Below are 138,692 nucleotides of genomic sequence, written 5' to 3'. Positions count from 1 at the left end.
ACCCCTTTACTGCCAGTGTCATTTACACAGTAATCAGTGCATTTTTAATCGCACTGATCGCTGTATAAATGACAATGGTCCCAAAAATGTGTCAAAAATGTCCGACATGTCCGCCATAACGTCGCAGTCACAATAAAAATCGCTGATCGCCGCCATTACTAGTAAAAAAAAAAAAAATTAATAAAAATGCCATAAAACTATCCCCTATTTAGTAAACGCTATAACTTTTGCGCAAACCAATCAATAAATGCTTATTGCAATTTTTTTTTACCAAAAATATGTAGAAGAATACATATCGGCCTAAACTGAGGAAAAAAAATATTTTTTTATATATTTTTGGGGGATATTTATTATAGCAAAATGTAAAAAATAATGCGTTTTTTTCAAAATTGTCGCTCTTATTTTGTTTATAGCGCAAAAAATAAAAATCGCAGAGGTGATTAAATATCACCAAAAGAAAGCTCTATTTGTGGGAAAAAAAGGACGTCAATTTTGTTTGGGAGCCACGTCGCACGACCGCACAATTGTCAGTTAAAGCGACGCAGTACCGAATCGCAAAAAGTGCTCTGGTCAGGAAGGGGGTGAAATCTTCCGGGGCTGAAGCGGTTAAGAAGGTGGTTTAAAGTGGAGAAAAGCTGCTTAGAATTTCCTGGGCTATTTCTGATGGCATTAGAATAAAACTGACCTTGCCTCTTTGAGAGACTGTGCATATTTTTGTTGTTGCTCCCGGTAAATTTGTTTGTGGACACTGAGGCCAGGGGCTTTGAAGCGCCGCCCAAGTACCCACCCTGCTGCCTTACATATTACATAGTTACATAATAGGTGAGGTTGACAAAAGACACAAGTCCATCAAGTCCAACCTATGTGTGTGATCATATGTCAGTATTACATTGTATATCCCTGTATGTTGTGGTCATTCAGGTGCTTATCTAATAGTTTCTTGAAACTATCGATGCCTGCTGAGACCACAGCCTGTGGAAGGGAATTCCACATCCTTGCCGCTATTACAGTAAAGAACCCTCTACTTAGTTTAAGGTTAAACCTCTTTTCTTCGGGGGCGTGACCAAGATGGCGACGGTGTAGGACGCTTAGTCAAGAAGCTCTGCAGCCATCGTGGGGAATAAATCCTTTTATCCCATCCTGTGAACCTCCTTGACCGCCTGAGACACCTCCTGATCTCCCCCTGCGGATGCGACGAGGAACCGGTGGCGCCTTGGGCATCACAGCCTGAGGAATACTCGGATTAGTCCCGGAGGCGCCGCCGCACACGTGGAAGCAGTGCACAGCATGGTGACCCAGACGGAAGGGCCGGAGCCCGCTCCCACAGAACAGAGCAATTTCGCTGCCTTGATGCAAGCTATTACGGGCTGTCAGTCTTCCCTCTCTGCTCTTACCACTAAGATTGACACTGTGCAACGGGAGATCGGCCTCATCAGGCAGGACTTTGAGAAGGTGAGACAGCGGGTCAATGAGGTGGAGCGCCGTTTGGGGGACAAGGAGGACACGGTTAGAGATCACTCTGCTTCCCTCCATACCCTGCAAGTGAGAGTGAAGCATTTGGAGGCGAAAGCCGAAGATTCCGAAAACCAAAATAGGCTTAATAACCTGCGGATAATCTGACTGCCTGAGGGGTCCGAGGGCCCTGACACATCTACCTACACAGAGCGGTTACTCCCTTAGGCGGCATTCTCGCCATACTTTGCCGTTGAGAGGGCTCACAGGATGCCACCCGCCCGTGGTACTCCAGGGGCTCTACCTCGAACATTTATATTCCGGTTATTAAACTTCAGGGACCGGGACCTGATACTCCGCGAGGCTCGCAAGATGGCGGATATTCGACATGAGGCGGCCCACCTGATGTTCTTTCCTGACTTCTTGGTGGACACCCAGAAGCAGCGCAAGTCATTCGATGCGGTAAAGCAGGCCCTGAGAGTCAAAGGAATACGGTACAGTATGCTATTCCCTGCCCGACTCTGTGTACAGGACGGTGAGAGTGTCCGGTTCTTTACTTCCCCCAATGAGGCCTCACAGTGGCTGAACAGTCTGCCCCGCCACTAGAGGTGTTGACAACCTGCTGCTGAGGATACATTATTGCCAGTCCCTGCGGTTTGTTCGCTACACAGGTACTGCCACGTACTGCCTTATATTGACCCCTTTGAATATAAACATGGCCTGACTTGGGAGCTCGCCTTTGGTGGGGCTCATGCCCGGTGTGGATACCCGGGCCCTTGTTCGGCGACTCCCCCCTGCATGACTCACGCTCTAATTGTGGATGGTGCACCTCCGTGCACCCTGGAACTACATTGACTGCCCTGCCTCCACTCGATCCGGGGGGTGTTGATGTGGAGGCGGTGACCCTGGCAGGTCCGCCAGACGGGGGTGATACTGATCAGATTATTGCAGCCCCAGGCTGTTGCTTCACTTGATGGCCACTTCTCAACTTCTGTTTACGTGACACTGTTGCACTTGCTCTTTTTTTTTTTTCTTATTTTTGGAACGGGGTGGCTTCGGGGGAGGGGGGGGGGTTCATATTAGTTTTTGTTTTTTTAAGTGTGTGCCACCAGGAGAAAATAAAAGAATTCTGTGTTCTCCCGCTTGATCGCGGCTTCTTTTACAGACTTGGACCTCTGTGCTTGAGAGGGCGTTACCTACTTTTGGCCCTCTGGTTCATGACCCCAGTTGGTCGATGATCATGTTTAGTTTTTGGGAACAGGCACGCTCTGGTTTGGGGGGTGTGCGGGGAGGGGGGGAGGTTTAAGTTTAAGTTTTAAGAGGAAAAGTTATCTTAGTTATATACAGGTATGTAAGCTGTACTGTTTTTTTGGTACATATTGTTGGTCACTAACCTATGCAATGTTTCTTGCTGAGCTATGGAGGATGGGTTTGATTTCTCTGCCTAGGGATTTGAGTGCACTTCTCCTGCAGATTGTCTCACATCGCCCCAAGCTAACATGGCCCCCGTAACAATCATATCATGGAACATCCGAGGGCTAAACTCCAGGGTTAAACGTTCACTAGTCTTCAATTTTCTTAAACTCCACCGTCCAGATATTTGTATACTACAGGAGACCCACCTCACTGGGGGTCGGGTCCTTAGTCTAAAGAAACCGTGGGTGGGACATTATTACCAAGCTACCTTTTCCTCGTATGCCAGGGGGGTTAGCATACTAATCCACAAGAACCTATCCTGTACACTGCTGGACCTGCACTTAGATCCAGAGGGTAGATATGTAGTACTACATGCGGTTATAGCAAATGTGCCTGTGGTGGTAGTGGGGCTCTATATACCTCCGCCGGCGTCACTGCTGGTCTTAAATAAAATCTCTAAATTAATAGCAGGCTGTTCTACTGACAATGTGGTCCTAGCGGGGGATTTTAACATGCCTCCCTGTCCAGCTGTGGACAGGCTAACTCCGGACAAGACTGTGGAGTCTCCCCTATCTAAGTGGGCGTCCACATTCGATCTCACGGATCATAGGTGTGCGCAGCCTATTGCATTAGGGTGTGCACCCTTAAGCTCAAACACACATGCGGGTGTCTACATATATATGACCCCGGCACATTGATCTCCCTGCTGGCACAGTGAAAGAGAAGAGCATAAACACTTCTCTTATGGCAGAGCCGGTAAGAGGGAGATCTTTCCCCTGTTTCTGCTGCTACACAGAGCGATAACGCTAATGTGCACGGAGTGATTAGGGTGTGCCTGGGCACACCCGGCACACCCTGTGCGCACGCCTATGTCACGGATGTTTGGCGGTGGAAGAATCCCCTATTGAGAGCCTACACCTGCCAATCAGCCTCCTATAGGGCCATGTCTCGCATCGATTTGGTGTTTGCCACTAGCTCTATTCTTACCAAGGTACAGGAGATCTCCCAACTGCCTAGGGGTATATCTGACCACTCCCCCATCCTGCTAAGACTAAACATGAACCCTGCTCCCGCCGACTGCCTCTGGCGATTGTCCAGATTTTGGGTCTCCGACGACTGTATAGTCCCAGGGGCTGAGTCGGCTGTGCGGGAATTTTGGGCTGCCAATCCACACGCTACATCACCCGCTTCTACTTGGGAGAACTTTAAATATCATACTAGAGATCATTATCAGAAAGCAATAGGTTGCACTCGGCGTCAGACTAGAGAGGCGCTACTCCAGGCTGAGAGCAGGGCTGCTCACTTAGAGGCCCAGTACACTGCTAGTAGAGATGAAACCTATAGAACAGATTTACAGTGTGCTGTGCGCGAAGTGGCGCTTCTTCGGGTAGCGGCCACAAAGTAGTTGCTGTTGCACACCGTATTTTGAACAGGGCGAGCGGACTGGACGACACCTGGCATGGCTGTCTGGGGAGCAGACAATGATGACCTCTGTGGCTAATATTAAAGAGGCCTCGGGACGGTTAATGTGTGACCCCAGAGACATAAACAATTGTTTTGCCTCGTTCTATGAGGACCTATATGCGTCCAGAGTACAGTACTCTGCCGATGAACTACAGCCGATGAACTACAGGCGTACATAGAGGCCATTGAGTTGCCTTCCCTATCAGAGGTAGCACGTAAGGGACTTGACGCTCCGCTTTCCCTCAAAGAGATCCAAACTGCCATTAGCTCCCTTCAGTCGGGAAAGACCCTGGGTGACAATGGGTTCCCTGTGGAATTCTACAAGGAACATGCTGACATACTTGCTGCCAGGTTACGTGAAGTTTTATCTGCCTCCTTTGACTCTACCTCCTTGCCCCCTTCTATGTCCGGAGCTGTTATTGTGGTAGTTCCCAAGCCTCGCAAGGACCCCGAACTTTGCTCCTCATACAGGCCCATATCACTCCTTAATGTGGATGCAAAGATCCTTGCAAAGGTTTTGGCAACCCGGCTTAATACGGTTATCCTATCCCTAATCCACGGTGATCAGACCGGCTTTATGCCGGGCAAGGGAACAGACATATATTTGCGTAGATTGTTTACTGTGCTTGCGAGCCCGACTGCTAAAGGGGAGGCTAATGTGGTGGCCTCCCTGGATTCAGAAAAAGCCTTTGACTCGGTGGAGTGGGAATATCTATGGCTTATTTTGCATAGATTTGGAATAGGACCTACATTTATAATGTGGTTGCGCCTCTTATACTCAAACCCGACGGCCAGAGTTCGCACAAACGGTGTCCTATCAACCTCATTGCCCCTCCACTGAGGCACAAGGCAGGCAGGGGCGTTGCTAGGTCTACAAAAGATCTGGGGCTAAAGCCCATAGCAATATAGTAAAGAAAGTCGTACACTTGGGCAGGCATACACATGTATATAATATACGTGTGTGTATATATCCCCAGAGGTTCCCCCCTTACATCAGGGTCCCCAGAGAGCCCCCCTTTACATTAGGATCCCCAGAGAGTCTCCCCCTTGCATAAGGGTTCCCAGAGAGCCTCCCCCTTGCATCAGGGTTCCCAGAGAGCCTCTACCTTAAATCAGGGTACCCAGAGAGCCACCCCCTTAAATCAGGGTCCCCAGAGAACCTCCCCCTTAAATCAGGGTCCCCAGAGAGCCTCCCTCCTGCATCAGGGTCTCCAGAGAGCCCCCCACTTACATCAGGGTCCCCAGAGAGCATCCCCTCCCCTTGGGGACCCCTGCAGAGACTCGGGGCTATGGGCCCCAGTTTCGGGGCTATAGCCCCAAAAGCCACCCCCTAGAGACGCCACTGCAGGCAGGGCTGCCCGCTCTCCCCGGCTCTATTCGCCCTTGCGATCGGGCCGCTGGCGGTGCTTCTCAGGGCGGTGGTGGCGGTGAGAGGCATTTTGTTCCCTCCCTTAACTGAAAAAGTCTTGTTATATGCGGACGATATGCTCTTATACCTTCTTGACGACCAGCAATCGCTGGGAGCGGCCCTGTCCATTATTAATCAATTTGGTGTGTTCTCCGGGGGTCAGGGTGAACTGGGAAAAATCACTCCTGTTCTCCCTGACAGATGCCCCCACGCCGACGGGCCCCCCCATCCCTCTAAAAAGGGTTACACGGTTCAAGTATCTGGGTATTCAGATACAAGCAGATCTACAGAAATACCTAAATGATAATGTCCTTCCCATCCTGCAATACTTTATTCAGCGTTGTTCGGTATGGAAGACACTTCCACTGACCCCAGTGGGGAGGGTGAATCTAATCAAAATGTCCTTTCTCCCTTAATTTTTTATATGCCTTCCATCATACTCCAGTCCCCATCCCTAACTCTTTTTTTGTCAAATTAGACCAAGCTACCATCTTTTGTCTGGGCGGGAGCGGCTCCCAGAATAGCTAAACACACATTGCAGCTATCACTCACGGAAGGAGGCCTCTCCCTACCGAATTTTAAGAAATATTACTGGGCAGCGGTGTTGGTGTCTGTGCGTTGGTGGTTCACTCGGGACAAAACTAATCCAGAGGTTAACCTGGAGGCTGCGATTCTTGGTTTGTACTCGGAACTTAGTAAACTGGTGTACAGAGGTCCGAAATACAGTCCCCAAGTTACTAATGAAAGTGACGGTGAAGATCTGGCACCAGGTATCCATATACCTTAATGCTCGGAATGTTGTATCTCCATATACGCTATTGTGGGGTAATCCCACACTGCCACACTTCCAATCTGTTCCGGACCCACAGGTCTGGGCCATGTACGGGGTTACGGACGTCATGCCATATTTTTAAAGAGGGTCGCCTTCTGTCGTTTACAGAATTAAAAAGAAAATATCAACTCCCCCCCTGGATGTTCTTCAGGTTTGTGCAACTTAGACATGCGGCTCGGGCTCAGTTCCCCGACGGGATAGACCTTGCTACGCACTCAGTTGAGTCCCTGCTCACAGCAACTGATATTGATCGTACACTGTCTTCTATATACCTTAGACTTACTTGTAAGGACACCTCAAAAATGCTCCCACTGTTCGCTAAATGGCAGCTAGATATCCCTGAGTTGACTGAGGAGGATTGGTCAGAGGGTCTGCAGCAATGCATTCCACTCATGATTTTGGAAAGAGACAGATTCGTGCAGCTAAAGTTTCTGCATAGAGCATACTATACCCCACACAAACTATCCGCCATTTACCCAGGAGTGGAGGATATTTGTCCCAAGTGAAGGCAGTCGGTGGGAACTTTCTTTCATGTAGTTTGGTCATGCCCAATCCTTCAGACTTATTGGCGAGTAGTGGTGGCAGATATAAATGGAGTGGCGGGATTGCACCTGGATGTTGACCGGCTTGTGTTTCTTCTGGGCATCACAGATAACCTGGCAACTACTAAACACACCAAGTTGTTTGTGTTTTATGCAGCCTATTATGCCACAAAAGAAATCCTATTCAGATGGAAGCTACCTGACCCTCCTACTGTAAAAGCGTGGCGGGCCCAGGTGAATGCGATACTGCCATTGTACAAACTCACTTACATGGGTAGTAACTGCCCCCAGAAGTTTGACAAAATATGGGCGGCTTGGGTGGAAGCTAGGCACCTAACACTATAATCTTTTGGGGGAAAAACTGATTGGTGACAGATGTATTGAGCTCACTCCCTACTATAGGAAACCCTTATACCTGGAGGCTTCAAACTCAGCAGAATGGTGTTGGGCCCAACCCTTCCTCTTGCTTTCCTCCTGATTTCCTTTCCTTTTCCCTCAATTTTTCCCCTGATTCTGGCTGTCAATTACCAGATTGCTCTCCTGTGGGAACCCCCCCCCCCTGCCTCTCCCCCCACCCACTGACTTACCTGAAGTCTGCTGCCTAAGTTTGTCCATGGTCTAGCTCCTGTACTGAAGTAGCACACTAATACCTTAGGTGAGAAGTTTACCTACCTATGGTATACTTTTGAGAATGTACCAATATAACTTGTACACCCTGCTTTACTGTGTTCCTGTTTATGATGATATGATTTGCATTTTCAAGTGTAATGTACAGTTCACTCAATAAACATTACTTGTGTTAAAAAAAACCCTTTTCTTCAAATTTTAATGAGTGGCCACAAGTCTTGTTAAACTCTCTTCTGCAAAAAAGTTTTATTCCTATTGTGGGGTCACCAGTACGGTATTTGTATATTGAAATCATATCCCCTCTCAAGCGTCTCTTCTCCAATTTCCTCATAACTAGTATCCTCCAGACCCTTTATTAGCTTTGTTGCCCTTCTTTGTACCTGTTCCAATTCCAGTACATCCTTCCTGAGAACTGGTGCCCAGAACTGGACAGCATACTCTAGGTGCGGCCGGACCAGAGTCTTGTAGAGCAGGAGAATTATCGTTTTATCTCTGGAGTTGATCCCCTTTTTAATGAATGCCAATATTCTGTTTGTTTTGTTAGCAGCAGCTTGGCATTGCATGCCATTGCTGAGCCAATCATCTACTAGGACCCCAGGTCCTTTTCCTTTAGGAAGCTCATCTGTGAACCAGGGAGCTGAACGGGTGAAGGTGACTGTTCTTGTTTTAACAGGGGCATGGAGGTCCAAGAGGCTGCAAAGTTGGCTGTTGTAATAATCCACTACTTCGTCAACTGATGAAAAATGTGTGGAAATATGCTGAAAGTCTGCTGCCAAAAGTTATGTTTTTTATTTTTTTTAAACAGATATTCCGCTTAGGCCTGTAAAGGCCAGATGGGGATGGCAAATCCATAGAGATGGCCTTGTGATCAGACACACCTAGATCATACACCTGCAGGTTGGTGAGAGGAGCAGAGTTTGTAATGACCAGATCCAAGGTATGCTCCCTGGTGTGTGTGGGGACATCAAGAAGTTGTTTTAAATGAGAACAATCCAGTAGTTGAAGAAATTCAGCTGCAGAACGGCAGTAAGGGGTGTCAACGTGGATGTTCATATCGCCCAAAATTATAACATTGGCAGAGGATGTGCAGAAAGTTGTGAGAAGATTTGACATCTCAGCGATAAATGATGGGTTTGGTTTTGGTGGTCGATAGATAAGGAGAAACAGCAGATGCGAAGGGGACTTACATTTAAATGCAATGTAATGCAATGTATATGAAAAGTTTATTACACAGATACTGCATTTTCTTGGTATTTAAAAACCTGCAGGATAAGTAATCATTAGCATAGCTATAATCTGTTATGCAATATGCCTGTAACTTGACCAAACTCCAACACACTCAACCTGTCCTCAATGATAAAATGACAGTTGGAATGTTGCCAAGTTTCTCTTCACAAATAAATATAGCAGTTTGTGATTTGTAGACAGTACATAGAAGTTATTGTCAGGATGGCAGTGAACGTCGCAGCAACACTTCTCCTCGCTTCTGCGGTCACTCTTCTGATTTACCTCATTAAATGGTGGATGAATGTTAAGAAGAAAGACTTGCCACCAGGACCTACCCCTCTGCCATTTCTGGGGAATATTCTGCAGATTAGTACCACTGAAATGCCACAGTCTCTGGTGAAGGTAAGAATAATTATGCTGACAATTCTACAACAATGCACTCTTCTTGTATTCTAGGAAAAAGCTCTCAGAAATTTCAGGAAAAGGTACAACCCAAACTGCTACTTTTTTTAGTCTGAGTCACATTTATCCCAAAATGGTGGTGAAAACTCTAACAAAAAGCAAAAATCACTTCTATAGCTTAAGAAGACCCACAGAGTCTTGAAAAATTAATTGGGTGTTAATCTGCTTCTATAGGTTCCTGTTCAATAACCCCCCTATATGACCCCTGAATGGTCAATAAGGATGACAAACCTATAACAATAAGTGGTCAACAAGGAGACGTAGAAAGAAAAGTAGAGGGGGCAGGGGGTGAGCCATACAATTTTGGTCTCAATTTACCATACATAATACATTTCCCTGGGATTTGGTGAAAAGGGCTCATCTGGAAATAAATGCATGATATATAAAAGTGCCTGCTCCACAGTCCAGGAATCAGACTCCTATACAGGATATGCTAAATGCATATACACTATACTGTCAAAAGTATTGGGACACCTGCCTTTACATGCTTTCCGTGCTTAAATGGCATTCCAGTCTTAGTCCGTAGGGTTCAATATTGAGCTGGCCCTCCCTTTGCATCTATAACAGTTTTAACTCTTCTGGGAAGGCTGTCCACAAGATTTAGGAGTGTGTCTATGGGAATGTTTGACCATTCTTCAAGAAGCGCATTTGTGAGGTCAATCACTGATTCTGGACGAGAAGGCCTGATTCACAGTCTCCACTCTAATTCATCCCAAAGGTGTTCTATTGGGTTGAGGTCAGCACTCACTCATCCAAATCTTTATGGACCTTGCTTTGTGCACTCATGCGCAGTCATGTTGGAACAGGAAGGGACCATCCCCAAACTGTTCCCACAAAGTTGGGAGCATGAAATTGTCCAAAATACCTTGGTATGCTGACGCCTTAAGAGTTCCCTTCACTGGAACTAAGGGACCAAGTCAAGTTCCTCCACCCCATACTCGCTCATCTATTTATGGACCTTACTTTGTGCACTGGTCCAAATCATTTGGTGGATGGGGGATTTTGGTGTGGGGTTGTCTTTTCAGGGGTTGGGCTTGGCCCCTTAGTTCCAGTGAAGGGAACTTTTAAGGCATGAGTGAGTTTGGGGTGGAGGAACTTGACTGGCCTGCAAAAAGTCCTGACATCAACCCGATAGAACCCTTTTGGAATGAATTAGAGTGGAGACTGTGAGACAGGCCTTCTCGACCAACATCAGAGCCTAACCTCACAAATGCGCTTCTGTAAGAATGGTCAAATATTCCCATAGACACACTCCTAAACCTTGTGGACAGCCTTCCCAGGAGAGTTGAAGCTGTTATAGCTGCAAAGAGTGGGCCAACTAAATATTAAACCCTAAGGACTAAGACTGGGATGCCATTAAAGTTCATGTGTGTTTAAAGGCAGGTGTCTCAATACTTTTGACAATACAGTGTATTTTCTCATGGGAAGATTTTTGATTATTTTTTTTTTTTTTTTTAAATTCTTCCCTTGTCACTATACTTTTGAAGGCTGGTTATAGACTTTAGGGGCAGTCATGTGCAGGAACAGTCTGACAAGCCTCAGGTTAAAAGATCTTCACTGGGAAGCACTGTATACACTTTCTAAACAATAAAGGAAATGGAGCTCACAGAGATAATACCAAATCACAGAGTAGGCTGCATAGGAGAAAAAGATTGAGATGGGTCCTGGCACTTCAGTGATGTGAGCGAGGGCAGGCAGATATGTCACCATGCCTTGCTCATGGTGAAATATCTTCTTGCCTATGGTCAGCCTAAGACATCAAAGCAAATGTTTGCATATTGCCTGATCTATCTAACAGTCCCAGCTGTGCTTTAACCTGTACAACTCTGTTTGAAAACACAAATCTCTATCAACAGCTAGGTGAAAAGTACGGACCTGTTTATACAGTCTATCTTGCCACCAATCGAGCGGTCATGCTGATTGGCTACGATGCTGTGAAGGAGGCTCTGGTTGATCGCAGTGATGTGTTCAGTGACAGAGGGGATATGGATCTAACAGAATTATTCTTTAAGGACTTTGGTAAGATCCTAAAAACAAAATAATTATCCTAAATTGGTGTCATTTCTTTTCTCGTCAAATTTGTTTATAATTTTTTAAATATAACAAAGATTGACAAATTGAGTACATATAAGGATGGTGGTACTATATACAAATAGCAATAGAGCTAAACATATCAATTTATGAACAGGATGAGTTTATAATAATGTAATAAATGAAGTATTTTGTTGAAAGCATTATAAAATTCTATTCTATTCTATTGGTTCATTTTGCAAAAGCAGTAATAAGGAGATCAATCTAATAGGCATATATTAAAAACAGAAGAGATAATCTGTTTACAACTACCACACAATATGAAAAGAAAGGTAGAAAACAAAAAATAGGAGTAGGTAGAGGGAAGAGGGTAGAAAAAAGGGGGGAAGGGAATGGGGGGGGGTAACAAGTGGTGATGCGATCCAAATTGAATAGAAAGTATAGTCAAGGCAAAACTACCAAGGCAATAATAGTGAGTCATCAAAGTCTGGAGGTAAACAATGCTTAACCCAAGGAAGCCAGAGTTTCTCAAATTGACCGATTCGAGCTCTTTCGATTGCTTCCATTTTAGCACGAATAAGATCTTTATTAGTTCTGTGTATGGTTTCAGCTAGAATTAAATATTTCATTTTCCATGCCTTAGCAATGGTTTGTTTTGCGGCTGTTAGGAGCTGTAAAAGAAGGCAAACTTGATTCTGTGTGATCCCATCAGGTTTCAGGTTTAATAGGGCTGTAGCAGGATTGGGCTGTATAAGTGTATCAAAGATTTTGGAGGCTAATGCCGCATACACACAAGCGGAATGTCCGTCAGAAAAAGTCTGATGGGAGCTTTTCATCGTATATTCCGACCGTGTGGATGCCCAATCGGACTTTTTCCATCAGACGGACTTAGATAGAGAGCATGTTCTAAATTTTTCCGGCGGAACTAATTACTATCGGGAAACCCGCTCATCTATATGCTGTTACGCCGTACCAAAAATGGCGCATGCTCTGAAGCAAGTACGAGACGGAAGCGCTCGGTCTTTCTAGTGCTGTCATATTTGTTGTATGTCACCACGTTCTTGACGGTCAGACTTTGCTGTGACCATGTGTATGCAAGACAGCTTGAGAGGAATTCCATAGGGATTCCGTCGGAGAAACCTTCAGAGTTTATTCCAACAGCAAAACCGCTCGTGTGTACGCGGCATAAGTCAAAAACTGCCCTCCGGAATTTTTGGGAAATTGGGAAATCCCACCAAATATGAAGCTCCAGGGTAATCAGAAGCATATTTCGATATTCTAGCGGGGACAAAATACCAACGGGTTAGCACCTTAAAGTTAGTTTCCACAACAAACACATTAAAAGAAGCAGACTTAGTGGCAGACCATATACTAGACAATTCAGTAGCATTAAATGAGCGATTAAGGTCTAGTTCCCATTTGGAGACATATGAGGGGGGACAAGTGTAAGTACTAGCTAAAATGTGCTTATAGAGAAACAAAACAAGTCCTCTAGCATGAGGGTCAGAAATAGGCATCATTTCTTTTCATTAGATATTAACTTGTTTATATGTATGTTATTGATGCTTTAATCATTTAAAATCAATCCAAAGACAATCACTAAAACTAATAGTTGTAACGCAAAGGTAAGATTAAAGTTGTTAAAGGTGAAATCTATTCAAACATAAACATTTACATGGAAGCACACATGTGGAACCAAAAATTGTTATTGTTTTTGTGAGTGAGTACCTAGGCTATTACAAACAATTGCACGATCAAGTGATTAGGAATGCAGTATATAGAAAATTTGATTGTTGATGTGACCTCCCCCTTCTTTAGGGCTTAGGCAGAATCTTGTGATTAGATCCAGACTAAACCCAGAAGATTAACTGGCTTGGGAAGAGCTGGATTCATATCTACTGGTGCCATTTCTGCTAGCCAGCACGCATCAATGTGAATGCAGTTAATCCCAAGACAAATTATTAGTGTTGGTATTGGCTGTATACTTTTTTCCTAGCTAATAAAGGTTAATTGTGAATCACTTGATCATGTAACTGTTTGTTTTAGGTACACCTTACTACGCAACCACTAACTGTCCATTTGATAGACAGTATCCTCATCATCAGGTGTTGTGCTGCCTAGGACCCAAAAATGGTCCTCACACACCATTCTCCCCTCAAAGGTGTAGCTCATACAAGATACAAAGGAGTTAACCCTGACAAGAGGATTGCCCTCCTATACATTATCATAGAAAGGGACCTATTATACCGGGTGTCACAGAGGGCAGGGGAAACCATTGAGCAACTGGTGGTGCCCAAACCTTACAGCAAGTTGGTCTCAGAACAGTTCAGCAGATACACTCGTGGGGGACATTTAGGAGTTGAAAAGACCCAAGAAAGAATCATACAGAGGTTCTATTAGACTGGGAACACTAAGGATGTGTAAATGTACTGTTCTTCCTGTCTGGCATGTCAGATTACTGCCCCAATGCCACATTTACATAGTCCTTTGGTTTTCCTGCCCATCATTGATGTCCCTTTTGAGAGTATTGCCATGGATTTGGTTGGCCCCTTGCTGATGTCTGGTAGAGGGCACCAACAAAATTTGGTGATAATGGACTATGCCACCCATTATCCAGAAGCTATTCCTCTCTGAAACACCTCCGCCAAAACAATTACCAACAAGCTACAGTATTTCAGGTTTTCAGGCGTGTGGGCATTCCTAAAGAAGTACTGACCGACCAGGGCACCCTGTTTATCTTCAAAGTAAATAAAGCTTTACAAAATTCTGAAGGTGAGACAATTATGTACTTCCATGTATCACCCTCTAACAGACCGGTTAGTTGAAAGATTTAACAAAATATTAAAACATATACTGTATTAAGGAAGGCAGTCGATAAAGATGGAAAGAATTAGGATTGTCTACTACTTATTTAATGCTTGCTATCAGAGAGGTTCCCCAATCATCCACAGGGTTCTCTTCCTTTTTGTGCTACTATAGGGGAGGCACCCACAGGGATTATTGGACATTGCAAAAAAAACATGGGAGAGTAATGTCCCATACACACGGTCGGACATTGATCAGACATTCCTACAACAAAATCCTAGGATTTTTTCCGACGGATGTTGGCTCAAACTTGTCTTGCATACACACGGTCACACAAAATTGTCGGAAAATCCGATTATTCACGCGGTGACGTGAAACACGTACGTCGAGACTATAAAAGGGGCAGTAGCCAATAGCTTTCATCTCTTTATTTATTCTGAGCATGCGTGGCACTTTGTGCGTCGGATTTGTGTACACACGATCGGAAATTCCGACAACGGATTTTGTTGTCAGAAAATTTTATAGCCTGCTCTCAAACTTTGTGTGTCGGAAAATCTGATGGAAAATGTGTGATGGAGCCCACACACGGTCAGAATTTCCAACAACAAGGTCCTATCACACATTTTCTGTCGGAAAATCCGACCGTGTGTATGGGGCATAAGAGTTCCCCACATAGAAGTGTGATTGAACATGTAGCAAAAATGCAAGTCAAAATTGCGCAAGTGATGCCTAAAGTAAAGGACCATTTGGCTCAAGCCCAGTTGGGTCAGCAGAGGATTTACAATTGTGAGGCCCAGGTCTGCTCTTTTTAACGGGGTGATAGGGTGTTGGTCCCCAGTAAATTCGTTGCCAAATGGCAGGGTCCCTATGAAGCGTTGGAAAAAATAGATTACGTGAATTACAAAATTAGCCAGCCAGGAAGATGGAAACCTGAGCATATAAATTTGCTAAAACCATGAAAGGATAGGAGATCCTTGGTCACGGAGACTGTCCTACTTCTTGCTTCACCTAACTCGCTAATCCCTGAGGTCTGAATAGTGGAGATTGTCAAAAGCTCAGCAACAGGATGCTAGAGAATTTGTGCTCTGCAGTAAAGAAAATGTTTCAGAATTGCCACCTGGGATGTCTGGGATTGAACATGACATTATTACCCCACCAGGGGAAGGGGTCCAGTTGAAACTCTATGGAATTACAGAAGCCAGGCAGGAGGCAACTTGCCAAAAAGTAAAAAAAAATGCTTGAACTGGGGGTTATAGAGGAGTCAAATAGTGATTGGTCCAGCCCTATTGTGTTAGTGACCAAACCAGGTGGAAGTTGACGATTTTCGAATGACTTTTGCCACTTGAATAAGATAACTACGTTTGACACCTATCCCATGTCACACATGCACAAATTGATTGATCGCCTAAGGACAGCTCGGTATATGACGACATTGGACCTGACGAAAGGGTATTGGCAGATTCCTCTCTTGGAAAAAAATGTATTTGCAACTCCAGAGGGATCTTTCCAGTATTGGAGGATGCCTTTTGGGTTGCAGAATGCCATGTTTCAATGGGTAATGGATAAGACCCTTTGGCCACATCGAGCCTATGCTGCTGCGTACCTAGATGACATGATCATCCATAGTGAGGATTGGGACTCACATTTATCAAAGGTTCAGGCCGTGTTAGATTCTATCTGAAAAGCCGGGTTTACAGCCAATCCAAAAAATGTACCATTGGGCTAGAGAAGGCCATATATCTGGGGTATACCATTGGGTGAGGTATAATAAAGCCCCAGACAAAAATGTATACCCGGGAAAGAGTGCAACAATACTTAACCATTTGGGGCACCATCCCTTAGGGATATATTGCAACCAATCATATAATAATGGGCCTCTAATTTGTGCCTTGAAAAAGTGAACCACAGAATTAAAAAGTTAACAAATCTTTATTCCATCCTATTAAAAGCAACCAATATACAGCACTTATCATTGTAGAGGTCATTACATCAGACAATTGTCATGTGACAAGCATAGAAGTAAGTTGATGTCGAGGTTGACGCATTTTGCAGGATTCCCTGTTTCCTCAGGACCAACATGACCTCAATTGATCAATCTTGATCAACCAACATATTTTTGCAGAATGACCACAGAATGAAACTGTGATTTGATAGAGACCAAACATGCCAACTTTCCACTCTTCTCCACTCTTCCTTATGCAGGGCTTCCAGGACAGATCAGAGTGATTCTGATTGGTTAACACTGGCAGAGAGAATAATTCTGATCTATCCCAGAAGCCCTGCCGATATAAGAGGGAACAGAGCAGGAACTTCAAATCCCAGACTGCTACACTGACTGTGTGGGCACTGAGAGCTTATCACCCATGGTGGGCCTGGGAGGGTGTAAGGTGCTAGTTCATCTTTTCATATTTTTTTTAAGTGAACTAACATTATCAGTATATTTTCCTATTGTAGGAAGAACCCCATGGAAAGACATGACACAAGCTCCATGCTGATAATATCCTTGGTGGGATTCATGCAATACAGAAGGAATCAATAGGTCTTTCTTTAAAAACCACTTCCCGCCCGCCCACCGTCATATGACGTCCTGGGCTTTGGGCGGGTATATCTGAATGATGCCTGTAGTTACAGACATCATTCAGATCTTGACGGTTTCAGCCGGCGAATCTCTACACCATAGGAACGATCATAGTGGCCGTTCTGCCGCTTGATCGTTCCTATAGGAGGCGAGAGGGGACGTCCCCCCTCCCGCCGCCCTCTGGTGCTTGCTCCGACTCACCGATCGGTGAGGCGGAGAGTGGATCCGCCGGCGCCCGATGTAGATCATAGAGATTTCCGGCGGACCAGATGGTCGCCGGAGTCTCTATGATCGTCGGAGGCCGGGCGCGATGTTATGACATCACGCCCCGCCTCTCCATTCAAAAAAACAGCGCCGCTTCGGCTGGGAAGCGGCGATCATTTTATTTTTTTTTTTTATTTCAGGCTTCCCAGCCTAGTGGTGAGATATGGGGTCTTATTGACCCCCATATCTCACTATTAAGAGCACCTGACATGTCATATTGCTATTACAAGGGATGTTTACATTCCTTGTAATAGGAATAAAAGTGATCAATTTTTTTTTTTCAAAAAAGTGTCAAAATAAAAAAAAAAAAAAATTTTTAAAGCGCCGCTGTCCCCGTGTGCTCGCACACAGAAGCAAACGCATACGTAAGTCCCGCCCACATATGAAAACGGTGTTAAAACCATACATGTGAGGTATCACCGCGAACGTTGGAGCGAGAGCAATAATTTTGGCCCTAGACCTTCTCTGGAACTCAAAACATGTAACCAGTAAAAAAATTTCAAGCGTCGCCTATGGGGATTTTTAAGTACCGAACATTGGCGCCATTCCACGAGCGTGTGCAATTTTGAAGCGTGACATGTTAGGTATCTCTTTACTCGGCGTAACTTCATCTTTCACAAAATGCAAAAACATTGGGCTAACTTTACTGTTTTGTTTTTTTTTAAACACAAAACTGTTTTTTTCCCAAAAAAAAACACGTTCGAAAAATTCCTGCGCAAATACTGTGTGAGATAAAAAGTTACAACAATGGCCATTGTATTCTCTAGAGTCTTTGCTAAAAAAACATATATAATGTTTGGGGGTTCTATGTAATTTTCTAGCAAAAAAATGATGATTTTTACATGTAGGAGAGAAATGTCAGAATTGGCTCGGTAGGGAAGTGGTTAAAATGTTTGAGTTTTAAGGGGTCTGTAAGAGCAATATGTATAAAACTTTTCCCTTTTTTTAGGGGTCATCATGAGCAATGGAGAAAGATGGAAGACAATGCGTCGATTTTCCCTGACAACACTGAGAAATTTTGGGATGGGGAAGAGGAGTGTGGAAGAAAGGATCCAGGAGGAAGCTCGGTGTCTCAGGGACAGATTTATGAAGAGTAAAGGCAGGTGGAGATAATGCTGACTTAGCACTACATGGAATTATCCAGCCTATTATTAGAAAACTATACATTTTCTAACATCAATTCCATAGATCCCTACTGCTAGACAGGTGTGACAGTATGATCAGATATGTCAATGACTACCTGGATTATTTCTCATGGCACTTGATGTTTTATAAAAAAAAAAAAAGTCCTGAGCATTGAGGGGGGCTGTAATATGGGCTTCAATGATACCACTGAAATTTCAGAACGGACCTCAGCTGTGCTCCCTTGTGATGTGATGAGTGCAGTGCATCTCCTGATGTACACAAAAGGCAGCAAAATGACCAAATTGCCTAATGTACAAGAGGGTAGGGAAGTGATCAGGCTGTATAATCTTAAAGGACCTTTTGGAGAAAGCATTCTCATTTCCTAACTCACTCACTTACCTACTTGAAATAGAATTCCACAGAGGCATATAGTATGTCACCTATTCATGGAAAACATAGTAGTTAACAAAGTACTGTATATTACTAAACTATTTCAAACAACAATTTATTCTGTGCTATAGTTTATCTTTAAAACTAAATTTCATCCTTAAATTCAGTCTTACACAGTTGTACAAGCTCCTCTCCTGTACTGAAATTGCCTATTCAGATTTCACTGCACATTGTCAAGCTGTATCAAGTTAAGTAGAGCCCACTTCATTTACTGGCTGGAGGACAACATATCCTTTTCCTCCCCAGCCTTACTATCCCTGCCTGCCCCTTTATTTAATTGGATTTCAGTTCTTTTCATCAGAATTCCAGCATAACATGGCTAGGATCAGTGATTTTAGTAATGCTTAAATTTAAACATTAAAAATGTAAAACTCCATTAAATAACATGTCTGGGGGATACCCTGACCCTGCCTGTGAAGTATGTAAACAAAGTGGATAGATATTTCATTCAGCTATACCAGACCCTTATATTAGTTGAGGGACTGGTATAGATGTTAATGGGGGACCCATACACACAGAAAAATACAGGATGGGGTTCTCCCTTATTCATACAACATCCTTCAGGTCTGGTATGAATATTAAGGTTAAAACCCACACAAAAAAAAAGTGTGTGTTCCCCCAAAAAGCCCATATCAGACCTTTGTCCAAGCATGAAGCCTGGCAGGTCAGAAAAGCAGGGGCAAGTGTGCACACCCCTGCCGAACCATACCAGGCCACATGCCATCAACATGGGGGGACCCACCTGGAAAACACCTTGTCCACATGTTGAATGACAACCCTGGCCTAGTGGTTTTGGGAGTCTGTGCATGGGGAGCTTATCTGAATCTGGAAGCGCCATTTAGCAACAAAGGGGCAGCCCATCCCCAGATTAATGAATAAGGCATACATTCATAAAATAAATATAAACAGTAAAAGAAAAACATCTACGTCTTTTTGACAAATTCTTCAATTAAAAAAAATCACAAAAAGACCCATGATGTACATTCACCATCAATCACATTGTACAGTAATGTACAGTAGAGCCATGTCAATCATGATACCTGACCCTGGCTGACCTGCCATAGAAAAAAGCACCGCTCGCTGAAGCATGTCTTGTCCTGTTGATTCACTCTCACTGAATGACAGGTCTGGCGGCTGACAGCTCATAAATACAAAGGGGCAGGGTGGTCTCCCAGGTGAATTAATTGACAAAATATAGAGATGGCTATATTTGGTCAATGATGTCACTGGTCTACACCTAAAACTTATATGTGCCTAACTGGTATACCTTCGGGTGTTCATCTGAATGCCGAAAGAGCCAAAGTTCAGTCCAAGCTTGTGTTCGGACTGAACCTTCAGCTCATCTCTTATGCCAGACTAATTTTGTCTGAATGCCGAAAGAGCCAAAGTTCAGTCTGAGTTTGTGTTCGGAATGAACCTTCAACTCATCTCTTATGCCAGACTAATCTGTAATCTTTTAGTATTTTTCACCAAGGTCCTCATAGATTTGAAACGGTTTTCTAAATTATAGATACTGATGTTGGGGATAAAATAACTGATTGATTCTGCTTGTGTAATAACAGATAGACCAATAAACCCAATGCATCTGCTAAGATTGTCTGTCTCCAATATCATCTGCTCCATTGTTTTTGGAGAGAGATTCGACTATGAAGACAAAAAGTTCATGACCCTTCTGAAACTTATTCAAGAAGTTGTAACTCTGCTGAATTCACGATTGGGCCAGGTAAATATTTATATTGTGTAAGATTGTAGGTGTATGCACACTATACAGTGTTTTATATATATATATATATATATATATATATATATATATATATATATATATATACACATACAGTGCCTTGAAAAAGTATTCATACCCCTTGAAATTTTCCACATTTTGTCATGTTACCAAAAACGTAAATGTATTCCATTGGGAATGTATATGATAAACCAACACAAAGTGGCATACAATTGTGAAGTGGAAGGAGAATAAACAAATGGTTTTCAATTTTTTTTTACAAATAAATACCGTATCTGAAAAGTGTGGCATGCAATTGTATTCTGCCCCCTTTACTCTGATACCCCAACTAAAATTTTGTGGATCCAATTGCCTTCAGAAGTCACCTAATTAGTAAATAGAGTTCACCTGTGTGTAATTTAATCACACTATAAATACAGCTGTTATGTGAAACCCTCAGAGATTTGTTAGAGAACTTTAGTGAACAAACAGCATCACAAAGGCCAAGGAACACACCAGACAGGTCAGGGATGAAGTTGTGGAGAAGTTTAAAGCAGGGTTAGGTTCTAAAAAAATATCCCAAGCTTTGAACATCTCACGGAGCACTGTTCAATCCATCATCTGAAAATAGAAAGAGTATGGCACCTACCAAGACATGGTCGTCCACCTAAACTGACAGGTCAGGCAAGAGGAGCATTAATCTGAGAAGCAGCCAAGAAGCCCATGGTAACTCTGGAGGAGTTGCAGAGATCCACAGCTCAGTGGAGAGAATCTGTCCACAGGACAACTATTAGTCGTACACTCCACAATGGCCTTTATGGAAGAGTGGCAAGAAAAAATCCATTGTTGAAAGAAAGCCATAAGAAGTCATGTTTTCAGTTTGCAAGAAGCCATGTGGGGTACACAGTAAACATGTGGAAGAAGGTGCTCTGGTCAGATAAGACCTAAAATGAACTTTTTGGCCCAAAAGCAAAATGCTATGAGTGGCGGAAAACTAACACTGCACATCACCCTGAATGCACCATCCCCACTGTGAAACATGGTGGTGACAGCATCATGTTGTGGGGATGCTGTTCTTCAGCAGGGACAGGGAAGCTGGTCAGAGTTGATGGGAAGGTGGATGGAGCCAAATACAGGGCAATCTTAGAAGAAAACCTGTCTGCTTGAGACTGGGGCGGAGGTTCACATTTCAGCAGGACAATGACCTTAAACATACAGCCAGAGCTACAATGGGATGGTTTAGATCAAAGCATATTCATGTGTTAAAATGGCTAAGTCAAAGTCCAGACCTAAATTCAATTGAGAATTTGTGGCAAGACTTGAAAATTGCTGTTCACGGATTCTCTCCATCTAATCTGACAGAGCTTGAGCTATTTTGCAGAGAAGAATGGGCAAAAATGTCACTTTCTAGATGTGCAAAGCTGGTAGAGACATACCCAAAAAGACTTGCAGCTGTAATTGCAGCAAAAGGGGGTTCTACAAATTATTGACTCAGGGGGCTGAATACAAATGTACGCCTCATTTTTCAGATTTTTATTTGTAAAAAAAATTGAAAACCATTTATAATTTTTCTTCCACTTCACAATTATGTGCCACTTTGTATTGGTCTATCACATAAAATCCCAATAAAAATCATGTGCATTTTTGATTGTAACATGACAAAACATGTCAAGGGGTATGAATACTTTTTCAAGGCACTGTATATTTATATATATTTCCTAATTGGAAGATTTACCCTTACCTCCTGTTACAGTGACAATGAAAATATTATAGATTTCACATCATGTTCTGAGATAATGGCTACCAGAAGCAATAGAGAGGTTTTTTTTTAGGACGTGAAACAATAGACGATCCATTCAATCTAATAAACGGGGAAAGAAGTGTCGAGAGGAGTAAACCTGTCATATGACTTTGATAGGTCATGTGACAGGCCTCACCTTTGCTGAGTGATCTCTATAGCGTTATGCAGAGAACAGTCCGTATGGCACTGCAGGCTTCACATTTCATTCATTCATTCATTTTAAGTGAGAAACATAAATGCATACAGAGTGGACATCATGCAGAAAGCAGTATCCCCACCCTGTTTTAACCACTTGCTTACTGGGCACTTAAACCCCCCTCCTGTCCAGACCAATGTTCAGCTTTCAGCGCTGATGCATTTTGAATGACAATTGCACGGTCATACAACACTGTACCCAAATGAAATTTTTTTATCATTTTTTTCCCACAAATAGAGCTTTCTTTTGGTGGTATTTGATCACCTCTGCGGTTTTTATTTTTTGTTAAAAATACTTAAAAAGACTGAATTTTTAAAAAATATATATATTTTGTTATTATTTGTTATAAAAATTTGCAAACGGGTCATTTTTCTTCTTCATTGATGTACGCTGATGAGGCAGCACTGATGGGCACCGATAGGTGACAGTGATGGGCACTGATGGGTGGCAGTGATGGGCACTGATGGGTGGCAGTGATGGGCACTGATGGGTGGCAATAATGGGCACTGATCGGCACTGGTTGGTTACAGTGATAGGCAGCACTGATAGGTGACACTGATTGGCACCACTGGTGGGCATTGATAGGTGGCACTGATGGGCATTGATAGGTGGCACTGGTGGGCACTGTGGGCACTGACAGGTGGCACTGGCAGGGGGTACTGGTGGGCACAGATGAGGCAGAATTGCCTCTTCCCCTTCAGGACCGATGTCCCTTGCACATAAGCTGGTGATCGGCTTCTTTTTCTCCTCATGCTGTCAGCGTGAGGAGAAAAAAAAGATGATTACCGAGCATTTTTAGTTTACATCATGTGATCAGCTGTCATTGGCTGACAGCTGATCACGTGGTAAGAGGCCAGGATCGGCCCCTTACTCGGATCTGTCATCACCCAAGTGTCAGTGACTCGGTGATCACAGCACGCGTGGGGAGTGTGCAAAGGGGAGGACATCATATGATGGCCTCCCAGAAATTTAGGTCCGCACTGTGGCCGTCATTCAGCTATAGCACATACGCCAAGTGGTTAAAAGGGACCTGCCAAGACTTTTTTAAACTTCAGTCACACAAACAAGACATTTGAGGCCCAGCACTGGTTAGAGTTGTTTTTCAAATGATTAGCAATCATTAGCAAAAGGTTAGCAATTGACAGGAAATCTCTGAATTTCAGAAACGTGTTTTGGTGAAGTTCAGTACATTCAGTACTTTTACAATGTACAGGAGATACTCAATTACCGTATTTATCGGCGTATAACACGCGCCGGTGTATAACACGCACCCCAAGTTTAGGAGGGAATTTTAAGGAAAAAACTTACATTTAAATGCCCATCAATGCAGCCTCATCAGTGTCCATCTGTAGCCTTGTCAGTGTCCAGTGCCTTGTCCCCCATTGCAGCATTGTCCCCCATTGCAGCATTGTCCCCCATTGCAGCCTTGTCCCCCATTGCAGCCTTGTCAGTGTCCATCTGTAATCTTGTCCTCCATTGCAGCCTTGTCAGTGTCCATCTGTAATCTTGTCCTCCATTGCAGCCTTGTCAGTGTCCATCTGTAATCTTGTCCTCCATTGCAGCCTTGTCAGTGTCCATCTGTAGCCTTGCCCTTCGTTTGCAAAAATCTGTCGTTTGAAAATGGCACCGCCGTTCTCGGCGGCTCTCGGTCGTTCTCGGCGGCTTTCAGACGCACTCAGCTTTCGGTGGCTCACGCAGGACTGCGAGAGCCGCCGAGAGTGGCCGAAAGCGGGCGAAAGCCGCCGAGAATGACCGAAAGTCTCCGAGAGCGGCCGAGAATGGCCGAGAGCCGCGGAGAGCCGCCAAAAGGCTCACAATCGGCGGGGGATCGGCGTACAACATGCACACACGATTTTCCCCTGATTTTAAGGGGAAAAAAGTGTGTGTTATATGCCGATAAATACGGTATATTTTGAGAGACTGGATTTCACAATTTTATATACGCTATTATACCAAAAGTATTGGGACACCTGCCTTTACACACACATGAACTTTAATGGCATCCCAGTCTTCGTCCGTAGGGTTCAATATTAAGTTAGCTCACCCTTTGCAGCTATAACAGCTTCAACTCCTCTGGGAAGGCTGTCCACAAGGTTACAGAGTGTGTCTTTTGGAATGTTTGACCATTCTTCCAGAAGCGCATTTGTGAGGTTCAGGCACTGATGTGGACCAGACAGCCTGGCTCGCAGTCTCTGCCCCAATCCATCCCAAAGGTGTTCTATCGGGTTGAGGTCAGGACTCTGTGCAGGCCAGTAAAGTTCCTCCACCCCAAACTCGCTCATCCATGTCTATATGGACCTTGCTTTGTGCACTGGTCCAAATCATTTGGGGGAGGGGAGATTATGGTGTGGGGTTGTTTTTCAGGGGTTGGGCTTGGCCCCTTAGTTCCAGTGAAGGGAACTCTTTACGCATCAGCATACCAAGGCATTTTGGACAATTTCATGCTCCCAACTTTGTGCGAACAGTTTGGGTATGGCCCCTTCCTGTTCCAACATGACTGTGCACCCGTGAACAAAGCAAGGTCCATAAAGACATGGATGAGCGAGTTTTGGTTGGAGGAACTTGACTGGCTTGCACAGAGTCCCGACCTCAACCGGATAGAACACCTTTGGGATGATTTAGAGCAGAAACTGCGAGCCAGGCCTTCTCGTCCAAATCAGTGCCTGACCTCACAAATGCGCTTCTGGAAGAATGGTTAAACATTCCCATAGACACACTCCTTAACCTTGTGGACAGGCATCCCAGAGGAGTTGAAGCTGTTATAGCTGCAAAGGGTGGGCAACTCAATATTGAACCCTACGGACTAATACCCAGTACACACAGTCCGACTTTGTTCGGACATTCCGACAACAAAATCCTAGGATTTTTTCCGACGGATGTTGGCTCAAACTTGTCTTGCATACACACGGTCACACAAAGTTGTTGGAAAATCCGATCGTTCTGAACGCGGTGACATAAAACACGTACGTCGGGACTATAAACGGGGCAGTGGCCAATAGCTTTCATCCCTTTATTTATTCTGAGCATGCGTGACACTTTGTCCGTCAGATTTGTGTACACACGATCGGAATTTCCGACAACGGATATTGTTGTCGTAAAATTTTATATCCTGCTCTCAAACTTTGTGGGTCGGAAAATCCGATGGAAAATGTGTGATGGAGCCTACACACCGTCGGAATTTCCAACAACAAGGTCCTATCACACATTTTCCGTCGGAAAATCCGACCGTGTGTACGGGGCATAAGACTGGGGTGCCATTAAAGTTCATGTGCGTGTAAAGGCAGGATTCCCAATACTTTTGGTAATATAGTGTATATTGTAATATGATTAATGGTATTTACCATATGTTTATTTAGTTGTGCTTCACTATATATGTATATATTATGTATAGATATTGGAGGTCATTGGATGTTATTATATATGCAATTAAAATTTTGTTTCAGCTTCTTAATCTGTTCCCAACCTTAATGAGCCATGTCCCTGGCCCCCATCGGAAACTTTTTCTAAATTTTGAAAAGCTTAAAGAGTTTGTGGTAGAAATGGTGGAAGCTCACAAGGAGACATTGGATGAGAATTGCATTCGTGACTTTATAGATTGCTTCCTCATAAAAATGGAAGAGGTAGGTTTGATTTCAATTCTTGGTCTAGAATCGAATGCAAGAAATGTTTTAAAGAGATATTTTAGTATTTACTGTTTAGCTTGTAAGAAGTACAAAAGTGGCAACCATATTGTAACATATACATACAGTGGCTTTGTGTTACATTCTATGTAGTTAAAAGGTACGCCTGGCAAGTACGCTGATCGATTAATAATACATGTGAGCTCTAGTAAAAAAGTCATGCTTAGTCCATTTCCTTTGCCAAATGGCACCTGTCCAAACTCCTAGGAAGGGGCAAGAAGCTGGAGGGAGGAGTTTCTTTCAACTCTGATGCTTCACCAATACGCAGAAGGAAAAAAACCAGTATGAGCTAAGGTGGGAAACCTAAGATTAGTGGTGACTTCATTGGATTGTGAAACAGGGCTTTTTTTCATCTGGAACTTGGTGAAACTCAGTTCCACCACCTTCGGGTCTGGCCTGCTGCTCCCTGCTCATCACTATCACTTCTAAATACATAAGTCCAGCTTCTGTGTTCACAAGTGGCAGCTTGTCTCCCAATGGCTCCCACAGATATGATCTCCTGAGCCACTCCCACTAAGTGCAGGATGGGGAGAAGGGAGATGCAGGTGCCCGGTATGCAGTGCAGATCCTGGCACCCCCCACTGGATGATCTCCCTGCAAATGAGGAGGCAGAGCCACCTACAGTGTGCAGGGGGGTGCTACAACCGGCTGGGTGCTTCAGCACAACACAGCAACACAAGTAAGATATGTGGAAGATGGTGGAGCTTTTAAGGAGGGAGGGCAGTGGAAGGGGAGTTGCATACAGAGGTCAGAGCTAAAGAGGGGTGAACGTGAGATGTGGATGGGGGATGCAGAGGTAAGCAGCTGTGGAAAAAGGCTGAACTCTGCACTCTGTGTGTAGTGCACCCCTAAGTTTTTCACTCTGTATGCAGTGCACCTCTGAATTCTACTATGTACATAGCACCCCCTGAACTCTTCAAGTAGAAGCAGCTCTGAACTCTGCATTCTGTAACACCCTAATTAATAGAAAGGTGCAGCGCTAAATCAATAAAATAACCATAGAGAAATATATAATAGCTAAATCACAAAGGAAGCACAGAAAATGTCCAATAAAAATGTCCAAATATGAAGAAATGAATCCACCAGGAATGTGATGATCACAGCAAACAAATGTGACTGATACTGGAACCCTTCACCATAAACCGAATGGCCTCTCACCTGGTCCCAAAGATCAATCAGGCAATCTCATGAAAGTCAGCAGATAGCAAGGATCTTTAAGGCAAGGGAATGTTTGGAGGGATTGTTTGGAGGGATTTGATCGTTTGACCCTGGTGTTCAGCTGCTTTAGTTATTTTTGTGTCATATGGGAATGTTTGGAGGGATTTGATCGTTTGACCCTGGTGTTCAGCTGCTTTAGTTATTTTTGTGTCATATGTGCGCTGATATACTTTTTTACATTCTGTAACACCCCCCCAGGAACTCTGCAGTCTGTATGTAATGCACTCCCGGTATAAGACCCTTCCACTATTGGCGAAATTGTGTGCGTGGAGGGAGGGGGGTTTTAGGGGGTCATCTACTGTTTCTGCACCTATTTTCTGAGAAAAAAAAGCCCTGGCTAGACATATGTCCCATTTAGATGCTACAATGACTCTGAAAATATTTTTCAGGAAAAGAACAACCCAAAAACAGAATTTCATCGGGATAATTTATTAGGAACGGTAATTGACCTGTTCTTTGCTGGGACGGAAACTACAAGTGTAACATTGAGATATGCCTTCTTGATACTACTCAAATACCCTGAAATACAAGGTAATGTTGTCTTTCCCTACCAGAATAATAAGGATGATTGCCACTTGTTGACTATTTTAAAGGTACACTCCTGGCTAAATTGAAAAAGTAAATTTTGAGATGCAAACAGGGAGTACAACCAGTCTGCTGAGTAAGAGACAGTTTTTACAGGTTTTTAAAAGATTCAGTTTAATGCATATTTTCAGAAAATAAGGCCTTACGGGTTCATGCCGGCTTTTGTGGATGCAATCAGCCCAATCGATTCAGGAAGCTGGCGGTGTGGAAAGCCTTTATGGGTTGACAATAGGGCAGCAAAGTGACTGTGTAGTGCAGACATTAGAAAATGCAGACAGTAGAAAGGAAACACTCTAGAACATGTTGTTTTTGGTAATCAACAACACCACCCATACCACACACAGAGCTCCCCGGATTCCTTGCACAACATGCACACTGAATACACAGCTCCCTTGCCATTTTACTGCCTGCGCATTGTTACAAAGTCAATTTGGCACTCTAATGTCAACCCACCTAAAGGCTTTCCACATACCACTGCCAGTCTCCTGGGTTGATTTGGGTCAATTCCATCCACAAAAGCTGACACAGACCTGTAAGTCCTTGATCTCCGAAAATATGCATTGAATTAAAATTAACTCCTCCACTGCCAGTTCTTTTGCTGTCAATTGCCATTCTTCAATCACTTGAATTACTTGAATAGTTCCATTGCTTTTGATTTTATTTGGGAGATCTGTGTTTTCCCTCAATGTCCTCTCTGAAAAAAGAGGGTAACCCTTTGATTACCAAACCCTTTTACTGCCTATTACTATCCTAACCTGAGAAACTGTGCTTAGCACTGGAACTGTCTTTTATTGCTCTGTTTGATTAATTCACACAGGGGTTCCTAACCAGTGTATATTCTTAAAACTGCTACAGTATTTTAATCACCACCCCTAAAAAGCTTCATAAAGCACCAGATGCACCAGTGTGCTAATTTTAGCAAGTGTTTTAACAGGTTTTTGTGCGTTGTAATGGGGGGAATGAAAAATTTGCTTGGAGCAGGTCAAATGCAAATCAGAAGGAGGTTAATTGCAGGTCAGTTGCACCTGTCAATGCCCTCTGATGCCATCAACACAAGCCCAACACAGATCTTAATTCAGTTTTTCATCTAGATATTGCTGGACTACGCCAGCCCACATTACTCTCTGTAATCTGGTGATCCTGGAACTCACACTGCTCAATGCAACAGGAGATAGAAATGTTTCCCAAAGCCACCAATCAGTTTCAAACCTGTTCTTGAAGTTGAAATGTGATTTGCAATGCTGTAACTATAGTCATAGCAGCCCATGCGGCAGTTATGGGACTCAAGGGTGGTAAGGAGGCCCCACTAAGGTTGTTGTCTGATGTCTCCATTTCAAAATTCCAGACATTGCTAAGTGTGACTTATAGAAATCGCAGAGGGAGGATTCCATTAAAGTTTTGCCCCCATGAAATCTACAGTAGTTATGTCCCTAATGGCTGGTGGTGCAAGTAGCAGAAAGAGGAAGTTTTCACAGCACAAGCTTCTAGAAGGATGTTTCAAATAGCTCCTCTATGGAACTGTGTGTGCAGCAAATAATTACTTAGATGCCATATTAGGGTAAACTGAGGGAACTTTATGTTATAGCAGGTCTAGGAAACAGGTATGGGACCACTCTTATATTTTCACTAGCTGGTGGAGCACTGGAGAAGATACAGCAAGCACTTACAGCACTGGGATTTGGGTTTTAAACACCAGTAGAATATTAGATGTAGAAAATCACAGGTGGAATTCACACCCATAAAAGAGACACAGCGAGTGGAATGGTTCACTGATTGAACATTTTCAATACACTATTACCTAATAGTGTTGTTTGGACTTTTCATCACTGGACATTTACTGTATTTATTTAGGATCACTGGATTTTATTGGAGTTTTTTTTTATGAGTATTAGTACTTTATTTAAATAGTTCATTTCGTCTCACTTTTTGGATGTGTATATAGTATTTTTCATTGCACACACTGGTATATCACAGCAGCGCAGCACTCTTTATTTATATAAATGTTTTTGCTTAGCCTTATGTAGTGGAAAAAGCATGACCTCCATTGATCCTGTTTAATCCAAATGTGAAATCTGGCACAATTTGCTCAGCATGGGAAAAACAATCTACAGTTTAGAAATACTCTACAGCTTTATTGTATGATATCACCCTTGGGGTCTTATTCATGTTAGTAAGCTTTGCTACATTTTTCAGCATATGACAAAACACATAGTAACATTTACACATTGGAAATAATTTGTAATCGCACAAAAATAAATAATTACAGATTTGGCAGCATCTAATATTTTTTCATGCTCTTTTCTTTCTGTGTGCTTCAGAGAGGATCCATAAAGAGATTGACAATGTAATAGGCAGAGATCGCTGTCCATCAATGGAGGACAAGAGTAGGATGCCATATACAGAAGCTGCCATTCACGAGATCCAGAGATTTGCTGATATTGTACCAGCAGGACTACTCCATGCAGCCAGCAGGGACACTATGTTTAGAGGATATCACATTCCGAAGGTGCTCTTCAAGATGATCTGAGATGTCTCTGTGTTCTATCTATCTATCTATCTATCTATCTATCTATCTATCTATCTATCTATCTATCTATCTGATTTAATCAGGCCTACGTCTTGAGGTAGATAGGCAGGTATCTTCTTTAGAATGACAGGTCAGGATGTAGAATATCTTCCTACCCTCTTATGAATTATTCCAGTGTCAGGACCCACCGTGACACTCGGCCAGCACTAACAATAGTTCACCCTGTCCTGTGATCCTATTCTGTGTTTCATACCAGAGTGAAGGATCAGCTACGCTTACAGCAAAACCTTTTAAAAAGTTGGAAAACCTCCCTATGCAATAGTAGGTGATTCTATGTACCAGAAGCACCTGTTATCATGTACTCACTGTTATGAAATTAACCAATAATTGAGAGCTATATTTTGAATTATGCATCTTCACTTGTAATTATTGAGCAACCTATAGACACCCTAAGGCTGTCCATAGGCTGTCCTCAGGGGCAAAAAAATCATAACGAGTGATACACAGGTACTATAGACTTGTAAAGCTGCCAGACTGTGCTTACGTTGCATATCTTTCATGTAGACATAAGTTTATTTATTGCAATTTTATTTGCGCAAGTCAGAGTCATGATGGAATTAGTCTACTCAGGAAAAAAATTCAGCAACTCAGATTTGCTCTTCTCCCTGTAAGTGGAGTGCAGTGTGGTGTGGAGGCAATAATTCACACAGTCACGTGCAATGAAAAACTTGTATTGAAACTTTACAAAACTTTACAAAAAGCTCAGTGGAAAGGCTGCCCAACTAGGTGCACTCAGGATTTCCAGTAATGTCAAGAGAGCAGGGTTCAGCAGGGTTCAGCCAGATTGACAGCATCTGTTAAGAGAGCAGAAAGGCCATCTTGTGCCCAAGTGGGATGATGTCCAAAGGAGATGCGACCCTACACTTTTCTCATCAGGAACCTTTGCTTACTGCTAGTGCTGTCCCAAACAGGTAGGGCACCTGTTTGGGACAGCACAAGATGGCTGCCAGAGTCATATGGGGTAGCAGCATCATACCAGATTGCTTCCCCAGAAACCCAGAAAATCACAGAGGAACTGTGTTCCTCTTGACTTCCTCTCAAGCTACAAGGCCGTTGTGGATGAGCACCACCTGCAGTGGAAAAAGTAGACTGAGCCTGCCTACAACTCAAATTCATTAACTCAGTAAGCTACAAAAGCTGACTTCTGGCACAGGAAGACTCCTCACCCTTTGTGTGGCATTACTACTATAATAGGGAAATAGTATGATTTGGTATGAAGCTAGAGCCTCAGTAAGAGTATACAAGGGTTAGAACTTCTATCAAGATTTTTTATTGCTGTCTGTGTCTCCGCTTGGAAGATTTTATACTGGTGAGCACTATAACTAGGACTAGGACTAAATTGAGGGAAAAAATATTGTTGTCAGCTGGCACTGGGTTAGGAAAACAGAGAAAAGTTTCCAATAGGAACACTTGTTCTTGAGACACATGTATAAGAGCGGATTACCCTTTATTTGGATAGAGATCTTGACTTACTTCTTGTTTTGTCTCAAGGCAGGATTTAATAGGGAGGTTTTCTCAATGGAACCCAGACAGAAAAAAAAATCTTTCAATTCACACACTGGGGATGCGGAATAACCATGTAACATGGTGTTAGGATGCTACTGTTATGCATCAGGGAGGATGTCAGTTGCAGTTCTTGCAGGCACAGTTGGATGTCCCTGTTCTCCTTAATTTTGCCCTTGTGGAATTTTGTATGTCCCCTTGTATGTTGGAGTCCTGCCCATGGATTGCTAAGGATCCTCAGGGGAAAGTCAGGGTAGTAGTGAGTGGAGACCAAAGGGAGTGCAACTGCTATTTCCACCAAAGCTATAGACTAGACGAGAGCCTGTGATCAAATTGTGGGTGATGTAGCCCTCCCACTAATGCTAAGGACCAGGCCCTTGTAAAAGATGTAACAACTTGAGAAGTTCTGTACGGTTATGGGAACTGTTGTGCTCTGCACTGTTGAGATATTATGTAATATGCTTTCCTGTAAGAAAGCCTCTCTGATGATGTACCTGTTGAACAAACCTTAAAGCAAATGTTCTTCTCTGCAAATGAATATGCTGCACTGATGTCCCATAGATGTAGCCCACTGGTAGCCCATTGGTGTAGCCAATACCTTGCGGACAGTAACATTTATAAGCTGATTTTGGTCAGCAGTGAGTGGTGGTTTAATAATGAAGGGTCCATCCAAGGCAGTGGCCAGGAAAGCTCTATTAGGCACAGGGGCCCACCATCTGGGAACCCTTGTTTCATGGGACCCGAGTGCTGGATAGGATTCTCCTAGGGACTAAACCTGGAACCACAAAGTAGACAAGGCCTCAAGAAACAACATTTATTTGCGACTCTTGATCAGGCCTAGTACTGATGCAGCATGAAATCTGAGTGTGCGAAGAGCTGGCAGGGCATAGTTGGAGTCTTGGCTTACTGGCCCTGAAAAGCTGTTCCATAGACTGCAGTCTGCATTCCTGCTACGCCCTTTAATACTTCCCTCATTTCAATATGGTATGATCCAAGTACATTAGTATTTTTTTTTGTAGTTTATTAACAATACATTCTTTTTTTAATCTGTTTCTCGTTAACTAAGTGATTTTTTTTTTCTCTAGGGAACTTTGGTGTTTCCAATCCTAACTTCAGTCCTAAAGGACCCCAAACAGTTCAAAAATCCTGACAAATTTGACCCTGGACATTTCCTTAATGAGAATGGCACCTTTAAGAAGAGTGATGCCTTTATGCCATTTTCAGCAGGTACCAACAAGTATAGCTAATCATTTTTAGATGTACAGTGAGTTCTTAATTTAAACCATGGTTGTGTTCCATCCGGAATACAGGCTCAGTTCACAAAACTAACACACCAAGATAAGAATCTTTATTTTCAAAAAGTGACAGTTATTTTTAGCTTCGACCCAATGGGATCTAATTATTACTTGGTTAAAGTAAAGATCCTCATCCTTAAAACTTTGTGATTTGAATTGCATGTGTATTTATTTCGAACCTTACATAAATGAAAGAATTGTGTCTGTAGAAAATACATATGTATTTTTCTTTAACCACTTCAGCCCCGGAAGATTTGGCTGCTCAATGACCAGGCCATTTTTTGCGATACGGCACTGCGTCGCTTTAACTGACAATTGCACGGTCGTGCGATGTTGTACCAAAACAAAATTTAAGTCCTTTTTTTCCAACAAATAGAGCTTTCTTTTGGTGGTATTTGATTATCTCTGCGGTTTTTATTTTTTGCGCTATAAACAAAAAAAGAGCGTCAATTTTGAAAAAAAACACAATATTTTCTACTTTTTGCTATAATAAATATCCCCAATTTTTTTTTAAAAAAAGCTAATTTTTTCCTCAGTTTAGGCCGATATGTATTCTTCTACATATTTTTGGTAATAAAAATTGCAATAAGCGTATATTGATTGGTTTGCGTCTACAAAATAGGGGAAAGATTTATGGCATTTTTATTATTATTATTTTTTTTACTAGAGTTGGCGGCGATCAGTGATTTTTTTCGGGATTGCGACATTATGGCGGACAGATCAGACACTTTTGACACATTTTTTGGACCATTGGCATTTATACAGCAATCAGTGCTATAACAATGCACTGATTACTGTGTAAATGTCACTGGCAGGGAAGGGGTTAACAGTAGGGGCGATCAAGGGGTTAACTGTGTTACCTAGGGAGTTATGCTAACTGGGGGGGTGGGACTGCCTGGGTGAGTAGAACGATCGTTGTTCATACTTAGTATGAACAACAGATCGCTCTCCTCACCCCTGACAACACGGAGATCTGTCTGTTTACATTGACAGATCTCCGTTCTGTCTCTGTGTGAAGCGATCGCGGGTGTCCGGCGGTCATCATGACTGCCGGGCACGCTCATTGACTCCGGCGCTGCGCCCCCTAGTGGTCAAAAGGCGAGCCAACATACAGCTACGACGGTTCGCCCAGGGGAGCCAACCTGCCACAGTGTAACTGTGGCGGCTGGTTGGGAAGGGGTTAAAGTGAAAGTTCAACTGAAAAGTTAACTACCTATTTGAAACCTATAAAATAATTGTTTTACTTGCCAAAATATTTACTATTGTCTACAGTCCGTCTTGGGATTTGTGCACCCCTGCCATGTTATTTACTGTAGCTATAAATTGATGTCACTATTCTGGACCTACAACTCTGCATCTCTTATGTCACTTTGCTACTCCCGCTCATTTGACTTTTAAAAATTGACACTACTCTGTTGAGGTTCTCAGTGTGCTTTCAACTTTCTATAAGTTTGCCTGAACACCTTCCCCAGCAGCCTCCTATGAAATATGTTAGAATAATTAGCTTACATTGTTGGCATTCCTACTCTCAGCATCCACAGGTGAATACACAGTTGAAATACATAGATTAAAGTTCCATATTATTCTCCTAACACTTCTTAAATCCATGCACTTATGGTCACCAATAGTGCTCTCATACCAGTATTAACCAGTACCAATACCCTATAGTTGAAACAAAGATTTTTTTTTTATAAATATGCCTTTCCTCTACTCCAGAGACCCTCAATAGAGCTAAATCCTGGAACAAGGAGAGGTGATTGTAATGGAATGTAAACAGCACCTTCCCGTGTTCTTCCAATCCTCTAACTTTACCATTTCAAGTCCCAGTCTTTGCACTCCATGTCTCATCAAACAGTATGATGCTCAGGGTTTTATCAGTTACAGTCCTATTTATGTCAACAGTTAATGGGTAAGGCTTAGACAGAGGCAAGCTTTAGAAAATGGGTCCTGGAGGTACCTTTAATTTGTGCAAACCGTAAAATTGGCTATGAAGGTAATTGTTATTTACACACTCTGCATATATACAATATACTGACCTTGCCATAAAAAAGTTACCCTTTGAATAATGCCTAATCCAGCATTGGAATAATAATTGATCAAATTCTGCTAGTGCTTAGAGCACAAAGGGAAGGGGGCACCATAGGGTTTTTTCCGCTAGCTATCATACCCATAAAGGACAAGTGCATTTTAAAACAAAGCATTGCAGCCCTATAAACTTTTATGCAGCTTGTCTACCTTTGTCTTCAGACTGAAGGTTTATAAGATTTATAGAGCAATCAAAAATCCTGAATATCTTATAAGTTAAGAAATAGAGGGTTCCAGGATGGGCACCATTGCTGGATTGTGCAGAAGGCATCAGTTGCCCCTAAACTGGTCCTAGTCTAAGCTTTTAGTAGTAGTTTTTGATATTTTTTTTCTTCTTTCCCAGGAAAACGTATGTGTATGGGCGAGGGTCTGGCTCGCATGGAACTCTTCCTCTTTTTTACAACCATTCTGCAAAGATTTACTCTGAAACCCACCGTTGACAGAAAGAACATAGACATTAATCCAGAGCCCAACAGCAATGCTTCCAGACCTCGCGAATACGAGATGTTAGCTGTGCCTCGCTGAGGAACCATTGTATATTATGGTGTTATTGGATATCTTGTTGCTGTTTTAGGTGCACCTATCATTTTACAATTTGTAAATAAAAATATTACATCTTGTGGACTTCTATTGTTCTCTCTATAAATTTCTATAAACAAAAAGTACCTGAGTGCTAGCACCTGCTGGGTTCCTGAATTTATTTCAAACCAGGGACATCATTTAACTAGAATGTGTCTGTTCACCACATGATTGTGTAAGATTACTCTCAGAAAACATTGTTGTAGGCTCAGCTAGGCCTGGGAATAGTATGTTAATAGTTCAGTATTATCCACTTGCCGACTGCCCCATAGCAGATTTACTGCTACAGGGCGGCCGTTCTGTGCAGATTCACGTATATACAGTATATGTGATTCTGCGCTTCCTGGTAGGGGGCACAATGCCAGCGCCCTGCTTCTGCTTTGATTAGTCACAGCAGAAGCCGATCAACGGGTGCCAGCCAACGGATGTAAGCCGGCACCCGCTGATTATCAAGGAGAGGTACAGAACAGAGCTCTGCCTATGTAAACAAGGCAGAGCTCTGTTCTGACAGTGGGGGATAAAATCCAACACATTCTTTAGTCAAAACAGCACACATAGTACACAAAAACACTGGTTAGGCATGTATTTAACCCTTTGATTGCCCTAAATGTTTAACCTCTCCCCAGCCAGTGTCATTGGTACAGTGACAGTGCATATTTTTAGCAATGATCACTGTATTAGTGCCACTGGTTCCACAAAGTGTCAAAAGTGTCAGTTAGTATCAGACTGTCTGCCTGAATTTCACAGTCCCACTATAAGTTGCTGATTGCCACCATTACTAGTGTACAAAATAAATAAATAAAAAAAATGTAAGTATATATCCCATAGTTTGTAGGAGCTATAACTTTTGTGCAAGCCAATCAATATATGCTTATTTGGATTTTTTTTACCAAAATGTTGTAACATGTGGCCCTTGCTTGGTGTTCAACAAGGAGGAAAGTATGGAGGATATGACAATCAACTACCCACCTACCCTTGCAACAAGCCTTCATGACGTGTGACCGACATTTTTTTACTGAAGTGGAAACTGTTAAAAAAAAACCTAGGGCAAAAGTAAAAATGCTGTAACTTTACAGTCACCAAGACATGCCATAACTGACTCCAAGTGCAAGAATTCTGAGATGCCAAAATGTCATACCTAAATCAATCTCTGTATTTTGTGCACTGTCACACAGAACTTTGATTCAACTTAGGGCTTTCCTGATTAATATTATCTAGGTTTAGTCAATTACCTCTTGAGAAGACTTTGAGTGAAGTACAACAAAAGTGCTCCAGATACACAATAGTTATGACAGAGATGAATTTATACACCATCTCTTAATGCTGGTCTCCTCCCAACTGACAACATGGCTCTCGATATGAATAATAATAATAAATAATAATACATTTTATTTATAGTGCCCTTTTCATCAAAAGATCTCAAAGTGCTACAGGTTAAAAGAGAAATGAGCAATTTATACAATGAAAACAAACATCTAAAAGGGACAAAAAGCTTTGCTAAAAAGAAATGTCTTAAGACCTTCTTTAAAACAGTCAGTGGATTGAGGAGCCCTCAAAGTGTCAGGTAGGGCATTCCACAGGCGCAGGGCAACTGCACAAAAGGCCCGGTCTCCCATTGTCCTAAGTCTAGTTCTGGGTATATTAAGAAGGTTTGAATGAGTGGAGCAAAGGGGACGTGTTGTGTTTTGTGACTTAAGAAGTTCTTTGAGGTGGTGGTGGTGGTGGGGGGGGGGCATGTCCATGGATGCATTGGTGCGTGAGGAGGGAAATCTTATACTCAATCCTGGTGGAGACAGGAAGCCAGTGGAGTGCGTGGAGAATGGGGGTAATGTGCTCATGTTTCCGCACTCTCATCAGGATCCTTGCTGCAGAGTTTTGGATGTACTGAAGCCTCTGCAGACTCTTTCTAGGAATCCCAATGAGAAGTACAGTAGTCCAGTCTGGAGGAGACAAAGACATGAACCAGTTTTTCAGCATCTGAAAAGGAAAGAATAGGACAGAGTTTAGAGATGTTACGGAGATGGTAGAAAGAGGTCTTCAGACTCGTTCCCCTTCTGGACATACGTGCAACTTAGACACTTCTTTACCAGACCTAAACCCCAACCTAATTGATCCAGACACACCACCACCTTCGAATCCTTATGCTTAAAAAGAGGAACCCCAGAGTCACCTGATTTCTTATGCTTACACCTTGCTGTTCTCAGACCAAAATCCCAAACTACACTGGGCCAACCAGAAATGGGAACTTTCAATTGATATTACAGAGTTTTGCCCCGTACACACGGTCGGATTTTCAGACGGAAAATGTGTGATAGGACCTTGTTGTCGGAAATTCCGACCATGTGTAGGCTCCATCACACATTTTCCATCGGATTTTCCGACACACAAAGTTTGAGAGCAGGATATAAAATTTTCCGACAACAAAATCCGTTGTCGGAAATTCCGATGGTGTGTACACAAATCCGACGGACAAAGTGCCACGCATGCTCAGAATAAATAAAGAGATGAAAGCTATTGGCCACTGCCCCGTTTATAGTCCCGACGTACGTGTTTTACGTCACCGCGTTCAGAACGATCGGATTTTCCGACAACTTTGTGTGACCGTGTGTATGCAAGACAAGTTTGAGCCAACATCCGTTGGAAAAAATCCATGGATTTTGTTGTCGGAATGTCCGAACAAAGTCCGACCGTGTGTACGGGGCATTAGAGTGGGAAAACATATACAAACACATCCATAAAGGAACGGTAAACATACAGACACAGGAAAATGCCTTCAAAGTACTCTCCAGGTGGTACAGAACTCCCCTTAAACTACACCACATCCACCCTTCACTATCTCAACAATGCTGGCGGTGCAGAACGGAGACTCGCTCGCTCTTACATATCTGATGGACATGCTCGAAACTCCAACCCTTCTGGAAGGAAGTTCACAAGCTTATTAACCAAATCACCACGTACAAAATTGACTACACTCCTGCACAATTCCTACTCCACCACACGATGACCCCAACGCATGCCTAAGTTCGTTCCCTAGCTATGCACATGGTTAACGCAGCTAAGATGTGCATCCCTTTTAAATGGCGCTCCTCTGACCCACCATCTATAACAGACTGGTTTAAACATATACAAAAAACAGCTGAAATGGAAGAGCTAATACATCAAGCAAAGGACACACCCGCCAAGTTCACTAAAACATGGTCATGCTGGCTATACTTCACCACCACAGACGATTACAAAAAGGTCCTGACCTGAAGGATTTGCAAGAGCTGTGGCAGGGATAAAAAAGAAAATCATGCCCCTACCCCCGTCATACTACCCCCCCCCCTTTTTTTTTTTGCGTGATGCCACTCTACAGCAGAACAAGGGATGACCCCTTATATAATCCCCTTGTTACCCCCCACCCCCTCCCTCCCCACACCACTTGGATATTCCCCTTTACCTTGATCCTGGTCCTTATATGGAATACTACTAGAGCAAATCATATTGATGTATCAAATAGTGATTGTAAATTAAACCCAACCTCAATTCTCTATTGATCCCCAACATGACTAAATAGGATATACCTACTGGCCTGCAAAGACAAACTTGAATAATATGTTTTGACACGTATGCCTTGAGATACCACTCTGTACATTGATATTTCTACATATGCATATTTTTGACAGCGGCCGCATTCATAAATCAACTGTTTTACTTCTGTTATTATGATTTATATCTTCAATAAAAACTTTCAAAAAAAAAAGAAAAAAGAAAGAGGTCTTACATAAATGATTTATATGGGCTTCAAAAGGGAGTTGAGAGTCCATTTTTACACCAAGATTTGTGACTGTTGATGAGAGTGGAATGTTAGAACCAGAAAAAGTCATGCTGGTTATCGATGATGATTTGGTCTGATAAGGAGTGCCAATCAAGATGACTTCAGTTTTGGAACTGTTTAATTGAAGAAAGTTGTGCTTCATCCATACCTTTATCTCCTACAGACAGGTGGTGAGTACTGATAGGGATGACTGTGAAGGTGGAGTTTCAGCTGTTGCATTTACATATAGCTGTGCATCATCGGAATAACAGTGGAATGAAATTTTGTGGCGGCTAATAATTTGGTTAAGGGGGGTGAGGTAGAGAATAAAGAGAATGGGGCCAAGAACTGACCCCTGGGGGACACCAAAATAACTGTATGTGGATTTGATTTGAAATGACCCAGGGAGATATACTCTGTCCGGTTTGTGAGGTATGATTTAAACCAACTGAGGGCTGTGTCACTAAGTCCAATGGTGAGGTGGAGCCGGTTTAAAAGAATGCCATGGTCAATAGTATCGAATGCAACAGAAAGGTCCAGGAGGATAAGGAGGGAGGGAAAGCCAGCATCGGATGATATGAGAAGGTCGTTTGTAACTCTGACAAGGGCAGTCTCTGTGCTTTGAGCGGAAATCTGACTGAAATTTTTCAAAGAGGTTATTATGTTTGAGTTGGTCCTAAAGGTAAGTGGCAACTACTTTCTCAAGTACTTTTGATATGAAAGGGAGATTGGATATGGGCCTATAGTTGGATAGGACTTCCGGATCAAGAATGGGTTTTTTTAGCAATGGTCTAATAATGGCAGTTTTTAAAACAGGAGGAACGTGACCAGTTTGGAGGGAATGATTTATAGCAGCGGTGATCAGGGGACTTAGGACAGTAATATGAATTTTTACCAAGGAGGTTGGAAGAGGGTCCAGGGAACAGGTGGAGGGTTTCATCTTCTTGATGATGTTCTGCACCTCTTCCGATGACACCTCAGGAAAGCAGTTTAGGGGTTGGGAGACGATATATGTTGGGGGAACAATTTGGGTGGGAGGACCAAAAAGGGCAGAGCGAATATGTGCAATTTTTGATGTGAAAAAATCCATGAATTTATTTCACTGCTCTTCTGTAAGGGCAATAAGTGGAGGGGATTTTGGTTTAACGGGTTCCCGACCAGCACACGATGATGTACGTCGACAGAATGGCACGGCTGGGCAAATGGGCATACCTGTACGTCCATTTGAATTCCCCGCCGTGCCATTACGTGCGCGCCGCCGGTGGCGCGTGCGCGCCGGCTGGGAGCTCCGTGAGTCAGGTCGACAATGGTCCCAAGAATGTGTCAAAAATGTCCGACATGTCCGCCATAACGTCGCAGTCCCAATAAAAATCGCTGATCGCCGCCATTTCTAGTAAAAAAAAAAAAAAATTAATAAAAATGCCATAAAACTATCCCCTATTTAGTAAACGCTATAACTTTTGCGCAAACCAATCAATAAACGCTTATTGCAATTTTTTTTTACCAAAAATATGTAGAAGAATATGTATCGGCCTAAACTGAGGAAAAAAATGGTTTTTTTATATATTTTTGGGGGATATTTATTATAGCAAAATGTAAAAAATAATGCGTTTTTTTTCAAAATTGTCGCTCTTATTTCGTTTATAGCGCAAAAAATAAAAATCGCAGAGGTGATTAAATACCACCAAAAGAAAGCTCTATTTGTGGGAAAAAAAGGACGTCAATTTTGTTTGGGAGCCACGTCGCACGACCGCACAATTGTCAGTTAAAGCGACGCAGTACCGAATCGCAAAAAGTGCTCTGGTCAGGAAGGGGGTAAAATCTTCCGGGGCTGAAGCGGTTAAGAAGGTGGTTTAAAGTGGAGAAAAGCTGCTTAGAATTTCCTGCGCTATATAACATTGTTAACACACCTGGAGGGATACTTTAGTCCCAACTGAGTACTTACAACATCAGCTTGTTACCCAGCATAAGTTTAAACAAAGGAGACGTGTAATGGGCCTAAACCATTGTATGCATGTGCAATCAATACTACATTCGTTCAGTGTCCCTATACGGATGTGGCTTGGTGAAGATCTTGGAGCAGAAACATTGGTGTGTGTGAGAAGATGGGGCAATAGGCAATAAAGCACTTATTTGTCTGTCTATTCATTAACTATTCATCAACTATAGAGGACACCTTTTTGGTTGGCATATGAAGTACTAAGGCCCAAGAACAAACATAAATAGTATAAACCATTTCTTACGGATAGGACCCCAAAAACCTGCGCACAATAAACAGAAACTCCCGGAATCAGGCTGGCAGGCGGAGACCTCATTACACCGGAGGCAAGGGTTGAAGGGGCATTAGAATCTTGATTAGTTCCTAACACATCTTTAAATGAGAGAGTCAACAAGCTGCAGTATTATTATTATAAGAGTGGGACACAGGTACACCATCCGATGGTCATAGTCAACAACCATCTGGGCCAAAAGATACTGCAAAGGTTGATGGAAATTTGCGGATGTAATCTCCTGTCGACCCGAGTAGTACGGTTACATAGGCATTAAAGGGGAAGGTGTTCAGGAAGCACTAGACATCCTTAGTCCCTAGACGTGCCCAAAAATCTCAAGGTGTGCCCTATAAGTATATCATGATTGTTAGTCCTGGAACCATATGTGGAGCAACAGAAAAATAGGTACCACTCGCAGCAGAGATACCCATCAGCATCAATAGGAATGGGACAACAAAAGCATTAAAATCAGCAAATCCCTAGAAAGAAGGGGCTAAGGTGAAGACGCTAGAAACAAGTAAAACCTTCAATAAAGTAATCATCTCACAGATAATAGACTAACTATTCGGTTCCTAATCTGGAAAAGAACTTTGGAGAGAATACAAGTGTAAGAACAAAAAACAGCCTTGGTGTTGGAAAAACGAAGTTCTTTTGGCACTATTCGGATGGGGCGATTAAAACTCTTGCCATACAGTCCACTGGTATAAATAATGAGTAGAAATACATCCAAATTGGGGAAAGGGGGCCCTCCGAAGACACCCAAAGACAACGTAGTTGGAAGTGCCACCGGAAGCTCTATTAAACAGTACTTAACCAGAGGGGGGAGCTCGGGGAGCGCCCAGCAAGAAACCCAAACGTCATATATGTCGGATACGAGGAAAAAGGGCCAAGAAGGAAGGGGAGATCAGACCCCCACTCAATCCAGAGAGTCATCACTAATCGAAAGTGCGCATGAATCAACCAGAATGACGGAACATAGGCATGAACCAGAATTCCCCTCTAAAAATGAAATTGCAGAGATGTTTAAAGCACTGGAAACCTCAATCAAAACGGAGATAAATATGCTTAGGACAGACCTAGGCAACTTGCTAGCCAGAGTGGAGAGAGCAGAAGATATAATCGAGCAACAGGAGCGGGAAATCTCCGACTTAAAAGAACAAATGAAAACAACTCAACAAAACCAGATGAAAATTTGTTATAGATTAGAGGACCAGGAGAACAGAAATCGCAGACAGAATCTGAGAATTCGTGGTATCCCAGAAAAGAGGGGCGAGGACCTCAGGAAGACCGTGGCAGCTATCTTCTCTCCTCTTTTGGAGATAGAAGGGGAAGAATTCCCAAAGATTGAGCGGGTGCATCGCATGGGAAGATTGGACAGCAGTCGAACAGAAAGAAGTCGAGATATAATTGTGAGGTTCAGATATTACGAAGACAAGGAAAAAATATGGAAAAAATTGAGGGGGCAAACTCCATTGCAGTACGAGGAAGCAAGGATCCAAGTATTTGCAGATCTAGCAAAAGACACATTAGCGAGAAGACGTCTCCTGAAGCCACTCTTGGAACAAATGACAAATCAAAATATAAAATACACATGGGGATTCCCAGCATGCCTACTGGGCAATAAAGATGGTAGAACTGCCAGGCTAAGATTCCTGGAGGAGATCGATGATTTCTGCAGGAAAAGAGGGAAAGCAGGGAAGGGGGGAGGGGGGAGGGAGGTGGGAAAGGGGGGGAGGGATAAGGGAGGGGGGTTCACCTTAATCTCAATAAGGAGAACATGGGGCATCTCTCTGAGGTCTGGGGTTAGGTGGAAGGCCAGAAAGTAGAAAAATGATTTTAGATACAATAAAATGTATAACGTATAACGTCAAAGGCCTAAATATGGCCAATAAAAGACGAAGTATATTCAACGAGCTTAGACTGCTTGGACCAGAGGTGGTATTCCTACAAGAAACACATATATCACACCAATCAAGATTAAGATTGTTTTCAGGGGACTACCCAGTCTGGTACCAAGGAGACGCTATTTCAAATAGAACACGGGGGGTTGCCATTGGATTCGCAAAAAGAACCAGGTTTGAATTGGAAGAAAGGCTAGTGGATACAGAAGGTAGATACTTATTCCTTAAAGGTAGATTGAATGGAAGAGATTACACATTAGCAAATATTTATGCTCCAAATAAAAACCCGATGGAATGTGTGGCAAAAGTTTTGGGAAAATTAACAGAGTTTAGGAAAGGGCATATGATTCTAATGGGGGATTTTAACTTCTGTATGGAGCCGAGTTTGGACAGTACGGCCAGGGCACAGGGGAAGAACAGTATACAATTAAGAAGGATTAAACAAAAACTCTTCAGCCTTCAGTTGGTGGATATATGGAGGGTGTAACACCCACAAAAAAGGGACTATACGTTTTATTCACCTGTGCACGGGTCATACTCCCGGATCAACTATGGGCTGATGGACCATAGGGATATTGACAAGGTGGTTGATTCCTGGATAGGAAATATAACCTACTCAGATCATGCACCGATGTCCATAAAAATTACAATAGGGGAAGAGAAGGGACATTTTGGGCAGTGGCGCCTAAATGAAGAACTGATAAGAGGGGAGGAGGGGTTCAAAAGAATCAGTAAAGAACTAGAGGATTACTTTGCAGTAAACGATTCGGGAGATGTATCTGGGTCTTCCTTGTGGGAGGCCCACAAAGCCTATATAAGAGGAGTCTTAATCGAGCTAGGGACAAGGAAGAAAAAAGAGAGACGTGAGAAAATTCAAAAACTAACAGAGGAGTTAGGGAGTTTAGAACAGAAACACAAGAGGCAAATAGGTCACCTTCCATCAGAGACGTATAAACAAACAGTCATCAAAAGAGCCGAGTTGAAAACATCATTGGAACAAGAAATCAGAGCAATAGATAGTAAGATAGTAGGAGGTAGATACTGCTGGGCAAATAAATAAAGTAAACATTTAGCAAAAATAATACAAAAGGGTAAAGCTAGGAATTTCATAGAAAAAATCCAGCCCAAGGAGGGCAATTTAGTGCACTCTTCGAGACAAGTAGTGGAGGCTTTTAAAAATTATTATCAGGAGCTTTATTCTATCTCCAAACAGAGTATTCAGACATCCAATAAGAGAGAAAGAAACTATAAGTATCTAAAAAAGGCAGTATTGCCTAAGCTTACAGATAATGAAAGAGAAGGTATGGAAACACCAATCTCCGAAGATGAGGTTAGAAATGCAATAGCTGAAATGGCCCCAGGGAAAAGTCCAGGCCCGGACGGATTCACCCTTACTTACTATAAAATATTCAAGGAAATACTGATCCCGGGGTTGTGTCGGTATTTTAATGGGTTGGGAGTGGGTTACGAGATGAGCAGAGAGGCCTTAAAGGCTTCCATTACGATCATTTTGAAAGACGGAAAAGAGAAAACATTATGCTCAAGTTATCGCCCCATCTCCCTCCTCAATACAGACACAAAACTCTACGCAAAAATACTTGCAAAGAGGTTAAAGGGGTCAATGAATGCCCTGGTCAATCCAGACCAGGTGGGGTTTGTTCCCAAAAGGGAGGGGAAGGACAATGGGGTCAGAACATTGCTTCTGTTGCAAAGGGTGAGGGATGAGGGACCCCCGGTGTACTACTGTCGATTGATGCCAAAAAGGCTTTCGACAGGGTAGACTGGGGGTTCATGTTCCAGACTTTGGAAATTATGGGGCTTGGCCCCAGAATGATTCAGAGAATTAAAACCCTGTACCATCATCCAATGGCAATGGTGGGAGTGAATGGAGTAATGTCCTTGCCATTTGAAATGGAGAATGGTACACGGCAGGGATGCCCGCTGTCCCCGTTGCTCTTCGTCCTCACTATGGAACCATTCCTGGCAACAATACGCGCAGACCCAGATATAAGTAGCATTAAGATCGGAGGAGACGAACATAAGATCGCAGCTTATGCCGACGACATGTTACTATATATATATCGGACCCAGCGACCACTATGCCCAAATTAATAAAAGTCATAAGGGAGTATGGGGAGGTATCCAATTTTCAAATAAATATGGCAAAATCAGAAATATTAAATATAAACCTAAATAAAACTGAAAGGGAAACATTGAAGAGAGAGTATAGTTTTAGACGGACTAAATAACTAAAATATCTAGGAATCAAGTTGGCTAATTCTACCGAAAAGATATTTAAAATAAACTATCTACCCCTGTTGGATACAGTTAGACTCGACTGTAAAAATTATGCCGGTAAGGCCCTTTCATGGATAGGCCGTATAAACGTCACCAAAATGGTTCTACTCCCAAAGATCACTTATTTATTTCAGATGATACCACTCCCACTTCCGCTATATTATTTAAGAAAGTTAAACAAGATAATAATGAGTTTCATATGGAAAAACAAAAAACCAAGGGTCTCCTTTAGGACCTTAAAGCAGAAGAAAACAAATGGGGGTCTAGCAGTGCCAGACATTCAGACTTATTATAAGGCCGTAGTTCTGTCTAGAATGGTAGAATGGGCAAAGAGAGGGAATGAAAAAAGCTGGGTTAGAATAGAGGGGGATTTAAGTAAAGCACCATTAGGAAGAATGATTTGGAACCCTCCACATACTAGAAATTTAGACAAAAACACACATGTAATAACACGTAATTTATTTAAAATATGGGATGGGATATATAAGTAAGTCAATGGGGAATATAATTCACCTTTGCTGGCACTAACGGATAGTAATTTTTTTATACCAGGACTAGAAATTATAAGTGGAAAAGAAACACTATGGGGTAAGACACAATTAAGACACATAATTAAGGAGGGTAAAATTATGACACTACAAGAACTTAGATTGGGAAGGGGGACACGGGGTTTAGACGAATGGCGGTATCTCCAGCTGTGCCATTTTGTGAGCAAACTACCAAATCCTAAAAGAACAGGAGATAAATTGACGGACTTCGAGAAGCTCTGTGACACGGAAGATCCAAGAAATATAGTCTCAAAGATCTACAAAATTCTTATGAGGATGAACCAGCTGGAGACACCCCCATTTATAAAAAAATGGGAGATTGAATTGGGCACTAAGAAAGATGAAATCACAATTAGGAGAGTCTTGAAAATGATTGGCAACTCTGCAATTGATGCTCGTACGGCTGAAATGAGTTATAAATGCATAAGTAGAAGCTACTTAACCCCTGAGATAACAAGCAAATTCCAAAAGGATTCGGCATACTGTTGGCGTGGCTGCCAGGAAATTGGAACTATGGCGCACCTATGGTGGTTATGCCATAAAATAAAAATTTTCTGGAGGAAGATACTAGCCTTAGTCAAGAAAATAACAAGGAAAGAAGTACCAGAAGACCCTTGGGAGGTTTTGTTTCATGGGGGAGGTGGAGATATAAATAAATACAAGCGGTCACTGGTTCCCCACCTCTTGAACGCCGCAAAACGAATAATACCGAAGAGCTGGTGGAAGAGGGAGAGCCCAGAGACATGGGAGTGGATAGATGCAGTGGAGGAAACATACAATATGGTGATCAAGGCAAGCTCGTTGATAGATACAGGAAGTGTAAACTTAGCAGAATGGGAAAGTTGGAAGAAATTAAAAAAAACATGGTGCTATGCCAAAGAATTGAAAGCCTTAGATTAGAAGAGGAGAATGTGTTAATCTAGACCTTGGAGAGATGGGGTGGGGGTGGATAGGGGCGGGTAGGTGGGGTAGGGGACAAGGGGGGGGTTGCATAGAAAAAAATAGGAATAATATTAACTGGCGGGCACGACTCCTAGCTAGGAAATGTAACTGAATTGGAGTGGCCGTGTGTGTGAGCTTATCCCGCTCCCTCTCTTTCTTTTCTTCCTTCTTTTTGATATGGCAAAGTGTCAGGATGATGTGACAAAGGAGAGAGGGACGGAAGTTGAATGAACTGCAAAGTTGATTTCAGCCTCTCAAAATGTCGCCTGATGTGACAAAAAAAAAAAAAAAAAAAAAAAAGAATTTCCTGAGCTATTTCTGATGGCATTAGAATAAAACTGTGACCTTGCCTCTTTGAGAGACTGTGCATATTTTTGTTGTTGCTCCCGGTAAATTTGTTTGTGGACACTGAGGCCAGGGGCTTTGAAGCGCCGCTCAAGTACCCGCCCTGCTGCCTTACATATTACATAGTTACATAGTAGGTGAGGTTGACAAAAGACACAAGTCCATCAAGTCCAACCTATGTGTGATTATATGTCAGTATTACATTGTATATCCCTGTATGTTGTGGTCATTCAGGTGCTTATCTAATAGTTCCTTGAAACTATCGATGCCCCCTGCTAAGACCACAGCCTGTGGAAGGGAATTCCACATCCTTGCCGCTCTTACAGTAAAGAACCCTCTACGTAGTTTAAGGTTAAACCTCTTTTCTTCGGGGGCGTGACCAAGATGGCGACGGTGTAGGACGCTTAGTCAGGAAGCTCTGCAGCCATCGTGGGGAATAAATACTTTTATCCCATCCTGTGAACCTCCTTGACCGCCTGAGACACCTCCTGATCTCCCCCTGCGGATGCGACGAGGAACCGGTGGCGCCTTGAGCATCACAGCCTGAGGAATACTCGGATTAGTCCCGGAGGCGCCGCCGCAAACGTGGAAGCAGTACACAGCATGGCGACCCAGACGGAAGGGCCGGAGCCCGCTCCCACGGAACAGAGCAATTTCGCTGCCTTGATGCAAGCTATTACTGGCTGTCAGTCTTCCCTCTCTGCTCTTACCACTAAGATTGACAACTGGAGATCGGCCTCATCAGGCAGGACTTTGAGAAGGTGAGACAGCGGGTCAATGAGGTGGAGCGCCGTGTGGGGGACACGGAGGACACGGTCAGAGATCACTCGGCTTCCCTCCATACTCTGCAAGTGAGAGTGAAGCATTTGGAGGCGAAAGCCGAAGATTCCGAAAACCAAAATAGGCGTAATAACCTGCGGATAATCTGACTGCCTGAGGGGTCCGAGGGCCCTGACACATCTACCTACACAGAGCGGTTACTCCGATCACATTTCCCTCAGGCGGCATTCTCGCCATACTTTGCCATGGAGAGGGCTCACAGGATACCACCCGCCCGTGGTCCTCCAGGGGCTCTACCTCGAACATTTATATCTCGGTTATTAAACTTCAGGGACCGGGACCTGATACTCCACGAGACTCGCAAGATGGCGGATATCCGACATGAGGTGGCCCGCCTGATGTTCTTTCCTGACTTCTCGGTGGACACCCAGAAGCAGCGCAAGTCATTCGATGCGGTGAAGCAGGCCCTGAGAGTCAAAGGAATACGGTACAGTATGCTATTCCCTGCCCGACTCCGTGTACAGGACGGTGAGACTGTCCGGTTCTTTACTTCCCCCAATGAGGCCTCACAGTGGCTGAACACTCTGCCCCGCCACTAGAGGTGTTGACACCCTGCTGCTTGTTACTTGCTCCCTGAGGTTTGTTCGCTGCCAGGTACTGCCACGTATTGCCTTATATTGACCCCATTGAATATAAACATGGCCTGACTTGGGAGCTCGCCTTTGGTGGGGCTCATCCCCGGTGTGGATACCCGGGGCCCTTGTTCGGCAACTCCCCCCTGTATGACTCACACTCTAATTGTGGATGGTGCACCTCCGTCTTTCACCCTGGAACTACATTGACTGCCCTGCCTCCTACCATCCGGTTGCCTTACTCGATCCGGAGGGTGCTGATGTGGAGGCGGTGACCCTGGCAGGTCCGCCAGACGGGGGTGATACTGACCAGATTATTGCAGCCCCAGGCTGTTGCTTCACTTGATGGCCGCTTCTCAACTTCTGTTTACGTGACACTGTTGCTTTTGCTCTTTTTTTTTTTCTTATTTTTGGAACGGGGTGGCTTCGGGGGGGGGTGTGTTTCTTCTTATTTTTTTTTAAGTGTGTGCCCCCGGTCTTAACCAGGAGAAAATAAAATAATTATGTGTTCTGCCGCTTGATGGCGGCTTCTTTTACAGACTTGGACCTCTGTGCTTGAGAGGGCATTACCTACTTTTGGCCCTCTGGTTCATGACCCCAGTTGGTCGATGATCATGTTTAGTTTTTGGGAACAGGCACGCTCTGGTTTGAGGGGGTGTGCGGGGAGGGGGGGAGGTTTAAGTTTAAGTTTTAAGAGGAAAAGTTATCTTAGTTATATACAGGTATGTAAGCTGTACTGTTTTTTTGGTACATATTGTCGGTCACTAACCTATGCAATGTTTCTTGCTGAGCTATGGAGGATGGGTTTGATTTCCCTGCCTAGGGATTTGAGTGCACTTCTCCTGCAGATTGTCTCACATCGCCCCAAGCTAACATGGCCCCCGTAACAATCATATCATGGAACGTCCGAGGGCTAAACTCCAGGGTTAAACGTTCACTAGTCTTCAATTTTCTTAAACTCTACCGTCCAGATATTTGTATACTACAGGAGGCCCACCTCACTGGGGGTTGGGTCCTTAGTCTAAAGAAACCGTGGGTGGGACATTATTACCACGCTACCTTTTCCTCGTATGCCAGGGGGGTTAGCATACTAATCCACAAGAACCTATCCTTTACACTGCTGGACCTGCACTTAGATCCAGAGGGTAGATATGTAGTATTACATGCGGTTATAGCAAATGTGCCTGTGGTGGTAGTGGGGCTCTATATACCTCCTCCGGCGTCACTGCTGATCTTAAATAAAATCTCTAAATTTATAGCAGGCTGTTCTACTGACAATGTGGTCCTAGCGGGGGATTTTAACATGCCTCCTTGTCTAGCTGTGGACAGGCTAACTCCGGACAAGACTGTGAAGTCCCCCCTATCTAAGTGGGCATCCACATTCGATCTCACGGATGTTTGGCGGTGGAAGAATCCCCTATTGAGAGCCTACACCTGCCAATCAGCCTCCTATAGGGCCATGTCTCACATCGATTTGGTGTTTGCCACTAGCTCTATTCTTACCAAGGTACAGGAGATCTCCCAACTGCCTAGGGTTATATCTGACCACCCCCCCCATCCTGCTAAGACTAAACATGAACCCTGCTCCCGCCGACTGCCTCTGGCGATTGTCCAGATTTTGGGTCTCCGACGACCGTATGGTCCCAGGGGCTGAGTCAGCTGTGCGGGAATTTTGGGCTGCCAATCCACCCGCTTCTACATGTGAGAACTTTAAATATCATACTAGAGATCATTATCAGAAAGCAATAGGTTGCACCCGGCGTCAGACTAGAGAGGCGCTACTCCAGGCTGAGAGCAGGGCTGCTCACTTAGAGGCCCAATACACTGCTAGTTGAGATGAAACCTATAGAACAGATTTACAGTGTGCTGTGCGCGAAGTGGCACTTCTTCGGGTAGCGGCCACAAAGTAGTTGCTGCTGCACCAGGCACACCGTATTTTGAACAGGGCGAGCGGACTGGACGACACCTGGCATGGCTGTCTGGGGAGCAGACAATGATGACCTCTGTGGCTAATATTAAAGAGGCCTCAGGACGGTTAATGTGTGACCCCAGAGACATAAACAATTGTTTTGCCTCGTTCTATGAGGATCTATATACGTCCAGAGTACAGTACTCTGCCGATGAACTACAGGCGTACATAGAGGCCATTGAGTTGCCTTCCCTATCGGAGGTAGCACGTAAGAGACTTGACGCTCCGCTTTCCCTCAAAGAGATCCAAACTGCCATTAGCTCCCTTCAGTCGGGAAAGACCCTGGGTGACAATGGGTTCCCTGTGGAATTCTACAAGGAACATGCTGACATACTTGCTGCCAGGTTACTTGAAGTTTTATCTGCCTCCTTTGACTCTGCCTCCTTGCCCCCTTCTATGTCCAGAGCTGTTATTGTGGTAGTTCCCAAGCCTCACAAGGACCCCGAACTTTGCTCCTCATACAGGCCCATATCACTCCTTAATGTGGATGCAAAGATCCTTGCAAAGGTTTTGGCAACCCGGCTTAATACGGTTATCCTATCCCTAATCCACGGTGATCAGACCGGTTTTATGCCGGGCAAGGGAACAGACATATATTTGCGTAGATTGTTTACTGTGCTTGCGAGCCCGATTGCTAAAGGGGAGGCTAATGTGGTGGCCTCCCTGGATTCAGAAAAAGCCTTTGACTCGGTGGAGTGGGAATATCTATGGCTTATTTTGCATAGATTTGGAATAGGACCTAAAACCCTGACGGCCAGAGTTCGCACAAACGGTGTCCTATCAACCTCATTCCCTCTCCACCGAGGCACAAGGCAGGCAGGGGCGTTGCTAGGTCTACAAAAGATCTGGGGCTAGAGCCCATAGCAACGTAGTAAAGAAAGTCGTACGCTTGGGTGGGCATACACATGTATATAATATACGTGTGTGTATATATCCCCAGAGGTTCCCCCTTACATCAGGGTCCCTAGAGAGCCCCCCTTACATTAGGATCCCCAGAGAGTCTCCCCCTTGCATAAGGGTTCCCAGAGAGCCTCCCCCTTGCATCAGGGTTCCCAGAGAGCCTCTACCTTAAATCAGGGTACCCAGAGAGCCTCCCCCTTAAATCAGGGTCCCCAGAGAGCCTCCCCCTTAAATCAGGGTCCCCAGAGAGCCTCCCTCCTGCATCAGGGTCTCCAGAGAGCCCCCCACTTACATCAGGGTCCCCAGAGAGCCTCCCCTCCCTTTGGGAACCCCTGCAGAGGCTTGGGGCTATGGGCCCCAGATTTGGGGCTATAGCCCCAAAAGCCACCCCCTAGAGACGCCACTGCAGGCAGGGCTGCCTGCTCTCCCCGGCTCTATTCACCCTTGCGATCGGGCCGCTGGCGGTGCTTCTCAGGGCGGCGGCGGCGGTGAGAGGCATTTTGTTCCCTCCCTTAACTGAAAAAGTCTTGTTATATGCGGATGATATGCTCTTATACCTTCTTGATGACCAGCAATCGCTGGGAGCGGCCCTGTCCATTATTAATCGATTTGGTGTGTTCTCCGGGGTCAGGGTGAACTGGGAAAAATCACTCCTGTTCTCCCTGACAGATGCCTCCACGCCGACGGGCCCCCCATCCCTCTAAAAAGGGTTACACGGTTCAAGTATCTGGGTATTCAGATACAAGCAGATCTACAGAAATACCTAGATGATAATGTCCTTCCCATCCTGCAACACTTTATTCAGCGTTGTTCAGTATGGAAGACACTTCCACTGACCCCAGTGGGGAGGGTGAATCTAATCAAAATGTCCTTTCTCCCTTAATTTTTTATATGCCTTCCATCATACTCCAGTCCCCATCCCTAACTCTTTCTTCGTCAAATTAGACCAAGCTACCATCTTTTGTCTGGGCGGGGGCGGCTCCCAGAATAGCTAAACACACATTGCAGCTATCACTCACGGAAGGAGGCCTCTCCCTACCGAATTTTAAGAAATAGTACTGGGCAGCGGTGTTGGTGTCTGTGCGTTGGTGGTTCACTCAGGACAAAACTAATCCAGAGGTTAACCTGGAGGCTGCGATTCTTGGTTCGTATTCGGAACTTAGTAAACTAGTGTACAGAGGTCCGAAATACAGTCCCCATGTTACTAATGAAAGTGACGGTGAAGATCTGGCACCAGGTATCCATATACCTTAATGCTCGGAATGTTGTGAATGAATGAATGAATGAATGATTTGTAAAGCGCAGCAAATGCGAACTGAATCGCCTCAAGGCGCTGAGATACATTCTCTGTTGTATCTCCATATACGCCATTGTGGGGTAATCCCACACTGCCACACTTCCAATCTGTTCCGGACCCACAGGTCTGGGCCAGGTACGGGGTCCGGACGTCATGCCATATTTTTAAAGAGGGTCGCCTTCTGTCGTTTACAGAATTAAAAAGTAAATATCAACTCCCCCCTGGATGTTCTTCAGGTCTGTGCAACTTAGACATGCGGCTCGGGCTCAGTTCCCCGACGGGATAGACCTTGCTACGCACTCAGTTGAGTCAGTGCTCACAGCAATTGATATTGATCGTACACTGTATTCTATATACCTTAGACTTACTTGTAAGGACACCTCAAAAATGCTCCCACTGTTCGCTAAATGGCAGCTAGATATCCCTGAGTTGACTGAGGAGGATTGGTCAGAGGGTCTGCAGCAAAGCATTCCACTCATGATCTCGGAAAGAGACAGATTCGTGCAGCTAAAGTTTCTGCATAGAGCATACTATACCCCACACAGACTATCCGCCATTTACCCAGGAGTGGAGGATATTTGTCCCAAGTGCAGGCAGTCGGTGAGAACTTTCTTTCATGTAGTTTGGTCATGCCCAATCCTTCAGACTTATTGGTGAGTAGTGGTGGCAGATATAAATGGAGTGGCGGGATTGCACCTGGATGTTGACCGGCTTGTGTTTCTTCTGGGCATCACAGATAACCTGGCAACTACTAAACACACCAAGTTGTTTGTGTTTTATGCAGCCTATTATGCCAGAAAAGAAATCCTATTCAGATGGAAGCTACCTGACCCTCCTACTGTAAAAGCGTGGTGGGCCCAGGTGAATGCGATACTGCCATTGTACAAACTCACTTACATGGGTAGGAACTGCCCCCAGAAGTTTGACAAAATATGGGCGGCTTGTGTGGAAGCTAGGCACCTAACACTATAATCTTTCTGGGGGAATAACTGATTGGTGACAGATGTATTGAGCTCACTCCCTACTATAGGAAACCCTGATACCTGGAGGCTTCAAACTCAGCAGAATGGTGTTGGGCCCAACCCTTCCTCTTGCTTTCCTCCTGATTTCCTTTCCTTTCCCCTCAATTTTTCCCCTGATTCTGGCTGTCAATTACCAGATTGCTCTCCTGTGGGAACCCCCCCCCCCCCCTTTGTCTTCATTATTGAATTGAGATAGGAACCTAGAGTTTGAGGTTGAAGCTCCTACATGACCGGTTCCTTCTTACATGGAATACACTGACTTACCTGAAGTCTGCTGCCTAAGTTTGTCCATGGTCTAGCTCCTGTACTGAAGTAGCACACTAATACCTTAGGTGAGAAGTTTACCTACCTATGGTATACTTTTGAGAATGTACCAATATAACTTGTACACCCTACTTTACTGTGTTCCTGTTTATGATGATATGATTTGCATTTTCAAGTGTAATGCACAGTTCACTCAATAAACATTACCTGTGTTTAAAAAAACCCTCTTTTCTTCAAATTTTAATGAGTGGCCACGAGCCTTGTTAAACTCTCTTCTGCAAAAAAGTTTTATTCCTATTGTGGGGTCACCAGTACGGTATTTGTATATTGAAATCATATCCCCTCTCAAGCGTCTCTTCTCCAGAGAGAATAAGTTCAGTGCTCGCAACCTTTCCTCATAACTAGTATCCTCCAGACCCTTTATTAGCTTTGTTGCCCTTCTTTGTACCTGTTCCAATTCCAGTACATCCTTCCTGAGGACTGGTGCCCAGAACTGGACAGCATACTCTAGGTGAGGCCGGACCAAAGTCTTGTAGAGCGGGAGAATTATCGTTTGATCTCTGGAGTTGATCCCCTTTTTAATGAATGCCAATATTCTGTTTGCTTTGTTAGCAGCAGCTTGGCATTGCATGCCATTGCTGAGCCAATCATCTACTAGGACCCCAGGTCCTTTTCCTTTACGAAGCTCATCTGTGAACCAGGGAGCTGAGCGGGTGAAGGTGACTGTTCTTGTTTTAACAGGGGCATGGAGGTCCAAGAGGCTGCAAAGTTGGCTGTTGTAATAATCCACTGCTTCGTCGACTGATGAAAAATGTGTGGAAAGATGCTGAAAGTCTGCTGCCAAAAGTTCTGGGTTTATGTTTTTTAGTTTTTTTAAACAGATATTCCGCTTAGGCCTATAAAGGCCAGATGGGGATGGCAAATCCATAGAGATGGCCTTGTGATCAGACACACCTAGATCATACACCTGGAGGTTGGTGAGAGGAGCAGAGTTTGTAATGACCAGATCCAAGGTATGCTCCCTGGTGTGTGTGGGGACATCAAGAAGTTGTTTTAAATTAAAACAATCCAGTAGTTGAAGAAATTCAGCTGCAAAACGGCAGTAAGGGGTGTCAACGTGGATGTTCATATCGCCCAAAATTATAACATCGGCAGAGGATGTGCAGAAAGTTGTGAGAAGATTTGACATCTCAGCGATAAATGAAGGGTTTGGTTTTGGTTGTCAATAGATAAGGAGAAACAGCAGAGGGAAAGGGGACTTACATTTAAATGCAATGTATATGAAAAGTTTATTACACAGATACTGCATTTTCTTGGTATTTAAAAACCTGCAGGATAAGTAATCATTAGCATAGCTATAATCTGTTATGCAATATGCCTGTAACTTGACCAAACTCCAACACACTCAACCTGTCCTCAATGATAAAATGACAGTTAGAATGTTGCCAAGTTTCTCCTCACAAATAAATATAGCAGTTTGTGATTTGTAGACAGTACATAGAAGCAGGGGCGGACTGATAACTCATGGGGCCCCCGGGCAATAGGAGATTATGGGGCCCCCAGGCAATCAGAGATTATGGGGCCACACAGTATACACACACACCGTATATAATCACACAGTATACATATACATGTACACACAGTATACACAGACAGATGTAAAAAAAACACAGATTTATACATACTGTCCCTGGTTTTCCTGAGGCTGGCAACCCTGATGGGGCCCCCTAGTGGCCCAGGGCCCTCGGGCAGTGCCCGAGTCACTCAATGGTCAGTCCGCCCCTGCATAGAAGTTATTGTCAAGATGGCAGTGAACGTCGCAGCAACACTTCTCCTCGCTTCTGCGGTCACTCTTCTGATTTACCTCATGAAATGGTGGATGAATGTTAAGAAGAAAGACTTGCCACCAGGACCTACCCCTTTGCCATTTCTGGGGAATATTCTGCAGATTAGTACCACTGAAATGCCACAGTCTCTGGTGAAGGTAAGAATAATTATGCTGACAATTCTACAACAATGCACTTTTCTTGTATTCTAGGAAAAAGCTCTCAGAAATTTCAGGAAAAGGTACAACCCAAACTGCTACTTTTTCTAGTCTGAGTCACATTTATCCCAAAATGGTGGTGAAAACTCTAACAATAAGCAAAAATCACTTCTATAGCTTAAGAAGACCCACAGAGTCTTGAAAAATTAACTGGGTGTTAACCTTCTTCTATAGGTTCCTGTTCAATAACCCCCCTATATGACCCCTGAATGGTCAATGAGGATGACAAACCTGTAACAATAAGTGGTCAGCAAGGAGACGTAGAAAGAAAAGGAGAGGGGGCAGGGGGTGAGCCATACAATTTTGGTCTCAATTTATCATACATAATACATTTCCCTGGGTTTTGGTGAAAAGGGCTCATCTGGAAATAAAAGCATGATATATAAAAGTGCCTGCTCCACAGTCCAGGAAGCAGACTGCTATACTGGATATGCTAAATGCATATACACTATACTGTCAAAAGTATTGGGACACCTGCCTTTACATTCTTTCCGTGCTTAAATGGCATTCCAGTCTTAGTCCGTAGGGTTCAATATTGAGTTGGCCCTCCCTTTGCAGCTATAACAGCTTCAACTCTTCTGGGAAGGCTGTCCACAAGATTTAGGAGTGTGTCTATGGGAATGTTTGACCATTCTTCCAGAAGCGCATTTGTGAGGTCAATCACTGATGTTGGACGAGAAGGCCTGATTCACAGTCTCCACTCTAATTCATCCCAAAGGTGTTCTATTGGGTTGAGGTTAGCACTCACTCATCCATGTCTTTATGGACCTTGCTTTGTGCACTGATGCGCAGTCATGTTGGAACAGGAAGGGACCATCCCCAAACTGTTCCCACAAAGTTGGGAGCATGAAATTGTCCAAAATACCTTGGTATGCTGACGCCTTAAGAGTTCCCTTCACTGGAACTAAGGGACCAAATCAAGTTTCTCCACCCCAAACTCGCTCATCCATGTCTTTATGGACCTTGCTTTGTGCACTGGTCCAAATCATTTGGTGGAGGGGGGATTTTGGTGTGGGGTTGTCTTTTCAGGGGTTGGGCTTGGCCCCTTAGTTCCAGTGAAGGGAATTTTTAAGGCATCAGCATAGCAATACATTTTGGACAATTTCATGCTCCTAACTTTGTGGGAACAGTTTGGGGATGACCCCCTTGCTGTTCCAACATAACTGCACACCAGTGCACAAAGCAAGGTCCATAAAGACATGGATGAGTGAGTTTGGGGTGGAGAAACTTGACTGGCCTGAAAAAAAGTCCTGACATCAACCCGATAGAACCCTTTTGGGATGAATTAGAGTGGAGACTGTGAGCCAGGCCTTCTCGACCAACATCAGAGCCTAACCTCACAAATGCGCTTCTGTAAAAATGGTCAAACATTCCCATAGACACACTCCTAAACCTTGTGTACAGCCTTCCCAGGAGAGTTGAAGCTGTTATAGCTGCAAAGAGTGGGCCAACTAAATATTAAACCCTAAGGACTAAGACTGGGATGCCATTAAAGTTCATGTGTGTTTAAAGGCAGGTGTCACAATACTTTTGACAATATAGTGTATTTTCTCATGGGAAGATTTTTGATTATTTTTTTAAATTTTTTTTTCTTCCCTTGTCACTATACTTTTGAAGGCTGGTTATAGACTTTAGGGGCAGTCATGTGCAGGAACAGTCTGACAAGCCTCAGGTTAAAAGATCTTCACTGGGAAGCACTGTATACACTTTCTAAACAATAAAGGAAATGGAGCTCACAGAGATAATACCAAATCACAGAGTAGGCCGCATAGGAGAAAAAGATTGAGATGGGTCCTGGCACTTCAGTGATGTGAGCGAGGGCAGGCAGATATGTCACCATGCCTTGCTCATGGTGAAATATCTTCTTGCCTATGGTCAGCCTAAGACATCAAAGCAAATGTTAGATAGATCAGGCAATATGCACACAGTCCCAGCTGTGCTTTAACCTGTACAACTCTGTTTGAAAACACAAATCTCTATCAACAGCTAGGTGAAAAGTACGGACCTGTTTATACAGTCTACCTTGCCACCAATCGAGCGGTTGTGCTGATTGGCTACGATGCTGTGAAGGAGGCTCTGGTTGATCGCAGTGATGTGTTCAGTGACAGAGGGGATATGGATGTAACAGAATTATTCTTTAAGGACTTTGGTAAGATCCTAAAAACAAAATAATTATCCTGAATTGGTGTCATTTCTTTTCTCGTCAAATTTGTTTATAATTTTTTAAATATAACAAAGATTGACAAATTGAGTACATATAAGGATGGTGGTACAATATACAAATAGCAATAGAGCTAAACATATCAATTTATGAACAGGATGAGTTTATAACAATGTAATAAATGAAGTATTTTGTTGAAAGCATTATAAAATTCTATTCTATTCTATTGGTTCATTTTGCAAAAGCAGTAATAAGGAGATCAATCTAATAGGCATATATTAAAAACAGAAGAGATAATCTGTTTACAACTACCACACAATATGAAAAGAAAGGTAGAAAACAAAAAATAGGAGTAGATAGAGGGAAGAGGGTAGAAAAAAGGGGGGAAGGGAAAGGGGGGGGGGGTTACAAGTGGTGATGCAATCCAAATTGAATAGAAAGTATAGTCAAGGCAAAACTACCAAGGCAATAATAGTGAGTCATCAAAGTCTGGAGGTAAACAATGCTTAACCCAAGGAAGCCAGAGTTTCTCAAATTGACCGATTTGAGCTCTTTTGATTGCTTCCATTTTAGCACGAATAAGATCTTTATTAGTTCTGTGTATGGTTTCAGCTAGAATTAAATATTTTGTTTTCCATGCCTTAGCAATGGTTTGTTTTGCGGCTGTTAGGAGCTGTAAAAGAAGGCAAACTTGATTCTGTGTGATCCCATCAGGTTTCAGGTTTAATAGGGCTGTAGCAGGATTGGGCTGTATAGGTGTATCAAAGATTTTGGAGGCTAATGCCGCGTACACACAAGCGGAATGTCCATCAGAAAAAGTCTGATGGGAGCTTTTCATCGTATATTCCGACCGTGTGGATGCCCCATTGGACTTTCTCCATCGAAAATTCAGACGGACTTAGATAGAGAGCATGTTCTAATTTTTTACGACGGAACTAATTACTATCGGGAAACCCGCTCATCTGTATGCTGTTACGTCGTACCAAAAACGGCGCATGCTCTGAAGCAAGTACGAGACGGAAGCGCTCGGTCTTTCTAGTGCCATCATACTTGTTGTATGTTACCGCGTTCTTGACGGTCAGACTTTGCTGTGACCGTGTGTATGCAAGACAGCTTGAGAGGAATTCCATCGGAATTCCGTCGGAGAAACCTTCAGAGTTTATTCCGACAGCAAAACCGCTCGTGTGTACGCGGCATACGTCAAAAACTGCCCTCAAGAATTTTTGGGAAATTGGGAAATCCCACCAAATATAAAGCTCCGGGGTAATCAGAAGCATATTTCGATATTCTAGCGGGGACCAAATACCAACGGGTTAGCACCTCAAAGTTAGTTTTCACAACAAACACATTAAAAGAAGCAGACTTAGTGGCAGACCATATGCTAGACAGTTCAGTAGCATTAAATGAGCGATTAAGGTCTAGTTCCCATTTGGAGACATATGAGGGGGGACAAGTGTTAGTACTAGCTAAAATGTGCTTATAGTGAAACAAAACAAGTCCTCTAGCATGAGGGTCAGAAATAGGCGTCATTTCTTTTCATTAGATATCAACTTGTTTATATGTATGTTATTGATGCTTTAATCATTTAAAATTAATCCAAAGACAATCACTAAAACTAATAGTTGTAACGCAAATGTAAGATTAAAGTTGTTAAAGGTGAAATCTATTCAAACCTAAACATTTACATGGAAGCACACATGTGGAACCAAAAATTGTTTTGTTTTTGTGAGTGAGTACCTAGGCTATTACAAACAATTGCACGATCAAGTGATTAGGAATGCAGTATATAGACAATTTGATTGTTGATGTGACCTCCCCCTTCTTTAGGGCTTAGGCAGAATCTTGTGATTAGATCCAGACTAAACCCAGAAGATTAACTGGCTTGGGAAGAGCTGGATTCATATCTACTAGTACCATTTCTGCTAGTCAATGTGAATGCAGTTAATGTCAAGAAAAATTATTAGTGTTGGTATTGGCTGTATACTTTTCTCCTAGCTAATAAAGGTTAATTGTGAATCACTTGATCATGTAACTGTTTGTTTTAGGTACACCTTACCGCGCAACCACTAACTGTCCATTTGATAGACAGTATCCTTATCATCAGGTGTTGTGCTGCCTAGGACCCAAAAATGGTCCTCACACACCACCCTCCCCTCAAAGGTGTAGCTCATACAAGATACAAAGTAGTTAACCCTGACAAGAGGATTGCCCTCCTATACTTTATCATAGAAAGGGACCTATTATACCGGGTGTCACAGAGGGCAGAGGAAACCATTGAGCAACTGGTGTTGCCCAAACCTTACAGCAAGTTGGTCTCAGAACAGTTCAACAGGTACATTCGTGGGGGACATTTAGGAGTTGAAAAGACCCAAGAAAGAATCATACAGAGGTTCTATTAGACTGGGAACACTAAGGATGTGTAAATGTACTGTCCTTCCTGTCTGGCATGTCAGATTACTGCCCCAATGCCACATTTACATAGTCCTTTGGTTTTCCTGCCCATCATTGATGTCCCTTTTGAGAGTATTGCCATGGATTTGGTTGGCCCCTTGCTGATGTCTGATAGAGGGCACCAACAAATCTTGGTGATAATGGACTACGCCACCCATTATCCAGAAGCTATTCCTCTCTGAAACACCTCCGCCAAAACAATTACCAACAAGCTACAGTATTTCAGGTTTTCAGCCGCGTGGGCATTCCTAAAGAAGTACTGACCGACCAGGGCACCCTGTTTATCTTCAAAGTAAATAAAAGCTTTACAAACTTCTGAAGGTGAGACAAGTATGTACTTCCGTGTATCACCCTCAAACAGATGGGTTAGTTGAAAGATTTAACAAAATATTAAAACATATATTAAGGAAGGCAGTCGATAAAGATGGAAAGAATTGGGATTGTTTACTACCTTATTTAATGCTTGCTATCAGAGAGGTTCCCCAATCATCCACAGGGTTCTCTTTCTTTTTGTGCTACTATAGGGGAGGCACCCACAGGGATTATTGGACATTCCCAAAAAAACATGGGAGAGTAATTCCCCATACACACGGACATTGATCGGACATTCCGACAACAAAATCCTAGGATTTTTTCCGACGGATGTTGGCTCAAACTTGTCTTGCATACACACGGTCACACAAAATTGTCAGAAAATCCGATTATTCTGAACGCGGTGACGTCAAACACGTACGTTGGGGCTGTAAACGGGGCAGTAGCCAATAGATTTCATCTCTTTATTTATTCTGAGCATGCGTGGCACTTTGTGCGTCAGATTTGTGTACACACGATCGGAAATTCCGACAACAGATTTTGTTGTCGGAAAATTTTATAGCCTGCTCTCAAACTTTGTGTGTCGGAAAATCCAATGAAAAATGTGTAATGGAGCCCACACACGGTCGGAATTTCTGACAACAAGGTCCTATCACACATTTTCTGTCGGAAAATCCGACCGTGTGTACGGGGCATAAGAGTTCCCCACATAGAAGTGTGATTGAACATGTAGAACAAATGCAAGTCCAAATTGCGCAAGTGATGCCTAAAGTAAAGGACCATTTGGCTCAAGCCCAGTTGGGTCAGCAGAGGATTTACAATTGTGGGGCCCAGGTCTGCTCTTTTTAATGGGGTGATAGGGTGTTGGTCCCCAGTAAATTCCTTGCCAAATGGCAGGGTCCCTATGAAGAGTTGGAAAAAATAGATTACGTGAATTACAAAATTAGCCAGCCAGGAAGATGGAAACCTGAGCATATAAATTTGCTAAAACCATGAAAGGATAGGAGATCCTTGGTCACGGAGACTGCCCTACTTCTTGCTTCACCTAACTTGCTAAGGTCTGAATAGTGGAGATTGTCAAAAGCTCAGCAACAGGAAGCTAGAGAATTTGTGCTCTGCAGTAAAGAAAATGTTTCAGAATTGCCACCTGGGATGTCTGGGATTGAACATGACATTATTACCCCACCAGGGGAAAGGGGTCCAGTTGAAACTCTATGGAATTACAGAAGCCAGGCAGCAGGCAACTTGCCAATAAGTAAAAAAAATGCTTGAACTGGGGGTTATAGAGGAGTCAAATAGTGATTGGTCCAGCCCTATTGTGTTAGTGACCAAACCAGGTGGAAGTTGGCGATTTTCTAATGACTTTTGCCATTTGAATAAGATAACTACGTTTGACACCTATCCCATGTCACACATGCACAAATTGATTGATCGCCTAAGGACAGCTCGGTATATGACGACATTGGACCTGACGAAAGGGTATTGGCAGATTCCTCTTTAGGAAAAAAATGTATTTGCAACTCCAGAGGGATCTTTCCAGTATTGGAGGATGCCTTTTGGGTTGCAGAATGCCATGTTTCAATGGGTAATGGATAAGACCCTTTGGCCACATCGAGCCTATGCTGCTGCGTACCTAGATGACATGATCATCCATAGTCAGGATTGGGACTCACATTTATCAAAGGTTCAGGCCGTGTTAGATTCTATCTGAAAAGCTGGGTTTACAGCCAATACAAAAAATGTACCATTGGGCTAGAGAAGGCCATATATTTGGGGTATACCATTGGGTGAGGTATAATAAAGCCCCAGAGAAAAATGTATACCCGAGAAAGAGTGCAACAATACTTAACCATTTGGGGCACCATCCCTTAGGGATATATTGCAACCAATCATATAATAATGGGCCTCTAATTTGTGCCTTAAAAAGGTGAACCACAGAATTAAAAAGTTAACAAATCTTTATTCCATCCTATTAAAAGCATCACCAATGTGGTGATCATTTAAAACCAATATACAGCACTTATCATTGTAGAGGTCATTACATCAGACAATTGTCATGTGACAAGCATAGAAGCAAGTTGATGTCGAGCTTGACACAATTTGCAGGATTCCCTGCTTCCTCAGGACCAACATGACCTCAATTGATCAATCTTGATCAACCAACATATTTTTGCAGAATGACCACAGAATGAAACTGTGATTTGATAGAGACCAAACATGCTAATTTTCCACTCTTCTCCACTCTTCCTTATGCAGGGCTTCCAGGACAGATCTGAGTGATTCTGATTGGTTAACACTGGCAGAGAGAATAATTCTGATCCATCCCAGAAGCCCTGCAGATAGAAGAGGGAGCAGAGCAGGAACTTCAAATCCCAGACTGCTACCCTGACTGTGTGGGCACTGACAGCTTATCACCTATGGAGGATCTGGGAGGGTGTAAGGTGCTAGTTCATCTTTTTATATATTTTTTTAAGTGAACTAACATATATTTTCCTATTGTAGGAAGAACCCCATGGAAAGACATGACACAAGCTCCATGCTGATAATATCCTTGGTGGGATTCATGCAATACAAAAGGAATCAATAGGTCTTTCTTTAAAATGTTTGAGTTTTAAGGGGTCTGTAAGAGCAATATGTATAAAACTTTTCACTTTTTTAGGGGTCATCATGAGCAATGGAGAGAGATGGAAGACAATGCGTCGATTTTCCCTGACAACACTGAGAAATTTTGGGATGGGGAAGAGGAGTGTGGAAGAAAGGATCCAGGAGGAAGCTCGGTGTCTCAGGGACAGATTTATGAAGAGTAAAGGCAGGTGGAGATAATGCTGACTTAGCACTACATGGAATTATCCAGCCTATTATTAGAAAACTATACATTTTCTAACACCAATTCCATAGATCCCTACAGCTAGACTGGTGTGACAGTATGATCAGGATTCCAGCATAACATGGCTAGGATCAGTGATTTTAGTAATGCTTAAATTTAAACATTAAAAATGTAAAACTCCATTAAATAACATGTCTGGGGGATACCCTGACCCTGCCTGTGAAGTATGTAAACAAAGTGGATAGATATTTAATTCATCTATACCAGACCCTTATATTAGTTGAGGGACTGGTATAGATGTTAATGGGGGACCCATACATACAGAAAAATACAGGATGGGGTTCTCCCTTATTCATACAACATCCTTCAGGTCTGGTATGAATATTAAGGTGAAAACACACACAAAAAAAAGTGTGTGTTCCCCCAAAAAGCCCATATCAGACCCTTGTCCAAGCATGAAGCCTGGCAGGTCAGAAAAGCAGGGGCAAGTGTGCACACCCCTGCCGAACCATACCAGGCCACATGTCATCAACATGGGGGGACCCACCTGGAAAACACCTTGGCCTGGTGGTTTTGGGAGTCTGTGCATGGGGAGCTTATCTGAATCTGGAAGCCCCATTTAGCAACAAAGGGGCAGCCCATCCCCAGATTAATGAATAAGGCATACATTCATAAAATAAATATAAACAGTAAAAGAAAAACATCTACGTCTTTCTGACAAATTCTTCAATTAAAGAAAATCACAAAAAGACCCATGATGTACATTTACCATCAATCACATTGTACAGTAGAGCCATGTCAATCATGATACCTGACCCTGGCTGACCTGCTATAGAAAAAAGCACCGCTCGCTGAAGCATGTCTTGTCCTGTTGATTCACTCTCACTGAATGACAGGTCTGGCGGCTGACAGCTCATTAATACAAAGGGGCAGGGTGGTCTCCCAGGTGAATTAATTGACAAAATATAGAGATGGCTATATTTGGTCAATGATGTCACTGGTCTACACCTAAAACTTATATGTGCCTAACTGGTATATCTTCGGGGGTTCATCTGAATGCCGAAAGAGCCAAAGTTAAGTCCGAGCTTGTGTTCGGAATTAACCTTCAGCTCATCTCTTATGCCAGACTAATTTTGTCTGAATGCCGAAAGAGCCAAAGTTCAGTCCGAGCTTGTGTTCAGAATGAACCTTCAACTCATCTCTTATGCCAGATTAATCTGTAATCTTTTAGTATTTTTCACCAAGGTCCTCATAGATTTGAAATGGTTTTCTAAATTATAGATACTGATGTTGGGGATAAAATAACTGATTGATTCTGCTTGCGTAATAACAGATAGACCAATAAACCCAATGCATCTGCTAAGATTGTCTGTCTCCAATATCATCTGCTCCATTGTTTTTGGAGAGAGATTCGACTATGAAGACAAGAAGTTCATGACCCTTCTGAAACATATTCAAGGAGTTGTAACTCTGCTGAACTCACGATTGGGCCAGGTAAATATTTATATTGTGTAAGATTGTAGGTGTATGCACACTATACAGTGTTTCTGTCCTACTTGGTCCGGCACACTTTCTGACGGACTTTGTCCGCCAGGTGCGCCGGACTTTAAAATGGACGGACTTGCCCACACACGACCGGGGCGGAGACCCCGCCCCCTTATGATGTCACAGTCCCTGGGCATGGTCACTGGGTGATGTTGACCACGCCCCCTAAACCGTCACAGTCCCAGCATGCCCAAGGACTGTGACATCATAAGGGGGCGGGGTCTCCGCCTATATAAGTCACAACGCAGCCCTCAGAGAGCAGTCCAGCCGGAGAGAGCGTCGTGTCAACATCTGGGGAAGAGAAGAGAAGACAAGAAGCCCAGAAGTCTGGACCTCTGCTGGCAAGAGAGCTACCTGAAGACAGCGGAGGAGCCGGCCAAAGAACTGGAACACCGGGAGAAGAGAGCGGAGAAGAACCAACCGGACGCCGGGAGAAGATGAACCGGAGGGACCCCCGAAGCCGGAAGAAGACCCCCGAAGTCGGAGGAAGATCCCTCCCCGGAACTGTTTAATAAAATATTTTAAAAACCTGTGTAGTGTTTTATTATTTACACTTTTTCCCTAGGTGAATGGGTATGGGTACCATGTACCCCATACTCATTCACATAGGGTGGGGGGCCGGGATCTGGGGGCCCTCTTATTATAGGGGGCTCCCGGATTCCGATAAGCCCCCCGCCCGCAGACCCCGACAACCAACGGCCAGGGTTGTCGGGAAGAGGCCCTTGTCCTCATCAACATGGGAACAAGGTGCTTTGGGGTGGGGGGGCCCCGCAGGGGGCCCCGCAGGGCACCCCCCTCCCCCAAAGCACCCACCCCCCATGTTGAGGGCATGCGGCCTGGTATGGTTCAGGAGGGGGGGGCGCTCGCTCGTCCCCACCCTCTTTCCTGACCGGCCAGGCTGCGTGCTCGGATCGGGGTCTGGTATGGATTTTAGGGGGACCCCACGCCGTTTTTTCGGCGTAGGGGGGTTCCCCTTTATAATCCATATCAGACCTAAGGGCCTGGTATGCCCAGCGCTCGCCGCAATAGGAAAATTTGTTTTTCCTATTGCAGCGAGCGCGAAATGCAATACCCTGCCCTCGCGTCGTATCTGGTCCATTGGACCAGCATACACACGAGCGGGCTTTCCGTCGGACTAGCACACAGACGAGCGGACTTTCCACCCGAAACTGAGTCCGACGGAAAGATTTAAAACGTGTTTCAAATCTAGGTCCGGCGGGCTTTTGGGAAAAAGTCCGCCGCAAAAGTTCGTCGGCGCCTACACACAGGCGGATTGTCTGGCACACTCTGGTCCGCCGGACCAAGTATGCCGGAAAGTCCGACCGTGTGTACGCAGCATAACACTGCACATCACCCTGAATACACCATCCCCACTGTGAAACATGGTGGTGACAGCATCATGTTGTGGGGATGCTGTTCTTCAGCAGGGACAGGGAAGCTGGTCAGAGTTGATGGGAAGGTGGATGGAGCCAAATACAGGGCAATCTTAGAAGAAAACCTGTCTGCAAAAGACTTGAGACTGGGGCCGAGGTTCACATTTCAGCAGGACAATGACCCTAAACATACAGCCAAAGCTACAATGGAATGGTTTAGATCAAAGCATATTCATGTGTTAAAACGACCAAGTCAATGTCCAGCCCTAAATTCAATTGAGAATCTGTGGCAAGACGTGAAAATTGCTGTTTACGGACTCTCTCCATCCAATCTGACAGAGCTTGAGCTATTTTGCAGAGAAAAATGGGCAAAAATGTCACTTTCTAGATGTGCAAAGCTGGTAGAGACATACCCAAAAAGACTTGCAGCTGCAATTGCAGCGAAAAGTGGTTCTACAAATTATTAACTCAGGGGGGCTGAATACAAATGTACGCCACATTTTTCAGATATTTATTTGTAAAAAAATTTGAAAACCATTTACCATTTTCCTTCCACTTCACAATTATGTGCCACAATGTGTTGGTCTATCACATAAAATCCCAATAAAATTCATGTGCATTTTTGGTTGTAACATGACAAAACATGGAAAATGTCAAGGGGTATGAATACTTTTTCAAGGCACCGTATATTTATATATATTTCCTAATTGGAAGATTTACCCTTACCTCCTGTTACAGTGACAATGGAAATATTATAGATTTCACATCATGTTCTGAGACAATGGCTACCAGAAGCAATAGAGAGGGGTTTTTTTTAGGACGTGAAACAATAGATGATCCATTCAATCTAATAAACGGGGAAAGAAGTGTCGAGAGGAGTAAACCTGTCATATGATTTTGATAGGTGATGTGACAGGCCTCGCCTTCTTTGCTGAGTGATCTCTATAGCGTTATGCAGAGAACAGTCCGTATGGCACTGCAGGCTTCACATTTCATTCATTCATTCATTTTAAGAATGAAACATAAATGCATACAGAGTGGACGTCATGCAGAAAGCATTATCACCACCCTGTTTTAACCACTTGCTTACTGGGCACTTAAACCCCCCTCCTGTCCAGACCAATGTTCAGCTTTCAGCGCTGATGCACTTTGAATGACAATTCAACACTGTACCCAAATGAAATTTTTATCATTTTTTTCCCACAAATAGAACTTTCTTTCGGTGGTATTTGATCACCTCTGCGGTTTTTATTTTTTGCTAAAAAAATTTTAAAAGACCAAATTTAAAAAAAAAAAATTTAGATTTTTTTATAATTTGTTATAAAAGTTTGCAAACAGGTCATTTTTCTCCTTCATTGATGTACGCTGATGAGGCGGCAGTGATGGGCACTGATGGGTGGCAGTGATGGGCACTGATGGGTGGCAATAATGGGCACTGATCGGCACTGGTTGATTACACTGATAGGCAGCACTGCTAGGTGGCACTGATTGGCACCACTGGTGGGCATTGATAGGTAGCACTTGTGGGCATTGAAAGGTGGCACTCATGGGCATTGATAGGTAGCACTGGTGGGCACTGTGGGAACTGGCAGGTGGCAATGGCAGGTGGCACTGGCAGGGGGTACTGGTGGGCACAGATGAGGCAGAATTGCCTCTTTCTCTTCGGGACCGATGTCCCTTGCACAAAAGTCGGTGATCGTCTTTTTTTTTCTCCTCACACTGTCAGCGTGAGGAGAAAAAAATGATTATCGAGCTTTTGTTTACATCATGTGATCAGCTTTCATTCGCTGACAGCTGATCACATGGTAAGGGGTCGAGATCGGCCCCTTACTCGTATCTGTGATCACCCGAGTCTCAGTGACTCAGTGATCACAGCACGCGTGGGGAGTGTGCAAAGGGGAGGACGTCATATGACGGCCTCCCAGAAATTCAGGTCCGCGCTGTGGCTGTCATTCAGCTATAGCACGGACGCCAAGTGGTTAAAAGGGACCTGCCAAGACTTTTTTAAACTTCAGTCACACATACAAGACATTTGAGGCCCAGCACTGGTTAGAGATGTTTTTAAAATGGTAGGTTAGCAATTTGAGAGGAAACCTCTGAATTTCAGAAGCGTGTTTTGGTGAAGTTTAGTACATTTACAATGTGCAGGAGATGTATTGCCCATTATTTAACACCTCAATTAAAATGTTAAATAAATAGAACATATATCTTGCAGCACAGCTAAATAAACATGTGGTAAATACCATTAATTATATTCCAATATACATACAATTGAGAAATCCAGCCTCTCAAAATATAATTGAGTAATAATAAAATTCCTTTAAATCCAAAGTAATAGCATACAATAATATGTAAAAAATGTGCTCCACCACCAACGGTGCTCTTCTATGGTTCATGATTTCCTCCAATCATGTATGCACTTCCAACACCAGGTGAAAAACCTGCTCACCTCAGGCAAGAAATAATCAGGCTCATTATCATAACTTGTTCAAATCTCCTGGGGTGATCACCTCTCCTTTCTCCTGGATCTTGGTGAACTTTCACCCTCATACTCACACTCCACAAATGGACCACATGTTTAGAAAATTTTAAACTTTAGTGGGGGCTTTTAATATATTATTGCATGCTATTGCTTTGGATTTAAAGGACTTTTATTATTACTCAATTATATTTTGAGAGACTGTATTTCACAATTTTATATACGCTATTTTACCAAAAGTATTGGGACACCTGCCTTTACACACACATGAACTTTAATGGCATCCCTGTCTTCGTCCGTAGGGTTCAATATTGAGCTGGCCCACCCTTTGCAGCTATATCAGCTTCAACTCTTCTGGGAAGGCTGTCCACAAGGTTACAGAGTGTGTCTTTGGGAATGTTTGACCATTCTTCCAGAAGTGCATTTGTGAGGTCAGGCACTGATGTGGACCAGACAGCCTGGCTCGCAGTCTCTGCCCTAATCCATCCCAAAGGTGTTCTATTGGGTTGAGGTCAGGACTCTGTGCAGGCCAGTCAAGTTCCTCCACCCCAAACTCACTCATCCATGTCTATATGGACCTTGCTTTGTACACTGGTCCAAATCATTTGGGGGAGGGGAGATTATGGTGTGGGGTTGTTTTTCAGGGGTTGGGCTTGGCCCCTTAGTTCCAGTGAAGGGAACTCTTTAGGCATCAGCATACCAAGGCATTTTGGACAATTTCATGCTCCCAACTTTGTGGGAACAGTTTGGGGATGGCCCCTTCCTGTTCCAACATGACTGTGCACCCGTGAACAAAGCAAGGTCCATAAAGACATGGATGAGCGAGTTTTGGTTGGAGGAATTTGATTGGCTTGCACAGAGTCCCGACCTCAACCGGATAGAACACCTTTGGGATGAATTAGAGCAGAAACTGAGAGCCAGGCCTTCTCGTCCACATCAGTGCCTGACCTCACAAATGCGCTTCTGGAAGAATGGTTAAACATTCCCATAGACACACTCCTTAACCTTGTGGACAGGCATCCCAGATGAGTTGAAGCTATTATAGCTGCAAAGGGTGGGCCAACTCAATATTGAACCCTACGGATTAAGACTGGGGTGCCATTAAAGTTCATGTGCGTGTAAAGGCAGGATTCCCAATACTTTTGGTTATATAGTGTATATTGGAATATGATTAATGGTATTTACCATATGTTTATTTAGTTGCGCTTCACTATATATGTATATATTATGTATAGATATTGAAGGTCATTGGATGTTATTATATATGCAATTAAAATTTTGTTTCAGCTTCTTAATCTGTTCCCAACCTTAATGAGCCATGTCCCTGGCCCCCATCGGTAACTTTTTCTAAATTTTGAAAAGCTTAAAGAGTTTGTGGTAGAAATGGTGGAAGCTCACAAGGAGACATTGGATGAGAATTGCATTCGTGACTTTATAGATTGCTTCCTCATAAAAATGGAAGAGGTAGGTTTGATTTCAATACTTGGTCTAGAATCAAATGCAAGAAATGTTTTAGAGAGATATTTTAGTATTTACTGTTTGGATTGTAAGAAGTACAAAAGTGGCAACCATATTGTAACATATACATACAGTGGCTTTGTGTTACATTCTATGTAGTTAAAAGGTACTCCTGGCAAGTACGCTGATCGATTAATAATACATGAGAGCTCTAGTAAAAAAAAGTCATGCTTATTCCAACTCCTTTGCCAAATGGCACCTGTCCAAACTCCTAGGAAGGGGCAAGAAGCTGGAGGGAGGAGTTTCTTTCAACTCTGATGCTCCACCAAAAAGCAGAAGGAAAAAAACAGTATGAGCTAAGGTGGCAAACCTAAGATTAGTGGTGACTTCATTGGATTGTGTTGTATATATTCAAAATGTATAATGCGCTAATATTAACCCCCCAATATAACACGGTGTGATCTCTTAATGATTAATCAGTGAATCATGTGCAAAATAATCAAATGGAGCCTATTATAAATAACATAACATCCTTCACCATAACAAAATCCTATAACTAAATATCAATGTGATAATAAATTATTGAACACAATTAAAAAGAGAAAAATAAAGATAAGATATATTAATGTGATGAACCACAGTGCACAGGTATCTCAATAGGACAGCATACTGCTGTGAAAAAATATAACGTCTTTGGTGATTTGAAGAATATAGACAGGTTTCAATGAGTAATCCTCAGTGATAGCTGGCTTGCTCATATATTCAGCTGCTCATTCGAAACACGTGACTTTGAAAAAGTCACATGTCTAGTGATGAAACCGGTCAGGAGGAGCCAGTGACGAGCAGTGCTGTGTGTACACTGTTGGCGTGTGAGGAGATCCCAGCTGTTAGCTGTATGCCACTGACCTTACCATATGCGATTTATTCTGCTGAAAAGTGTGAGTGAATTTTTACCCTTGTTATATAGGGATTACATATCACACTGTCTGCGCAATGGTCTTTCTTTTTTTGCTGTTTCATACTGCGGAAGTTCTTTGAAAGCCAGAAGCCAGCCCATGCTAATGAGCAGCTGAGTATATGAGCAAGCCAGCTATCACTGGGGATTACTCATTGAAACCTGTCTATATTCATCAAATCACCAAAGACGTTATATTTTTTCACAGCAGTATGCTGTCCTATTGAGATACCTGTGCACTGTGGTTCATCACATTAATATATCTCATCTTAATTTTCTCTTTTTAATTGTGTTCAATAATTTATTATTACATTGATATTTAGTTATAGGATTTTGTTATGGTGAAGGATGTTATGTTACAGTATTTATAATAGGCTCAATTTGATATTTTGCACATGATTCACCGATTAATCATTAAGAGATCACACCGTGTTATATTGGGAGGTTAATATTAGCGCATTATACATTTTGAATATATACAACACTTTTTGTGTGATATCAGTTCACATACACAATCATTGCAGCTATATTATTTGGTCATCTTCTATAATTTGTCACTTATTTATTTATTTACTAGTTCATATCAGCGCTTTAGTACACTTTTTACTTCATTGGATTGTGGTAGACACAGGGCTTTTTTTCATCTGGAACTTGGTGAAACTCAGTTCCACCACCTCTGGGTCAGGCTCACTGCTCCCTGCTCACCACTATCACTTCTAAACACAGAAGTCCAGCTTCTGTGTTCACAAGTGGCAGCTTGTCTCCCAATGGCTCCCACAGATATGATCTCCTGAGCCACTCCCACTAAGTGCAGGATGGGGAGAAGGGAGATGCAGGTGCTCGGTGTGCAGTGCAGATCCTGGCACCCCCACTGGATGATCTCCCTGCAAGTGAGGAGGCAGAGCCACCTACAGTGTGCAGGGAGGTGCTAGAACCGGCTGGGTGCTTCAGCACAACACAGCAACACAAGTAAGACATGGAAGATGGTGGAGCTTTTAAGGAGGGAGGGCAGTGGAAGGGGAGTTGCATACAGAGGTCAGAGCTAAAGAAGGGTGAACGTGAGATGTGGATGGGGGGTGCAGAGGTAACCAGCTGTGGTAAAACGCTGAACTCTGCACTCTGTGTGTAGTGCACCCCTGAACTTTTCACTCTGTATGCAGCGCACCTCTGAATTCTACTATGTACATAGCACCCCCTGAACTCTTCAAGTAGAGCAGCTCTGAACTCTGCATTCTGTAACACCCCCCCAGGAACTCTGCAGTATGTATGTAATGCACTCCCGGTATAAGACCCTTCCACTGTTGGCGAAATTGTGTGCGTGGGGGGAGGGGGGTTTTAGGGGTCTTCTACTGTTTCTGCACCTATTTTCTGAGAAAAAAAAGCCCTGGGTAGACATATGTCCCATTTAGATGCTACAAAGACTCTTAAAATATTTTTCAGGAAAAGAACAAACCAAAAACAGAATTTCATCTGGATAATTTATCAGGAACGGTAATTGACCTGTTCATTGCTGGGACGGAAACTACAAGTGTAACACTGAGATATGCCTTCTTGATACTACTCAAATACCCTGAAATACAAGGTAATGTTGTCTTTCCCTACCAGAATAATAAGGATGATTGCAGCTTGTTGACTATTTTAAAAGTACACTCCTGGCTAAATTGAAAAAGTAAATTTTGAGATGCAAACAGGGAGCACAACCAGTCTGCTGAGTAAGAGACAGTTTTTACAGGTTTTTAAAAGATTCAGTTTAATGCATATTTTCAGAAAAGAAGGCCTTACAGGTTCATGCCGGCTTTTGTGGATGCAATCAGCCCAATCGATCCAGGAAGCTGGCGGTGTGGAAAGCCTTTATGGGTTGACAATAGGGCAGCAAAGTGACTGTGTAGTGCAGACACTAGAAAATGCAGACAGTAGAAAGGAAACACTCTAAAACATGTTGTTTTTGGTAATCAGCAACACCACCCATACCACACACAGAGCTCCCCGGATTCCTTGCACAACATGCACACTGAATACACAGCTCCTTTTCCGTTTTACTGCCTGTGTACTGTTACAAAGTCAATTTGGCACTCTAATGTCAACCCACCTAAAGGCTTTCCACATACCACTGCCAGTCTCTTGGGTTGATTTGGGTCAATTCCATCTACAAAAGCCGACACAGACCTGTAAGTCCTTGAAGTCTCGGAAAATATGCATTAAATTAAACTTAACTCCTCCACTGCCAGTTCTTTTGCTGTCAATTGCCATTCTTCAATCACTTGAATTACTTGAATAGTTCCATTGCTTTTGATTTTATTTGGTAGATCTGTGTTGTCCCTCAATGTCCTCTCTGAAAAAAGAGGGTAACCTTTTGATTCCCAAACCATTTTACTGCCTATTACTATCCTAACCTGAGAAACTGTGCTTAGCACTGGAACTTTCTTTTATTGCTCTGTTTGCTGATTAATTCACACAGGGGTTCCTAACCAGTGTATATTCTTAAAACAGTATTTTAATCACCACCCCTAAAAAGCTTCATAAAGCACCAGATGCACCAGTGTGCTAATTGTAGCAAGTGTTTTAACAGGTTTTTATGCATTGTAATGGGGGGAATGAAAAATTTGCTTGGAGCAGGTCAAATGCAAATCAGAAGGAGGTTAATTGCAGGTCAGCTGCACCTGTCAATGCCCAGTGATACCATCAACACAAGCCCAACACAGATCTTAATTCAGTTTTTCATCTAGATATTGCTGGACTATGCCAGCCCACATTACTCTCTGTAATCTGGTGATCCTGGAACTCACACTGCTCAATGCAACACGAAACAGAAATGTTTCTCAAAGTCACCAATCAATTTCAAACCTGTTCTTGAAGTTGAAATGTGATTTGCAATGCTATAACTATAGCCATAGCAGCCCATGCGGCAGTTATGGGACTCAAGGGTGGTAAGGAGGCCCCACTAAGGTGGTTTTCTCATGTCTCCATTTCAAAATTCCAGACATTGCTAAGTGTGACTTACAGAAATCGCAGAGGGAGGATCCCATTAAAGTTTTGCCCCCATGAAATCTACAGTAGTTATGTCCCTAATGGCTGGTGGTGCAAGTAGCAGAAAGAGGAAGTTTTCACAGCACAAGCTTCTAGAAGGATGTTTCAAATAGCTCCTCTATGGAACTGTGTGTGCAGCAAAGAATTACTTAGATGCCATATTAGGGTAAACTGAGGGAACTTTATCTTATAGCAGGTCTAGGAAACAGGTATGGGGCCACTCTTATATTTTCACTAGCTGGTGGAGCACTGGAGAAGATACAGCAAGCACTTACAGCACTGGGATTTGGGTTTTAAACACCAGTAGAATATTAGATGGAATTCAGGTGGAATTCACACCCATAAAAGAGACACAGCGAGTGGAATAGTTCACTGATTGAACATTTTCAATACACTAATAGTGTTGTTTGGACTTTTCAGCACTGGACATTTACTGTATTTATTTAGGATCACTGGATTTTATTGGAGGTTTTTTTTTATAAGTATTAGTACTTTATTCAAATAGTACATTTCTTCTCATTTTTTGGATGTGTATATAGTATTTTTCATTGCAAACACTGGTATATCAAAGCAGCGCAGCACTCTTTATTTATATAAATGTTGTTGCTTAGCCTTATGTAGTGGAAAAAGCATGACCTCCATTGATCCTGCTTAATCCAAATGTGAAATCTGGCACAATTTGCTCAGCATGGGAAAAACAATCTACAGTTTAGAAATACTCTACAACTTTATTGTATGATATCACCCTTGGGGTCTTATTCATGTTAGTAAGCTTTGCTACATTTTTCAGCATATGACAAAACACACACAAATTATTTCCAATGTGTAAATATTACTAAGCGCACAAAAATAAATAATTACAGATTTGGCAGCATCTAATATTTTTTCATGCTCTTTTCTTTCTGTGTGCTTCAGAGAGGATCCATAAAGAGATTGACAATGTAATAGGCAGAGATCGCTGTCCATCAATGGAGGACAAGAGTAGGATGCCATATACAGAAGCTGCCATTCATGAGATCCAGAGATTTGCTGATATTGTACCAGCAGGACTACTCCATGCAGCCAGCAGGGACACCATGTTTAGAGGATATCACATTCCGAAGGTGCTCTTCTCAGAGTTTCAAGATGATCGGAGATGTCTTTGTGTTCTATCTACCTATCTATCTCTCTATCTATCTGTGATTTAATCAGGCCTACGTCTTGAAGTAGATAGGCAGGTATCTTCTTTAGAATGACAGGTCAGGATGTAGAATATCTTCCTACCCTCTTACGAATTATTCCAGTGTCAGGACCCACCGTGACACTCGGCCAGCACTCTGTCCTGTGATCCTATTCTGTGTTTCATACCAGAGTTATGGATCAGCTACGCTTACAGCAAAACCTTTTAAAAAGTTGGAAAACCTTCCTATGCAATACTAGGTGATTCTATGTACCAGAAGCACCTGTTATCATGTACTCACTGTTATGAAATTAACTAATAATTGTGAGCTATATTTTGAATTTTGCATCTTCACTTGTAATTATTGAGCAACCTATAGACACCCTAATGCCCCGTACACACGGTCGGATTTTCCGATGGAAAATGTCTGATCGGAGCGTGTTGTCGGAAATTCCGACCGTGTGTGGGCTCCATCGGACATTTTCCATCGGATTTTCCGACACACAAAGTTTGAGAGCAGGATATAAAATTTTCCGACACCAAAATCCATTGTCGGAAATTCAGATCGTGTGTACACAAATCCGACGGACAAAGTGCCATGCATGCTCAGAACAAATAAAGAGATGAAAGCTATTGGCCACTGCCCCGTTTATAGTCCCGACGTACGTGTTTTACGTCACCACGTTCAGAATGATCGGATTTTCCGACAACTTTGTGTGACCGTGTGTATGCAAGACAAGTTTGAGCCAACATCCGTTGGAAAAAATCCTAGGATTTTGTTGTCGGAATGTTCGAACAAAGTCCGACCGTGTGTACGGGGCATAAGGCTGTCCATAGTCATAAAAGGAAGTTGGATTTATCTGCCCTCAGGGGCAAAAAAAAATCATAACGAGTGATACACAGGCACTATAGACTTGTAAAGCTGCCAGACTGTGCTTACGTTGCATATCTTTCATGTAGACATAAGTTTATTTATTGCAATTTTATTTGCGCAAGTCAGAGTCATGATGGAATTAGTCTACTCAGGAAAAAAAATCAGCAACTCAGATTTGCTCTTCTCCCTGTAGGTGGAGTGCAGTGTGGTGTGGAGGCAATAATTCACACAGTCACGTACAATGGAAAACTTGTATTGAAACTTTACAAAACTTTACTAAAAACTCAGTGGAAAGGCTGCCCAACTGGGTGCACTCAGGGTTTTCAGTAATGTCAAGAGAGCAGGGTTCAGCAGGGTTCAGCCAGATTGACAGCATCTGTTAAGAGAGCAGAAAGGCCATCTTGTGCCCAAGTGGGATGATGTCCAAAGGAGATGCGACCCTACACTTTTCTCATCAGGAACCTTTGCTTACTGCTAGTGCTGTCCCAAACAGGTAGGGCACCTGTCCCTACACTACCAACTCTCAAAATAGGCTCTACCTGACCCAAGATGGCTGCCAGAGTCATATGGGGTAGCAGCATCATACCAGATTGCTTCCCCAGAAACCCAGGAAATCACAGAGGAACTGTGTTCCTCTTGACTTCCTCTCCAGCTACAGGGCCGCTGTGGATGAGCACCACCTGCAGTGGAATCTGAGTGTGCGAAGAGCTGGCAGGGCATAGTTGGAGTCTTGGCTTACTGGCCCTGAAAAGCTGTTCCATAGACTGCAGTCTGCATTCCTGCTAGGCCCCATAATACTTCCCTCATTTCAATATCGTATAATCCAAGTACGTTAGTATTTTTTTTTGTCGTTTGTTAACAATACATTTTTTTTTAATCTGTTTCTCGTTAACTAAGTGATTTTTTTTTTCTCTAGGGAACTTTGGTGTTTCCAATCCTAACTTCAGTCCTAAAGGACCCCAAACAGTTCAAAAATCCTGACAAATTTGACCCTGGACATTTCCTTAATGAGAATGGCACCTTTAAGAAGAGTGATGCCTTTATGCCATTTTCAGCAGGTACCAACAAGTATAGCTAATCATTTTTAGATATACAGTAAGTTCTTAATTTAAGCCATGGTTGTGTTCCATCCGGAATACAGGCTCAGTTCTCAAAACACCAGTTCACACCAAGATAAGAATCTTTATTTTCTAAAAAAAGTGACAGTTATTTTTAGCTACGACCCAATGGGATCTAATTATTACTTGGTTAAAGTAAAGATCCTCATCCTTAAAACTTTGTGTCATTTGAATTGCATGTGTATTTATTTCGAACCTTACATAAATGAAAGAATTGTGTCTGTAGAAAATACATATGTATTTTTCTTTAACCACTTCAGCCCCGGAAGATTTGGCTGCTCAATGACCAGGCCATTTTTTGCGATACGGCACTGCGCCGCTTTAACTGACAATCGCACGGCCGCGCAATGTTGTACCCAAACAAAATTTAAGTCCTTTTTTTCCAACAAATAGAGCTTTCTTTTGGTGGTATTTGATCATCTCTGCGGTTTTCATTTTTTGCGCTATAAACAAAAAAAGAGCGTCAATTTTGAAAAAAACACAATATTTTGTACTTTTTGCTATAATAAATATCCCCAATTTTTTTTTAAAAAAAGCAAATTTTTTCCTCAGTTTAGGCCGATATGTATTCTTCTACATATTTTTGGTAATAAAAATTGCAATAAGCGTATATTGATTGGTTTGCGTCTACAAAATAGGGGAAAGATTTATGACATTTTTATTATTATTTTTTTTTTACTAGAGTTGGCGGCGATCAGCGATTTTTTCGGGATCGCAACATTATGACGGACAGATCAGACACTTTTGACACATTTTTTGGACCATTGGCATTTATACAGCAATCAGTGCTATAACAATGCACTGATTACTGTGTAAATGTCACTGGCAGGGAAGGGGTTAACAGTAGGGGCGATCAAGGGGTTAACTGTGTTACCTAGGGAGTTATGCTAAATGGGGGGGGTGGGACTGCCTGGGTGAGGAGAGCGATCGTTGTTCATACTTAGTATGAACAACAGATCGCTCTCCTCACCCCTGACAGCACGGAGATCTGTCTGTTTACATTGTCTGTGTGGAGCAATCGCGGGTGCCCAGCGGTCATCATGACTGCCGGGCACGCTCATTGACTCCAGCGCTGCGCCCCCTAGTGGTCAAAAGGCGAGCCAACATACAGCTACGACGGTTCGCCCAGGGGAGCCAACCTGCCGCAGTATAACTGTGGCGGCTGGTCGGGAAGGGGTTAAAGTGAAACTTCAACTGAAAAGTTAACTACCTATTTGAAACCTATAAAATAATTGTTTTAATTGCCAAAATATTTACTATTGTCTACAGTCCGTCTTGGGATTTGTGCACCCCTGCCATGTTATTTACTGTAGCTATAAATTGATGTCACTATTCTGGACCTACAACTCTGCATCTCTTATGTCACTTTGCTACTCCCGCTCATTTGACTTTTAAAAATTGACACTACTCTGTTGAGGTTCTCAGTGTGCTTTCAACTTTCTATAAGTTTGCCTGAACACCTTCCCCAGCAGCCTCCTATGAAATATGTTAGAATAATTAGCTTACATTGTTGGCATTCCTACTCTCAGCATCCACAGGTGAATACACAGTTGAAATACATAGATTAAAGTTCCATATTATTCTCCTAACACTTCTTAAATCCATGCACTTATGGTCACCAATAGTGCTCTCATACCAGTATTAACCAGTACCAATACCCTATAGTTGAAACAAAGATTTTTTTTTAAATAAATATGCTTTTCCTCTACTCCAGAGACCCTCAATAGAGCTAAATCCTGGAACAAGGAGAGGTGATTGTAATGGAATGTAAACAGCACCTTCCCGTGTTCTTCCAATCCTCTAACTTTACCATTTCAAGTCCCAGTCTTTGCACTTCATGTCCCATCAAACAGTATGATGCTCAGGGTTTTATCAGTTACAGTCCTATTTATGTCAACAGTTAATGGGTAATGCTTAGACAGAGGCAAGCTTTAGAAAATGGGTCCTGGAAGTACCTTTAATTTGTGCAAACCGTAAAATTGGCTATGAAGCTAATTGTTATTTACACACTCTGCATATATACAATATACTGACCTTGCCATAAAAAAGTTACCCTTTGAATAATGCCTAATCCAGCATTGGAATAATAATTGGTCAAATTTTGCTTGTGCTTAGAGCACAAAGGGAAGGGGGCACCATGGGGTTTTTTCCGCTAGCTATCATACCCATAAAGGACAAGTGCACTTTAAAACAAAGCATTGCAGCCCTATAAACTTTTATGCAGCTTGTCTACCTTTGTCTTCAGATTGAAGGTTTATAAGATTTATAGAGCAATCAAAAATCCTGAATATCTTATAAGTTAAGAAATAGAGGGTTCCAGGACGGCACCATTGCTGGATTGTGCAGAAGGCATCAGTTGCCCCTAAACTGGTCCTAGTCTAAGCTTTTAGTAGTAGTTTTTGATATTTTTTTTCTTCTTTCCCAGGAAAACGTATGTGTATGGGCGAGGGTCTGGCTCGCATGGAACTCTTCCTCTTTTTTACAACCATTCTGCAAAGATTTATTCTGAAACCCACCGTTGACAGAAAGAACATAGACATTAATCCAGAGCCCAACAGCAATGCTTCCAGACCTCGCGAATACGAGATGTTAGCTGTGCCTCGCTGAGGAACCATTGTATATTATGGTGTTATTGGATATCTTTTTGCTGTTTTAGGTGCACCTATCATTTCACAATTTGTAAATAAAAATATTACATCTTGTGACTTCTATTGACTTCTATTGTTCTCTCTATAAATTTCTATAAACAAAAAGTACCTGAGTGCTAGCACCTGCTGGGTTCCTGAATTTATTTCAAACCAGGGACATCATTTGACTAGAATGTGTCTGTTCACCACATGATTGTGTAAGATTACTCTCAGAAAACATTGTTGTAGGCTCAGCTAGGCCTGGGAATAGTATGTTAATAGTTCAGTATTTTCCACTTGCCGACTGCCCCATAGCAGATTTACTGCTACAGGGCGGCCGTTCTGTGCAGATTCACGTATTTACAGTATATGTGATTCTGCGCTTCCTGGTAGGGGGCACAATGCCAGCGCCCTGCTTCTGCTTTGATTAGTCACAGCAGAAGCCGATCAGCAGGTGCCAGCCAACGGATGTAAGCCGGAACCCGCTGATTATCAAGGAGAGGTACAGAACAGAGCTATGTAAACAAGGCAGAGCTCTGTTCTGACAGTGGGGAATAAAATCCATCACATTCTTTAGTCAAAACAGCACACGTAGTACACAAAAACACTGGTTAGGCATGTATTTAACCCTTTGATTGCCCTAAATGTGTAACCCCTCCCCAGCCAGTGTCATTGGTACAGTGACAGTGCATATTATTAGCAATAATCACTGTAGTAGTGCCACTGGTTCCACAAAGTGTCAAAAGTGTCACTTAGTATCAGACTGTCAGCCTCAATTTCACAGTCCCACTATAAGTTGCTGATCGCCGCCATTACTAGTATACAAAATAAATAAATAAAAATTCAAGTATATATCCCATAGTTTGTAGGAGCTATAACTTTTGTGCAAGCCAATCAATATATGCTTATTGGGATTTTTTTTTACCAAAATTATGTAGCAGAATACATATTGACCTAAATATATGAAACAAATTGAATTTTTTATATTTTTTATTGGATATGTTTTATAGCAGAAAGTAAAAAATATTGTTTTGTTTTTTTTCAAAATTGCGCAAAACATAAAAAAAAAGCAGAGGTGATCAAATACCACCAAAAGAAAGCTCTATTTGGGGGGTAAAAATTACATTTCACTTTGGTACAGAGTTGCATGACTATGCAATTGTCAGTTAAAATAACACAGTGCCATATCACAAAAAAAATGGCCTGTATGTCAAGTGGTAATACAGTACATAAAACACAGAATTTGAAATAAAGTACCTGTTAAAACAGACTGACCTTTAGAAAAATCTTGGTGAAGTGAGACTTATGTAGGATTTTCTAATGCCCTGTACACACAGGTGGGCTTTTCGGCAAAGGTCCGACGGTCTTTCCGACGGACTTTCGACGGAGTTACGACGGACTTTCTATTGAACAGACTTGCCTACACACGATCACACCAAAGTCCGATGGATTCGTATGTGATGACGTACGACCGGACTAAAATAAGGAAGTTGATAGCCAGTAGCCAATAGCTGCCCTAGCGTCGGTTTTCGTCCGTCAGACTAGCATACAGACGAGCGGATTTTTCGACTGGACTCGAGTCCGTCGGGCAAATTTGAAACATGCTCCAAATCTAAAGTCCGTCAGATTTTCGACCGAAAAAGTCAGCTGCAGGTCCAATGGAGCCCACACACGGTCGGATTGTCCGCCGGATTCGGTCCGTCGGACCAGTCCGGTCGAAAAGTCTGACCGTGTGTACACGGCATAACTGATACATAAACTCATGGCAGACTGAGGATTGTGTGTTAAGGTGGGGCAGTACTTCTATAAGATATTCTTTGTAAGGAGCTTTTTCTAAGCTGCAGTTTCACAGGGAACAACAACATTCATTTTTTTCTTCAAGAAATTAAACTTAGAGTGTATTATTTTACAAAAAAAACAGCCACAAACACTGTACTGACTCTAAGCAATTTATGTAAGTGGCTTTTACTAGGCTGCAGTTTGAAAGGGAGAAACCAGGAAGCTTTTAATCCAGGAATAAACAAAAGAGTGTATTTATTCACAGAACAAATGCAGAAATATTGTACCAACTTAATGCATTGTATGCAAGCAATTTTATTAAGCCAGGGTTTCCCAAGAAAATACCAGGTCACTTTTATTCAAGAAATCTAAATTATAGTGTATTGTTTCACAGGTAAAGGCCAGAAATATTGTAATGATTTTATGCTCAGTATTTAAGCACTTTTAGTAGGCCTCAGTTTCACAGGGAGACACTAAGCAACTTTTAAGAAAACATCTAAATTGGTATTTAATTTCACAGAAAATGCCAGAATATTGTACTAAATCCATGCACAGTTTTCCATTCTTTTACTAGGCTGCAGTATTAGAGTGAGACATCTAGCAGATTTATTTATTTATTTTCAGAAAAAAGGAATTTTGTACCAACTCCATTCACAGTATTGTAGCACTTTTACTAGGCTGTTTTACAGGGAAACAGAAAGTTTCCAAAAAGTAATCAAAATTAAAGTATATCATTTCACAAAAGAAATGACATAAATATTGCAATGACTCCATGTACAGTATATCAAACTGTTCTTGGATCACAAAGAATTGCAAGGAAAAGTTCAGGCAAACGGCAAAATTCACAAATGGGGAGTGCCCTTGTTCTTCATTACACATGAAGTAGAGCAGCTGACAATGGTGAAACGGCTAGAGGGCCAGCTAGTTGCTGGATATGAATTAACTTTTGAAAAGTTTATTCAGTAATGGTTTGGCCAAACATTTAAAAAATGTTCAAACCTCAGATATTTGGAATTTGAATTTAAGTGAATTGTAACCCAAAACAGGCTCTAAAAGAGTGCATTTCAAAGCAGTAAATGATGCAGGATTATGTAAAATGGTTTCGGAAGGTCCTGGCAGCTCTGCCTGCTGAGATGACAAGGCCAAATAAAAAACTGAGCTGGGAGGGGCCTAGAGAGATGGGGCATGGTATCCAAACACCTGCTGCTAGGATGTAATCGGCTACTGACTTCTATACAGCTGAAACCCTGGACGAGGTGGAACAGAACTCAGTAGGAACAGCTGTAGTCACCCTTACTATTTTATGGTCAAAGAAAAACAAACTAAAATTCCCAGCTCACTTGCCAGCCAACCTGCAACAAACCGAATTACCCTGTTCAAGAGTTCATGTTAAAACAAGGGGTTTCATTTACAAACATTTGCAAATACATACGTAAGCTGCAGAGGCCACTTTACGGAGCCCCAGTATATCTGCAGTACTAACTATACACTGACAGCCTCCAAAGTTGGCTCACATATACAATAATGGACAGATTGAGGGCAGGTATGCCTGGAGGGAGCCCACGCCTTCTTAGAGGTATCAGAACCCACTGAACACACAGGCGGAGCACAATGGCAGTGAAGGTATGCAGTGAATCCACTAATCAATTCACTAACAAAACAAACAAATGACAACCACCCCAATCTGTAACTGGCCTATGCAGTAAGGAGCACATGGAAGGGCAACACTTGTCAAAAAACAACAAACAAAAATTCCCAGTTCAACGGCCTGCCAGTCTGCAACAAACCAAATTACCCTGTCTAACAGCTCACGTGAAAACAAGGGGTTTAGTTTGCACTTTGATGTAAGTACTAGTACATCTGGGAATGGGTGTGCCTTCTGGGAGTGTGCCTCCCTGGGCAGAGCTATGGAAGGGACATTGGGAAGGGACTGGTATCCTAAATGAGGGCACCTTGATGCTGCTTGGTTATTGAAGCTGAGTGCTGTGGACTTAGTATACATGGGGGAAGTGGTCCCAACTCTGTGGTGCTCTCAAGGAGAGGATTTGCCTCCTATTCCTTGGGTGCACCACAGAGTTGGGACCATTTCCCCCATGTATAATATGCACTATATACAAGGGGAGATGGCTATGTGCTTGCGTTCTGCACAGAAATTACAACTACAGAATATCTTCTCCTGTGTATGGCATTCTTTCCCAAATAATTCTGTCAGTATGTCAAATGTGTTGTTAGAAGTCACAGAAATCCTTCTGAAGCTACAACGAAGTCCAGAAAATGCATTTTGTGTGTGGATATTGCTTTATTTCTAAATATTAAGGCCTACAGTTGGGAACGTCATGAGCGGGCCTATGGCCAGGAGTTGCCACAATATGGGGGGGGGGAGTACAATCCACAGCAGGTGGGTAGTTGTCCTATCCAAGAAGAAGTGATGCAGGAACCTATGCAATTTGGTGCCAACCACCAGACAATCATAAGCCCCCCTTACATTTTACAGTTATAAAATACACGTTGCAATCAGGTGACATTTAATACATGCTCAGGAGCCTGTCTCTGCAACTGCTGCAAGGGGTGTCTGTAGTCTGTAAAGGAGATATAGAAGTTAGGCTTCCTAAAGGAGTTGAAAATGTTCACTCAAAAAAATAAAGACGATTCACTACAATTATCCAATTTGGTGTAGATGAAATTGGGATCTGCAATTCATAACTGGAAAATGAAAATGAGCGTTCACTCTTTTTTGAGTAATGGGGGGAAAAGCGAACTTAGGACTTTAATTGGGACGCAAGGGAAGGTTTGCGCCCCCATCCTTAATATCATGAAAAAGAGAGGGGGAGGTTGGGACTTTAAATGAGGTGCGCATGATGCAGCCCAATCACACTCACAGAGGTGCAAACATATGTATGTTTATTAAGGACCAATGATCAACATGGCATAAAAACGCATTGCAAACATTAGACATAAAATAATCGCATATAAACAATAAATCTATGTATATACAACCATGGGACATGGGTAGGTACAATTATGCATCTTAATACCCCAAGCAAGATAAAAGTCATGTGAAGTAAAAAACATCTGAAAATTGGTCAATGTGTGTTTGATGCATCAAAGGTAGGCCCGACGCTGCGTTTCATGGACTTCAATCCACTCTTCAAAAGCCGGATGCATCTAAATTCTATAAAAAATGTATGAAAAGCAATATAGTTTCAGGGTCTAACAAAATCAGCAGAAAAGGGGGAACTTGGGCATAATGGGCCATGCCAAAAAGGTTACTCACATGATAGCCAAAACTGGGACCGTGCGACAAAAGAAAGCCAGGGGTGAGTCATGGAACCTGGCCCGGGAGCTGAGAGGGGGACCTCAACGAGGAACACCGGACCGCACACACCAACACCCCGCAGTGGAGGGGACTTCTATAATGTAGGAAATATATAAATGTATCTATGATGATACAAGTAACAAAAAATGAGATGGTATAAGCTGCAGACATCACCAAGGTGATTGAAAAAAGCACCCGGAAGATTACCTTGAAAAATGCATGTGATGTTTGAAGCCACATAGATGGAAGAAGATCAGGGTGTACATAGGTTGTATCAGCACCATCTCTGAATACCATGAAGCAGGGAGTGAGATGCAGCCCCAGCATGAAACGCCAGCTCCCCCTCAGCGTCACGCAGGCACGACACAGTGGAGCAAAACCTCGGCAAACGCCAGAGAAGCTCACCACATGTCAGCCCAGCTGGTATACCGGACGTCTGTGTGTGCGACGCCCAAACAAGGAAGTCACATGCACAGTGCCGGGGGCGTGGCGCCGATGCATGGTGGAAAGATCCGCCCAGCCACCCACCCCCAACCCTGTGGAGGGAAGGCAGGAGGGCAGACACCAGCATGCATCGCAGCTCCTGGGAAACAGGACATCTGCCCACCCACCGACAATGAGTCACACAGACCCAGTCTGGCCACAGGGAGTAAAAAAATATATAAAGTAGTGAAAGATCAAAATATGTAAAGTGTCAGTGCAGTGAACGTTCCATATAAAGCATGCTGAATTACGGTCGGACCCGGTAGGAATCCGCCATAAGAGAGCGATGGGCTACAATCATGAGCACCTCCATCCCTAATCAATGCAAGCAATGGGGGGAAAAGCGAACTTAGGACTTTAATTGGGACGCAAGGGAAGGTTTGCGCCCCCATCCTTCATATCATGAAAAAGAGGGGGGGAGGTTGGGACTTTAAATGAGGTGCGCATGATGCAGCCCAATCACACTCACAGAGGTGCAAACATATGTATGTTTATTAAGGACACAGGGTCTGATTAACAGGCCGAGGTTAGTAACAGGTCACATGTTAGGTCAGCAAAAAACACCTGAAGACCACTCAGCAAGGTAGCTATGGAGAGCTGGGCCTGCGTAGATTAATTGTGCATGTCACCACACATTCACTTACAAAGAGGTGTTCATGGAACAAGAAAAACCTGACAGAGTTTCTAAGTCTTCTCACTGTATTCAAAAGTAATAAAATGCTTTGGTTGTAATTACAGTTTAATCCCTCGCTGCACAAAAGCGATGTGAAGCTTTTGCCAAAAAAAGATTATGGTATCAGTTTCATCTGCTCTAAGTTCATGCTTACAATGTGTTGCCTTCCTTGTACTGAGTTGACCTGCAATTATCAGTACTGGTCCTGCAGTCAGCTGCCAAATTTCAAGATAGTGTGCACTCTGTTCTTCTTGGTTTTGTTTTATTTCTTGATGTGTTCATACTTGATACTAATCCAGATGTTGTGAATGAATCCAGGGTTGTCCAGTGTATTTAAGGATCTTAAAAAAAAGAATTATAGAATTATCCTAAAAATGTGCCATCATATTTTGTGCACATATTTGTTTCAGGATAGAAGATGTAGATGAACAGTCCTTGACAGATTGATTTGTTTATAGGCACTAGGCGGGTAGAGTTTTATGCTGCCCCAGTTAGGAGGGTTAGTGTTTATTATGTTCCCAGTTCTTTTTTTGGCGGGCTTCTTGGGTTCGACCCACTGGTTCTGTGTTATTATAAAAGGGACAGAGGACCGGATCCCAGAAGTCTTTGCTTGAGGCCCTCTGCCGCTGCCGCCGTTGTTGTATGCACTACTAATGCTGTCCTGTCAGCCTGCTGCATTATGCCTAGTGCGCAGTTCCTGTTAGGAAACATTTGGCTTCAGAAGCCTTCCACAGCTTAGGGGGATTGCTGGGATCTGGAGTCCACCCGGGAAGATGCCAATTCTGTGGCTGGATACTACCATCATGGACACAGCAGATATGAACTCTATCCTGTACTGGTATGCTGGGGCAGCCACATACCTGATTTAGGAATTAGTTTAGGGAAAGTCTGTGCCTTTGTTTAACAGTCATGCCACGTTATCCAAGTAAAGCTTTTGAAACTTTGCCTATGCCTGGTCTGAAGTTACTCAAGGGGTGTAATACATATAACTGGCACACATGGTCCACAGCTCGGGTCATCTAAACACATTGGGGTATGAAGACATCAGTGTAAGGGTTAATACTGTTTGAAGATATAAATGGTTACCATGGGCAACAAAGGTTTCTCCCATAGAAACAGGCCGTCTTTGCAGAGGTCCCCAGCCTGTGCACAGGTATAGAGAAGGAAGAATTAAGTGCAGTCCATGCTAGGTGCACACCGGGACAGCATACCGTTACTGGGAGTGAGGTAGTGTTGATACGCTGCACAAGTGACCATTACCATGTATAATTATAATCAAGAGAGTTACTAGAGCTCAGTCATCTGTGCAAGTAAAGGTACCCCATGTGTAAGGCAGTGACCCTATCCAAAGTGCCTAGCGTATCCCAGAAGAACCCAACCCAGGTTAGACCTTCTATGTGACTCACACTTGGCACCCAACATGGAAGGGAACATGAAGGAGTGTCACCCTCCTGCTACTGCCACCCTACCCCTTACATGTTAATTCCAGCCCCTTAGTGAAATTCTAGATTAAAAAAAACACATGGACTGCTTGACATGGATTTAAACAGTTACAACAGCCATTTATTTAATCACAAAACAGTTAACAGTTTCAATTTACAATAACCATAAAAACATATCAAATAATTAACATAACAACTGGTTGGTTACGAGAAGGGGTCTTTGGTGTCTGCTAGCCAAAAGGCTTTACTAACCTTCACCCTTGTCCTCAGCCACACCCTACCAACTTGAGGACAATTCCTGAATTGACTAATTCCAAATGCCCAAGGGGACTTATCCCAGTAAACGACTGAACCTACATGGGAAAACCATGCCACTAGATGGGCACCCCTGCTGGGTTACATCACGCTGCCATGCAAAGGTGTGCACAGTCTATTGCATTAGGGAGTGCACCCCAAAGCTCAAACACACATGCCTTTCTCTGCAGCCTCAGCTGCACTGGACAGTGAAGGAATGGGAAGTGCTCTGTGCTGAGCTGCTTCCTGTTCATCCTGCCAGTTCCCCTGCTTTCTTATTTCAAATTGACCACGCCAGGCAGGGAACCATGTCCATTCCAAAGTGGTCAGCTTTCTGTCTGTGCCAGGAGCATAGCCTGCCTGTCCTCCAATGACCCTGACTTGTGCTGGCACACCCTCTGCACAGTTGATCACTGTGAAGATCAGTGTACTGCTGTTTCTCTGCCTTCTGCTGACAGGTTTAATCCCCACATGCAGGTTTCCTCACCTCTAGAAACCCCTTATGCAACTGAGAACAGAGGTCATGTGCTCACTTATAAGAAAAAAAGGCATTGATACTGTTTTTTTATACTGTATATACACAAATGTTTTGCCTTGTATTTCTATTTTAAAGTGAAGGGGTTTATTTTACAAGGTGAAGGTTCACATATATTTTAACTTAAAAAAAATTGTTTGCAGAGAAACATTTGCCCACTCTAAAAAATACTCACTTCATGAACACTCTTTATAAATGATTACATTTTCATCTCTTGGAAGGCAATGAAAACAGCTGATCATTATTTGTACCCAGGACATATTTGTACAGAGAGTACTTTACACCATAGAAAGATCATCCCAGTTTAGGTAATCTGAGTTTAGGTTAGCTTAGTGTAGAGGATACGATTTTACACAGGCAGGTAAACAAGCAAAGTTAAAGTGGTTGTAAACCCTGTTACCCTGTTGCACCACTTGTACCTTCAGGTAGACCTATAATAGGGCTTACCTGTAGGTGCTATAAATATATATATATTTACCATATATGCTTGCGTCAACGTCATCGGTGCATGCGCACTGAAGAAATGGCTCCATCGTGGCGTTTCTAAAGGGCCTGTGCCATGACCGGCGGCTCCCGCGCGCATGCACAGGAGTGACGTCATCGCGGCTCCGGCCAATCACAGCGCCGGAGCCCGCAAACCCAGAAATAACTCCAGGAGACATGTCACCAGTCACAGCCGTGTTAGGGGACCGCTGCAACAGCTTCGATCTAAGGTAAGTATTTCATAATTGGGCTAATATGTGATGCATACTAGTTCATTATGCCTTTGTATTGCAGGCTTTTTTTTATGGGTTTCTTACCATTTTAAAGGGAATTTATAGCTTTTTTAAACATTTTTGGGATTTTTTTTAATGTAAAAGAGATACAGAAAGAGCCGGTTCACACCAGAATCGCACAGGAATGTGGTCAGTGTTCCTGTGTAATTCCTGCACGTTCCCCTGCAGTGCGGTTTTGCAGCCCATTCATTAGAATGGGCTGCAAATTTCAATGGAAAGCACAAAGAGTAGTGCATGCACTACTTTTCAAAACTGTGCCGCACAAAAACACATGATACTGCGGTGGCATGTGATCTGGTGCCTGCAAACACACTGCGTTTGTGATTCTGCATTTGGGATGCCTTTAAGGCTTAATGTACACAGGACGTTTTTAGAACCTCTCCTGAACGATTTCACTTGACAGATAAAAACCCATGTTTAAAATGTCCGTCTTGCCGCATTTACATGCGGCATTTTGCCGCGTTTGCGCTTAGCAGCATTTGAAAAAAAAAATGTATTAATTTTTTTTTTCAAAATAGCCAAAAATGAAAAACGCCCGTAAATTAAATGCAGCTAAACGCCGGTACCGCGTTTAGCGTCTGAAACATCAGAAACTTCGGCGTCTGAACTCGTATTTTTGCCTTCAAAGAAAAGCCTCTAAATGCAACTGCCTAAAAACGACATTAAATGAACCTGAGTACATGTACACATAAGATAACATTGGATGAGTTCAGGGGCAGCTGAAAAAAGCGTCCAACTGCCTCTGAACGTCCGTTTACCAGCAGCAGTGTACATGAGGCCTAACATTACATTGGCACCCGCAGCAGATTGCAAAGGCATTGTTTTTTGAGCATAATGCTGGAAACATGACTATCACATAAAGTATAATATATAGCCGTGTTTCTATGTATAAATTGAAGCAATAACTACATACAGACAGCCGCAGATCTTGTTCTTCTGTACTACCTTATCACCTTCTCATCCGGCCAATAGCAAATTGACGGCCGAGTGCTGGTTCATTTATCCTGACTGGGCATCATCATTAGGGATGAGCCGAACACCCCCCGGTTCGGTTCGCACCAGAACCCGCGAACGGACCGAAAGTTCGCACGAACGTTAGAACCCCATTGACGTCTATGGGACTCGAACGTTCGAAATCAAAAGTGCTCATTTTAAAGGCTAATTTGCATGGTATTGTCCTAAAAAGGGTTTGGGGACCCGGGTCCTACCCCAGGGGACATGTATCAATGCAAAAAAAACTTTTAAAAACGGCCGTTTTTTCGGGAGCAGTGATTTTAATGATGCTTAAAGTAAAAAAAAAAAAGTGAAATATTCCTTTAAATATCGTACCTGGGGGGTGTCTATAGTATGCCTGTAAAGTGACGCGTGTTTCCCATGTTTAGAACAGTCCCTGCACCAAATGTCATTTTTAAAGGAAAAAATCTCATTTAAAACTGCTTGCGGGTTTAATGTCATGTCGGGTCATGGCAATATGGATGAAAATCAGTGAGACAAACGGCATGGGTACCCCCCAGTCCATTACCAGTCCCTTTGGGTCTTGTATGGATATTAAGGGGAACCCCGCACCCAAATTAAAATAAGGAAAGGTGTGGGGCCACCAGGCCCTATATACTCTGAACAGCAGTATACAGGCGGTGCAAACAAGACAGGGACTGTAGGTTTGTTGTTAAGTAGAATCTGTTTGTAATTTTGAACATTTTTAACGTGTTTAGCTCCAGCCAAAAAATCTTTTCTAAGCTTTTTGGAAAACATAGGGAAGGGTTATCACCCCTGTGACATTTGTTTTGCTGTCTTTCCTCCTCTTCAGAAGATTTCACCTCACTTTTTTGTCCCAATGAAAAATGTTTTTTGAAAATTTGGGTTTTTTTGTGGAACAAGGATTGGAAAGCATCAGTGGAAAGGAGAACTTGTTTTCCCATATTAACTCTTACAGGAGAGAATTTCCCTTCCTAGGGGTAGATTTCATCTCACTTCCTGTTGTCTCCTTCCGTTTGCAAGTAGGAGTCGTTTGTAAGTTAGATGTTTGAAAGTAGGGTCCTGCCCTATATACTCAGCAGAAATTTGGGCCTTAGGTGTTGCTGTGGCCACAACACTGTAAGCCCTCACAGGGCCCTGCTGTGAAATATTAGATCAAGAATTGTAATTACATGCCCCTGTTGAACAGGAGCTGAAAAATTAGGCCTTAGGCACTGGTGCTGGTGCCACAACACTGCAACCCCTCACAGACACTCTAGTTGGAACGCAGGAACGAGCCCTGCTGCAAATTATTGCTTCAAAAATTGTAATTACACGCCCCTGTTAGACAGGGGCAGAAAAATTGGGCCTTAGGCACTGGTGCTGGTGCCACAACACTGCAACCCCTCACAGACACTCTAGTTGGAACGCAGGAACGAGCCCTGCTGCAAAGTATTGCATCAAAAATTGTAATTACACGCCCCTGTTAGACAGGGGCAGAAAAATTGGGCCTTAGGCACTGGTGCTGGTGCCACAACACTGCAACAAGCTATCAGCGTGATGATTGAGGAGGAAGAGGATAATTACTCAGGGATAGTCACTCAGCATCAGCATAGGCAGTCTTTGAAGGGATCTGAGATTTCAAAAAAAATTATTCGGTTACATCAGCATCAGGTGCTTGGTAGCTGGTGGTGATCCAAGACTCATTCATTTTTATGAAGGTCAGCCGATCGACCGAGTCGGTGGACAGACGCACCCTGTGATCGGTTACCACGCCTCCAGCAGCACTGAATGTGCGTTCCGAAAGAACGCTGGATGCAGGACAGGCCAGTAGCTCAATTGCATACTGTGCAAGCTCTGGCCAGTGATCCATCCTCAAGACCCAGTAACCCAGAGGATTTTCGGTGGGAAAGGTGTCCAAGTCTGATCTTGCCCCTAGGTATTCCTGCACCATGTAAAACAGACGCTGGCGATGGTTGCTGGAACCGATCATACCTTGGGGCTGCGGACCAAAAAATTGTCTGAACGCATCGGTCAGACGGCCACCTTCTCCACCGCTCCTTCTTTGACTGACCGAAGCCTCAGCAACACGTTGTCCAGAAACAGGAGTTTGTAACCTCCCAGTCTCTGGGAACGCGTTGCACAGACCTTTCTGCAAGGCCTCCCGAAGATGTTTCATCCTCTGCTCCCTCTGCGATGGCAAGATAAGGTCCGCAACCTTACCCTTGTAACGTGGATCAAGGAGGGTTGCCAGCCAGTATTGGTCCTTCTCCTTGATACCACGAATACGAGGATCCTTACGCAGGCTTTGCAGGATCAGGGAGGCCATGCAGCGTAGGTTTGCTGAGGCATTCGGTCCGGAGTCCTCTGGGTCACTAAGAACGACATGGTCCGCAGCCACCTCCTCCCAGCCACGTACAAGTCCATGTGTTTCTTGGGACTGATCCCTTAAAGACTGCTGCTGATGCTGAGTGCCAGGCTCCACCTCCATACTGACACAATCTTCCTCCTCCTCCTCTTCCTCCTCGTCCTCTTCCTGTGTGATCGGCGGGCACGCAGGAACACTGTCTGGATAAAGGGGGCCTTGAGAGCTAAGGAAGTCCTCCTCTTCCTGCCTCTGTTCTGCCTCAAGTGCCCTGTCCATTATTCCACGCAGCGTGTGCTCCAACAGGTGGACAAGGGGGACAGTGTCACTGATGCATGCACTGTCACTGCTCACCATCCTCGTGGCCTCCTCGAATGGTGACAGGACAGTGCATGCATCCCTGATCATGGCCCACTGGCGTGGGGAAAAAAAACCAAGCTCCCCTGACCCTGTCCTGGTGCCATAGTCGCACAGGTACTCATTTATGGCCCTCTGCTGCGTGTGCAGCCGCTGCAGCATGGCCAACGTTGAGTTCCACCTGGTGGGCATGTCACAGATTAGGCGGTTCTTGGGCAGGTTAAACTCCTTTTGGAGGTCCGTCAGCCGAGCACTGGCATTATATGACCGGCGGAAATGCACACAGACTTTCCTGGCCTGCCTCAGGACATCCTGTAAGCCCGGGTACCTGCCCAAGAACCGCTGCACCACCAAGTTAAGGACGTGAGCCAAACAGGGCACATGGGTCATTTGTCCCTGTCGGAGGGCAGAGAGGAGGTTGGTGCCATTGTCGCAAACCACCATTCCTGCCTTAAGTTGGCGTGGCGTCAACCACCTCTGAACCTGCCCCTGCAGAGCTGACAGAACCTCTGCCCCAGTGTGGCTCCTGTCCCCCAAGCACACCAGCTCAAGCACCGCATGGCATCTTTTGGCCTGCGTACTTGCGTAGCCCCTTGAACGCCTACGGAGCACCGCTGGTTCCGAGGAAGAGGCCATGGAGGAAGAAGAAGAGGAGGGGGTGGAGGAGAGAGGTGTGTCACAATCAGCATTTTGGAGGCGTGGTGGCGGAACAACCTCCAACACTACTGCACCTTGTCCTGCATCCTTCCCAGCTGCCAGCAGAGTCACCCAATGCGCCGTGAAACTTAGGTAACGTCCCTGTCCATGCCTGCTGGACCATGAGTCAGCGGTAATATGCACCTTACCGCTGACTGCCCTGTCCAGCGAGGCATGGACATTGCCTTCCACATGCCGGTAGAGAGCCGGAATCGCCTTCCGTGAGAAAAAGTGGCGTTTGGGTACCTGCCACTGAGGAACCGCACATTCCACAAACTCACGGAAGGGGGCAGAGTCTACCAACTGAAAAGGCAGCAGTTGAAGTGCTAGCAATTTTGCCAAGCTAGCATTCAACCGCTGGGCATGTGGATGGCTGGGAGCAAACTTCTTTCGGCGGTGCAGCAGCTGGGGCAGGGAAATTTGCCTGGTACAATCTGACGTCGGTGTACCAAAAGCAGATTGCCCACAAGTACTTGGCTGTGACACACCTAATTCTACACCTTCATTCCTCTCACTGCAGGTCTCAGAGAGGACTGAAGGTCTAGTGGGGTTGGAAATCTCAGCTGATGAGGAGCAAGGAGAGATCCTCTTTGTTCTTTGGTGTGGGTCTTTTAGATACGCTTGCCAACGAACTGCATGGCAGGTCAACATATGTCTGGTCAAGCATGTGGTACCCAAGCGGGAGATATTTTGGCCACGCGAGATACGCTTGAGACATATGTTGCAAATAGCAGCGGTGCGATCTGATGCACTCGTCTCAAAAAAGGCCCACACCAAAGAACTTTTTGAATAACGCGCAGAGACTGCAGCGCCCTGCACATGTGGAGCTTTGGGGTGTGATGCAGTCAATGTGCTGCCCTTAGGCTGGCCCCTGGAGGGCATCCTGCCTCGTTGGTGATGTGCTGCCGCCTCCTCCTTCTCCTCCTCCTCCTCCTCCTCTCTCCTATCAGGCACCCACGTTGAGTCAGTGACCTCATCATCCCCTCCCTCCTCATCACTGGAGCAAACCTGGCAGTATGCTGCAGCAGGGGGAGCATGACTGCCAGATTGCTGTCCTTCTTGGGCACCCCCTCTGTCCGCGCTCATGTTACTGCCTTCATCGAGCTCAGTATCGTCATCAGAGCCTTCCAAACGCTGGGCATCCTCCTGGAGCATGTACCCAACACTGTGGTCAAACAGTTCGAGGGAATCCTCATGAGGACATGGTGGAGCTAGGGAAGGAGTCACTGATGACATTGAGCTGAGGGAAGAGGCCGCTGCTTTGCCAGACAAAGCACCCTGGGCATGGGTGAGAGAGGATGAGGAGGATGAGGACGGCTTGGTCATCCACTCGACCAAGTCTTCCGCATGTTGCGGCTCAACATGGCCAGCTGCCGAAAAAAAGGCCAAGCGTGTCCCATGGCCACGTGCTGATGAGGATGCACCGTCTCCACGACCAGCACTAGACACAGAGCCTGCTTGCCCTCTCTTATTGGCTTGTGACTGTCTGCCTCTCCTTCTTGGCCTTCCAGACATACTAATGGCCTGTAGCTGCACTAAGCTGGGATAGAACACCTGTAATTTTCTTCAAGTAGCTTTATATACTGTAACCAGACAAGCCTGCCTGTCAGTAGGAAGATAAGAGGAACGGATCTAGCTGAACACTGTGAGCAGGACGCACTGTACTAAATGTAAATAGTCTAGCTGCCTGACCGTGGTACTAATAGGATCAAATAGAACACCTGTAATTTTCTTCAGGTAGCTTTATATACTGTAACCAGACAAGCCTGCCTGTCATTAGGAAGATAACAGGAACGGATCTAGCTGTACACTGTGAGCAGGACGCACTGTACTAAATGTAAATAGTCTAGCTGCCTGACCGTGGTACTAATAGGATCAAATAGAACACCTGTAATTTTCTTCAGGTAGCTTTATATACTGTAACCAGACAAGCCTGCCTGTCAGTAGGAAGATAACAGGAACGGATCTAGCTGTACACTGTGAGCAGGACGCACTGTACTAAATGTAAATAGTCTAGCTGCCTGACCGTGGTACTAATAGGATCAAATAGAACACCTGTAATTTTCTTCAGGTAGCTTTATATACTGTAACCAGACAAGCCTGCCTGTCAGTAGGAAGATAACAGGAACAGATCTAGCTGTACACTGTGAGCAGGACGCACTGTACTAAATGTAAATAGTCTAGCTGCCTGACCGTGGTACTAATAGGATCAAATAGAACACCTGTAATTTTCTTCAGGTAGCTTTATATACTGTAACCAGACAAGCCTGCCTGTCAGTAGGAAGATAACAGGAACGGATCTAGCTGAACACTGTGAGCAGGACGCACTGTACTAAATGTAAATAGTCTAGCTGCCTGACCGTGGTACTAATAGGATCAAATAGAACACCTGTAATTTTCTTCAGGTAGCTTTATATACTGTAACCAGACAAGCCTGCCGGTCAGTAGGAATTTAACAGGAACGGATCTAGCTGAACACTGTGAGCAGGACGCACTGCATTAAATGTAAATAGTCTAGATAGAAGATAACAGGAACAGATCTAGCTAAACTGAATACAGTGTATATATATATATGCAACACCTGGGATGCATATATATACACAATACACTGTAAGTGCAGCTAACTGACTGACTGTTCTGCCTAATCTATCTAACTCAAATCAAATGACACTGTCTCTCTCTCTCTCTATCTCTCAGCACACCGGAACACACACTACACAGGGCCGCCGTGCAGGCGGCCTTATATAGTGTGGGGTGTGTACTAAATCCCCTGAGCCATAATTGGCCAAAGCCACCCTGGCTTTGGCCAATTACAGCTCTCTCTACTGACAGCGCTGTGATTGGCCAAGCATGCGGGTCATAGTGCATGCTTGGCCAATCATCAGCCAGCAATGCACTGCGATGCCGCAGTGAATTATGGGCCGTGACGCGCCACACGAATTTAGCGCGAACGGCCCATAACGTTCGCAATTCGGCGAACGATCGAACAGCCGATGTTCGAGTCGAACATGGGTTCGACTCGAACACGAAGCTCATCCCTAATCATCATATGGGCAGCAGCGCGATCGGTCACATTTCCGTTCAGAGTACCGGCTCTGCTCCCGGTACCATGTGATCACCGTGAGGTATCACAGCAGGTCCCATGGCAGTTGTAAACAATAGATGGCTTTCTTTCATGCCAACTATTGAATACAATTGTTTTGCTAGCTGTGATTGGTCCGTGTGATCACATGGTACAGACAGGGCCAATCACAGCCTCCCTGTACCACGTGATTATCTCTGGCCAATCACAGTTAATCAAAACAAAACAGACTGAATGAATCAATTTCACTCAGTAAAATGCTTGCTTATGGCAATGTAATGCATTGCTATATGCAAACATAATGTGTAAAAAAAAAAAAAAATCACTTCCCCAGAGTAGTACAATGCTACTATAGTAACATCTTATTTCTCTGGTCACAGTGTGTAAAAAAAATGTAATAAATCATAGAAAATAAGAAGAAATTGAAAAAAAATAATTACATTTTTTTGTGTACTGTCACCAGTCAGTGTCCCTGATTACTGCCACAACCATTATATCATAATGCTGTACTGCACTGGTGACAATATGTTAAAAAAAAAAGAAAAACACATTTTTATTTCAAAATTTTCAGTCTTTTATCGTTTATTTATCAAAAAGTAAAAATCCCAGTGGTGATTAAATACCATCAAAAGAAAGCTCTAGTTGTGTGAATAAAATAATAAAAATCTAGTTTGGTAACAGCATTGCATGACCGCGCAATTGCGACAGCGCTGAAAGCTAAAAATTGGTCTGGGCAGGAAGGGGGTAAAAGTGCCCAGTATTGAAGTGGTTAAAGTGCATTTAAACCCAAGAAAAAAAATAAAATATACTGCAGTTTACAAGTCCTTAGATGTAACTGCTTTATTACTTTTCTTTTTCAGGCTATTTTCTCCTTAATTTTAACCTGGTGATCCTGCCATTAGTACACTTCCTGTCCTAGGATGGCATATTCATTAACTGAACTGTATCTATGGAAGAGCAGTATTGTCACCCTAGGACATAAAATGGGCTAGGACTACAAAACATTCCTTCCATTTCTCGATAACATAGGATTAGGGAAAACTGTAGTAGAGGTCTCCAAACCTTCTAAACAAAAGACTAGTACACTATACTTTAGACTTTTGGGGGGCCAGACTGTGGCCAATGGAAGTAGAAAATGTCCCCGCATCAGTGAGAGTAAATAATGCCTCGGGCTTGGTGTACAGTGGAAGAAAAAAATGTACCGTATCATAAGTATTAGTGGGAGGAATAGTGCAAAGCAGTGGCGGCCCGTCCATAGGGGGCGCCAGGGCGCCGCCCCCCCTCCTGTAGTCAAGAAAAAAAAAAAAAAAAAAATTCAAAAAAAAAAAAAAAAAAATTCAAAAAAAAAAAATTTTTTTTTAAAACGGCCCCTTTAAGAACAAAAAAAAAAAAAAAAAAAAAAAGTCCTTTAACAAAGTGCACTGTGGCGCCGGACGCCAGTGCACTATGGGAAGCGCCACGTCATTGCAATCATGAGATTGCAGACGCGGCGCTTCATTTGCGGGCTTTTAACCCGCCTTGTGGCACAAACGAAAACGCCGATTAGCTTCCGCTCGTAGAATCAGTGTGATTCTATGGGCGGGAGCATTGCTTTTCAAATCTTGAGGTCACTTCCGGCTTTCGTGAAGAAGACGAGAGCCGGAAGTGATGTCTGCAGCTCCGTTCTTCGGCTGAGCGGAGCTGCAGGAGAAAGGTAAGTCATATGAGGGATGGGTTGCTGTCTGGCAAGGAGGGTGAGCTCCAGCACAGCACAGCTGCATGTATCTGTCCCTCTCTTCCCCATTCCCCCCCCCCCCCTCCTGTCTCACTAACACACGGACTGAAGACACCTCCTATACACAGACAGAGGGGGAGGGGAAGGAGAATGGACACATACACAGGACGTGAGGGGCAAGTTATCAAAGAAAGATACAGCGATTTGGGGGGCTGGGAGAGGATGCTTTATGTGCTAGGGGCCACTTTGGGAGCAGAGAGGATTTGTGCTAGAAGGGGGGTTGAATATAAAATTAGACCCCCCCCCCCAGCACAAATCCTCTCTGCTCCCAAAGTGGCCCCTAGCACATAAAGCATCCTCTCCCAGCCCCCCAAATCACTGTGATTATCCTTCTTTGAGAACTTGCCCCTCTTCCCCCCTTGTTCAAAGAGATGCTGGCTGCTATTAAGGAGACAATCATGGTTTCTGGGATTAGTGGACACAGTGGATGCATTTTTGATGACACAGTGAATGCGATTTTTGATGACACAGTGAATGCGTTTTTTATGACACAGTGAATGCGTTTTTGATGACACAGTAAATGCGTTTTGATGACACAGTGGCTGTATTTTGATGACAGAGGCTGCGATTGATGTTTTTTTTTTCAGAATTTTTCAATTTGTTTGCGCCCCCCCAAAAATTTTGAGCACCAGCCGCCACTGGTGCAAAGTGTCAGTGGCAAGAATTATGACTCACTGTTGGTGTCAGTGGAAGGAATCAATCATCAATATGTACCAAGCTATCAATGGGAAGAAACGTATCCCAAGGCATGGATAAAGGCCAGCAAAGGGCCTCGTTCCTCCCAGGGGCAGCAGTTTGGAGACCACTGGTCTACAGAGATAGCTAGAAACATTGTTGTTGATAATAGTGCAAAACTGAAGAAAATGCACAGAGGTTTTCAGCTCACAAGCTTTTGATGAGATTTGAGGGTATTTTTTGTACTTATTGATTATAATATAACCAAATGCTTTGAAAATTATATTTAACAGACCAAAATTGAGCTTGAAGTGGGATGAAGTTCATCGTTAGGGTTTACATACACTTTATGTACACTTTAATGTGGAACTTTAGTCAGAAAATTAAGTCCTGCTAGATCACATCATGCTGGCCCCTTTTGCAGGTATAGCTATGTGAAACCTTAAAAATAAGTGTCTATACTGTTTAAAATCCACTTATACTGTCACACCCTGTTCTGCACATGCTCAGTTGAGCTCTATTCTTTGGCACTGTGCTAAAAATGTAGAGGCAGATCTACTGACAGCCTAAAGATTTACTGCTGCTTTGGGGCTTTGGGCTTCAGCTGGAGGCTGCCATTTTGCTGAAGCCCAGAGCCCCAAAGCAGCATGATGTTTTTCTTTGTCTTTTTGAGTGCTTTTTTGTCTTGGTAAGTATGTTTTACTTTATGTTTTACTTTTTTTTTTTATTGCAATTAAAATAAATATGCTTGACATGTAAACACTTTTATACTGTATGTTACTTTATGCGGCATAACACAATAATATTGCCTTGAGCATCACAGTAATTGCTGATATTGCAATGTTGGCTGCAACATAACAATACTTACTACGACTTAAGAATCCTTAACCAGAGGAACTATACAGATCCTGTAAGTGGTTAACCAGAGGAACTATACAGATCCTATAAGTGGTTAACCAGAGGAACTATACAGATCCTGTAACTACAAAGTCTCCATCAAAAGGTAAAACTTTTGGTTAAAACATTTGATCTCCAACTCCTCCCCAATAATATACACTTTGCATTAATCTTTGCCACAACATCACATACCAATCATTCTTTCACTGTACCTACTATACAATCATATATCAACTGAAAAATCCTACTACCCTTCCATGGTATCATAATCTTGAATATAATGTCACAATGCTATTTCTGAACTCACAATACTAACTATTGGCTGACATTACAATATTTCCTGTTACAACATAATATTTTTTTTAACTTAATTTTTTTTTTATGAGACCATAATTAGTGATGGGCCGAACAACCCCCTGCTCGGTTTGCAGCAGAACATGCGAACAGGCAAAAAATTTGTTCAAACACGTGAACACCGTTAAAGACTATGGGACACAAATGTGAAAAATCAAAAGTGCTAATTTTAAGGGTTAATATGCAAGTTATTGTCATAAAAAGTGTTTGGGGACCCAGGTCCTGCCCCAGGGGACATGTATCAATGCAAAAAAAAGTTTTAAAACCGTCCATTTTTTTGGGAGCAGTGATTTTAATAATGCTTAAAGTGAAACAATAAAAGTAAAATATTCCTTTAAATTTCATACCTGGGGGGTGTCTATAGTATGCCTGTAAAGTGGCACATGTTTCCCGTGTTTACAACAATCCGAGAGCAAAATAACATTTCTAAAGGAAAAAAAAGTAATTTAAAAGTACTAGCGGTAGCACCGGCAGCTATAATGAGTTGTCGGGTCTCTGCAATACTCATAAAAGTCATTGAAAAAAACAGCCTGGGGTTCCCCCACAGTGCATTACCAGACACTTTGGGTCTGGTATGAATATTAAGGGGAACCCCCGAACTAAAATTTAAAAAATAAAATGCGTGGGGGTCCCCCTAAATTCCATACCAGGCCCTTCAGGTCTGGTATGGATATTAAGGGGAATTCCGCACCAAAATTTTAAAAAAAAATGTCGTGTGGGTCCCCCTCAAAATCCATACCAGACAGAAGAGTCTGGTATGGGTTTGAAGGGGAACCCCGCGCCAAAATTTTTTTAAAAAATGGTGTGGGGGTCCCCCTAAAAATCCATACCAGACCCTTATCCGAGCACGCAACCTGGCAGGAAAAGAGGGGGGACGAGAGAGCGCCCCCCCCCTCCTGAACCGTACCGGGCCACATGCCCTCAACATGGGGAGGATGTCCCCATGTTGATGGGGACAAGGGCCTCATCCTCTCAACCCTTGCCCGGTGTACCTTTTCCAGTTAAATGTACCAGAATATTTATTGATAAATACAGCATGTATTGGGGAAACGATAAAAAACCCCTTGTTACAGTCACCAATACACGCCAACTCCATGTTCAAAAATTCTAAGATGCCATAATGTTGTACCTACAGTATATCAGTCTCTGTATTTTGTAGACTGGCACACAGGGCTTTATTTCAGTATAGGGCTTTTTTGAGTAATATTATACAAGTTTATGAACTCTTGAGAAGGCTTTGAGTAGCCTTGAAAGGCCTCATCAAGGCTCTGGATACACAATAGTTATGATAAAGACAAAATGGTGGATTAAAACACCATTTCTTTATGCTGGTCTACTCCTGAATAAAACAACATGAACAGTTTGTTTCATAGATATTGCATTTAAATTATATTTAAAACCCTGCAGGGTAAGTAAAGCCAGCCATACATGGTTAGAAGTTTGGCCTGTTCTGCATGGATTGGCTGAGATTCTTTCTATGTAAGGGCAGGCTTATTGTACCCAAGTAGATTCATTGATGGATACAACCAGCATGTCAGATTTTTTACATACAATTACTACCAGTGGCTATAGCCACTAGTAGTAATCATTGTGTCCCTCCAGCTGGGAAGGCTCCCTATGACCCCCCACTGGAAAAACACAATAGCGCTGCAAGAGGCATTCCCCCATCAACACTCACTGCGTTGAGGAATCAAACGATTTTCTTTCCTATCACCCATGGTGGGAGAAAAGAAAATCAGGTCATTTATGGCTTGCCTTATTATTACGATAGCTTTACAATCTGTTATGCAAGATACATGTAGCTGGACCAAACTCCAACACACCCTACCTGTCCTCAGTCAACATCCAGTCAAGTTATAGTTGGAATGTTGTCAAGTTTTACGTCACTAAATAATACAGCAGTTTGTGGTTTGTAGAGAGTACAGAGAAATTATTATCAGGATGGTGGTGAATGTCGGGGCAACACTTCTCCTCGCTTCTGTGGCCACTCTCCTGATTTATCTCATTAAATGGTGAATGAATGTAAAGAAGAAAAACTTGCCACCCGGGCCCACCCCTCTGCCATTTCTGGGGAATATTCTACAGATTAGTTCTACTGAAATGCCACAATCTCTGGTGAAGGTAAGAGTAATTACACTGAGTATTCTAAAACAATTCACTCTTTTTGTATTCTAGGAAGAAATCTCTCAGGAATCTTGGCAAAAGGCGCACACTAAACCGCTAACGTTTCCAATCTATGAGTCACATTTATACCAAAATGATGGGGATAACTCTAAGAATAAGAAGAATGAACTCCCATAACTTAAAGTGGGTCTAAACTCAAAGCATTTTTTACCTTAATGCAGTAAAAAAAAAAATCCCACTAACTGTCTTCCCCGGTTTCTATAAACACTTACCTGACTGCAAAAGGAGTCCTCCGCTTTTAGTGGACAGTGAAGGGTTGGGAGGTTATGAAGGCTTGACAGCTTACCCATAGTAACCAATTACCACATTTGCCATTATGGTGTATTTTCACATTTTCTTTTTATTATGAGTTTATCATTAAGGTGCCATGCTTTAAATAGTTTAAATAGAAGTTCCCCCCTTTAAAGATAACTCATAATAGATCCAAATGCCTTGAAAAAGCATGTGCTTTACACGAGAATTGATTCACTGACTGGATGTATTTTATTTTTTTTTCAGTCTTTGGAATTAATAACTAAATAGAGAAGAGTGATAAAATGTAAGTGCGCTGGACTTTGTTTTCTTGGATTACTGTTCTTGCTCTGACTTTCTAAAATAAATAAAAAATAATCAATCAGCAGTTGTAATAGATGCTGCTCAATCAATTAATGGCAAATCAGTCAATCAGGAAACAAGGGTTTGTTCACACCAGAGGCATTGGGACTATGCAGACAGGAGATCTAAGTGCAGACCCAATACATTGACATAGCAAAATGCCTTGTTTTCTTTTGAGATAGTTCCATACTTTTTTGAGTGCGTTATGTTGCTATGTTAAACACTGCATCACAATGCTGAAATATATAGAAATGTCAGTCATGACTGACTGCTCAATAAAGTTCAGTGAATGAACATTAACAGCACTCTGTACCCCCCACATCAATGTTTTTAGTTTCATTGCCTACCATATCTTTTTCTGTACAGCCCGGCCTCTTTGATCATGGCACAGGGCAATGAGACCCCCCCCATCCTGCCTATATGTCTTCTGATTGGTCTCCTCACAGTAAGGGATGTGGGAGAAGCTCCATGCTGTCTGTTCTGCAAGAGTGAGAGCCTCTATTGTCAGTACTCTTAATAAGCTGAATGTGGGGCCAAAAATTATAGGAGTGGAGTCTCCAGCCAAAAGTGAAATATCTTCTTGCTTACAGTACGACTATCCTTAGACATGAAAACTGTTGTTAGACAGAAGCACATTAGAAATTCTCCCAGTTACAGCTCTGCTTCAACCTGTACAATTCTATTAAAAAACACAAGTCTCTATCAACAGCTCGGTGAAAAGTATGGACCTGTGTATACACTCTACCTAGGCAACAGTCGAGTGGTCACTCTGATTGGCTACGATGCTGTAAAGGAGGCGCTGGAAGATCACAGTGATGTGTTCAGTGACGGGGAATATGGATCTAATACAATTATTCTTTAAAGATTTCGGTAAGATCATAAAAACAAAATAATAATTCCTGAATTGGGGAAATATATTTTAAGTAGAGACTAACTTGTTTATATGTGCCTTGTCGATACACTTGTACCATATAAACCAGTTGCAATCATTTAGAATTAATCTAAACAAAGTCACTAAAACTGTAATCATTGCAATGCAAAGGTGGAATCAACACTAATAAAGTATAAGTAAACCCCCGTATCGTTTTCAGCTAAGGAAGCTGCCATCTCCGGCACGTTCCATTTCCGGCACGTGCCGGAGATTAAACTGTTTTATGGATGGGTTTACTTCTGCTTTAACTACTTTGTAAACATTTAACACAGAAGCATACACAGGGAACCCAACCACCTATTTCTTTGCTCTGTTTTTTTTATCCTGACTAGTGAGCAGATTGGCATGCTGAACTACGTTTGCAACCATCACCTGTTAGATTGTTTTGTTCTTGTGTAGCTTAGATTGGTGTTATTGTGGGAGAAGGGAGACATAGTATCAAACACCAAAACACTGATGCTGGTGGGCCTTAAAAGATTTACTTTGGCCAATTACAAAACAAATATCTTGAAAATGGCAGGCAGAGAGTCATCTCCCTGTTGTTGATTCTGCAAGAACCTAATGGGTCAAATGCACACACAGTTCACTAATTAAGTGGGATTGATTATTAGTGGTTGTGTAGTGAGGAGTGCCTATTACAAACAGATGCAAAATTAAGTGATTTGCTAAAAGTCTTTATTAGGAATGTAGTATATAGACAACACGTTTGTTGGGATACGGCCTCCCCCTTCTTTGGGGTTTTGGTAGAGTCTTGTGATTAGATTCAGACTGCACATGCCATAATAAATTGGCTTGGGACTGAATTCCCATTGACTAGCGCCGATTCTGCTAGCCAGCACAAGTCATTGTGAATCCAGTTCATCCTAAGTCAGATTATTATTGTTCGTGTTGGCCATATACTACATTCCTAGCTAATAAAGGCTGTTAATGAATCACTTGATCTTGTAACTCTTTGCTTTAGGCACGCCTCACTACACAGTCACTATATATCAAATAAATCAACAACATCCTCATCACTATAAGTAGCTGAACAGCAAAGCGCCCAAAAATGATTCACACATACCACCTTCCCCACAAAGGTATACCTCATACAAGGTACTCGGAAATTTCAGCCAGGCCGAGATACCAGTTCCAAGCACACTGACAAACACAGGCTCAGTCTTGGGGTTGTCCTGTAGTTTTATTGCAGTGCCTTAAACAGCAGAGAAGGATGAGGAGGCAGGATACTCCAAAATGCAAAGCAGATACAGGACTAGGGATGAGCTTCGTGTTCGAGTCGAACCCATGTTCGACTCGAACATCGTCTGTTCGCCCGTTCGCCGAATTGCGAACGATATGGGCCGTTCGCGCCAAATTCGTGTGGCGCGTCATGGCCCATAATTCACTGTGGCATGGCAGTACATTGCTGGCTGATGATTGGCTAAGCATGCACTATGACCCGCATGCTTGGCCAATCACAGCGCCGTCTGTAGAGAGAGCTGTAATTGGCCAAAACCAGTATTACTTTGGCCAATTATGGCTCAGGGGGTTTAGTACACGCCCCACACTATATAAGGCCGCCTGCACGGCGATATAGAAAAAAGAAAATGACTCCTGCGCACAAGTGGTCAATCAGATATATGGAAAAATGTCACAGGCCTTGCTGCCCTCAAGGATGAGGAATCCTAGCAAACAAAGACATAAAAAGAGAGAGGGGCGCACCGGCCATGTGCATTATCTTTTGTAAAACATTTATTGAATAAAAGAATAAAAGAAATTACTCACAAGCAGTAGTACAATCAGGTGCCATAAAACTCGAGCAGCAACAAGCAGCAAGTAGTTATAATGATGAGCGAAGCTTTCCAAAGGTCTTAGAGAAACATACAGGCATCACTACTAGCTAACGCGTTTCGAAGGGCACGTCCCTTCTTCATCAGAGCTCAGCAGTTGCACGGCGACCCTGTGTAGTGTGTTCCGGCATTGAGAGACAGAGAGACAGTGTCATTTGATTTAAGTTAGATAGATTAGGCAGGACAGTCAGTTAGCTGCGCTTACAGTGTATTGTGTATATATAGGCATCCCAGGTGTTGTATGTATGTATGTATATATATATATATATATATATATATATATATATATATATATACATACACTGTATTCAGTTTAGCTAGATCCGTTCCTGTTATTTCCTTCCTACTGACAGGCAGGCTTGTGTTGTTACAGTATTTACAGCTACCTGAAGAAAATTGCTGGTGTTCTTCTGATCCTATTAGTACCACAGTCAGGCAGCTAGACTACTAGACTATTTACAGTTAGTGTAGTGCGTCCTCCTCACAATGTTCAGCTAAAGCTACAAGTTAGTTTAGTGTGACCTCTGCACAGTGTTCAGCTAAAGCTACAAGTTAGTCTAGTGCATCCTCTGAACAGTGTTCAGCTAAAGCTACAAGTTACTGTAGTGCGTCCTCCTCACAGTGTTCAGCTAAAGCTACAAGTTAGTGTAGTGCATCCTCCTCACAGTGTTCAGCTAAAGCTACAAGTCAGTGCAGTGAGACCTCTGCACAGTGTTCAGCTAAAGCTACAAGTTAGTGTAGTGCGTCCTCCTCACAGTGTTGAGCTAAAGCTACAAGTTGGGGTAGTGCGACCTCTGCACAGTGTTAAGCTAAAGCTACAAGTTAGTGTAGTGCGTCCTCTGAACAGTGTTCAGCTAAAGCTACAAGTTAGTGTAGTGCACAGTGTTCAGCTAAAGCTACAAGTTAGTGTAGTGTGTCCTCTGAACAGTGTTCAGCTAAAGCTACAAGTTAGTGTAGTGCACAGTGTTCAGCTAAAGCTACAAGTTAGTGTAGTGCATCCTCCTCACAGTGTGCAGCTAAAGCTACAAGTTAGTGTACTGCGACCTCTGCACAGTGTTCAGCTAAATCTACAAGTTAGTGTAGTGTAGTGCGTACTCTGAACAGTGTTCAGCTAAAGCTACAAGTTAGTGTAGTGCACAGTGTTCAGCTAAAGCTACAAGTTAGTGTAGTGTGTCCTCCTCATGGTGTTCAGCTAAAGCTACAAGTTAGTGTAGTGCGACCTCTGCACAGTGTTCAGCTAAAGCTACAAGTTATTGTAGTGCATCCTCTGAACAGTGTTCAGCTAAAGCTACAAGTTAGTGTAGTGCGTCCTCTGAACAGTGTTCAGCTAAAGCTACAAGTTAGTGTAGTGCACAGTGTTTAGCTAAAGCTACAAGCTAGTGTAGTGCGTCCTCCTCACAGTGCTCAGCTAAAGCTACAAGTTAGTGTAGTGCGACCTCTGCGCAGTGTTCAGCTAAAGCTACAAGTTAGTGTAGTGAGTCCTCTGAACAGTGTTCAGCTAAAACTACAAGTTAGTGTAGTGCGTCCTCCTCACAGTGTTCAGCTAAAGCTACAAGTTAGTGTAGTGCGTCCTCCTCACAGTGTTCAGCTAAAGCTACAAGTTAGTGTAGTGCGACCTCTGCACAGTTTTCAGCTAAAGCTACAAGTTAGTGTAGTGCGTCCTCCTCACAGTGTTCAGCTAAAGCTACAAGTTAGTGTAGTGCGACCTCTGCACAGTGTTCAGCTAAAGCTACAAGTTAGTGTAGTGCGTCCTCTGAACAGTGTTCAGCTAAAGCTACAAGTTAGTGTGGTGCACAGTGTTCAGCTAAAGCTACAAGTTAGTGTAGTGTGTCCTCCTCACAGTGTTCAGCTAAAGCTACAAGTTAGTGTAGTGCGACCTCTGCACAGTGTTAAGCTAAAGCTACAAGTTAGTGTAGTGCATCCTATGAACAGTGTTCAGCTAAAGCTACAAGTTAGTGTAGTGCACAGTGTTCAGCTAAAGCTACAAGTTAGTGTAGTGTGTCCTCCTCACAGTGTTCAGCTAAAGCTACAAGTTAGTGTAGTGCACAGTGTTCAGCTAAAGCTACAAGTTAGTGTAGTGCACAGTGTTCAGCTAACACTACAAGTTAGTGTAGTGCGTCCTCTGAACAGTGTTCAGCTAAAGCTACAAGTTAGTGTAGTGCGTCCTCTGAACTGTGTTCAGCTAAAGCTACCTGTAGAAGGTTGGTGGTGTTTTCCTGATCCTATCACTACTGCAGGCAGCTACATTATTTACACGTTAGTGTAGTGCGACCTCTGCACAGTGTTCAGCTAAAGCTACCTGTAGAAGGTTGGTGGTGTTTTCCTGATCCTATCACTACCGCTGGCAGCTACATTATTTACACGTTAGTGTAGTGGGACCTCTGCACAGTGTTCAGCTAAAGCTACCTGTAGAAGGTTGGTGGTGTTTTCCTGATCCTATCACTACCGCAGGCAGTTACATTATTTTAACGTTAGTGTAGTGCGTCCACTGCACAGTGTTCAGCTAAAGCTATCTGTAGAAGGTTGGTGGTGTTTTCCTGATCCTATCACTACCGCAGGCAGCTACTTTATTTTAACGTTGGTGTAGTGCGTCCTCTGCACAGTGTTCAGCTAAAGCTACAAGTTAGTGTAGTGCAACCTCTGCACAGTGTTCATCTAAAGCTACCTGTAGAAGATTGGTGGTGTTCTCATACTACAGGCAGGCAGTTTATTTTGCTAGCTGCAGTATCAGTATATGTATATATATATATATATATATATATATATATATATATATATATATATATATATATCCCAGCTTAGTGCAGCTACATCTCACTGCAGGCCATTAGTATGTCTGGAAGGCCAACAAGGAGAGGCAGACAGTCACAAGCCAATAAAAGAGGGCAAGCAGGCTCTGTGTCTAGAGGCAACAGTGCTGATCGTGGTGACAGTGCATCCTCATCAGCACGTGGCTGTGGGACACGCTTAGCCGTGTTGAGCCGCAACATGCGGAAGACTTGGTCGAGTGGATGACCAAGCCGTCCTCATCCTCCTCATCCTCTCTCACCCATGCTCAGGGTACTTTGTCTGGCAAAGCAGCTGCCAACGCGGCCTCTTCCCTCGGCTCAATGGCATCAGTGACTCCTTCCCTAGCCCCATCATGTCCTCCTGAGGAGTCCCTCGAACTGTTTGACCACAGTGTTGGGTACATGCTCCAGGAGGATGCCCAGCGTTTAGAAGGCTCTGATGATGATACTGAGCTAGATGAAGGCAGTAACGTGAGCACGGACAGAGGGGGTGCCCAAGAAGGACAGCAATCTGGCAGTCATGCTCCCCCTGCTGCAGCATACTGCCAGGTTTACTCCAGTGATGAGGAGGGAGGGGATGATGAGGTCACTGACTCAACGTGGGTGCCTGATAGGAGAGAGGAGGAGGCACATCACCAACGAGGCAGGATGCCCTCCAGGGGCCAGCCTAAGGGCAGCACACTGACTGCATCACACCGCAAAGCTCCGCATGTGCAGGGCGCTGCTGTCTCTGTGCGTTATTCCAAAAGTTCTTTGGTGTGGGCCTTTTTTGAGACAAGTGCATCAGATCGCACCACTGCTATTTGCAACATATGTCTCAAGCGTATCTCGCGTGGCCAAAACATCTCCCGCTTGGGCACCACATGCTTGACCAGACATATGTTGACCTGCCATGCAGTTGGTTGGCAAACGTATCTAAAAGACCCACACCAAAGAGGACCTCTCCTTGCTCCTCATCAGCTGAGATCTCCAACCCCACTATACCTTCAGTCCTCTCTGAGACCTGCACTGAGAGGAATGAAGGTGTAGAATTAGGTGTGTTACAGCCAAGTACTTGTGGGCAATCTGCTTTCGGTACATCGACGTCAGATTGTACCAGGCAAATTTCCCTGCCCCAGTTGCTGCGCCGCCGAAAGAAGTTCACTCCCAGCCATCAACATGCCCAGCGATTGAATGCTAGCTTGGCAAAATTGCTAGCACTTCAACTGCTACCTTTTCAGTCGGTAGACTTTGCCCCCTTCTGTGAGTTTGTGGAATGTGCAGTTCTTCAGTGGCAGGTACCCAGATGCCACTTTTTCTTATGGAAGGCGATTCCGGCTCTCTACCGGCATGTGGAAGGCAATGTCAATGCCTCGCTGGACAGGGCGGTCAGCGGTAAGGTGCATATTACCGCTGACCTCCAAAAGGAATTTACCCTGCCCAAGAACCGCCTAATCTGTGACATGCCCACCAGGTGGAACTCAACGTTGGCCATGCTGCAGCGGCTGCACACGCAGCAGAGGGCCATCAATGAATACCTGTGCGACTATTGCTTGTTTTTTTTCCCCACGCCAGTGGGCCATGATCAGGGATGCATGCACTGTCCTGTCACCATTTGAGGAGGCCACGAGGATGGTGAGCAGTGACAGTGCATGCATCAGTGACACTGTCCCCCTTGTCCACCTGTTGGAACACACGCTGCTTGGAATAATGGACAGGGCACTTGAGGCAGAACAGAGGCAGGAAGAGGAGGACTTCCTTAGCTCTCAAGGCCCCCTTTATCCAGACAGTGTTCCTGCATTCCCGCCGATCACACAGGAAGAGGACGAGGAGGAGGAGGATTGTCAGTATGGAGGTGGAGCCTGACACTCAGCATCAGCAGAAGTCTTTAAGGGATCATTTACAGTCCCAAGAAACACATGGACTTGTACATGGCTGGGAGGAGGTGGCTGCGGACCATGTCGTCCTTAGTGACCCAGAGGACTCCGGACCAAATGCCTCAGCAAACCTACGCTGCATTGCCTCCCTGATCCTGCAAAGCCTGCGGAAGGATCCTCGTATTCGTGGTATCAAGGAGAAGGAACAATACTGGCTGGCAACCCTCCTTGATCCATGTTACAAGGGTAAGGTTGCGGACCTTAAGTTGCCATCACAGAGGGAGCAGAGCATGAAACATCTTCGGGAGGCCTTTCAGAAAGGTCTGTGCAACGCGTTCTCAGAGACTGGGAGGTTACAAACTCCTGTTTCTGGACAACATGTTGCTGAGGCTTCGGTCAGTCAAAGAAGGAGCAGTGGAGAAGGTGGCCATCTGACCAATGCATTCAGACAATTTTTTAGTCCGCAGCCCCAAGGTATGATCGGTTCCAGCAACCATCGCCAGCGTCTGTTTTACATGGTGCAGGAATACCTAGGGGCAAGATCTGACTTGGACACCTTTCCCACCGAAAGTTTTCTGGGTTACTGTGTCTTGAGGATGGATCACTGGCCAGAGCTTGCACAGTATGCAATTGAGCTACCGGCCTGTCCTGCATCCACCGATCACAGGGTGCGTCTGTCCACCGACTCGGTCGATCTACTGACCTTCATAAAAATGAATCAATCTTGGATCACCACCAGCTACCAAGCACCTGATGCTGATGTAACCAAATAAATTTTTTTGAAATGTCAGATCCCTTCAAAGACTGCCTATGCTGATGCTGAGTGACTATCCTGTTATACTAAGTAATTATCATCTTCCTCCTCAATGATCATGATGATAGCTTGTAAGAACATTTTTGGTTCTGGGCTCCGCCAGTCCGGCCACCAGTGCCTAAGGCCCAATTTTTCAGCCCCTGTTCAACAGGGGCATGTAATTACAATTTTTCATGCAATTCTTTGCAGCAGGGCTAGTTCCTGCGCTCCAACTAGAGTATCTGTGAGGGGTTGCAGTGTTGTGGCACCAGCACTAGTGTCTAAGGCCCAATTTTTCAGCCCCTGTTTAACAGGGGCGTGTAATTACAATTTTTGATGCAATTCTTTGCAGCAGGGCTAGTTCCTGCGCTCCAACTAGAGTATCTGTGAGGGTTTGCAGTGTTGTGGCACCAGCACCAGTCCAACTAGAGCATCTGTGAGGGGTTCCAGTGTTGTGGCACCAGTGCCTAAGGCCCAATTTTTCTGCCCCTGTTCAACAGGGTCATGTAATTAGAATTCTTGATCTAATATTTCACAGCAGGGCCTGTTTCTGCGCCCATCAAGAGTATCTGTGAGGACTTACAGTGTTGTGGCAACAGCACCACCACCACCACCAAAGGCCCAATTTTTCTGCCCCTGTTCAACAGGGACATGTAATTACAATTCTTGATCTAATATTTCACAGCAGGGCCTTGTGAGGGCTTACAGTGTTGTGGCCACAACAACACCTAAGGCCCAAATTTCTGCTGAGTATAAAGGGCAGGCCCCTATTTTTAAACATCCAACTTACAAACGACTCCTACTTGCAAATGGAAGGAGACAACAGGAAGTAAGATGAAATCTACCCCTGGGAAGGGAAATTCTCTCCTGTAAGAGTTAATATGGGAAAAACTTTTTTCCTTTCCACTGATGCTTTATCACCAATCCTTGTTTCACAAAAAAACCCAAATTTTCAAAAAACATTTGTCATTGGGACAAAAAGTGAGGTGAAATCTTCTGAAGAGGAGCACAGACAGCAAAACAAATGCCACAGGGGTGATAACCCTTCCCTAGGTTTTCCAAAAAGCTTAAAATAGATTTTTTTGGCTGGAGCTAAACACGTTAAAAATGTACCAGTTCAAAATTACAAACAGATTCTACTTAACAACAAACCTACAGTCCCTGTCTTGTTTGCACCGCCTTTATACTGCTGTTCAGAGTATATAGGGCCTGGGGGCCCCATACCTTTCCTTTTTTAATTTGGGTGTGGGGTTCCCCTTAATATCCATACAAGACCCAAAGGGCCTGGTAATGGACTGGGGGGTACCCATGCCGTTTGTCTCACTGATTTTCATCCATATTGCCAGGACCCGACATTACATTAAAGCCGCAAGCAGATTTAAATGACTTTGTTGACTTTAAAAATGACATTTTGTGTAGGGGCTGTTCTAAGCACGGGAAACACATGCCACTTTACAGGCATATTATAGACACCCCCCAGGTACGATATTTAAAGGAATATTTCACTTTTTTTTTACTTTAAGCATCATTAAAATCAGTGCTCCCGAAAAAACGGCCGTTTTAAAAAGTTTTTTTGCATTGATACATGTCCCCTGGGGCAGGAACCAGGTCCCCAAACCCTTTTTAGGACAATACCATGCAAATTAGCCTTTAAAATGAGCACTTTTGATTTTGAACGTTTGAGTCCCATAGACGTCAATGGGGTTCTAACGTTCGTGCAAATTTTCGGTCCGTTTGCAGGTTCTGGTGCGAACCGAACCGGGGGGTGTTCGGCTCATCTCTATACAGGACGCATTCTTGAGCAAAAATCCTTTAACAGCAGCCTTTGTTGGAGGCAGGGGGGTAGCCAGCTAATCTGAGACTCTGCATGAGAAGTACCAGTCCTTATAGCAACCTCTGGCATAAACCCCAAAAGTACATGCATGCCTGGAGTCCAAGATCAAGGTCCTACTTTCAATGTTGAAGGACAGCTGTCATCCACCCAGCTTCCATGTGACACTCTACAGTGAAAGAAGAGACCTTCTCCAGTCCAACTTCCTCTAGAAGATATCTTTCAGTCCAAGTTCTTCCAAGCTCTCAGCCAAGCACATGCTGAGTCCTAACAACAGCTCTTCTTTAGAACAGCAGCAGCCCCAGGAGAATGACACTGCTTAACAGGCCTCTCAAACATGTATCTTCTCCCAGCCACCTTCTGGGCATCCATAAATTCAGTGGCTGACCCTCCTACACTATTTATGGAAGCTTCTTCCAGAGGCAGGCAGGAACAATGAGCCACCAAGCTTAGACCTGAAAAATAGACTTTTGCTCCACATAGTACAGCAGAGTCAAAAACAAAATTTAACCTGACTAGGGCGGGGTACTACAAAAGCACATACATATTATTCAGCACTTTGGAGTACTCTCAGCCTTACCCTGCATAGAAATTTTCCAGCCCATAGGCAACAGCTTAAGCACCAGCAGGCTGAGAGTGGACATTACTGGGGCAGGTTAACTCTGCAGTTAAGCCTTTACAAACACAATCAGTAACCACCAACATGTGTTTTTATGGAAGCACAATTTACAGCATCTGCTGTAGCATATCTGACACTTAAGAAATGTCTGTGACACTCACTGCCACACCCAGACAGGAACTTAACATAATTTAAAAAAGCATCTTTCTTCAAAGTGGCAATGCGTTCCTTAACTTCCAGTTAGGCTTCATTTAGACACCTGTCCTGGGTGCAGGCTACTCTTATTATTGCGCCTGCATGCAGGCAACCCATAGAGGAGGATGCAGACACATCAGCTGCAAGGGCACAGCTGCATGTCAAAATTTGACATGGTAGCAGGTGCTTGGATTTGATCACAATGTATGTTCAGATTTGTATACCCACTCCTGCCCAGGAGTGGGTATACATTTAGACATTTGGCTACATCCAGCTGTGTCAATGCAGCCACTGCATCTGCATCAACATCAATAGGGTGCCCACTTGATTCCTGGGGCAGATGCAGGCAAAAAACAAAGGAAGCCTGAATGCAGGATGGGTGATGGCACCTGTCTGAATTAAGTCTTAGATCATTAGAGATTCAGCTTAATGATTTTTAAATTATGTTTTAATGAAAGACAAGAAAAACGGTGCAAGAAAATATTTACAAAAAATATATCACAAAATAGAAAATTAGTAATAGTGAAATAAACTGGATTAAAAGTGAAAAGCGCCTAATGTTCAACTTTTAACCACTGCAGAGTAAGTTCAATATGATGTATTAGATTCATCATGAATGCCCTATTTCATTCACTTATAGTTTCAATGGTAAGCGGGAGCTCCGAGCTGCAAAAGCAGCCATTTATTATGCCCATGAAGAGAGCAATTACAGAATTAACATAACCAATCAAAAGGCCTGAGATGTGTCCTGAAGGTATATTGAAGTGTTTCCTGATTTTCAGTAGATACACCCTTAATTTTGTTTTTTTATAAATGCATCTATATTTCCATCAGACAAGGTTTTGCAATCTTACAACCAAAATAATATTGAACAGAATGACATTACAATATGAGAGAGATCAAACATGATAACATTCCTATGCATATTTTGAAAAATATATTGTATTTTTGTAGTCTTCTGTAACCTGGTAATACAGTTTTCTTTGGCATCTAACTGATTGTTATATTCTTATTTTCCTCATGACAGAAATTATAGAAACTGTACATTATACTGTTTGGCTCTTGTAGTGTGATCTCAGGTCAAAACCCAGGACTTGCATATGTGTATTTTGTTACAAGACATTATTTATGACAGATGATTTGTGACAAGGCTGCATTGGGAGTTTTCCAGATTCTGTAAAAAAATGTTTATGACCCCGCTATACCATTCCCTGATTGTCATCTAACTTTCTCTACTTTCTGTCTAACTTGGGGCTGTTTTCTGTCAATTGTGCTATAAACTGGAAAGTTTTCTTCTGTTAATTGTATTAAATCCTATGAAAAATTAGTGCAGACATTGGATTTAAATTTGATAGTTTTCATCACTAATTACTGTTTATGATATTACTGGAAGTTTTATGACCCCCTGCCTGGCATCTAACTTTTCCTGCTTTCTATAAACTGTGCTGGTAATTAGATTGTCTTCTTTTGTCAAATGTATTAAATCCCATGAATGCCTAGCACAGACATGAGATGTAAATCCCAGCTGACCTTTGAATTGTGGAGAAACAAGGTTGGTGCTGTGTTTAGTACAATCTCCCCATTCTGTCCACGCAGTCTGGAGTTTAACAGACCTCATTATCACCACATAGAGCCATTATCATAGGTCCTTGTGTCCAAAGGGACTCTTATGCTCATACACACATACCTGCTCATGAGAGAGTTGATTAATCCAAAACATTCTGGATCATGGTCATGTAATAATTTCATAAAGTATCTCCAAACACAGGAGGTGAATCTTCTTGCTGTGCTTGTCAGTGTGGACTCAAAAAAGAGAATAAGTCCCCTTTACTAGAAGCTTTTCACTTAAATTAGTAATATACTGTATTTTCATATAATAGGAGGAAACCCATGCAAAGACAGTGAGAACCCACAAGCTCCATGTTAATGGTGTCCCTGGTGGGAGTCATGCAGAACAGAGGGAGTCAATAGGTAATTGTTTAAAATGTTTGAATTTTATGGGGTGTTCAAGAGCAATATGTATTAAACCTTTCAAAACATGTGACAGTGTGATCTGATATGGTAATGGCTACTTGGATTATATCTCCTGGCATGTGATGTGTTATAAAAAAAACACTGGGCATTGATGAGAATGGAAAGGGACATCCTTCTATTTTGTAGCTTTCTAGGGATTGACATTTGCCCCTGAAATTTTAGCAATACAAAGTAGTAATTAAGTAGTAATTAATTAATATTTCAGAAAGTGAGGAGGAGACCAGGCTTCTCCTAATGTACAGTACAAAAGGGTGGGGAAGTGACCAGGCTGTAAAGTCATAAAAGCCCTTTTGGAAAAATCACTTCCATCCCATAACTCACAGTTGCCATCTTGAAATAGAGATCAGTATGTCAGCTATTTCTGAAAAACATAAGCAAACAATGTATATTACTAAAACATTTCAAATAACTATTTTTGCCATGCTGTAATTAAGCTTTAACCTTTCCTTCAGTCTTGCACAGTTGTACAGGCTCCTCTGCTGTACTGAAATTTGTTGCTCTGATTTCACTGTGAAGCTGCAGCAAGTCAAATAGACCCGCCTCATTTCCTGGTGAGCGAATGACCTCATCTATTAATCCCCCCCCCCCCAACCTTACTTTCCCCGTTTGCTCCTTTCTTTCATTGGATTTTAGTTCTTTAAAACATGGGGGCTCAGAATCACATTCGGGCATTACCCAGGGCAGCCTGCCTATGAAATGCCCACTCTTCCAGACTGACATCCACCCATCAAGGCACTCTGATATTTGCATAACTTCTCCTAGGTACCAGCCTAACTTGTATTAGGGCTGAGGGCTCTTGAAATACATACTGATGCATGCATTGATGTTTTCAGAAAGCTTTGTACAACACTCTCCTACCCCCGCCACTCCCACTCACCATGGTCTACCTACATTGCATAGAGAAGCACAAAGATCCAATGATAACATTGCTGGGTCTAAAATGAGGTTTGTAATAAAAACAGAAATATTTTATTTAAAAAATGTAATTAGCATGTTGATGAAGGGGGAGGGAGAAACCAGAGAAGATAAAATATACACAGGGTAAACCTTAGCTTTAAATAAAAAGTATGTGTGCAACTCCAAAATCATAAAGAACAATTAAATGGTAAAATTGCATCTTAAGAATTTTGAACCTGTGTTAATAGGTCCTATAGCCTTATTGGGGAGAAAAAAAATCAGAACTATAGTAAATTATAGTAGGGTTATTATCTACATTGCTGAAGAAAAGCGAAATGCCTTTCTTCAAAGATCTGTAAAAATTTTTAGATGAAGATGCTGATGTTATACTGTACATTAATTATGTAGGTAGGTGGGTGGACATGGACACAGACATTTTCATGCTCCGTACAGACGGTCGTATTTTCTGATGGAAAATGTTCGATGGGAGCTTGTTGTTGGAAATTCCGACCATGTGTAGGCTCCATCGGACACTTTCCATCGGAATTTCCGCCTGGATCTCAAATTTTCTGACAACAAAATCCGCTGTCGTTAATTCCGATCATGTTTACACAATTTGGATGCACAAAGTTCCACGCATGCTCGGAATCAAGCAGAAGAGCTGCACTGGCTATTGAACTTCATTTTTCTCGGCTCGTCCTATGTGTTGTATGTCAGCGCGTTCTTGACATCGGGAAATCAATGGATTTTGTCGTCGGAATGTCCGACCGTGTATACGGGGCATAAGAATGTCAGTGATAGGTTAGAAGTGTATCAGCAGCAGACCCATGGAAGCAAACAAGCGCAGTCAATACAAGTCAAAGTCTTGAACTGGAGAAGCAGGAATACAGGAGCACAGGAGCACAAGACATACTGAAGCCTTGGGTTAAGAGATGATTAATGTGAAAGACAGGTCATGAAATTCCTGAATAAACTGTGAGCTGATTGAAATGCTGGGCAAGGATAGGCTGTGTAGATAATAACAATCAGCAGGTAGAATCCATCCACACCTCTCAGTCTTGTGGATTGGAGAAGGCTGCAGTGAAAACTTAGGGAGATTACATGGTGATATAACTATACAGAGTTGCAGATCAGCATTGCAGCTCTGATCATTCCCAGCCCACAAAGAAATCAGGTAAAATTGCTAAATTGTTATAAATCTGCATTTTAAAAAAAATTTGACCAAACAAAAATGTTGGTTGCTAAAGGAGTAAAGGCTGTCCAAATAGCAAAGTGAATATGCATCTAGTTTCACTTCACTTATTAACCACTTCAATACAGGGAACCCCCTTCCTGCCCAAGCCAGTTTTCAGCACTGTCACTATTTAAATGACAATTGCACGGTCATGCTACAGTGTATCCCAAAATATTTTTATCATTGTGTTCCCACATATAGAGCTTTCTTTTGGTGGTATTTGATCACCTCTGTGGTTTTTATTTTTAGACTGACAATTTTGAAAAAAAAAAGTTTCTCTTTGTTTCTGTAAATAAGTAAGTTTTCTCCTTCACTGACGGCCACTGATGAGGCTGCACTGATGACGTGGCACTGATGGGCACTGATGATGGGCACTAATATGCAGCACTGATGGGCACTGATAGGCATCACTGATGGACACTGATAGGTGGCACTGATATGCAGCACTGATGGGCATTAATAGACGGCACTGATGGGCACTGATAGGTGGCACTAATGGGCACTGATAGGCGACACTGATGGGCACTGAAAGGCCGCACTGATGGGTACTTATAGGTGGAACTGATGGGCAGTGATAGGTAGCACTGAGCGGCACTGATTGACACTGATAGATGGCACTGATAGGCATCACTGATGAGGAGGCCCTGGCAGGCATTACTGATGGGCACTAATTGGCATCATTTATTGGTATTGATTGGCATATTTATGGGCACTGATTGGCATCCCTGGTGGTCATGGGTGGGAATACCTGGTGGTCATGGGTGGGCATCATTGGTGGGCATCCCTGGTGGTCTTGGGTGGGCATCCTCGGGGGGGCTGCACTGATAATCAATCAGCGCAGACCCCCCTGTCAGGAGAGCAGCCGATCAGCTCTCCTCTACTCGCATCTGTCAGACGCGATAGAGGAAAAGCCGATACACAGCTTTTCCTATTTACACTGTGATAAGCTGTGATTGGACACAGCTGATGACGTAGTAAAGAGTCTCTGTCAGAGGCTCTTTACCTAGGTTAAAGTTGGGGTGTGTCAGACTGACACACCACACCACCGATTGCTATGCTTCACGCTCCCGCGACTTATCCTGCTGGACGTCATATGACAGTCAGTCAGGATAACTAAGCCACTTTGCGCATCTCATATTGCTATATGGCGGGCGGGAAGTGGTTAAGCAGCTGCCGACTCGTTTACAGTAAATGTATTGTGAGCGGCAGGGCCGGCCCTACCATGGGTCCAGGTGGGTCCATGTGACCCAGGCGCCACTTGAGAGGGGCAGCAGAGGCGGCTCTCCATTTACTTTTGAAACACTGTTTGCACCTTTACCTTAGGGCGCCAAGATGGTACAGCCTCCTCCAGTGGGAACTCCATCCAAGCGGCAGGGCGGTCAAGCTAAATGTATAATCCATCCATCCACCTGGGGGCTGGGCTCCCTGCTGCTCAAACTAGAAGCGCTCTGCTCCTATCTGGGACCAGCCTCCCCCCTACTTGCTGCTTGCTGTGCCATTAGTCGGGTGTGCAGGGGGGAGGCCAGGCCCAAATAGGAGCGGATCGCTCCTAGTTTTAGCAGTGGGGAGACCAGCCCCCAGGTAGATGCATGAATTATACATTCAGATTGCCCACCTTGCCGCCTGGACGGAGCAGGAGTCAGACCGGACTGGATGCAGTGGGGAGGAGGAGGGGGGAGCTGGCATCAGAGGTGAGGTGTGAGGGCACAGGTCTCATCCTTTCAAGAGGCACAATGTGGCTCAGCTTTCTTGGTGAAAGAAGATAGACAGGAGGAGCTCAGCAGCTGTCAGAGATAGACACCTGCCTGAAACCCTTTGCCTCCTGAACCACTGTACCCTTGGCCTATTGAGTACCTCTTCACCTCCCCATGCTCACCTCCCTAACTGGGACTGCACGGGCCTCACCACCCACCGCTGCCTGATGACCTGATGCTGGAGAGGTTCTCCTCTGTCCTGTCCCTCTGCCCCCTACTGTGTTACATGCCCCCCTCCTGTCCCTCCGCCCACCTACTGTGACACTGCCCCCACCTGTCCCTCTGCCCCCCTCCTGTGACACTGCCCCCTCCTGTGACGCTGCCCCCTCCTGTGACGCTGCCCCCACCTGTCCCTCTGCCCACCTCCTGTAACGCTGCCCCCCACTGTCCCTCTGCCCCCCTCCTGTGACACTCCCCCCACCTGTCCCTCTGCCCACCTCCTGTAACGCTTCCCCCCACCTGTCCCTCTGCCACACCTCCTGTGACACTGCCCCTACCTGTCCCTCTGCCCCTCCTGTCCCGCTGCCCTCCTCCTGTGATGCTGCCCCAAACCTATCCCTCTGCCCTCCTATTGTGACGCTGTCCCCCTCCTGTCCCTCTGCCCACCTCCTGTGACTCAGCCTATCCCACAAGTGTCTTGTGTTTTCACCCTGGCCATGCAGAGGCTGCTCAGGGTGCCAGTGGTGATGTCTGTATGAGGAGTCCAGGGATGGGGGATGATCCATCTACACAAGGAGTCCGGGGATCCGATGATTCCGATGATGGGGAGGATCTGTCTGTCTGCACACATACAATCTGCACAGGGACACATGATTTGGGCGGACATGATTTTTTTTGGGGGGGGGATGGGGGGGGGGGCAGCACAATGTCTTGGGCCAGCCCTGGTGAGCGGACGGCACTGGCAGGCACAGTACTGTACAGGTATGTCACCAGGCATGTAGCGGCATGATCCTGTGACCGCTGTATCACAGCTGCTCACAGTGCTCGGTACCCATCCAATCATAGAGATCGCATGATATTATGTAAGAAAACTGTCATGAATAGCTTTCATTCATGAACATTTTTTTCTGTTATGATGCTGTGATTGGCCCACAACTATCACATGGTACCTGTCACCTTGTACCATGTGATTAGCTGTAGCCAATCACACCATGTCAACAGTAAGCAAGCTGCCTTGTATGGAAAGCCATTCATGACAGTTAAACTATTACTTATCAAGTGACTATCACTTTTATAAGCAATAACTGTATAAAAATAAAAAAAACCACCCCGCACTTTGGTGATATTGAACTACTCTGATAAAAGATGATGCAATTATTATTTTAGTTACTTTTTTACTGTCACCAGTCAGTATCCCTGATCACATCACACCAGTCATATGATGACGCTGTGCTGCACTGATGACAGTATGAAAAAAAAGAAAAAGGGAAAAAATACAAATTGGATTTAATTTCTTCTTTTTCCAAATTTTTTTAAAAATTACAGCTTCAAAAAACACACCATGCCTCTTACTAAATACCTTAACTGTCTACTTTCCAAAAAGGGGTAATTTGGGGGGTATTTGTACTGTCTTGGCATTTTAGGGCCTCAAGAAATGACATAAGCCGTCAGTAAATTATGATTGATCAATTTTCAAATATATATACCATAGTTTATAGACTCTATGATTTTCACATAGATTAAATAATATACACGGATTTGTGTTATTTTTACCAAAGAAAAGTAGCAGACTACATGTTGGCCTAAATGTATGAAGAAAGATTTTTTGTTTGCAAGATTTGACCACAGAAACTAAGAAAAACATGTTTTTTTCCCCAAAATCTTTGGTATTTTTCATTTATATAGCAAAAAAAAACAGTGGTGATTAATTACCACCAAAAAAAAGCTCTATTTGTGTGTAAACAATTACCGGTATATAAATATCATTTGGATACAGTGTTGCATGACCGAGCAATTACAAGATAAAGTAGCACAATGCTGAATAGCAAAACATGCCCTGGTCATGAAGGGGGTAACAGTGGTTAAGCTAAGTGAAAATACACTTTGCAAAGTAGACATGCTCTGCTTCAGTAAATCACCCCCACCTGATGTGTATTCTCTTAGTATTTACCCAAGGTCACAAAGGATTTTCTAAATTGTAGATATTGATTTTGGATATGAAAATTCTGAATGGTTCTGTTTGTGTAATAACAGATAAACCAATAAACCCGACTCATCTGCTGCTACTGGCTGTTTCCAATGTCATCTGCTCCATTGTATTTGGTGAAAGATTTGACTACGAAGACAAAAAGTTCATGACCCTTTTGACACTTCTTCAAGAATTTGTGACCCTAGTGAACTCTCGATTAGACCAGGTAGAAAAAAAAAAAAAAAAAAAAAAAATATATATATATATAGTATGATTGTATGTGTATACACGCTACACTTATTTTAAAGCAATGCCATATTATATAAATGTAAGAGAAACATTAAAAAAATATGCAGACGGTGTACCTTGATGTGGAAATTAAAACCAGGTTCCTAGTGCTGCAAACCCTCTGTGCTTCAAAAAGTTCCTCATTTACCCTTTAAAGCATAAGTAAGGCCAAAAACTAAAATGTACTGAGGTGTACCAGTCCTTAAATATGGTGGCTGCATTCATTTTCCTTTTATAATCTACAGTAAGAACATTTTCAGCAAGTAGAGAAAATACCAGATGATCTTGCCAGAAATGCAAAGTCCTTATTACTTTAGATGAGCTGAAATGAAAGCATACACATCCTTATCTTTCTTGTGTAAACTACTAATCACAGTCAAACCTCAATATCATGGAGGTTAACGTGTTTGACATTTAACCTTGACAACTATGGCTTCTTCCATAGTCAGATAAAGTCATAGTGATCCAGATAGAGAAATAGAAAAATAATGCAGCAGCTATATCTAAGGACTAGTATGCTGTGATATATTACATTTTTGTTTTTGGGTTTAGGTTAGGGTGACCAGATATCCCCGGTTTCAAGTGACAATCCTCAATTTTAGGGGGCTGTCCTCAGAATAAAATAAAAATTATTTCCTTGGTTAAAAGAATGTATCCCAGAGCAATATATCTCTAATCTGCCTGGACCCGGAGGAGGGAGGGAAGAGTGTGTCTGCTCTCAGCTGGGGTTATTGGTGATGTCACATGTCAATATCATGTGGTCTACTTGGTCCCTCCCTATTCAGCTTGTGTAGACCTTTCACAGGGGGTGAGGGTCTAGATTATTTGCAACCTTGCTCTTTTTTGTGATGGTGACCTGCAGTGCACATCTGGGTCTTTACCTATTAATTCAACACTACACTAGGGTACAGGGCCGGGACAAGGGGTTGAGTGCTGTACAGGTGCTACCACTGGGGATGAGGGGAGGGAACTCACCAGCAGATGGTGGACAGTGGGGAGTCATCAGCAATGCAATGCCAAGGTCTGAAGAGTACAATTTAGGGAGGGGAGAATTTGTGCTAGAGGTGGTTTTGGTAATGGAGTGGGTGGGGTTTTGTGTTGGGTGAAGGCCCAAGAGCAAAGTAGACTCAGGCCTTATTAAACGATGCCTCTTTAAGCCCCTCCCACTGTTAGCACATAATTTCAAAGGGTAGCAATAGGTTAGCAATAGACAGAAAAACTCTGAATACTGGATGCTTGTTTTGGTAAAGTTCAGGATGTTTACAATGTAAGGGAGATGTATTGTTCATTATTTAACACCTCAATTAAAACCTTGTTTCAGCTTCTTAATATGTTCCCAACCTTAATGAGCAATGTACCTGGCCCCCACCAGAAAGATTTTAAAATTTTTGAAAAGCTTAAGGAGTTTGTGATAGAAATGTTGGAAGCTCACAAGGAGACATTGGATGAGAACTGCCCTCGTGACTTCATAGATTGCTTCCTCATAAAAATGGAAGGGCTAAGTGTGATTTTTAATTCTTGGTCCAGTATCTGATCTGTTTTCTAATGCAAGGATTGTTTTAACAGGTTATTTTAGCTTTTACTGTATGCTTTGTGAGAAGTACTAAAATGGCATTGCTATATTGTACTGTGTACATACAGTGCTTTTGGTGTAGATTCTAGGGTAGTTGGCTGCTTTAAAAGGTACTGACCCATGCACTGATTGATTGTTAATATGTGAGAGCTTCTAGTAAAAGGTTCATGATTAGTCCATTGCCTCTGCCTAATGCAGCTATGCAAACTACTGGGAAGGTATGAGAAGCTGGAGGGGGAAACAAAAACCAGTATGAGCCAGGATGGGAGCCTGATTGAGGATTAGTGGGGGCTTACCTGCATTGTGGTAGCCTTATGTGCCATTTCTTTGCTAACATGAATTTGAAAATATTTTTTCAGGAAAAGAACAACCCAAAAACAGAATTTCATAGGGACAATTTACAAGGAACAGTTATTGACCTGTTCTTTGCTGGGACTGAGACTACAAGTGTAACACTGAGATATGCCTTCTTGATACTACTCAAATACCCTGAAATACAAGGTAATGCAATATTTTCCTACCAGAAAAATAAGGGTGATTTCCATGTCTAGACTGAAAAACCTAACTCTGAAATGCCTAAAGAGAGCATAACCTGCCTGCTGAGTAAAGGCCTGTGTTGTTTTGCTTGCTTCAGATGAGATTTGCTTTCCTATACAAGCCTATTGGAATGTAAAATCCACTTGAAGCATGTCAAATTCAGATCAAGAGGAGGTCAACTACAGGTCAGTTGCAATTTTCAATGAATTCTGATGTCATTGACACAAGTCCAGTACAAATATGAATTCATTTGTTCACCCAGACATTCCTGGGCTGCATCAGTTCACATCACAACCTGTAGTCTGGTGATCCTGGAACACAGACGCTGGTGATGTTGGAACACACTGCTTTGCTGCAAGTCACACACAGAAAACCCGATGTGCAAAGAAAAAAAAATATTTACAGCAACCAATAAAAGTCAAACTTGTTTTGGAAGTTGAAATGTGATTTGCAAAGATGTAACTATAGCCATAGCAGCCTATACAGCGGCTATGGGGCCCAAGGGGGAAAAGGAGGCCCCACTAAGGTGGTTATCTGATATTTCTGTTACAAAATTTCAGACATTGCCAAGTGTCCCAAATAGAAGTTGCTGGGGGTCCCATCGGAATTCTGCTATGGGACCCCATGAAATCTAGTTACATCCCTGTTGGCTGGTGACACTAGAAGCAGAGAGAGGAAGTTACATAGCACAGGTTCCTAGAAGTATGCTAAAAATTGCCCCTCTATGGAGCTGTGTGTGCATGTGCTGCAAAAAGTTATATAAAAGTCAGATTAAGGTAAACTGAGGGACCTTTCTGGCTTTACCACGGTTTCTCAGTTTACTGGATAACATTAGTATATCACTATTTTCACATTCATCTGGAACTGTTATGCCGCGTACACACGGCTGGACTTGCCAATGGGCTAAACTGCGTCGGCATTTCCGACGGAAAGATTTAGAGCATGTTCTATATCTGAGTCCATCAGAAATGGCGACAGAAAAAGTCCGATAGGGCATACACACGGTCGGAATGTCCGATGGAAAGCTCCCATCGGACTTTTTCTGTTGGAAAGTCTGGCCGTGTCTATGTGGCATTAGCGTCATTCATCATCTTTCAACAAATTTATAGCTGCTATTAATCTTTCTCAGAAAACACTACCTATAGAAATGTAATAAAAACCCAATACCGTTCCCTATGCTTGTGTGGCAGAGGTAGCATGACCCCCTTGGATCCTGCTCTGAAATGTGGCAAAATTAGCTCAGCATGAAAAAAAACACTCTACAACTTTACCATGTGACATCACCCTTAAGGGCTCATTCATATTAGAAGGCTATGCAGCATTTTTCAACATGTGACAAAACACAAACACGTTATTTCCAATGTGCAAATATCACTGACCTAATATAAATAAATAATTGCAGATTTGATGACAACTAAAACATTCTCCTACTCTTCTCTTTCTGTGTGCTCCAGAGAGGATCCATAAAGAAATTGACAATGTAATAGGCAGCAATCGCTGTCCATCAGGGGAGGACAGAAGTAAGATGCCATATACAGATGCCGTCATTCATGAGATCCAGAGATTTGCCGATATTGTACAAGGAGGACTACTCCATGCAGCCAGCAAGGACACCACATTTAGAGGATATCACATTCCAAAGGTACTCTTCTCAGAGTTTCAAGATTATCTGAGATGTCTCTGTGTTCTATCTATCTATATATCTATCTTGTGATTTAATCAGGCCTACGTCTGATAGTAGATGGGTAGGTATCTCTTTGAGAATGACAGGTCAAGAGGCACAATATCATTCTACCTTCACATGAATCATTCCAGTGTCAGGACCCAACTTTGACACTTGGCCAGCACTAACAATCCAAATTGTACACACGCTGCGCTTATCAAAATAAAAAATAAGAAATTTCCACTAAAATATTAATAAAGTGATATTGTGCTTAACATATACAAAATCTATTAATAACTATTAATACTATACTATACGTTAATTTCAATGAATGAATAAATAGGTAAAAGTGCTCCAATAAGCCTGTGTATTGCAAATATTCCACAAAGCTTGTGCAATTTTCAAACATTAATAGATAATTCAACACAAACATCCATGTGATTTAGTGTTGCATCCAAGCATATCAGTACTGCATCTATGCAATATGGTGTTAGTGCAATGTTCGAACAATAAAAAGTTAAAAAATACAAAAAAAAATGCATCCATGCGATTTGGTGCTACATCCATGTGATTCTATTCAATTCAGTGCTGTGTTGCTGTGCAATGATTAAATTAACAGTCCGATTTAGTGTTGCATCCATGCATTTCAGTGCTGCATCTATGCAATATGCTGTTAGTGCAATGTTCGAACAATAAAAAGTAAAAAAATACAAAAAACCACATCCATGCGATTTGGTGTTGCATCCATGTGATTCTATGCAATTCAGTGCTGTGTTGCTGTGCAATGATCAAATTAACAGTCCACAGATCTTCCACAATCCATTCATGTGTTATGTTGAACACAAACTAAAGTGCTGTTCGCTCATACAAGTGCTCCCCCCCAGGTGATAGCCCCTCACCTTAGGGCGTGTGACCTTGCAATTAAGCTTGGTCAGAATGCGCCTTAGAACCTCTCTGGGTTTGATGTTATATGCAGGGTTCTGGATAGATTTGCACTGGTGCCTCTGTTCCTCACAGCAGTCCCGTTTGTACAGTAACAAGGCGCTTAAGGGCGCCACACTAAAACAGCAGAGACGAACGGGCAACAGCGGCCGGTATGGGGTGGCGTGCTAATCTGTCCCAACAGGTTGTATGTATAATGTTCCGTCCTGTCCCCTTCCCCTACGCGTGTTCGATACAAGGGGTATTTTGTATCTTTATCAGGGGGTGAATGGATGTCCCTATTCTCCTCAGTTTTGCTCTTGTTGAATCCTGTATTCCTTTTACAATATGTAGTGCTGCCCATGGATTGCTAAGGACCTTTTGTTTCCATCACCCTAGCTGAGCAAGGGATATATACAGTGGGGACGGAAAGTATTCAGACCCCCTTAAATTTTTCACTCTTTGTTATATTGCAGCCATTTGCTAAAATCATTTAAGTTCATTTTTTTCCTCATTAATGTACACACAGCACCCCATATTGACAGAAAAACACAGAATTGTTGACATTTTTGCAGATTTATTAAAAAAGAAAAACTGAAATATCACATGGTCTTAAGTATTCAGACCCTTTGCTCAGTATTTAGTAGAAGCACCCTTTTGATCTAATACAGCCATGAGTCTTTTTGGGAAAGATGCAACAAGTTTTTCACACCTGGATTTGGGGATCCTCTGCCATTCCTCCTTGCAGATCCTCTCCAGTTTTGTCAGGTTGGATGGTGAACGTTGGTGGACAGCCATTTTTAGGTCTCACCAGAGATGCTCAATTGGGTTTAAGTCAGGGCGCTGGCTGGGCCATTCAAGATCAGTCACAGAGTTGTTGTGAAGCCACTCCTTCGTTATTTTAGCTGTGTGCTTAGGGTCATTGTCTTGTTGGAAGGTAAACCTTCGGCCCAGTCTGAGGTCCTGAGCACTCTGGAGAAGGTTTTCGTCCAGGATATCCCTTTACTTGGCCGCATTCATCTTTCCCTCGATTGCAACCAGTCGTCCTGTCCCTGCAGCTGAAAAACACCCCCACAGCATGATGCTGCCACCACCATGCTTCACTTTTGGGACTGTATTGGACAGGTGATGAGCAGTGCCTGGTTTTCTCCACACATACCACTTAGAATTAAGGCCAAAAAGTTCTATCTTGGTCTCATCAGACCAAAGAATTTTATTTTTCACCATCCTGGAGTCCTTCAGGTGTTTTTTTAGCAAACTCCATGCAGGCTTTCATGTGTCTTGCACTGAGGAGAGGCTTCCATCGGGCCACTCTGCCATAAAGCCCTGACTGGTGGAGGGCTGCAGTGATGGTTGACTTTCTACAACTTTCTCCCATCTCCCGACTGCATCTCTGGAGCTCAGCCACAGTGATCTTTGGGTTCTTCTCTCTCACCAAGGCTCTTCTCCCCCGATAGCTCAGTTTGGCCAGTCGGTCAGCTCTAGGAAGGGTTCTGGTCATCCCAAACATCTTCCATTTAAGGATTATGGAGGCCACTGTGCTCTTAGGAACCTTAAGTGCAGCAGAAATTTTTTTGTAACCTTGGCCAGATCTGTGCCTTGCCATAATTCTGTCTCTGAGCTCTTCAGGCAGTTCCTTTGACCTCATTATTCTCATTTGCTCTGACATGCACTGTGAGCTGTAAGGTCTTATATAGACAGGCGTGTGGCTTTCCTAATCAAGTCTAATCAGTATAATCAAACACAGCTGGACTCAAATGAAGGTGTAGAACCATCTCAAGGATGATCAGAAGAAATGGACAGCACCTGAGTTAAATATATGAGTGTCACAGCAAAGGGTCTGAATACTTAGGACCATGTGATATTTCAGTTTTTCTTTTTTAATAAATCTGCAAAAATGTCAACAATTCTGTGTTTTTCTGTCAACATGGGGTGCTGTGTGTACATTAATGAGGAAAAAAATGAACTTAAATGATTTTGGCAAATGGCTGCAATATAACAAAGAGTGAAAAATTTAAGGGGGTCTGAATACTTTCCGTCACCACTGTAATTAGGTGGTGGGAAAAGTTAGGAGAAGACTCATTAACTCTTAAAGCATATGTGCTTTTCTTCAAATGAGTATGCTGTACTGGTGTCCCATTCTTTCTAAGAAGTTAATGGTGTAGCCAATACCTTGAGGAAATTGAGCTTTAGCTGCCGATTTGGTCAGCAGTGAGTGGTGATTTAGTAATGAAGGGTCCATCAATGGCAGTGGCCAAGAAGGTTCCCCTGGGCACATGGGCCCACCATCTTGATTACCCTTGTCTCAGGGGCCTTAGGTGCTGGATAGGATTCCTATATGAACTACACCTGAAACCACTGAGTTGACAAGGCCTCGTGAAACTAAGTAAATTTGTGGCTCCTGATAAGGCGTAGTACTGATCTAGCATGGAAGCTGAGTGTGTGAAGAGCCAGCAGTTGGAGTCTCCGCTCACTGCCCCTGTAACACTCTACATAAACTGCAGTCTGCATTCCTTTTAGGTCTTATAATACTTACTATTAGTAAATAAATATTTTCCTGTTAAAGTACTTTAGTACTTTTTTGTAGTTCTTTAATACTACTTTCTTTTTGCCTGAAACTGCTTCCCATTAACCAATTGAATTTTTATTTTTTTAGGGAACTTTGGTGTTTCCAATCCTAACTTCAGTATTAAAGGACCCCAAACAGTTCAAAAACCCTTACACATTTGACCCTGGACATTTCCTTAATGAGAATGGCACCTTTAAGAAGTGTGATGCCTTCATGCCATTTTCAGCAGGTACCAGCAAGTATAGCTAATCATTTTTAGATATATAGTGGGTTCCTAATATAAACAATGGTCGTGTTTCATCCAGAATACTGCCCCGGTTCACAAAGCTCAGTAGGATAAGAATCTTTATATTCAGTAAATGACAGTTATTGTAGCTTCACTCCTATGGGATCTAATCATTACAGTCACTTGGCTAAAATACAGATCCTCGTGCTTGAGCTTTATGAATTGAGCTTCATGTGCACTTATTTCTAACCTTAAATAAAGTAAAGAATCGTGTCCGTAGAAAATAACAGTATCTGCAAAGTGTATACTTTTACTTATGTAAAGCTAATTTCAAATATCAACTCACAATCAAATTTATGATAAAAATACAGAATAAAAAAAAAACAGGTGTAAATAACAGGCCAAATTAATTTTTTATGGTTTAAATAAAGTTGTGATAAGAAAGTTTTTTTTGCTGTTTGTGACTAAACTGGGGAGATCCACTCTCCTTATTGGTCCTGGTATCTACTATCAGTAAGAAAAAAAGATGAAAAATCCAAAATGTTAGTGTTGTCACCAAAGCAAGAGAATCAATAAAATAATCAACAATCCAGTCAAAACTGGTCAACACTGTTTAAGATGGAAGTTTCCCTCACTTCGGAGATATTTCCTCTCATATCTTGTTGCATCTCCTGGGCATTCTTGTGAAAGGAAATCTCCCAAGTTGAAAACAAGCAGTAAAAAGTAAAGACCGATAGGGGTGTCAACCCCTCCCTATGTTCTCTAAAATGCAGCAAATGTGGTGCTTACTAGCACATTATGATAGACTTACCTTAAAATGAAGCCCTCCAGTGGTGAGTGTTACTCAAGTGTGCCATCCATTCAAAGCACATGTAGGGGGGATGCAGCATGGTGCGACAGCAATAGTTCACACACAGTCAGGTGCAATAGAAATCTTGTATTGAAGTAATGCAGCAACAATTTACAACAAAACCGGTGGGAAGGCTGCCCTACTGGGTACACTCACAGTTTCCAGTAATTTGAAGGGAGCAGGGTTCAGCCAGACTGACAGCATCTGTTAGGGGGGATGAATGCGGCCTGGCCGTCTTGTGCCCAAGTGGGAAGAATTCCAGAGGAGTTGCAAACCTGCTCTTTTCCTCCTCATCAGGAACCTTTTTCTACTGCAAGTACTGTCACTAACAGACGGGGTACCTGTCCTTACGCCACCCACTCGTATAAAGCATGCCAAGCTTGGGAGCCAGAGCCTAAACTAGGCTCTGCCTGACTCAAGATGGCTGCTAGGTTTACATGGAGTGACATCATCCAATAGGATAACTTCCCCAGTGACCCAGGAAACCATAGAGAAACCCTGTTGCTCTTGACTTCCTCTACTACAACAGTGCCGCTGCGCAAGAGCACCACCTGCAGTGGAAAAACTAGACTACACCTGCCTACACACAGTGCACATGCACTTGTGTGACATCACTGGACACTACAAATGTGAATACCTCCTAAACAGAGCATGTTTAGGAGATATTCACTGTACCTACAGGTAAGCTTTATCATAGGCTTACCTGCAGGTACAAGTTATAAAGGGAAGTTTACTACTGATTTAAATTGGGCAAACATTAAAATTGGCCATGAAGGTCATTCTTATTTACACACTCTACATTTACAACATACACTGACCTTTCCAATAAAAGTTATGCTTTGAATAATGCCTAATCCAGGGCTGGAATACCAAATGATCAAAGTAAGCTTGTGCTTAGGGCACCAAGGGAAGGGGGCACTACAGAGGACAAGTGCACTTTAAAACAAAGCATTGCAGCCCTATAGACTTCTCTGCGGCTCATCTACCTTTGTCTTTAGACCAAAAATGTAGAAAGATTTGTACAGCAATCATTGAGTATAAATGTCTTATAAGTTAAATTGCAAGAGAAAAGCTGCCAATATTGCACCACATCCTAGAATATTTCCATAAAACCAAGAAAATAAAAACTTTACTGGTACCAGGGAAACTCCAACATTTAAAATATTTGCATAAAACCAAGAAAATTAAAACTTTGCTGGTACCAGACTTTACTGGTACCAGGGAAGCTCCAACATTTAAAATAAAGAAACTTTATTCAATGATAAAATTACAAACAATAAAAATACCATGGGATAACAATCCCTAGTATAAATTCAAATCTCAACACTATGTAATGTGAATAGTTCAGCACATAATTTAGTTATACATCCAATAACCGATATTCATTTAAAGTAATCAACAACAATAAACAATAATCAATTGTGCAGCCTTACATGTCACCCTAGGAACAAAACCAAGGGTGGCATCCAACAACAGCCAGTATAAAAATGAATAACAGCCGACAGTGCAGATGTGCATTTTTTTTAACCTCTATCCCAGATATTCCCGTTCCGTGTCAGAGATTGATTTACACTCTCTTTGTAGCCATTCATTGGGTAACAGACCTGAATTGGCGTTCCTCCTCTGTATCCTGGTCACAAGTTTTGGCCAGGATGAAGATGATCAAATTATCTGAACTAATTCATTGCACTCTGTATGATACGATGCACCTCTTCGACAGGAAATGGGAGTACTGGGACTTCCCACTTTGATAAATTATTTTCTCTCCAGATGTTGAAATGGCAGATTTACTCTGAGTGTGCTACCCGGTTTGTTAAACTGCTTAGTGCGCTATATCTAACTAAGTCTATTGGTTTCTCTGTGTATATTGCGCCAGATTAAATACATGATTAACAGAGTTTTGTGTTAATGACTCCCTTTTTATATGGAATATGTCTACGCTTTTAACTATTACCGGTATGTTTGTATACATATTACTTGCCTATCATTACTTGTATGTCTATTGATCTTCCAATAAAAAACGTTTGTAATAAAAAAACATAAAAATAATAATCAATAAGTCAATTGAGGCACCAAAGTAAATAAGGGTAGATCTAATAGGATGGCAAAAAAAAAAAAATAGTTATGTATACCTTGTATACATCTAAAAGTTCAGCATCTCTGATATGTCATATAAGACAAATAAATTAAGGTACAGATGAAGGACCTACCTACAGAAGCTGCACATCTATCAAAAGATATTGCAGCAGGCAACCCTTAAGTGAAACCTATAAGAGTGCTTCCTTAAAAGATACCCCAAAAGAGAAAATAAAATAAAAGGGCAGGCAAGTATGCAAAAACACCAAAGACACTGACCCAACAGGCCTCAAATTATATAGCGGGACTCACTTGCAGGTGGGTATTGATGAGAGAGTATATCACAGAGAATGACAGTAACAGACCCAATAAATATTGTCAAGCAAATACAATGGATGTGTTTCACTAATGCCGAATACACACGACCACACTTTCTGGCAGAAAAGGTCAGACGGAATCATTCCATTGGACATTCCGATCATGTGTGGGCTTCACTTTTTCTTTCGAAAATTCTGATGGACCTAGAAATAGAACATGTTTCAAATCTTTCCAACGGAATCAGTTCCTATTGGGAAAACCGCTCGTCTGTATGCTATTCCGATGGACCAAAAACGACGCAAGGGCAGCTATTGGCTCCTTTTTCTAGTCCCGTCATACATCATTGCATTCTAAACAATTGGACTTTGGTGTGATCTCGTGTAGGCAAGTGCGTTTCAGTGGAACTCCGTCGGAACTCCGTCGAACAAACCGTCAGAGTTCATTCCGACGGAAAAACCGATCGTGTGTACGCGGCATTAAAAGTGCAGAGGCAACCATCAACCACCTGAAATCACCTAAAACATAGCCTCAAACATCAATTAATCTCAGACACTACAAGAGTGCTGCAATAATATAAGTTATCCATATAGTTAATTGCAATATAGCGGAGAGTTGCAAAAACCAAATATATAGATTATACATGAATTAAACTGGCAATAATACATAAGCTTGTTTATCAAATGGCATTTCCAAAGAAGTAAAAAATAAGAACCAAAATCACCCAAAGTACCTGGAAAATGGAGGTCTATGGAAACAATATCAAGGGTTCCTAGAGACATGGAATGCCAATATTAAAGACCATTTTTGTTTCACCTAGAAGAATATAAGGGATCTGTAAGTCCTCAAAATAACACAAAATAGCCTGATATCAGTAAGGTCAAAAACAAGATTCCCAACGATACACTCTCATCTCTACAGTAACAGGCGACAGCTGCTATCGCCACCTCCAGATTAATGCTGTCTAAGGCTCGATTCACACCTATGCATGTTGCTTTTGAGCGTTTTTGGAGGTTTTTTTTTCATGCTTGGCACGTTTTTGAGCAGCGTTTTTGTAGCGTTTTTGCGGCGTTTTTGCCGCGTTTTTGCCGCGATTTGCGTTTTGCGTTTTTTTTTTTTTTTTTCATTTTTTTTTACAGTCTTAAAAAAAAATTACAAAAAAAAACAAAAACGGCAAAAACGCTGCAAAAACGCTGCAAAAACGCTGCAAAAACGCTGCACTTGCGTTTTTGATGCTTGTCCATTGAAATCCATTACATGCAAAACGCTGCTTTTTGCATGAAAAAAAGTCCCTGACCCTTTCCAAAAACGCAGAGATACAAAAAAGCATTGATGTAAACATGTTCCATAGGAACCCATGTTAAAAAATTCCCGTGCATTTCTGCAAAATGCATCAAAAAACGCGCTAGTGTGAATGGAGCCTTACAAGCTACCTCCATAGTGCTTTATAAAGCTTATTTTTTTTCTTTTCTTGGTTTGATGTTTAAGTTAAGAAATAGAGGGGTTCAGGGGAGCACACTTGTTGGATTGTGCTTAAGGCATCAGTTGCCCTTAAAGGCTAAGTTCATTTTTTTTTCTAAATTCCAACTTCTCTATGTACCAATAAAGTGGTTGTTAAGTCAGATATTCAAATTTTTGTCAGCCTCTCTGCAATAAGGAGATGTACAGTACTACACAGTGTGTGTTTGTTTTTTTTAAATTTGGCAGCTAAATACCTTTTTTCACATTGCCAGTGTGCGGTCACATAACCACCCTGATCTACAGACAGTGAGAGGGGCTGAGTTTCCCCTCTGACGTCAGCTGGGCACCGCACATGGGCAATGTGAACAAAGGCATATGGCTGCCGAATTTTACGGAAAAAATTGAAATCACTAAATTATTACAGACTAAATAGCGGCAGGAGGGGAGGGAAGAGGCAGGGGGGAGACGGCTCACTACACAGACTCCTGAGCTGACAGGGAGAGAGGGAGGGGGAGAAGGGGAAAGAGGAGAGCAGCAGGATGACGCGTAACCTGAACATGTTTTGATGGATCAGCAGCACACAAAGGGGGACACAGGAACAGGCAGGATTAACCAGGTATATTACAACATACAAAGGGACAAATGACACTGCAGAAGCACTATGCAGTTTAACATGCTTTAAAGGAATAGGATCTTTTTTTTTTAGGGTTACAACCACTTTAATGTACCTCAACATTAATGTTTCAGGAAAGAAAAAGCTTTCTCTAGATTCTCTATATTATCAGAAACGCTGTCACAATAAAAAAAAAATGTGGACATGCGGGGCTCTACCCACCTGGCCACATCATTCATTCACACAGTTCTTTGCAGCTGTTGGCTTGCAGTTCTCAATGAACTACCAGGGTGCCTTTGAGCACTCTAGGTAGTTCATTGTTTCTGCCTGTCATTGTGTAACTGCCTGCCCATACGAGGTACGAGCAGACAGCTTACACTGACAGTCTGCAGGAGTCCTGCATTGCACCTGCAATCTGCTGATCTCAGGTGCAATGCTTTCCAGGCTCCTAGTAAAAACAAAATGATAAACACATATTTTACCTGCAAAAAGATGTGCATTTATTTATTTTCTTTACAAAAGTGCACTTATCCTTTAAATTAGACAGGCCCTTGCACTACATAGCTGATGGTAGGTCTAAGGGAGATTGTAAAATCAGATTATACGGTGTATGGTCACCTTAGAGGATGAAGTAGAAAAGTGGTTGGGAATAAAAAAAAGAGGTGGTATAGTGATGAGGGAGGTGTAGTCTAGAGTGGTAAAACATGCCCTGTTCTATAATGCAGTAAGTCAGTGCATGATGGGTTCTGAAGTTTCCTGGATGATCACATGATGATACAAGAAGTGATTGACTAAGATGCACTTTTTAAAATTTTGAACAGGGAGGTGCAAATTCAAAGCTGCTTTGGACTATGTATGTGACAGATTAGCACATAGGGATAGCTTGGGTAGAAAGAACATTAGAAAGGCTTCTATTTTTTATAAACAGTGAAATTCTAACTGAAGGTCAACATAGCATAGTCTAAGCTTTTAATGGTGTTTTTTTTATATTTTTTTTCATCTTTCCCAGAAAAACGTGTGTGTTTGGGAGAGGGTCTGGCTTGCATGGAACTCTTCCTCTTTTTTACAACCATTCTGCAAAGATTTACTCTGAAACCCATCGTGGACAGAAAGTACATAGAAATTACACCCGAGCCCAACAGCAATGCTTCAAGACCATGCGAATATGAGATGTTGGCTGTGCCTCCCTGAGGGACCATTGTATATTCTGGTGTTATTTGATATCTTGTTCATATTTTAAGAGCATCTATTACTTTACAAATTGTAAATAATAATGCAATATCTTGTGGACTTCATTGTTCTCTCTATAAAGGCCCGGGAATGGCATGTTAATAGTTCAGTGTTATACAATATGGAAAAATACAGAATTTGAAATAAAGTACATGTTAAAACACACTGACCTTTTTTATTTGAAAAGTCTTGGAGCAGTGAAATTTATGTAGGATTTCCTAAATGGAACATGAACACATGGCAGGCTGAGGATTGCACGTTGAAGAGAAAAATGATTTTATAAGCCAGAGTTTTTCAACTTGGGTGCCGTGGCACCCTGGAGTGCCACAAAGAGTCCTCAGGGGTGCTTCAGCAGAATGACATATAGCCTTTTACAATCGGATCATTAAAGGGTTAATGTATGTGTACAGAGAGGAGGGAGGGAGTTCACACCTCACCTCCCCTGACTCTCTCCTCCTCTACTCTGATATCTGTACTCTTGCTGGCAAAACTGAAAACTGTGCAAACTGCCTGCCTACATCCTGCCAACCAATGATGCCATCGGTTGCTAAGGACAGATCAGGCGACTTGCACAGCTTTCAGCAAGACTACAGATAACAAAGGAGGCGAGAGTCGGGGGGGGGGTGAGCTCTCTCCCTCTTCTCTGTACACAGACATTAAAAAATAACCCTCTTCATGACCTGACTGTAAAGGGCTCATGTCCCATGGGTGGGGACAGTAATTTAACCCTGCACAAACCACCCCACCCCCACCCTGCAGGTATGGGGGGATTTGTGCTAGCAGGGAAGATGGTGGAGGAGGGGGGGATTTACAACATACAGACCACTTAAGTTTGCCTTATAAACTAAATTTAAGGGGCTTTTTCACAATACGGGAATGAGTGTGAAATCAAGCGTTTTCCCACACTGCAAAAAGATGCATTGCCTTTTGCAAATGCATGGGGG

The 138,692-nt window shown here is 43.1% G+C and overlaps 1 protein-coding gene and 2 pseudogenes across 2 annotated transcripts; all 3 read left to right on the top strand.

Annotated features, from left to right (window-relative positions):
- The first annotated feature begins 9,136 nt into the window (after positions 1–9,136).
- LOC141107711 (cytochrome P450 2H2-like) lies at positions 9,137–35,977 on the top strand. Of its 2 annotated transcripts, none has more exons than XM_073598631.1 (9): positions 9,137–9,370; positions 11,287–11,449; positions 18,058–18,211; positions 20,250–20,406; positions 25,844–26,020; positions 27,688–27,829; positions 30,202–30,389; positions 33,059–33,200; positions 35,697–35,977. In XM_073598631.1, exons 1-9 carry the CDS (start codon positions 9,191–9,193, stop codon positions 35,876–35,878), a joined length of 1,485 nt encoding a protein of 494 aa, XP_073454732.1. In that variant the 5' UTR covers positions 9,137–9,190; the 3' UTR covers positions 35,879–35,977. The 2 variants fall into 2 exon arrangements, with proteins under 2 accessions (XP_073454732.1, XP_073454731.1); XM_073598630.1 differs by having other exon boundaries at positions 9,138–9,370; positions 18,058–18,207; positions 20,246–20,406.
- A 20,707-nt stretch (positions 35,978–56,684) lies between these two features.
- LOC141107712 (cytochrome P450 2H2-like) lies at positions 56,685–81,388 on the top strand (annotated as a pseudogene).
- A 22,311-nt stretch (positions 81,389–103,699) lies between these two features.
- LOC141108911 (cytochrome P450 2H1-like) lies at positions 103,700–137,850 on the top strand (annotated as a pseudogene).
- Positions 137,851–138,692: the final 842 nt, after the last annotated feature.

The sequence above is a fragment of the Aquarana catesbeiana genome, linkage group LG09 (genome assembly GCF_042186555.1).
Source record: "Aquarana catesbeiana isolate 2022-GZ linkage group LG09, ASM4218655v1, whole genome shotgun sequence".
Classification (NCBI taxonomy): domain Eukaryota; kingdom Metazoa; phylum Chordata; class Amphibia; order Anura; family Ranidae; genus Aquarana; species Aquarana catesbeiana.
Note: the sequence above shows the minus strand (reverse complement) of the source record. Positions and strands in the feature narration are given on the sequence as shown.

Excerpts from the sequence above, each read along its gene's own strand:
- LOC141107711 (XM_073598631.1), top strand. The coding sequence starts at position 9,191 with ATGGCAGTGAACGTCGCAGCAACACTTCTCCTCGCTTCTGCGGTCACT. Across the intron at positions 20,407-25,843 it reads TGAATTCACGATTGGGCCAG|CTTCTTAATCTGTTCCCAAC; the intron begins GTAAATATTTAT and ends ATTTTGTTTCAG. Across the intron at positions 27,830-30,201 it reads CAAATACCCTGAAATACAAG|AGAGGATCCATAAAGAGATT; the intron begins GTAATGTTGTCT and ends TGTGTGCTTCAG.